Genomic DNA, 138,337 nt, shown 5'->3' on the forward strand with positions numbered 1-138,337 from the left:
CCAGGTGAGCTGCCCTGTTGCTCACATGTGGCCAGTGTGGGAGTGTTTCCCAAGCAGGCATGGCTGCTGTGTGGGAGCAGTGTCCTTGTGGACTGTGGGCTGGTTCCTGAGTACCAATGTTGCCTGCAAGCATGAATGCTTGTCTTGGACCAGGATCATGAGAGCTGAGCTGGTGGTGGGAGTCACAGTGGCTAGTCTTTGGTCACAGAGCAAGCCGGGGCCTGTTTTGGCAGTGTGCCGAGGGACTTGCTGCAGCATCCTGTAGCCCCTGTGACAGCCTAGCTCTGCGCAGCTGGCAGGAAGTGCTGCCATTTGGGCATTGCTCTGACACAGGATTTGGGAGCTCAGCTCAAGCCCTTCTTCCCCTGGCTCCACCCATGCCAGATCCACCCTGAGCCACAGGCAGCTCCCTGCCTGCTGCCACCCTCCTGCCCCACTGCCTGTGCTGCCCCCTTCTGCTGAGACACACCATATGACACCACTACCTTCAGTCTTTATTGGTATAAAAGCCTTCAACCTAAATTATATCAAAAACGGGGAGGCCTGGTCCCACAACAGATGTCTCAAAATGGTCATATAAGGGTCATAAGTTAATGGCTGCAGTAAAAAGGCTCCCAGGAAATTCCCTTTCAGGAGAACAGTAACTCGGGTGATGACTTCAGAGATAAAAGCCCAGTGGGGAGGCCAAGCCCGGCTTGGACCTGCCAAAGCCCCTGGCGAGACACACACACGCACACACACACCTCCTCCACTCCACCCCACCCCACCCCCTCCCCGTGTGACTGTCCCCAGCCGGGGCAGTAGCCCCAGGGCATGTTTCCCGCGGTGCAGCACTCCTCCTGCCCCAGTGAGCCCTGTGGGTAATGCCAGGAGCTCCTTGCCACAGACCCAGCAGGGAAGGGGCAGGAGGAGCAGGACACATTCAGGACGTCAAGAGAGAAGGCAGCAGTTCTCAGGACACAGCCTGGACCAACTTGGGGCTGGCCTCAAAACCACAGCTGGCATCGTCCCTGCTCCTGGTCTCCTCATGAAGCCGCAGCTGTCGGCTCTCCCTGCACCAGCCATGAGGCTATGAAGTCTCTTAAGGCACAACTCAAATATCTGTAAACACTGGTGCCCTCCCAGAGGAGAGTCCAGCAAGCGATTCAAGTAAGGGTGGAAGCAAGACACCGGCTCCCCAGCTGTGCCACCCAAGCACCAGAGCCAGCAGCTCCTCAGCCATGGTGGCAGATGGAGCATCCTTGGTCACCTCCTGGCTGGGGTTGCCTTTGGGGCCACCTTTGAGGGGATGCCCCGCTGAAAGACTGAGGGAGGTGTCGGCGGGGGGCAAGGGAGGGCCAGTCCTGACGGCCCATTGCCACAGCACGGTGCCTTGCTCTTCAGTGCTGGGAGAGGCTTGCTGGGTGGCTTTGGCTTCGCCTGGCAGGAGGAGAGGAGAGACCTGAGTCCCCTGCCTGGGCACCAAGGAGGGACCCAGAAGGCGACAGGGGCAGAAGAAGGGCCCCCCCCAGGTCATCAGCCACCTGGGCCACCCCATGGATGTGCCCCACACATCTAGGGCTGGTCAAGCCAGGAGATGCTGGGGGGAGATATGTCTGAGAGCGGCCCCCAGCTGCAGGAAGGACAGGCCACCCCACCATGAGGCAGCGGTGGCTTTTGGAAGGGTGGTTACCTGCAGGGGCCATCCTGGAGAGGCTGGAGATGTCACCTGGGGGACTGGCGCTGGTGGCTGCAGGGTCAGCAAAATATGGGGTGAGAGGCTGCCCTCCTGCCGATGCTGTGAAGGCTGCCCCATGCCGGGGCTCTGTTCAGCTCCCTTACCTGTGGGGTCAGGCAGCAGGGCCCAAGGGGCTGGGCATCCTGCAGGGCCACCGTGCTGCTGAGCAGGTTGGGGTGGCCGATGTCGTGGCAGGACAGCTGGCGGTGGGGGGATCGCATCCGTCCGCCCTCCTGGAAGAGCGGGTTGGCAAGGCCGGCAGCAGGCCCCCTGGAGGTCCTCCTGTGGGGCACAGGGACAATGAGGGGCTGCTCTGGGCAACCCCCCGAGCTCAGCCTGTGCAGCCTTGGCTCAGCCCCGCTGTGGGCTCTCCTGAGGGGAATTACCCTTTCTGGAAGTGTCTCATCCGCCTGCCTCTGAGGAGCACAACGCCACTGCCGAGCAGGATGCCAGAGAGTGCCACTGTTGCCAGCACAGCCACCAAGACCATGCTGCTGCTCCCTGTGGAGAGCCGGGTGGCATCAGAACGGGCACCCCCGCACCAGGGATGCCCTGTAGGGATGGAGCGGCGCCCACCAGCACTGTGGCAGGGCGCCGACCCCCTCCCCAAGCTCTTTCCCTGGCACACACATCAAGCCGAGGGAGCTGGTGCCAGCCACACACGGGATGCCATACCTGCCGCCATCCCTGAAATCTTCTGCTCACAGTAGGGTGCTGCCCAGCCTGGCTCACAGTGACACTCCCGCTTGTGGTTGCACACCTGAGGTAAGGGAAGAAAATGTCAGGGTGGTGGACACACCATTGGGGCTGGGACCACTGCCCGGGCCCCGCGGCTGCTGTGGGAGAGGATGAGCCCACAGCATACCCCGTGGTTGTTACACTTGGCTGAGCAGTTCTTGTTGCCGTAGACCAGGAGGTTCTGGCAGCGCCCGGCGTAGCAGACCTGGGGGCAGGCAGGGGGGCTCTGAGGCTGCCCCGGGTCCCTGTGGCCAGCAGTCACCCCACCACCACCACCCCAGTGCTCACCATCTCCTCTCCGCACTTGGCACCGGTGGGCACTAGCCTGAGCTTGGCCACCACCTCGTTGGCATCATTGCTGGCAATGACTGCCTTGCACCTGAAGTGGCCAAAGAAAAGTGAATAGGAGCCGCCACCGAGGATGGGGCTGGTATTGTCGCTCAGGCACATCAGCGTGCCACACTTCACATCCCTGCAGGAGAAGCAGCCATGAGCACCAGTGGTGCAGGTGGCACGGGGCTGGGGAGCTTTGCTTAGCCCCGTGGTGCTGTTGCTGGACATGGACGACGACATCCAACCCCCCGCCCATCTCCTTACTTGGGGCTGCAGGGCTGCTTTCCATACTCGGTGAGGCAGTGGAGGTGAAGGTGTTGCTCGCTGTTGTGCTTAAAGCAGACATCAGGAGCTACCTGGGCCTCTGTGGGACACACAGAAAGGGTCACACGGAGCCAGAGCCCGCAGCAAGCTGGCGGCACCAGCACCAGTGGCCACACCTTAGAGCCAGCAGCCCAGCTAGGGGTGCCCACAGCAGGAGGGGACCACAGCTGAGCAATGTCCTGGCCCAAGGAGCTGGGGCTCCAGGCACAACACCCAGCACATGGGGCAAGGAGGGTGGGGGAGCAGCTACCTGTGCCCCAGAGCATGCGGCACTGCTCAGTGTGCGAAGGGCAGGCCCCGTTGTAGCAGTAGCCATTGCCATTCTGGCAGGAGATGCCATTCTCCTGGAAGACGTCCTCTGGGCACTCGGCGCTGAGGCCAGTGCAGTGCTCAGGCAGGTCACAGTCGTTCTTGCTGGCCCGGCAGAGCTCACTGGCAGCCTTCACCTGCACAGAAAAGGGATGTCGGCACTGCCTCGATGCCCTCGCATCCCCAGATCCATGCAGGCACCACAGCCCAGCAGCACCCTGGTCTTCAAAACATCTCCTGGCACCCCACAGATTCAGACACGGCAGCTTGTGCTGCTCTGGCACAAAGACATTTGCTATTGACTGAGCTACTGCAGAGGATGGAGACACCATCAGGTCTTGGACTGGGTCTTCCCATAGTTAAGTCTCTCCCTGCGGGCAATGCCTTGTGCTTTGCTTTTAGTCTGGACTTACCCCGGGGTCCTCTTCCAGCCCTGTCTCTCTTCACATCAAGGCATTTCTTATGCCTGTGTGCAGGAACAAATGCATGTAACAACTTTCTCTTGGACAAAGGGAGCAGAAGAGGCAGGTTGGTTTCCTGAATCAGGAATGGGCCACACTGATCTCTTCTGAACATTGCCCAGTTCTTCAACACCTTTCATCCTGCACCTAACCCAACAGAGCCAGGGGACCTGGGCTCCAGGATGCCAGAAACAGAGGCTGCTTCACCTTCCCAACCACTACCCACCCAAGAGGCTGACTGTCCATGTAGTGAGAGCATCAAATGGAAAGCATGATTCCCTCCAAAACCATTTGGTGCATTTGGCTCTGGGCAGGCTGCTACAGAGGTCCTTCAGGCTCTCTAGTGGGCTATGGACACACCTTGCCTCTACTGGGAAGCTCTGGAGGAGCCCAGCACAGGACTGCGCACCCACCAGCTCCCTTCCCTGCCAAGCTGGTTGCCCCGGCAGTGGCAGTACCTTGCAGTCCTGGCAGCAGTCCCCCCGGGCACACTCAGCTCCCTCTCTCAGCTGGCAAGTGGTGGCATTGCAGCAGCGGTCAGAGCACTCCTGCAAGACAGGGAGGGACTGAAACCCTCCCAAAAGCCCCCTGAAAGACCCTTTCCTTCCTTTCTGGGGGGACCCAGTTGCCATGTCACCAGGTACCAACGGCAGTGTAGCTGCCACGGGCTGAACCACAGGGCAAAAACACAGCATCATCCCAGGTGTGAACCATTCCTGCTGCCTCTCTACCCCCATTACCAACACCAAACCAAAGGACCAGAAGAGATTTTTCAGATGGGGCCTGAGCTGGGCTCCTGCTCTCTGGTAGCACCCTTTGCACATCTCCAGGAAGGAGAAAACAGGAGGATCTCTGTGCTCTCTGCATCGGTGTAGCATCCCTTCAGATCCCAGAGCAGGGCTGTGACCCAGGGATTTATCCCAGAGACATCACCTGGCTGTTTGTCTCAAATCTCCCCCCTGCGATGCAGTGTTAGGCCGCTAGGGACAAGGAAAAGCTGAGCAAGGCTCTTGAAAGGACAACATGCCATGATGTTCCCCCTCCTTGGATCACCCCTTTGGAGGATATGCCGGGGGATGTCCATCTTTCCTAGGCATGCTCCCACTAAAATCACAGACAGCTACATGAAGGGGAGGCACACATCCAAGTTAACAAATATCCTCTGCAAGTTATTTTTCAGCAGAAGCATCAGGAGGACAAGTCTTGCAAAGCATGGTGTCCAGGGAAGACGCTTGCACAACCTTTTCTGAGTCTGAATGACGGTCTCAGGTCCCTGCCACCCACTCTTCTTCCCGGGCTCTCAGAGAGTATCCCTACCTCCGGCGTGCCGCAGTCACACTGCTCTCCCCGCTCCACAAACTGGTTCCCGCAGACCGGCCCCCCGTACAGCTCATCTGCCCTGGGGACGTTCAGCAGGCAGCTGGTTCTGGGGTCCCCGAGGAACTGCCACATGTCCTGCTCACTGCAGTGGCTGAAGAGCTTGGGGTAAACCAAGCTGAAGGGGCACAAAAACAGGCAGTCATGAGCACAGATGAGAGCCCAAGGGCCCTCGCACCTACCAGCCCAGGGATAAGCTGGAGGGCCACGAACAAACCTTTGAAGTGCAGCTTCAGATGAAGTGTCCACCCAGACCTGACCATCTCAGAGGCTTCACCCCATCAGGACCATGCCAGAGGACACCTCGAGCTATTTGCTGCCCAGGGATATTTCCCTTTCTCATTCACTCACCCAACACTCGCTGCCATGACACATCCTCCATCAGCTTTGGGGACAGGACAGTGGCAGCCAGCAACATCTTCATCATGAGACATCCCCAGGTTGTGCCCCATCTCGTGAGCCATGGTGGATGCAGCGCCAATAGGATTCATGCTGTGGTCCTGTGGGACAAGAAGTGCAGCGTGGTTCAAATGCTCTCCACAGCATCTCCATGGGGACCACTGGGGCCCTTCAACTGCTCAGTGCCAGGTCTCGCTGCTGTCTACAATTCATTCCCTAATGCTGCCATGCTGAGGTAAAGGAAGACAAAAGCTGGACTCGGTCCCATGGCCCCTGAAGACCTCCAAACTGGGCTCTCAGGGGTGTAAGTGAGCTTAGATATAGCGGCTACCCTGAAATTATGCTTTGTGGTGGTCCTGGACAGCCTCAGGTCCCATGGCCAACCACTCCTGCTCCAGCAAAGGATGCCCTCCCTGAGGAGCACAGCCAAGATGGCCAAGGAGCAATTGCAAACCAAGTCCCAGCCACCTCACAGGTGGTGGGAGAACCTCTGTGTCCATGGAGCTGCTCTGGGAGGCTCTTTAGGGCTCAGGTATATCAGAGTCCTCTGCAGGCACCCAGCTGGGTTTCCACAGCTACCCTTCTGCTGTGGCGCCGACACTTCTCTGGGCGTCAGTCACTCAAGGGTCGGAGATGCCAGGAACCAGATCCAGCCCTAAGGCTGCAGAGGGGGAAAGCTGGAGACCAGTGGAGGTGAAACCTGCTCTGGAAAACACAATGCAGGGAGTGCAGACCGTGGGACCACTGCTGCCCTCCTGGCGCATGCCTGGGCAGCGGGACCCACCTGGTTGATACCGCCTGAGTCCCTGGTGCACATCACAAGCTTCTTGGCAAGCCCTACGGTTGTGCCATGGAAGTCTATGCCCCTGTGGGATTGAGATGCCACCATGGCTATGTGGCCTGGGTGGCAGCAGGGCTGCAAGGTTGGTGAGGTGGTGGTCCCCCGTCCTTACGTGATCAGCTGGGCATTGTCATGTGGCTTCCTCTGCAGCAGCTCTGCCTCCCGCCAGTGGAGGAAGTTGTCCAGCGTCACCTCCGGGTTGGGACTGACCACAATTTTGTCCTTGTGGCTCCACACCTCCAAGCCGATCAAGGCCACCCGCAGGTGAAGAGGCTGATAAAGCTGGGGTGGGAGACAGCCCAGAGGGAGCACTTGGATTTGAGCTACACAAGCAGAGGAAAGGTCCCACCTCCCCTGGGGAGCCACAATCAAGCCCAGGACCCCACCTCACTGTGCAGTATCAGCTCTGTCACCCCCTCAATAAATAACACAAGCTGGGGTGACCACATAGACAGGGTTTACCCTGGGACCTCTGGGCTCCCTCTTGGCCAGTGAAGGCTGGGATGCTGCTTCCATGCTGCTGACCAAAGAATGAGACTGAAGCAAGGCAAGCAGAAACCCCCCCCTTGGTGCGCTGCATCCATCACCCTCCCCTTGTTAGCAACCGCTCCAGCTTGAGAGTGGGCATGGGATGTGCTCCTGGGGGTTACGAGGAGAAATTTCTCCCCCCTTCCCTTATGAGAGAGCTGGGAGGAAGCCATCCTGTGCTCCTGAGGACGCAGGGCTGAGCTGCTTGGCATGTCCACTTTGCACACCCCGTTGGCCAAGGGAATTGGTCACCCTGTGGCAGCCCACCTTGAGATCAGCTCCAGCTCCATTACCCTACCCACGCCAATCTCTTCTCTGCCTCATTCATGCCCGTGCTGGCACTGTGGGGCACATGTAGGAGCAGGGAGGGCAGATCCAGACCCCTGGGCTCACCTTGTCAACATGGTTCACGATTTCCTTCATGCGGTTCTGAACTGTGCGCAAGTCCTTGTGTTTCCTGAACTATACGAAGGACACAGAGAAATTTCCAGGCTGGCTTTGACCTCCTCACTGCAGTGGATGACAGCGAAAATGCAGGCACTGGCTCACCCCTGCCCCATGCTTACCTCCTCATTGTCCACGACCAGGACCAGCTCCACGTATCGGGGACCTTTGTGTAACGGAGCTGATTTCTGGAAGGGAAGAGGAAAGTGAGCACAAAGCCCTGTGGTTGACCCTCCTGTGGGATGTGTTGGATCCTGGGGCACCTTCCAATGTTATTCAAGGCTAGTAGGTCTTCTAGGTCTGCTTTCTGATCTTACTTTGCTGGGTGTTTCAGACATCTTCCAACACACAAGGAAAAACCCAAGCCTGCTACTGGGATAAGGCACGAGAGAGGCTTTGTGGGCATCGTGGAGCTCATGGGGTAGGAGGATGCTCCTGCTAACAGTACAGGGTCTGAGGACTTGTTCCCACCAGGAGCTAGGCCACTGGGAGCAACCTGCATTTGGGTACCCAACCAACAAGGCGTGAGAGAGGAGCATCTCTGAGAGATGCAGTATGGCCCCACTCCTCTCCTGGACTTCACAGGACCTAGGCTCTTGCAAACTCAGCTACAGGAAGGAGAAGCAAAGCAATCCTTAACCCAGCGGTAGAACTTCATGGCTGCAGGAATTTTCGGTTCGTGGTCATATTCCAGGCTGGCACCAGACTCTTGGCACGTGCCGCGCTTCTCCCGCAGGTGAGCTGCTCTGTACACTGCGTGCTGGCCAGCCGTATTCTCCTCCAGGGGCTCCAGCAGGAAGGTGGTCTCGTTCACTCGGAAAAACCCACTGCCAAGAGAGAGGGCAGGAGTCAGGTTGGGGACATATCTGGCAGGACACGGACAGACCCTACACGCACCCCTGCAAGGGCCTGTGATGATACAAAATACAGCTGCCAAATCCCAGCTAGGAAACCACCCTACCCCTTCATGGTTCCCATAGGGAGCTTGGATGAGCTACAGGCCACTAGCGGGATGTGACGGTCAGGTCTTTCTGGCCACACACATGAAACCACACTCAAAGCAAAGCCCCAGGCAGCCCTTGGGCAGTGCATGAAGCCCCACATCGCTGTGCAGAGGTACAGGGTGCAGGAGCTCACAGCAATGCAAGGGACTGGATGCATCTTCCCTGCAACCTCACCTGACCCAAGAGCACATCAAGGAGGTGCTGCAGGACCGAGCTGACCTGGGGCATACCAGGAGATGGGAAGCAATAGGAAATGTGTCCACAGCATTTGCTTTCGGAGGCTGCAGAAGCACCAGTTGAACAAAAGGACTGTTAGGGAGGCTGGAACCTGGCTGCTGGGCTGGGAGGGAGCAAACCGTGGCATGGCATCTGTGGCTGGTAGCAAGGGAAGTATCCTGTACTTTAGGCAGCAGAATGTTCAGCAAGAAGAACTGCCCAGTGCTGCCAGGCCAGATTTAACATGGCATTTCTGCTGAGCAGCTCTGGCCTTCAAGATTATTTCTGTAAGGTGTCCCATGTGTCCTGTCTGTATCATTCTTGTCTCCTGTCCTGCCTTTGCACATCTTGTCCTCCTACTATACAAGGATATCAAGTATCCCATGTATGCACAAGCTGTGCGAGCCAAGGTCTCTGCAGACACAACCCCTACTCTCAAAGTGAGGAGATGGCTGTCATGCGGCTCCAGCAGGTGTTTCTCCTGCAAATGGGTGTTTGCAGGTTCCTCGGTGCTCCAGGGACCACCCCTCCTCCTCCCACATTGCCCTGAGAGGGACCCCTTCCTCTCTGTCTTACTCTCTTGCAATGTCTGGCTGCCAGCTGATCTTAAAAGAAAGAGAACTGCTGAGTACAAATCTTTCACGGCAAACTGAGCAACCTTTTATGGACCTGGTGATTTGGGTTACTCTGCAAGGATGCTTTCTGCCCTTAAATGCAGGTAGACCCAAGGCAGCTTTTGAGGAATGAGCACCAGCACGGCCAGCAGCCAGTGGGTAGAGGAAGACACAGCTGGCCTGATGCACCGTATGCTTTCCTTTTCTTTTGGAAAGGCACTTGGCCATCAGCTCTAGGAGCTTGGCATGGCCTGGAGGAGATGCCGGCTGCCTGCAAGCTGATGCATCGCCATGAGCACACCTTTGTGCCACTGGCTGCAGGACTCAAGGCGAGTTTGGTCCCGTCTGCCCTGGGAAGAGAGGGCGGATCCAGGACAAGCTCTGCCTCGCTGCCTAGGGACGGCACTCCTGCCCGGACCTCCTGTCGTGCTCAGCTTTCCAGTCTCATCCCATGCCATGAGTCAACCCCCCAAACCAGCAAGATTAGCTGCAAAACGTCGCGCACCCTTCCTGCTGGGCATTGAGCCAGGACGGTCAGCACTCCCACTGCCAGCAGGAAAAGCGATGTCTTCTTCTTTTCCTCGGGGGAAAGCTGAGCTGTCCCTCCATCGGCACAGCTCCAGCTAGACAGGGCTTGGTCACACTGGATCACCGTTACGCTGCACCACGTCTGCCAGGAGCAGCACCATGGCATGCAACCAAGGACAGGCTCTATGCTGTCCTCCGGCCAGCCACAGTGCTTTGGGGGAGTTGGAGGTCTTACCTGAGCCCACTGCAGGTGCTGATGCTCGCTGCTGAGTTGGCGTATCCTTGCACGTGGCCCTGATAAAAGCAGTGATCCTGCTGCCAAGATAAAGGACAGGTGTAAAGGCAGTCTGCACCAGCTGTCGGCATGGCAGGACCCCATAGGAGCAGGAAAACTGCTCTCCCCAGAGCCAGCCCCATACCTGAACGTCCGGCTTCTCCGTGATCTCTGTGCCATCAGCCAAGTAGTGCGTCTCAGTGTAGTGCTGCCCCAGCAGCTCCCTGCAGGATGGGGAAGGGGTGTCAGCAGTGACCCCCGTTTTGGGGAGAGGATGGAAAGCTTTAGGGATGAGGTTGGTCAGGTTGGGTATGGTGGGCCCATGACCTCCCTGGGTGGGTTTGGCAAGGAGGGAAAAAAAAAAGTTATATTTTGCTAGCGAGGTCTGGGCTGAGGGCTTAGATCTCTGGTGTGATGATGCCAGACCTTGGAGAAGTGATGTTCATGGCAAGGGTTAGAACTGAGCTCCCCCTAGATGTCCTGCTGTGCCCACCCGCACTCACTTGTTCTTCTCCAGCCACAGGAGGTAGTTCCTGCCTTCGGCACGCACGCGGTAGAGGACGTGGTCTGGGTAGATGCTCTGCATGAAAGATAGACAACAGCACAGACCCACCATCACCAGGAGCCAGAGCTACAGAAGAGAGGACCTGCCCAGAAAGGGGATGGGGTCTGCATGCACTGCACTAGAAGGCAGCTGTGGGACAGGGAGCCTGGCTGCTCACCCTGGAGGCATCCAGCAAAGACATGGGAAATCAGAAGAGAAGAAAGAAATAATCTTTCCCTGGCACATCCTGAGATAAAGAACAGGTCACCAGCAATGAAACAGTCAGCAAAGTCTGGTTTCCCATGTCTGAGACATGGCTGCAGATGCCCATGCCAGAAACTGAGGTTTCCTACTCATCAGTCACAAAGCTCCTTTTTTGGGGACTGAGTTCAGCACTTACTCACAGGCTGAACCACAAAGATCTCCAGTGCCCAACGGCTCTCATCAGCAGAGACTTCCTTATCTCTGACTGAGCTAACATGCAACATCATGGTTAGAGAATAACCTTTTCTTGATTCTCATCTGCTACTGAGAGTAGATTTTAGTATCACCATGTCCCAGATCCCCTGAGCATCACCCTAGTGCTGGTGGAAGGGACTTCAAGGCATCTCAAGTCCAACCTCCAGTCACTAAGGCTGGGTCAGGGTGGCTGTGGCTCAGCCCAGTCAAGCCCTGAACCCCCAGGATGGAGATCTCCCTCCAGAAGAAGTGTTTTCCTCTGGGATGTCTTGTGATCTCCATCTGCAGAGGCTGGGCCACAGACCTCCAGAGGTCCTGCCCCACTGGGGCCACTGAGAGAAATGATGATCCCTTGCATGGTGCCCCATATCAGGCTGCACCCTTGGCACCAGGGACCTCCTCAGCCACCACCGCAGCACAGAGCCCTCTCCTGAGGGCACATCCTCAGCTCTTACAGGATCCCGGGATGGAGAGCTGAGCAAAAGGCAAAGCAAGTGTCTCCCACAGGGCCAGCATTCCTCCCGGATGAGGTGTGCGGCCTCTCCTGGGGAGGATGACAGCACCTGCTGTCATACAATGGCTCAGCACTCCCAGGGGGATGATCTGCAACCTGGTGGGAGCTGGGGCTGAGTGGAAAGTCCTGCTGACTCAGCACCAGCGGGGCCAGGTAAGAGGGTTTGCCCATCACTCGGTTGCCCTTAATTCTACCCAGCTAGCGCTTCCAATCTGAAGCGATGGGCTGCTGGCCATGAAACATCCTCTCGCCATGCTGAGCAGGTTGCAACAAGCCTGCTGGGTGGCCAGGCAGCCCCAGCTGCAGGCGGGCACAGCCAGCGTGTAGGCACGCTCACAGGTCCCAGGCAAATTCTTCTCTTATGAACAGCATTTCCCGCCTGACGTGGCCATTCCATCTCTGCTCCGCCGACAAAGTGATGCTTTGTTATTGTTGGCAGCCAGAAGAGGTCTTAAGAAATGGCAGGAAAGCAGTTGGAAGGGGGTGGTGGGTCAGGGACCGTCTCCTGGAGACAACCACAGGGCAAGATAAAAAAAAAGAGAGTCCTGATTGATAAAGCTTCTCTGAATCACCCCCTTCCTTATTAGCATGGGCTTTGCAAGGGCTCCAGATGGGAAGGCTTTGAAAGTGCAGGCAGCTCAGCCCTGCTCCTGACCCTCTGCCCTTTGACCATGCTGAGCAAGCAAAGCAGAGCTGTGGCCACAGCACACAGAGAGGAGGGATTTCTTCCAGCTAGTCTTATTAAGAGCCAGAGAGCTTGCAGAGGATCAGGACGTGATGCCACCTTCCCACCCCAGCACAGGGTATTTCTTCCCTGGGTGGGAAGAGGTGATGGGTCTCCCTAGGACAGTAGGGATGGGACTCATTGCACCCAGAGGAGCTGCAGCACAAGAGAGGAGCAAAAGAAGGCGGGTCGCTGGGCCACCACCGTCCCTTGCTCATGCTCCATTCATCCCCACCACTCACTCTGCAATGTCCTGCTGCTTCCTGCAGAGCCCCAGGCTGGGCCAGCAGGAGCTGGGCTGTCTCCACCCAGACAAAGGACTTGCTTCTTTGCATCAGCTGGCTCTGGGATGAGGTGGGGGGGGATCAGCAGGGATGTACGAGCACAGGTGCACTGGGGGAGAAGCCAGCAGCTTGCAACACTGGGTCTTACACAGGCTGGAAACCACCCTTCTGTTTCAGTACAGCTCTTTGAAACGGTGGAGCAAGGGGACAGAGAGATGTCACTTCTGCAATCAAGAGCATGTAACTATAAATCTTTTTGAAGGCCCTTCTTGCTCTTTTTTTTCAGGTCCCTTTCCATGAAGAACCCACGTTTGCCACATGCCCTGTCATGCCCCTGCTAAGGACGGGTGGGAGGAGTCAGACCATGGCCTCTTGGAAGGCCGGCATCCCAGGAGATCCTGTGCTGCAGGACCCAGGAGCCCAGGATCCTGATCCAGGCTCCACCCTATCTGCAGGGCTGAATATTTTGATTTAAGCAAAGCTAGAGGGGAGCTCGTCTGCTTCAAACCTCACCTGGCAGATGCTCTGCTGGACCAACCTCATGTGTCCCAGCTGCTCTGACCCAGGAACCAGCTCTTGGCCCATGCCAATCCTAGCCAGAGACTGCTAAGGCAAAGACACAGGAGAAGCTGGCGCAGAAAACGCCTGTCCAGCTACCTGTCTCCAAAGAGAGGCTTGGTGGTGGTCAAGCGTTGCTGAGAACATCCTCCCCACCAAAGTTACTGGGAGAGAAAACCCAACTTTTGTGGAAGAGGAGGAAAATGTCTTGAAAGGCAGGAGGCCTCATACCCTCAACACACCAGGTTTGGGAGGTCCAAGCACCACCCAATCCAAGACCGAATCCAGGTGCCCACCTGGCAGACACCACCCATGGCTGTCCCAAAATACACAAATCAAGGCAGATGTCTTCTCCCATGTCGTGGAAAGCAGAGGGATACCAAGATGGGTGAGCTCCCCAGGGGATCAGTGCAGAGCCGCCTGGTGCACCCGGCACAGATGGTGTCTCTAAATAGCCTGGGGAATGTTTATCTCATAGACAAGTTTAGGTTTCTAGAGCAGAGAAAACAGATGCTTTTGGGGAGTGTTTTTGAAGCTAGTTTATCAGAAAGGGTTTGAATCACAGATGAATGTGCTGTACAAAGAGTTTACTAGGAAATAAATGTCCCCAGCCCCTCCATCTCATCAGGTGCTACATTCAGTGCTTTTTGGTCCTAGAAAATGAATCCACATATTTGGCTGAATTTCACTTTAACGCAATGAGGAAAGCATCTTTGAGGTCAAGGCCATCTTCTTATGGATGTCAACCCCAAGCACTCAAAACTCCTGAGTCAAACCTCATTCCTTCCCCCAAATTACAAGGTTTCCAAAGAAAAATAAAACTGGCTTTCTTTCATGTGTGTTTCTGCAACTTTCTGTCCCAAAGGATGAAAAAAAACCAACTTCAGCAAACACAGCAAGAAAAGTGCTTACAGCTCAATGAGGCTTTGCAAATCCCTCCTTAAGCAAAGACCAGATGTCACAAGATCACTGCAAGGCTGCAAGAGGTGGCACTGCTGTGTAATGTCTCCAAAGAAAGCATTGGAGAAAGCAGCCCCCCCCCTCCAAGAGTCCACCGTGCTATCTGCAGTTCCTATTTTGACCCAAAACAGTCCAGGAAAGCTGATCTGACCAACTACTTCAAGATCTCCATCCTCTGGGATGGAAGTAATGCAAGAAAAGGTGCACCAGGTAATTCTTCTGGCACAGGGCCAAAGGAGTCCAGCTCCGAGCCCAGTGGTGGGCCAAGGGGGTCTGGCTCCAAGCCCAGTCATGGACCAAGGGTCTCTGCTGATTGTTCCCCCTCCCCCGAACTCTCTGCAGGGCAGCGAGAGCAGCTGTGCCGAGACAGTATTTGGGAGGCGATGCTACTCACCAGTGGCGCAAAGAGGTCCTTCTTTCCCTGAGGCGCTGGTACCTTGTGTGGCATCACTGTCTCGTACTTCTTGACATGGACGAGCTTTTCCTCCAGCCTGGCAGTGGCTCCTGGGAAAAGTCAAAGGGCTTTGAGCCGGGATGCCCAGAAACAACTGAGTCAGGGGATAATGGAAGCAGCCAACATGAAGACGCTGAGAAGAGCTAAAATAGCAAGTCCTGAAATACCTGCTGGGAACACAACTCCCTGACGTGCTCCAGGGATGTTCCAGGCCCCCCCCACCCCCAGTGCCCACAGGGTGCTCAGCATCACCCACAGGCAAGTGGGTCCCTTCAAGGCTGGAGAACCCTACTGAGACCCTGGTGCATAAATAAAGATGGAGGATTTTCAGCTCCCCATCTTGGTGCCACAGTTTGTGACTTGGAGTCCGACAGCTGCTGGGGGTTGTATTTTGGAGAACGACTCATGTCTGGGCTGGCTCAGCCCTCCTCCCGTCCTCTCTTTTGTTATCAGAAGGGAGACATTTCTGCGAGAAACCCTTCACCTTCCCCAAGGAGCCCCGAACTGGAAGCTTGTGCTGCAGCTGTGTCCGTGCTCCCAGGGTTAGATGGGGCCAGTGGAGGCCACAGCAAGGCAGCGGCAAAGCAGGGTGCTCCGTCTGTGGGTGCCTGGCGGCCCCCGCCCACGGCGCCTGAGCAGGAGCCAGGAGCCTTGTCACCACCCCCTCGGCCGGCTGAGTCACCAGTCCGTCCCCCCCCCCCCCGCCGCCAGCACGCCGCAGCCTGGCGGTGACAAATTTTCCCTCGCTTGCAGGAGCCTCCTCGCCTAGGTGGCCTTACAGAAGAGCGGGTGACCCATCTGCGCAGGGTGGCGGTGGGGGCAAGGCGGGGCAGAGGGTGGAAGTCACCGAAAGCATCCACCTGCCATAGGGCCAGCTGCGAGTGGAGCTGACCGAAGGAGCTGAGCCTGGTCCTCGAAGCCCCTTTCTCCATCCTTCACTCTCGAGTGAGCCTGGGGAGGCGATGCCAGCCTAATCCCCTGGTGACACCAGGGGGATTGACGCCAGCCTGGCAGATGAAGCAGCCAAAACCTTGCCGAGCTGTGACCCGTCCCAAAAAGCCACCCCACACCCAGCTCCTGCCTTGCGCATCCCCTCCTGTGCCACTTCCCACGCGTCCCCTTAATTCTCGCGGGAAAAAGCATCCCCACCCCCCGCGCAGTAGCTCCAATCCTGCCCCACGGCAGAAGACCCCCGGGGAGCCAGCCGGCCTTTTGCCCTGCGTCCCCAAAACTTCACGCCCGTCCCGTCAGCAGAGCACGGCTGCCTGCCGGCTGCCTGCCCTGCCGGGGACCCACGCCCGCCAGCCCACACTCACCGTGGACCAGCAGTAGCAGCAGCAGCAGCAGCAGCAGGAGCCGGCGGAGCAGGACGAGCGCCGGGGCCATGGCTCGGAGGTGCCCGCAGTGCCCGGCCCCAAGTGCCGCCGCGCCGCGCCGCGCCGGCAGCCCCCGCCCGTCGTGACTCACCGCCACTCGCGGGACGGGACGGGGCGGGGATGGGGCCGCCCCCGGCGGGGGCCTCCGAGCGGAGCGGGTCTGGGAGAGGCAGGAGGGGCGCGGGGCGGCGGGGAGGGTCCGTGGAGTACAGGGGGGTGTCTGTGGAGCGTCGGGGGTGTCTGTGGGGTATCGGGAAGGGTCCATAAAGCATTGGGGACTGTCCACGGGGCATCAGGGGGTGTCCGTGAGCCATTGGGGAGGGTCCGTGGGGCATCGGGAAGGGTTTGTGGGGTATCACAGGGTATGCATGTGGCATCAGGGGAGGGGTCCGCGTGGCATTGGGGACTGTCTGTGTGGCTTCAGTGCAGATCCACGGCTTCTAGGGGCATGTCCCGGGGCACTACAGGGGTCCGCAGGGCACTGACGAGGTGACAGTAGGGCATCAGGGTGGCGGGGGGCACTGGGAAGCCTCTCCTGGCTCTGAGGTGGTGGAGGGGCTGGGGTGGCTGGCCTGCCACAGGAGGCAGTGGGGCTGGGAGTGTCCCGTGGGAGAGGGGTGCACATAACCATCTGCATGTGTGCACATGGGGGTGTGAGTGGGACTTCTTGGGATTACTCATAGATGGGTGCTTAGCAATTTGCTGTTGATTTTAAAAATTAACATTTCAGAAATATCTATTACTTCTGCTGACACTCAATGCTTGCTGGTTAGTTGTGTGTTATTAATCTATAAAGGGCTTCAATCCTGCCTTAATATAAATTGCATGAACATAGTTTTTTCCTGCAACAGCCACCACACTCATTGGTGTAAAAAATGTGTGTGACCAGCTGTGACACAGTGAGGTGCCAGGGGAGTCTCTCAAGCCTGAGATGTTGGGCACTGAGAGGAGACCAGGTTCCTCCAAGGACCTGTGCCCCTCTGCCTCTCCACCCTCATTTCGAGGGACAGGCTATGAAGTCTGTAGATTCACAGAAACTTATGGAAACGGCAGGTCAACTTCTCCAAGCCTCCCTGGACTGAGAGGCCACCTTGGTGGGGGGAATAAGAAATTTTCCCTTCCCCATGAACTGCACAAGTCCTTTCCCTGAAGAGCCAGATGACGCTGGCTGAGGTCTCGGTCCTCAACCTCAACCTTCAGATGAAGGAATTCAGTCCTCCAGACCCAGGGCTGGTGGTCTCCATCCTCTCCTTTGGTCTCTCCCTCTGCCAAGCTGGAGGACCAGCTTTAGGCCACCAAAGCAAAGAGAACCTGACTCTTCCCTCTACTGCTCTCTAGAAGGTTCTTGCAAAGGAGGAGTTTAGGGAGAGGAAGGGCAGGTCATTAACAGGAGCACTCAGCCCTCTATCCACAGCCCTTGCACGTCTCCCCAGGTTCCCACAGTTGCCACTGAGGCCTCTGGGTCTCTGACACGTGTCTTGGTTACCACTTGTTCCTGGGACACTTTTCTTCTCTTCCACCCTCTACCACACCCGCTCCCAAACTGGCTCAAGCAATTTTTATGGCTGCACAACTCTGCAAGATACCCTGAAAGTCCTCTGCTGAGGACTCGGCCAATATGATATGAACATCACATACCTCCTCAGCTGCAAACCCCATCTCATCAGCTAGAGCAGCTGATCACCTTCATTCCAGCAACCCCCCAACTAGGATCTCCCCCCAAAATAATGCCACATGGCAGCTGAGCCAGCTCTGTGAGCTGACCAAAATTTAGTCACCTAAAAGACTAATTTGCACCCTGAGTTGTTAACAGACGAAATAACCCTGATTTTTTTTAATTTATTTTACAACACACAAATACATCATTTTACAACGTAGTAAAAAAAAAAAAAAAAGGACTTAACAAAAGCCTCTCGGAAGAGAAAATCCATTACATACACATTTCAGGAGACTGAATATTCCCCTGTCTCTCTGGGACAACCCTACGGTTCGTTTCCAGCTCGCACTGTGAATGTAGAGGGTTGAGTACTCCTAGCTCAAAGTGAGTGAGTGTCCGGTTCTCTGCTGGTGCAGAGGAGGCGGCGGCGGCTAAAACGGGCAGCAGCAGGCTTCACTGGGCAGGTACGGCTAGGCAGGGAAGCAGGGGAGCTGCCTCCTGGCTGCGCTCAGCAGACATGTGCTCCAAGCGCTCTGTGTAGAACCCGTTGAAGTCCAACCTGAGAGACAAAAAACCCTGAGGTTTCAGCAGCCTACTGGCTCAACGCCACCCAAGAGTGGCATGCAGCAAGCCAAACACGCTGCCAAGGGCCCTCGAGAGCTCAGTGCTGCAACAGCCACAGCGCACGCACTCGCCAAGGCACTCAAAGGCAGCAAGGGGATCCAAAAATATATAAACTCTTTTATAGGGTCAGACAAATTTTAGGACAAAGTTGGTTGAAATGAGGCTGTGAAGCAAAACAAAGCAAGTCTCGCTGCAGGAAGAAGCGGAGGATGCTTGTTGGTGCAGGAAGGGGGCCTGTGCCGCAGCACGGACCTCTCAAGCAGCCACACTTCCCATGCCCACCCTGCTGAGCACAGCCTTGCTCTTACCCAGCCATGGCCCCTGGAGCAGAAACCTCTCCCAGAGCATCAGCTGAACATGGCCACACCGCAGCAAGCTCTGGACCTGCCATCCCCGCATGGGACTGCCCCGGGCTGAGTAGACACAGCAACTTGTTCAGAGTGAGATGGGGACATCTGCACTATGCCACAGGTGTTGTCGGTGACACCTCTTCTGTGCTCATCCCTTGACAACTGGCTAAATTTCACCTGTTCTTTACAGGTGTATAAAATACATCGGGAAGGACCAATTGCTAATAGCTTTTTCTCCAGAGCCACAGCTTGACCACACAACCCTGGAGACATGTCACTCGGGGATAAGGTGCCAGGGGTGAGGGCTCCTCAGTCTCTGCACCTTCCCAGCCACTTCCCACCACTGCTTAATACCAGAGTTCACCACCACTGAACTCCAGTATTAACTCCCATATGCAATCTACCATATTATCCACTGTAACTACCACAAAATGTTGCCGTTTCCATTACCACCACCTCCTTGCTAACACAAATATGCTTCAAACGGATTCATGATTCAAGAAGACAAGTAACTGGCTGGAGGATGCTCAGCCAAAATCACAAATATTGCTGATACTTGTAAATGCCTCTCCAAAGCGGGCAACATCACCAATATCATAATCCTGTCTCCCTGATATTCCAAAATTATGCCACAAAATCACCCAGCTCCTTGCCTGCTGTGACCTTCCTTAGGCAGATCTCTGCATGACGAAGCCAACTAAGACACGTGCAGCTCTTAAAAACATGTGCCCTGGGAACACTAAGCAATAGTCAATATAAGCCTGTGAATCACACAAAAGTTACTCTCCTTTTCTCAAATTAAGTTGCTCCAATACTAAATGAATGGGCACAATATTTGAGTTTCACATTGCTTAACGACCTTACACAAACGGCAACAAATTGTTCCTTGACATTTTTTGGTGACTGCGGAAAACAGAGCCTCGACAGATGGAATTTATCTGTTGCTCTCTCCTGGTTGAAAAGCTTACATCTCTCTAGAGGAAACCTGACACTGAGGCAGGCATATTTACCAAATTTTGATCCAAATATAAGGCCAGGACTCACTTACATCCTTGCTTTGAGGATCTGTTCCATTTCTAAAGGTGCTTTATTCCAAACTTCTTGAATTGCAGATTTTGATGTGCTTTCCCTACATTTTTAGGCTTACATGATCTTTGATAACTATCTCTTAAGAATTTGCGTGGTGCTTCCTCAAACTCTGCTTGCACTTCAGTTTCTTGTTTTGTGGCTGGAATTTTTATTCACTGGGGTTCACATCACTTCATACGTCCTACCGGTCTTACTCTAAACTCAGTCATTACTGTTTCCTCCAAACTTGTAAAGGAAGGATATCTGATGAATACTAACAGCACTTGATGGGTAAGATTTCTAAGTATTTGGAATTAAGTAATCCTTCTGACAAAGTCCTCTAAGCTTTAATTCTTCTTCTTTTCACTACTGGGATGTGAAGGAGTGACTCTGGAGATTTTCTGCAGTTGCCAACCCTCTGTCAGCACTGCTACTGATGGAGCCAAGGCACCTGAGCAGGACTTCAGCACACTGAAGATCTGTGAGTTACGTGTTAGCTTCCTTGCTTTGAAGGAAACTCTCTGGATCTCCGTCTGCTGTTGTTTGGTGCTACAAGTATAATGGTTGTGCCTCAGTTACTCAGTACTGTAAACTGAATAAATATTAACCAGAATCAAATAAATAAAATCACAGTACCAGAATTATGAATAAAAGGGATATTTTGTTATCTATCTTACATGTTGACTATCACCCTTGAAAAGCAGTCATATAAAAAGGTTATCATTTATAATAAAAGACCGGTATGCCTTATAAACCCTTCCGTCTCTCTGTCAAATATGTTATTTCAGATGGCAACTGCTCTGCTTCTTGGGTTCCTGTTGCCATAGAGTCCAGGACCTGATCCAATAATCTCTACAAGACTGAATGAGAGCTAAATGTCACGTCTGGGCACTCATCGTGGGACTTCCACTCTTTAAAGCATTACTGAGCAGCCTGTAGAAATGGAAAGACATGTTCTGTTGCATGGCCTGTTAACATGCAGTATTTCAGTTAAGGAAATGGGGACATCTGGTTTGTCAGTAAAGGTCCAGCTATGTCCAACATCTTGGTGAAGACTCACTTGGTCCCAGACAGTCCAAACTGGGGGACTTGATAGTGATGACAGTCCTGGTGGCATAAAGACCCAGTATTTCCTCTGCAGCCCTTGAACAGAACTGGGGCATGGAAATACCAGGGGGCAAAGGACTCAGATCCTCTTCTGAACAGCTGGTTGCAGCTTAGGTCACCATTCTCAATGCAAACTGCTAACGGAAGCATTTTGTTTTCTCACAATCCGCCTGAATCACCATACTTCTCCTTTCTCCTGAAGCAGGAAGTACTCGTTGTAAAAACCAACCTCTCCATATTTGGAAGAACTGGCTCCAGAGTTTCCACAGCTCAGGCATCACCTCCAGCCACAGCTAACGCTCATGTGTGGTCTGTGAAACACAAAGCCATCTGGTGGAGGATAGCTCCTGGCCATGGCACCATGGACCCACAATTGAACAAGATACACAGCCAGTCTCCATGGTGCAGCATCAGCTTGTCCCACTGTCCTGGTAGAAGAATAAAGTTGACGCAAGGGTGGGGAGGCAATGATAAAAGGGGTGAACTCTGATGCTAAATGTAGGAGCAGTGCTGGAAGGAGGACACCACCTGAGCTACTGGCAGAAAAGGCCTTACATCAATGTCTGGCATCACATGCGATAAAGTGTGATGGAAGGCTGCAGGACTTCTGCTGTTGCATGGTGTAAAGACTGGTCGAGGACTTGACGTTGTTGACTTCTTGAGTAAGCTGAGAACCAACTCCAGCCTTGGACTGAGCTGGGTGATCCCACCAATGGGACGATCTCCACATGTTCTTTACAAGACTCAAGAACTGTCGGGTCAAGATGCTCTTCTATTAGAAGAGCAGGCAACTTGGTCTTCAACACTGTGTTGGCCATGCTCTGTGCCACCTGCAATGATGTCCAAGCAGCTGGATCATGGAGTTAATTGCCATTAAGATCTCCTGGATGGAGCATCATAAAAAAGCCCATCTGTTAGAACTTGTACTGGTAATGATAAAAATGTAAGCACTTGATAAAGGAGGAGGCAGGGCTGGAGCACTGAGGAGGAGTAAATGTTCTTGCCTGGATGACTCAACTGCTTGTGGTCTCAATCCCTGAATCTAACCTGACTCTGTATGCTACTGTGACACCTAGGAGTGATGGCAGCAAGGGGAGCGTAACAGCTTAATTTCTTTGGCCTGTCAATTTTTCCACAGATGGATCCTGCCTGCAATCTACAACAGTCCAATGATGATAAACAGTGATGCCCAGGCAGATGAAGGTTGACATAAAATGTTCAGAAGGCCTTGATAAGCTGCACCATCATTTCCTAAAAGGATTTGCAGAGACTTAGCTGTCCTGGTTAGTCCTGAAAGGAACAGCAATCACTTGTACAGTTGGGGCCTCCACTCAGCCACAAAAATGTCTTCAAAGAATTTCCAAGATGAGAAGGAGACCTCTGACTCTGGTCACTTCAGAGATGGAGTGAATCAGAATTATTAGGACTGTGGAGAAGGGGTCCTTGCCTACCTTCCCATTTCAGGGATTGAGTATCAACCAATAAGGGCGGTAGGTGGTAGGTGGTAGGAAGATAAGCTCCTACCCTGACAGGGAATGGAAGCAGGAGAGTTCAGAGCAGCAAGCAGTCCTGTGGCACTGCATTTCCTTTCAGATGCTTGTGAGTATCCCCGTCCTCCTTAAATAAGGAATACAATCCTACAAGGAAGAAGACAAGACATGTACTTCTCTACAGTGTTGTGGGAGCTGATGGGCTAGACTCCACTCCTGGAAGTACCCATGGTAACAGGGATGACAGGTTTTAGAGTTCAACCTTGGACTCAGCTGTGTGACCACATCTCAGACAGAGCAGCAGATGCTAACACAGGAGGCCAGGGGCTGTGTAAATGCATGGTAGTTGCTGGTCAAGAAGTTCTCAGAAGTAAAGGACAACTGGAAGCCCAGTCTCCTGCTGGAATACTTCACAAAATAGTGTTTGCAAAGGTTGGTACCAGGAATTCTGGACAGCCCTGTCAGATGCTGTTAGAAAAGGACAATGAAAGCTTCAAGAGACACGGCATGAGGAGGGGACAACAACCTGCTTCAAAAACACATTTCTAAAACCTTTTCTCTCTCTGTTTTCAGATGTAGCACATCTCAGCAGAGGTGCAAGGGTTATCAGCCAGCTATAAAAGACATCTGGTACAGAAGGGCAGCGAACAGAACTTTAATGGTTGCAGATTAATATTCTTATGGTTTTCCTGAAGATTAAGTTAAAGGATGAAAATGACCAACAAAAAGTACAGTTCACAAAGACCAAATAAAGCAGAAGAGCAATAAGACTACACTTAAATAAAACAAAATAAAACAGAGGACAAAGCACAGTTAGGAGAAAGCTCAAAGTACCTTTCAGTCCTATGTGGTTAAAAAGAACTAAGTAAGGATCTACTCTGTTCTGTACTAAATATCAAAGGGGCTGGGGCATGAATCCCTACAGCACCAAGGGAAGAAAGAAAATGTATGTGATCAACCAGTTATCAGGCACTTTTATGAACAAAATTACACATCATTGACAACTGATTCTAGCATATCTACCACTGAAAAGCATTACAACTTCAGATGAAAAACATTCTTAAAAGTAGGGAGTACTCCTTGGTAAACCAAGGGCTTTCCTCAGAAAAAGATGAAAGGAAACAACACCTAAAAATGACCTTACTTTCTGGCTAGTCCTGTAAGAGCTGTTTACAATTGCTTACACATGAAAATAAGGCTACACACCGGCTTACAGACAGCATGAAGAAACTAATGGATGTTTAGGATGGCTTTGTTTTCTGTGCCCTAGCTGACACCAATGACAAAGAAGGTAAGTCTCAAGTGTTCTAGGCTCACACACACTGTAACAGTTCAAATGTGTCTATTAGGCTTACAAACATAGAACAAGTGCTTTAAGTGTTGGTGTTGAAATATTTTATATTCATGAAAATCCTAGCCTCTTAAAATTATGCCTATACGCAATATATATCCCGCGTCTTCACTGGAAAAAATAAGTCACTGTAAAAATGAATTGGTTTTCATATGTGCCTAACAGTCTGCAAGCAGCATTTCTGAAGTGTTACAGTCTTTGCCATGTCTGAGGCAGCTGGTGACAAGCAGCTCTTACATGCAACTTCCACACCAAGGTGACTCTCTGAACTAAGAGATGTCAGCTCCTGACCCTTGCTTGCCTTCTTATTCTGTGGTTATATGCATGCCTCAGCTGAACATTTCCAATCTGCAGGATGCTATGTTTCACGGGTGCTTAACTCTTGAAAAACATATTCCAGCCACAAACACTAAGAGCTGCTCCCAGAAGCAAATTCCATAGCTGCAGTTATTTCTGTTTTGCTCCTAAAGCACTGGTAGCAGGATCAGAGTGAGAAGCATCCTGCTTGCACAGCACATGTGCTCAAGTGGGGATAATGCTCCTAGAGCATTATCTGTGGTTCTTCAAAGCTAGAAGTACCACGGCAGGTCCCTCCATGCTAACACCAATCTATAACACAGATCTTAAAAAGCCTAGCAACACTAATACGTATGACTCTCATAGCAAAACCAAATGTTAATCATTCCAAAGAAGGCCTTGTGCATCTAATTTTATTGAAAAAGAAACACAGATGTTATAAACCTAGCAGCAAAACCTAGATCTCCTCCTCTCTCTCTCTCTTCCTGCAGTGTGTCCTGTGTACCTGACTTTTGTGTACCTGACTTTTAGGTATTACTGGAGGAATTTTGATTTCTAAGAAGCTAGTAAGTATGGGTGAGGCCACAATAAAAACATATTAAGGGGTGCTTATTTAAATAAATACAAGATGTGAACTTAAAACAAAATAGCCACTTATGATCAATCCCTTGCACGGTTTTCTCATCTTGGAATACTTACGCTGTATTCGGGAATCAGCTTAGTCACTGTCTACACACTGAGATGACCCCCAAGAAAACACTTGCATTACATTTACAATAGACAAATAGACTAATTTCACATAATTCAAATTAATTAGGTTTTTTTTTAAAGCCTTGGGTTGAAATGCAAAGTAATATTTCTTGTGATTTCAGTGTTTTCATTGATGGGGCAGACATGCACAGTTATAAACAGCAATTATTCTCCCTGAGCTGAATTTGGGAGCCACAGGAGGGGAAGTTATAGACAGAAAACTACTGGCTCACCTGTAGATGATGTTGAGCATGCTGTGCTCACAGTCATTGGTGCTGTAAATGCTCAGTTTGTCCAACAGGTCCAGTAGATGTGTTGAGAAATTGCTATCAAACTTGTTGATTGTTGCTTCAAAGCCAGATGTCATGTGGAGGTTGTCAGCATGCTCTGCTAAAAGCTATCAAGACAAAGGCATAGTGGCCCCATGTGTTTGCTGATTCGCACTTGTCAAAGAGATGCAATTATTCCTTCCCTATTTCCTAACCTGCTCAAAAATACTGCCATAAAACTTAACAGTCGCTCAGCTGCTAAAATAAATCTTTCAAAACAGTTGCAAGGTCCTTGGTAGTTAAAAACCTTGCTATGCCTATCTGGGAGAACCCCAGGGTAGATCCCAGTAGAGTTATCCTCAAATATATGCTATCATTTATTTTCAAGTAGGAGGAAAAGCCAGTAAGCAGAAAATGAGTGTTGCCTAAGACAGGCTGTAACCTCTGGAGCACTCTGGATTGCCTTGCAGTGTGATGGACCTACCCAGCTGTGTGCCAGAGAGGTGCTTTCAGTGGGACAGGAGGCAGCCTGTTAACCACAGAGCATGCCAAACAAATCGCTTAGTACATGTGCATCTAAATAGACAAATATGGACAAGACAAATACCCCATATATGAAGGGGATGGGTTGCAAAGAGTCACACCTGACAGTTTATTGGCTCATCCATCACAAAATGCTAGTTCTGGAAATAAGAAAGTTATTGAGTTGCAGAAAGCCTGTATGTGGGTACCCACTGCACAGCTGAAAATAGAAGAACTTAAAAACAAGGGCAGCGACTGCTGTGGGAGACAGAGTCTTCAAAGCAGACTTTGAGAACACCATCAGTGTTCCACACTGCCCTCAAAAATGCCCACAATTCTGCAAAGATTCTGCTTTTGGGGCTAGAGGTGCTCTAGAAACTAGGAAGGTCTATCTGCAAGAGGTAGGACAGCCACTCTGACCAGACTGCAACCCAGGCAGCATTCACAGAGGAAAGGGCCAAGCTGTCCATCCTGTGGTCCCACCTTGTTAGTCAGCTTCTTCTTCACAGTCTCTTCAGCACGCTCCTCCTCTGTTGGCGGGCCCAGCATTGTGCCGTGCTCCAAGGTGAGCCGGTCCATCTCATTATCCAGCTTCATGCTCTGGGTGAACCTCTTGGAAGGGCAGAGGGTTGGGGAAATGGTTAGATCCCATTTTTTTCAATTATGGCAAAGCATGAGGCTGACTCAGTTCTGCTAGCCCTGCAGCTAGTTAACTCCCATGAAAGCTAACTCTGAGATTAAATTTACAATGTTATTACACAAAGCTCCCTAAACCCAAAGGAAGGTGGGCTTTTTTGAAGCTATGGGCTCCCTGAGATGCTGGCTAGAGTGTGCCAATCACATGGGTCCTCTCACCAGTCTCCATGGGTCCAATCACCAGTCCTTGCCTGACCCTCAAAAGAGCATGCTAAAAACTACAGAGCCCTACAACTTACACCTCAAATTCTGCTGCGGGACTGACTGAAGAGAGGTAATTCGGTTCATATGAACCTGATCCCAACACTGAAAAAGAAGAGCATAGAGAATTTTGTGGAGGGAAAACCCACAGAAACCATTTGGGAGAAAGGATGAGGGTCTGAGCAGTGAAGCTCTAAAGCCTGCTGGTGGGAGGAACAGAGGTTCTTCCATGTGCATTGAGGACAAGAAGGGTTGAGTTGAAAAAAGGCACTGTCATAGTTGGCTGGTACCCAAAGCAGCTGGCAGTGGCATGGTCAATGCAGGGAGGCTGTACATACCTGCATGCAGTTTGTGAACATGACACAGACAGACATCAGCTTGGAGAAGATCTTCAGCAGCTCTGGGTTGGTTAGCATGCAGTCCTTCAAGCAGTTATCCAGGAAGCTTGTGTGGTGGCTCAGGACATCATCAATATTAGATGCCTGTGACAGGATAGTACAATAATGAAAAACCAAACCAGGACTGCTGTGCTGCACCGGACCAAAGCTCTAACCCAGCATCCTGCTTCTGATAATGACCTCTCAGACATGCTCTAGGACATGTTGAGATACTTCTCATGTACCTTCCAGCTTTGAGAAACATCCTGAGATGGAGACTGTATTTGCATTACTGCATTCAACAGCCCTTCACAGGCTTTTTACCTTTGATTTGCCACATCACTTTCTCAACCAAATTACGCTTTCTTTAATCATCCAAACCCTCCACTGGAAAGGAGGCTCAGGATGGAGTTACCTGCTTTATGCACTTCCTTTGCTTTTAAATCTGCTTGTCATGCCCACTCCCACCTTCACAATCTCAGTAAAGTCAGCTACAATAAGTGGAAAAGAGAAAAATAAATCAAAGAACCTTAAATGTCAGTACGTTTACGAGGCTTAAACATACAAGTTATTCAGAAACATGTTTTAGGACCACAATAAGGAACAGGGACATGCAGTGCTGCAAGGATTCTGTAAGATTTTTGTCCAGCTCTGCTACTTCAATGGGCTGTTTTAGTCTCAAGTTTTAAATGATAGATTAAAAACCCCCTCTCACTCTGTACAATTATGGGATGTTCTGAAGCTGAGAACACAAGTCAAGCTTAGGAAAGAACCATAGGACTAAAATTGCCAAGGTATCAACACTGCTCCATCAGGATTAATGCCACACCCCCCCCCCCAAGTCTTTTAAACAACTAGTACGAACAGGGATAAATGCCACTCTCTAATGCAATGAAGATGTTAGTTGTGTTGATGAAGACAATGACGATGTGAAGATGAAGATACTAGTTATATTTTTAGGAAGAAAGCACCTTAACTTCAAGTGGAAATGCACAAGACAGAAGTCTAACAAATAAAAAACCAACATAAGGCACTACATGAGATCAGTGAGGATCATCATTTTCCCTCCTAAAATGCAAATGAAAGTAAAAAACTACCCCAGACTGGAGGCTATGGAGGTTAAAGAGCCAGTTCTGCATTCTCTGTTTGGAAATAAATCATGCTTTTATTTATATCAAGGAAGATTTTATCCAGTAGCTGGGGATATGTCATCCCTGGTGAGCAGCTCTTTTAAAGGACTGCATAACAAAGTGGTTGCTGAAACAGCTTCTTTCTTTTCTTCCTTTTCTCAACAGCTGGCAGTGTTGAGATGTTTGACTCACAGGTGCCCATATCTCAATGCCTAGAGCCAGACTGTTCCTGCCCCAGCACTGGTAGAGGGCATGCTCCATCTCTCAGAGATTTAAAAGCCTTGAAGGACACCAACAAGGATGGGAAGCAGACATACATTTGGATTATGTCTCAAAGACTTTGGTAACTTGCCAAAAAACTTTCTCAGTTTCAAGTGACAACTTGTGTACATATTCACATCATGGGCATCTTTGAGTCGTTACTGCTGCACTATTACTTGGAGAAGCCCTTCATGCATTGTAAAGCAATGGTAGAAATGCTCTACAAAATGCTGCAGCAGCCTTCGAGGTTTCAGAAATGAAGAAGCGTATGGTGAAGGCACGGACAGATCTCCTTCTTGCCATACAGCCATGGAAACACCTTTCCCCAGTGCCAGCAAAGTCACTTTACACCTGCTATCTCAACATCTCTGGCAGGCTAAAGAGGCTCACAGATGTTCCACAGGGAGGGAAAAATTCTGCCCACTTGGGCTATCAAAGAGGTTTGGTCTATAGATGTTTCTTGGGAATGGGCTCCTCCAAGAAACAGTATAAATTGGCAAATTCCTCTTTGGAACAGAAATAAAAATGCTTCAGCACCTCTGTATCTCTGAAGGAGCAGAGAAACTCAAGGGCTCAGAGCCAAAGCAGAGAGAGATCTTCAGACAGAAAGTCTCTGCAAAAACTCTGGAGTCCGGAGATTGCCTCTTCTGAACAGGGGATGCCATCAATACAGACCATGTGCCTACTGCATTTAATGGTCCCTTCTAGGACATCTGGAATCAGCAGAGACTGAAAGAAAGCGCTACGTGAAATCAGTATGGAAGAACCTGGGACAGGATAACTTGTTCAAGTGCCTCAATTCAAGTAAAGTAAACTGAGTATTATATTTTGCAAACCTAAACTTACAACAAAATTAAGAAGCAAGTACACTTCTCTCAGATCATCCACGAGCTTGACATATAACCTCTTCTTGTTCAGAAGTCCTCACCAAGAATATGTAGAGATGCTCACAATCCTAGACCTGATACCTCCTGTGAATTCTCCAGGAAAAAGGATGACAGGGCATCAAAAAACGCTGGTTAGCTGACACCAGAACAACTCCCCAGTACACAGTAGAAACAAAGACAGGGTCAGTTCATATTGAACATACACAAGGCTCATCAGAGAGCCGCCAAGAGAGCTGCTGTGGCTTAATGCAGATTGCAGAAGGAGTATTGGGCTGTTTGGTACATCAGATAAATGTTTTCCACTGTGTAAGAGGAAAAAGATGTGCAATCCAGAAGCGTCTGATCACAGGATGACTACCAGAGGGATGTACATTTGCCTCCTGTTCCCTCACAGTAGCTGGGGCACCCTAACACGAGCCTCAACACAGCAGCACCACAGTGGGTAAGGAAGCTGAGAAGGATCATGAGGAACGCAGTGTCCGTTAGGATAAGGAAAATTACTACAGCCATCACAAAGGTTATGCTGCAAAATAAGGGAGCTCGAGGAATTAATTACTGATCATCTGCTCTAAATAAACACAAGTTCACTGCCTGGCACAGCCCTTGCCTGTGCTGAGTGCCATATGCCAAGACAACCGTCATACAAAGCTCAGGGATAGCACTTCCTAAGGGCCTTCTCAAGTTGTCTCCTGGCATGGAGGATATAGCAGTAGGTCAGATTCCCTCCCTTGGCGAAACCCTCCAAGACTACTCCACCAAGCTTTGTACCCTCGAGCATTTTCACAGGCTTTCATGACATATCCTAGCCCATGCAATGCATCCCTGCAGCTTCATGCTATGAAAACAGCTACAATACAACCCTCCCCAGACTGCTACGAACACTTGAAACTGGAAGAACACAAAATGATTGTATGTTAGGACCACATGGGACCCAGTGGACACATTTGCTATGTAATGTGGAGCAGACAGCCTATGTCTCTGCCCTTGTTTTAGGCAGCGGTACAGAAGTAACCTAAGATGCCATCTCTGCTCTCTTTTTCCTCCCACAAAGACTTGTTTCTATGCCAGAAACCAGCAGGAGCCAGGCAGGTCCACTGGTGCTGAGAGGTGAGGCAACCAGTGCCCTGGCTCCAGCACATGTTCCTAGGGAATGAAGAAGCTATGGGCTGGGCCCAGGCTGATGGCAAGGAAGACAACATGTATTTGCAGCATTGCTGTGGCTTTCACTAGATCCACCAGTGCTCAAGCATCATCCTTCGGTTGTCTAATGAACTTCCACAGTAACTCTGTATGCCCTGGAAGTCTAGATCCTTACCACAGTCAGGTAGAAAAGGAAGGCAGAAAAGGGTTTGCTCTAGACAGACTGAGAATAGCCCTTGATCTGTTGGTGACAGATTTTTTTCTCTGTTGTTGAGGATGGAACCAACAAATCTGACATGAATGAAACCAGATATGAGAAGACCTTCATGGGCTTCTTGAACAGACTGTTCTGAAAGGTAAACTCCCAATGACTTCTCATTCTTGGTTTAAAACAGGCAGGTGGGACATTAGCTGAGAATGTGTTCCTCTGCGAGATAATAAAGGCATATCACATGCCCATCAGGAAATGAAAACTGATTCTTGCAGTTTTTGCTATGGCAAAAAGTTAACTTCTGGAGAAGTCACTGATTTGGATTATTGAACCAGAAATATTCTGTAACACATCTGGAAAATCCCACAGCTCAGAACATTACATCTCCATGAAAGGAACCAAAATGATGCCAGGCATGCTTTACCCAGATGCCCCCTCGTCAGGCATAAAAACCAGTGGGAAGTGAGCTTAGCCTCTCCCAGATACCACCAGAGTGGAAAAGTTCTCCAGCCTTGCCCACCTGCAGTGGGAATATACATGAGGAATAGCCACCTGAATAAGGAAGGCCCTGTTTTATAACAGATAGTCCTAACATGCCAGTCCTTGGCAGCTTCATAGAAGAGAAAGCACAGACTTGGCTTTTAAGAACACTGGAAGTCAGCCAAGGAAACAACTGAAGATGTCTGGATCTGTTTGTGATCTTTGCACCCTGCATCCTTCTTCCTTTTCCATAGTTTTCTTTCTTCTATGTAAGGCAGTGTTCAGCAGAACACCACCTTTACATAACAGGGTGCAGAGTATAAGCTGGGCATAGATAGGAGGATGCAGCAGAAGAAAGGGATATATGACTGGTAAAGCAGAAAGGTGATGTAGAACAGCAGCACTCTTTGCGGTGTGAGAAGAACAACAGTTCCCAGATACTTAAGTGCCTCCAACAAAACATTTAACAGACACCTGCAGTAACTGAAATTAGGTATTTTTTCCCCTATATTAAATTTGTTAACTTAAGACTTCCATTCCAACTTTTCTCAAGCACGCACACTCACCAACTTCAGGTTCTTCTCAAGAATGTGCCATGTTGGCTCCATCACTTCAAACATCATATAATACTGGATATTTTGTACAAAATTCAGCATCCGCTGCCGCAATGTGAAAGCACCAGCAAACCTAGGAGAAAAGTCACACCCACACAACTTAGAGCTAGCAAATGCCATGGAGAACTATCACCAGGCTTGCACAGTCAAGCAGAGCTAAATATTTCGGTCCTAGCAAATTCACTGCTGCAGTGTGAGAGGGATTATAAAGTTAATGCAAACCATCTCTGATTATTTTCCACATATTCAAACGGCTTTCCCTCAATTGCTAGAGTCAGAGTTTTGAACCTGCTGTAGACTGGACAATTACTTTGAATATTTGCTTATATTAAACTAAAATTTTAATATTAAATATTAAAGCAATTTTACTAGTGTAACTATCTAGTGAGACATGCATTCATTAGCGGGGCAAAATTTAACAAGATAAATGGTTCATGTTTCTTTCCAGCCTTACCTGTTAAATGAACACTTAAAAATATTCTACACCTTGCATCGATATGTTCAGGGGATCCCAATATTTAATCAAATAATCTGCTACCTAGGCTATTTAATGCAATTTCACCTTAAAAATAGAATGATGGCATTATATAGAGGTTCTTTCAATGTTAATTTATGCAGGCTCTGTGATGGCAAACTAAGAACTGACTTCAGCAAACTGGGACAGGTCACTGGAGAGGTGGGGGATACCCACCCTAGGAGTTTTCAACCACGGCTGCCCTGTCCACTGCTGATCACAGTTGTCCTGTAAGCTGGAGGCTGGACTAGAGACCCTCACAGGTCTCTTTCGCTAACACCTCTACAATTACAGGAGAACCAGAGCTACAGCCATGTTGGCTGAGATCAGCGCCAAGGCAGCCGAGGTTACCTTGTGACAAGAAAGTGCCACTGGCAAGGCAGAAGGTACTACCTGGCAATGCTGGGGTCTGCCTCACTCTCCAAACAGGCACCTCCAGCACCTGGAGTGCAGATCCAAAGGTGAAAATCCACCCTCACAGATGGAAAAAGATAGAATGATTTTCTGGGAAAACACTGCACCAATTTTACCTTATTAAATTTGTATCACACCAAAACCCCAAACATTAGCCAAGCGGTGCAAAGGTCACGAGTCCTTGCTAGTGGTCTGGCCAGAAGAAAAGGATGTTGCTTTTAAACTACTAGGGTCCTTAGTAATCTTGATAATTCTAAAGTAGCGACCAAGACGATACGTGCACAGATGTCCTCTGCTGTTCAGTGGAAAAAGAGGACTGAGCCAAGCAGCACAAAGATTATTGAGCAGACACTTCCTACTGAAACCTAAAATGTTATATTTTGATCTCTCTCAGCCTGTAAGAAATTTGTAAGGATCTTTTTCACCTCAAAATGATCTGATCCATGTCATGACATATCTAACTAGCAAGAAGGAAAACTAAAACTTCATATCTGACCCAGCAGAAAAAAAGGCCATACCACTTAGCTGAATGCAGAGAGAATTGCTTGGCCGTCTTATTGCTGATCCAAACATTGCACAACTGTCTTTCCACATGTTTGCAATAGAACATGTGTCTGAAAAGCATCTGGTATCTTGTCAGTGCTTTCCTGGAAAGAAAGAAGAAACCCATCCAGATTAAGCCCTGTTCTGATTGACAGACTAAACTGTGAAGGCTGAGGCTGCTCAAAGGCAAAGAGACTTTACACAATACGTTCCTTACACCTTCAGACACACGCAGAGCCGCACTGAAACAATTCGAACCAAAGAAAACAAATTACATCTGTAACCATCCCAAAGAATTTCTCTCCAAGGAGTCCCTCCTCCGTATTTCCTGCCAGCGGGTACATCACCAGCCTCCTTCTTCAATTCCCTTGAGTTACCTGCAGAAAGGTCGTTTACATAGATGCTGGGAGGGACGGAGGGCTGAAAGCCTGCGGTCATGTACCCACTGCACTGAGACTGCTACGCTGACCAAAACAGTTCACCAGGATTCTTCAAAAAGATGAAGAAAAAGCTGTAACCAAACTACAGGCAGCATTACCCCACCAGCGATGCACTGTCAGAAGCAGATGGGGATGCTTATTTATAGCTTCAGGGACTGGATTCAGGTCTGCATTCAGACACTTCAGTGTAGGTGTCTACAGAGCTCCAGTTGATACAGTTCATGAAATCTTACCAAATAGTATTTTCACTTCCATAGCTACCATCAGAGCTAATACACTAAATTTGAAAGAGAGAGACATAATTTCAAAAGTATCACGTCATTAGAAAAGTCCCACTGTGTCAACTGATTTTTTAAAGGGGAAATTAAAGGACAAACTAATTGTTGGCATTTAACAGTTCAACATCTGTCAACCTGTTCATGTAACACTGCTTGTCCCATTTGCCCTGGCTCACAGCAGCAGGTCTGCCAGTGTTTCTCCAGGGAAACAGGAGGCAAATCCCTGCAGAAAAACGAACCATTCAGTCCCTCATAATTCAATTAAATGCAAAATAGCTTGCTATAGCAATTCTAGCAACAGCCTGTGTCCTTCTAGTTTGCAACCAGGAATACCAGAAAGTGCTTTTTTTTTCCACTCTCCACGTTTGAGAAATGTTTGATTCTTGCATAGAAACCCTCTTGTGAGAGTTCATATTCTTAGGGGAGATACTTCAGAAAGCCATGGACAAATGAAAACTGGGTGACCAGTCACAAGTAAAACCAGGGATCAGGCTGAGAAAGCACCCTTTGATCTACGTCTTCCCACCATTTGAAATGAAAGTTTGACTTTCCAAGCATGCCTTAGACATGATCTAGTAGGGCTCTACTGAAGAGACAATCTATATTCCATAGTCTACAAGTGGAGGAAGCAGGGTTCAACAACCCCAAAGCATTCCTTACTAGTCAGCAACTTATGTCACTTTAAAGATACAGGCTTTCCAGTATTTTGCTGCGTGGAAACATGCTTCAACCCCATGCAAAAGTTTCTGCCTTTTTTTCCTTCAGTGGACTGATACCTTACCTGTTTATAATAAGGGACAGAGGCCACTTAACAATGTAGTCAAAGGAAAATGCTTCCAGACCACTGAGCATGAGCTCTGTGGGATCTGCACTGATAATGGCCTTCTCCTGTTTCGTTTCTATGGCCAATACTCTCAAGAGCTGTGTAATGAGGTCATGGGGCATCAAGTCAATCTATAAAGGAAGAGCAGGAAAAAAAATGAAGCCACAGGATACTCACAACTACTGCATAGCAACAGACATGTGGCAGAAGTGCAAATTATCAGAATCACTCTCAAGTCATCAGACCAACCTAGGAAGCAATAGTGAATGGTATGATCGGGAATGGAGCAGCAGACACCAGAGCAGTGTCACTGTAGTGTTTAACAATCAGCATACAACATACTACCCTACTGATCGCTCTCCCTTGCCCTCGGCCTCTGTAAGGTCTATTCAGATCTCACACTCCCCAGGCACAGCCTCTGTGCTGCTTCACATCTGTAAAATACGCAGGACTCCTTAATAGGCAGGACTTTTAATCGTGTATTTTCTTGTACTCCAAGGTGAGCACCCAAGCTGAGAATAAGCATGAGAGACACACTACTGCTTCCCCCTCATCCTGAGGCCACCCAAAAGCACCTTCTCCGTGTTCAGATGCCAGCAAGAAAACACAGTCCCTTGTCCAGGGTGGGTGCTTCCCGTTGCTAATCTGGATGAAAGAGGATTTTAACCCAGAGAAGGTCTACAGAAGGACAGCCACTCTTTTCCTTCTCTGTACATTCAGCAGGTTCTCACAGGCAGACAGATCTTCCCAAATCACGGCAGGCCTTCTGCTCAAATTCAATTATCTTCTGCTTACATACATTCTTACCTTTAAATCATCTTTGAAAGGATCTGTGTTGGCTGTGCTCATTCGCAGGGCTAATTCAAGCAGAGCCTCTAGCCTCGTAGTTATGATGTCATCTACAGGCTTCTTAAGTTCCTCTTCTGTGAGATCCATGAAGTGAACAAAAAAGTCCCCTTGATCCATCAGGAAATAGTGTTTTATAGATCTGCTCAGGAAAATGAAGGGACAATTGATTATGTTTTTTAAAGCCCAAGTTAATCTACATTAAACCTAAAGGAACGAAAGCAATCAATTCAGCCAGCCTGCTGGGTTTGATCACAAAATGTTCATCTTCATAGAGAACACAAAGCCATAAATAACCTGGAGACTAGACTTTTATGCATGTCCCCTCCTCCCTACCACCTCAGTCAGGATGCTTTTGTGCAGTCAGATCAGGGCTGGTGCTGTTATTTTTTCCTTGAAAAATGCACCTTAGAAAAAAACCCATATGCCCTACATTGCTGGGCGAAGGCTCATACTGCTATCCTGAACAACACCCCAACCTCCACGGTGTGCGGATCCATCCAAGAGGCAGTTGCCAATTCAGAGCAGAATCTTGGACTCCTTTGAATGAACATGTATCTGTGCTGATTTTAAGTACTCCAGGTACTTGTGTTGACTTCTGCTGTAGTAGGATGCATAAACTTTAATTGTCATTTGGCACCTGGGAGAGTTAACTGCAGTGGGCCAGGAGCTTGGAAATAGCTCAGAGGAGAGTTTGAGGATTAACTTAGCACCTGGCCAAAAATCTCACATGATAACTGCAGTTTTCAGAGCAAAAATAGGACCAGCACAGCCTTAACACAATGTGGTTGCAGACTCCTGATCACTGTCAATTTGAGATGATGCTCAGCCCCTCTGTTTCCCTGACTGTCATTACTCTCTTGAACTACGAAAACTCCTCCAGTCACGAGGAAGTCATGACAGTGTCAGTGGTTAACAGAGGACACAAGAGATAGGGGAGCGAGATGCTTACTGCTGACACACCCTAGAGCGCAAACCCAAATAAAAACCTGACCTAATGCTGGCGACAATCCCATTTAAAGCAGGAGGTTGAACTAGAGAACTGCCAAGGTTGTTCATCCCTTCCAACCAACATTTCTGGGATGGTGGACAGAGTCAGTACTCCCGCTTCACTGAGGAGAAGTGGTTATCTGTCACAGGTCCCTGGGGTTTGATCACAACCATGCCACTTTAGCCCTCAAAATGCACACACACGCTGGAAGCTCAGTATCTTTCTCCTCAACCAGATGCCCCTGCACTTGCACCCCAGCAGATTACATATACACAGGACAGCTGCTGAATGATCTAGCAGAGAGCCTGTTTTGAAGATGAGGAGGTCATAGACATCAACCCCAGCTGGAGAGGCTGAGCAACACCTTAATCTGAAACTATATTGTAATAGACGGGCCCAACAGAGGACATGTGCCACCAGAACTTTGGAAGCCAGTGTCTTTTGAACAGTCCCGTAAGCAAAGAAGGCTTGGAAGGATGACAGTCATTAGCAAGCCTAGGAAGAATCTCCTTAATGACTGGCAGGTTTCAGGCAGCTCTCATAACCTTTCGTGAAACAAGGCATGTTCTCTGGTGGTTTTCAGAGGGCAGGAAGGCACGTATCAGTTTCAAAGGAGTGAAACATGGATCTTCAGGTCTTCCCACAACCTCTCTTAGCTGGAGCCGTAGCGTTCCCAGGTCTGGAGCAGATACCTTTGTTGCGGCTACAACTTTTTCAGACCTAGTAAAAAGCAGGCCCAAAGCAATCCCACCCGGCCTGCTAGGCACATTCACTTCAGTTGCCACTACTGCTCCAGCTTATGTCTCCCAATGGGCATCTTCTTGTGCAAGGCACTTGGCAGGTTTATCCCATGAAGCTCAGACCACTTTCCTTCACACTGTGTCACTGGTTTGAAGGAGAACCTCTGGTACCAGGTCTCTGGTACCTCCTACACCTCTGGTACCAGACCAATTACAAACTATCTTACAACCAGCTATCAGCTACGATTTCCTACATATTTGTTGCTGTCTTGGTCTTCTGGATAGTTAAGATTCCTGTTTTTAGTGTTTTCTGAAGATAGTAATAAACGAAAAGCTTGATTCACACAAGGAAGCTGGAGTTTGTGTGCTAGAATGCACTTGCATTTGCTATCGGCTGAATGTGTTAGGAGAATCAAAATATAGGTTATTAAAATGAACTTTAAAAAAGGACAATGTTAAGAAAAACCCTGCACTGGAACTTGGGGCTAATCACTTACTCTATTCCAACTACCTATGTTTGCATGAACAGTAACCAATGCATATATTTGGTGAGATGCTCAATAGCAAACTATTTCTTATTTACATTAAACTCTTCTTGATCATACCAGATGATATTAGGAAACTCCTTTCCTGGATGGGAGTGACATGCAGCCGTGGGACAAGTCATGAGAGAGGAGGGGGATATCCACCCTCCCCGAGGGCAGGTTTTGGGACTGGCCTAGACAAAGCTATGGCTGCCCTGACCTAGTTGTGGCAACAGCCTTCCAGGGAAGTTGGACTAGAGACCCCCAGACATCCTTCCCACCCAACAGTTCTATGATTTTACGCTTTTCCTTTTTTTTTTCTTCAGAAAAAAACCCAAACCTTATTTTTTCAGGTCAACCTTTCTAATGGAAATAGAGAGAATACATTAATAATATCGCAAGAAAAGAGAGCTAACTTCAAAAACTTATGTTCACTATCAGAACCAACCTATTTAACATGCATTCAGTAAAATAAATCAAACCTTAGGTGAGCCACCAGCTCTTTCTCCTCCATTAGGAAATCCAGAAGAACTTTGCTAGCATAGTTATATGCTTTTTCTATTTGTTCCACATATGCTCGCTCTTTTAAAGTATAGATGACCTCTTTAGCCACAGGGCAGGTAACATCACGTCCACATTCTCGCACAACATTTAAATATTTCCCTAGAAGAAAAAGAAAGAACGACCCATATTCATACCACAGGGAAACTTTCAAACCACTACCTTCAAGCAGAAGATATGCTGTGAAATGTTTACACTAAGTTCTACTGAAAGCTGGAAAGGATTTAGACACCTTTCAAAACATTATACAAAATTTTAAATTAGGTACCTAGTATTACATTTAAGGAGAGATTTAGAAATGGTTTTGTTTCCCAGTGGTGGCAAAACATCTCTGCAGATAGCCAGAAACTTTGAAGATCTCGTGCTGCACTTCAGAAGTAACTTTTGAGGTATTTTGTACTTATGGAAGAGAACAATGGTAGCCATCAGGCTGCATGCTTCATTTAAAGAGCCAAATTAAAACTCAGCATGTTCAAACCTCAGTTGTCCAGCTCCATCTAGCTAGCTGCTAGAAAACTGTACCCATGAAACAGAGCAGTAAGACAGACAGCTCCCTTTGCTGCTGGACTCCTTCCCACATGTTAGTTTATTTATAGGATTTGGGGTTCTTTTTAAATCTGATTCTTCTATTCCTCTGAGAAGTTCAGCTGGACAACCCCATAAACTGACAAAGCACGATGACATTTACTTTACCTTTACACAAAGAATGATAATGCTTTTCTCAAGATTCCTCTTACATCAGAAGCATATCTTTACCTACCTGTGCTTAGTATTTTGTCAGCCATTTTCTGCAAGAATGAGGGTATCTGTTGCTGAACAACAGTGTATCTTTGATCCCAATACTTGTCATTATAGTCCTCCTGAATCTTCTCCTTCTGCAGCTCATGTTCCTCCACCATGAATTCACTGAACAGTTAAAGCAGATGTTTAGAAGCAGGAAGTGGTACAATGAGGATTACTTTTTTTCACCTGTAAACTGGCAATATGATCTATCAGAAATAAGGTCTCATGAAAATACATTGCAATCAAGACCTGAAATTAGTCTGTATTTGTAGTAAGAGGAGAAGCATTAAGAGGATGCAGAGTGTTTCTGCTAATCTGCAATCAATTATGACAGAAACAGAATTTTATAGGGTTCACAAATCAAATCTAAACATTATTTGGTTGTCAGTGTAGAGGTGAGGAAGCTGGCCTTTATCAGCCATCTAACCATCAGGAAGGCATTAATTTTAGCTATTTTAACTTGAGTTTTACCCCCCTTAGGATTCTGAAAATGTGGGAAACAGAAATGCTGCATAAACTATTAAACACAGCAAAATGCTTCAAATGATTCTACAAAAGCCAAGAAACTTCAGAGAGTGTTGTTAGCTCATATCAGATTAGCGTATTGGTGGACTACATTTAACACAGATTCACTGAGTTATCACACTCTTGTCCCATGAGAAGAGGGCTCACCCCTGTCATGAAGAGGATGAGGATGTGAGACGAGAATACTTAAAGGGGGACAGGCATGGTAAGGTGGAATTTGAGTGCACTGCATTATTTGAACTGTTGTGCTATCAACTTTTGCATATAATTTCCTTGAATTTGGAAAAATAAAGCAAGTGAGAGTGTCTCTGACTGTATAACCACTGAATCAAATAAGAAACGTACTTAAACACACTCCCCTTCCTTGCAATGCTGCCTTGTCTACCTACTGCTGCCAGGTCCAGGCCCCTAGGCTATGCAGACTCTACAGAGCAGAGGGATGGGTGCACTAAAAAAGTAGAAGCCAAAGACCCAAACAGTATTTCTTAACTTTTGCATTTCATTTTCATTCCTTAACTGTTCTTTACCTGTACGGATCATTAATGATGCCTCGATATATCCACTTTTCCAGAATTTCAAAATAAGGCACGCTGGCTGCCTTGGTTAAATACAGGCACAGCTCCTGGGCCTGGCTGTCCCCCGTGTAATTGAAAGTCTTGTCATGGAGTAAGCTCAGGGTTGATCCTCCCATACACTCACCTTTATCCACAGAAGTAGCTAAAATTTAAAAATAAGACACAAATAAGACACAATAATAAGACACAAAGTTGACACAGATTAATTGCACAAGCTGTGCTGTTAAACATAATGAAGTTAGCAGTTGATTAGCTGATGACCCTAAGTCACAGATCTTCATGTCAGCTGTAGACCCCTGCTGTGACAATGCAAGGCCATTCCACCACATAACCAAAAGCTTACATCCTGAAATGTCCTGAAATGAAAACCCAAATGATCTACGATCTAAAAAGGCAATAACCAAACCCAACCCTCCAGGGAAGGAGAACTGAACTCAGGTAGACACAAGGTACATGGTGGCTTAGAGTCCAAAAGTCACCTACACCGAGGGGACCATGTATAAAGATCCTCTTTCCAGGTGATAATGGAAAAAACACACACTTCAGTGACTTGCTTGAGAAACCTCTGATCTAAAAAGCACTTCTGTTCTCAACTGTAACACTGAGGTAGCCATGCATATAGCTTGAACACCAGGATTTAGGTAGGTTGATAGTGAAATTTGTACTTTGCCATCGCAAAAGGGATGTAGGGACGGAGGAATACAGTACTGCCATGAGTTTCAAATCGAAGTAAACCTTAATGTAGTTGGCTAACTGCTGTGTTCCAAAAAATTGAAAATGTCAGGAAACATGAATACCAAGAAGGATCATCCAATTCCAGATTGTAAACAGAACAGATACTTATGTCCAGATAAATTCTCTGGGCCAAGTAGAGAGAAATGTGCAAGTATTTTCATGCCAAAGAGTTTAAACAAAATTACTGAGGTAACTGCATCTGTGACCAACAACCTCATGCAACGGCGCAGGCTGGGACCAGCTGGCTGAGGAGCAGCACTGCAGAGAACAACCGGGGGTCCTGGTGGACAACCAGCTGATTGTGAGTCGGCAGCATGTCCTTGCAGCGATGAATGCCAACTGCACCCAGGCGTGCACTGCCAGCGATTATTCCCCTCTGCCCAGCACTAGTGAGGCCACACCTTGAACACCGCATTCAGTTTGGGGCCCCAATACGACTGACAAAATGAAGAGTCCAGCAGAGGTTAATAAGATGGTGCAGGGCTGGTGCCCAGGGCGTACAAGGAGAGCCTCAGGGAGCTGGGCTTGTTATCCAAGAGAAGAGAAGATGAAGCTGGGGGTTGTTGAACGTCATTCCTTCACTATCCAATGGATGGCTCTAGAGGAGATGGTATGAGACTCCTCTTGGAGGAGCACAGTGACAATATTAAAACGGCAAAAGTTACAAGAAGGGAAATTCTAGCTGGAGGTACAGAAAGAAATGTTCACAAAAAGGGTGGTGAAGTCATGGGAAAGGGCCCAGAATGGTGGGGGATCACCACTGCTGGGGATTGTGCAGACTCGCCTGGACACGGCCCTGAGCAACCTGCTGTAGCTGTGAGCAAGGGCTTGGACTAGAAACTTCCAGGGGTTCCTTCTGGTTGAATCAGTTGGTGGTTATACATCCACACACAGCCAGAGAGGCATTTAGAAAGAAGCTGAGTAGAGACAGCAGTGGTGGAAACAACTGATCTGATGGGCATGGACTCAAGGTAAAAGGCATGGACTTGCCTCATGACAGCTCTGAGGGGCAGATTCAGCCCTAGAGCACACTGCTCTCAAAAAAGAGCAGTGCTCTGACAAGTACAATTCCCCTTGGCTTTCTTCTAACATAAAATTAAAGTGACACATGCCCTGCCTGTATTACTACTCTGTACAGTTTTCAGAAGCCACTGTCATGCACCTGTCAAAATGTAATGACTGTATTTTTGAAACTTACCAAGTGAAGCAAGAATCTCCAGGGTCCTCATTGTGGGCTGGATATAAAACCAGAGTTTCTGGAGTGACAAAAGTCCCTGTCTCTGAAGATGTTCCAGCTGGGTAATTAGTATCATGTATTCCTTGATTAGAGTCCGCATAGCAGCAGCCAGAGCATGATTTACCTGTCCATACTCGAAGGAAGACTTCTCCTCTATAAATCTGTAAAAAGCAAAATGGAAACTCTTTCAGGCAAGGCACCTTCTATCAGTTTCAGGAATTGTATCTTCAGGACACTATACAAGCACATGAGTAGATCATGTGTTGGAAAGCGCACCAGTTTTCAGCTGGAGTTTCAGGTTTCACATTTGCTCTGTGTCCCCCTGCCTATTTTCCATCACCACATTTCCCAGTATGGAAAGCTGTGGGAAGACGTTTCCTCTCAAACTGCAGGGGAACTAGAATTATTTGCAAAACCACTATGTAAAAAGTGAGAGCCAGGATTTTCAAGGTGAAAGTCTTTGCATAAGCAACATATTAGAGGACAGGAAAAGATCTCAAAAGGAAGCAATGTGCACCCAGACATGTGGGGAAAGCACTGTTGCTAGCTTCTAACACCACATGCCACAGCAGGGATTCATCTGACCAGATTTAGATGGCTCCATACGTGTTAGTGGAGAGAGACAGATGCTTCTGAACACAAATCATATCATCTGGAAGGAGACAGGTAAAAGAAATCGGATGAATCACATCCTAAAATGCTTCTTTCTCTTTGCTGATCTTTTAGGGACTTTGAAACAAATGCAGACATCTACATAACAAACATCCACAGTTAGTGAGGTGTACGTTATACTAAGACCTTTTAACAATTACTTAAGGTAGCTACCAGAAACTAGACAGCAGTAGGCTGTCCTGCTCAGAAGCACACAAAGGCTGTCTCAGTCCTGGCTGCCCAGAGGAGAGTAAAAAGCAGGAAACATGGAGAAATTCATAGCAGAGTGGGAAGAGACAAGCCAGAACAAGCAGACGTGTCCTATTTACACTTTGCCTGAATGTACCAAGACAAAGTTTGGACAAAGCGAAGGTGAGGTGAGTGAAAAAGTGAACTGGCAGCACAGAGGAGAAACCCAGCAAAAAGAAATTGTAGCTAAAACCAATTCAAAGAAATTGTCATTCTTATTTTATATCCCCATAGGTTTAAATTAAGCTTGGAAGTTAACATCTGCACAATAACGGATTCTCTACTCTACACCTGATGCTCAAAGGAAAACATCCTCTTCTGACAAAAGTCAGCTTGGTACCTGGTGACAGCAGAGTAACTTGCTGCTACAGGAAGAATCCTGGTCACCAGCTCTTTGATGGACAAATCCAAGTTTGGATCAACTGAAAAAGCTCGGTTCTGCCTGCCTACAAGAGGCTGTGCTGTGATGTATCTTCCATCCACACCAATCAGAACGTACAGCAAGTCCTCCACAATCATGGATTCTTGGGAGGCTAATGGCAAGGTACCTGTTTTCAAAGAGAAGACAAAAAAAGAACACAATCGGAACATGTCATAGTACTACCTGATTGTCCATTCATATTATTTCAATCCAGTACCTGAAGATTGAAAGGAAGGCATACTACCATTCAAAGAGAACAAAGGAAGATCACACAAAGCTGAATCAAGATATCGAGAAATAAAACGGAGTTAAGGTCAACTCCAAAATCATCTACCTTGCTTTCCAGGAAAACAGAATCCTTTGCTCATTTATACCCAAAGCAAACCAAGTAGACAGGGCTATACATCCAACACCTGTGGGCAAGAGAACATCACCCACAGCTTGTGCTGCTGATCCTTCCACCCAAAAGGGCTCAGTTACAGTGGACCCAAGGAGCTCCCATCTTGTCATCAACTCCCCCTACCTCCCCTCCACTGAAATATTCAAGTATTAAGAAAACAGTTCTTGTTACTACAGCAAAGCTTATCTCATGAAACAAGGCAACAACCCCTCTCCATTTGTAGGATCGTATGTGAGAGAACAAATGGTTCTGAGCTTGCTAGGAACATACCCTCACGGCACATCCCAAAAGGCCCCAGCAGAAATGCACTGGTGGACAAGCTATTTAAGGGCACCTTCAAGAATAAGCCTACTGTTTTCATGTCCCACTTAGACGCAGCCCAAATCCACATTCAGGAAGAAGCTACAGGTTTCTTGTAGGAGCCTCCATAGTTCTGGGGAATGGAAACATGAGTCTCTAACTCAGCTGTTCTCTTCCAAAAAAAGTTCTTAAATCTAATTCATGAATGAGAAACTATACATAGCTCAGCCTAAAGCTAGAATACAATGGGGAGAGATTAGTCTCCTGCTGCTCTGGTGAGGAGAGAGCGAGCAAATCAGGGAGGTTGCTATAGTCTTACTGGAGAGGATATTGAGCTGGGTGGATTGATGAATACTCCCTTGTCAGGTACGACTACAGATTTTTCAGCTGAGAATACAGATGTGATACTCCTACAGTAGGATTTTACGGAGGCTGTGACTCAAGAGAGAAAAAGGACTGGGAAACTCAGATTAGATCCCATGGATCAACAGTGGGGCTGGAATTTAGCACAGGAGAAACACTGTGAAGAAAATAAGTTTGGGGCTTTTTTTTTTTTGGAACCCCGCTCTTCATCTGCAGAGTGCAAGGAGCCAAGTTTTACTTTCATCCTGAGCACCATGAAATCTGAACAGCACTTCTGAACAAGTACAAAACATAAAAAGTTAATGCAATTTTCCCTGCATATCACATACCTATAGGTACTGTTGTGTCAGTGCTTAAACTGGTGCCAATTAAGAAATCGCCAATAAGTGCAGGTCTCTCATACACCCAGGATGGAAATACTGGAACAGGCTGACCAGAATTCTTCTTGTTCTGCTTATCTCGGAGGATTTTTCGTGTAAGCTCAAGAGGCTGCTGGAAAAAGAGAGAGAGAGAAAGGAGAAAAAGAGGTCTTCAGAAGTCCAAGAAATTTTGAGTTTTAAGCAGAAATTGACTGTACACTGATAACTTGAGAACAGAAAGTAGAACAGCTGATGTTTCAGTAGCACACTGTAAGATTTGGTCTCCCCATACTATCTAATCTATTGGTCTCAGTGCTGCAGAGGTGATTTTTTACATAGTTGGTCTTCTTTTTATTGGAGGGTACATCAAATAATGCCTTTCTGCACCACTCCCCACCAGCCTGGGTCCTAGGGCACACATAGGGGAGCAGAATGGGGACATGCACAACCACCAGGCAGCTTACTAGTTTGCAAAGTGCACCACATGAAAGGCAGCTAACTCCTTCCAGAAGCAGTAAGCAGTAACATCTTATTCAAGGGGCACTTGCAGACAGGGTAACGAACACCCCTGAACTCGGTTTCTGCACAGTGGTCACTGAGTAGCTGTGTGTCAAATGCAATCCAGATAATCCACCCACAGATAGCTGCAAAATGACGGAGTTTTCTACTCTGAATAGGACTCAGTGAAGGAAGTGAGCTCTTAAAGACCGAAAGACTTTCCACCCCTGGCTCCAGGTCTCTGACACTAAAATAAATGGAGTGCAAGATTCATTACCAGCTGGAGAGGCTTGTGAGATGTACTACCTACATGAACATTTAGAGCCCCAAGCACACAAACATGGGGGACATGCTCATGAACGCCATTTCTTAAGCTCCACAGATATGTATGTGAAATGGGATATGCACAGGGTCATTTTACTTTCCTCTCATAGGAGGTCTCAGAGGAGGGAGGAATGTGGGAAGGAAGCAAACGTGAGCTTTGCATCTTAAAGAATGGTGCTCTTACATGTGAGAGGTAGTTGAAACAGGAAACAGGACTCTCATAGGAGGGTATGGAGAAGGATGCAGTGTCAAGTGAGCTGCCAGCAATTCAAAGGATGACTAAACTTCACATAAAATTGCAGATCTCAGTGTAGGACTGAGTCCTTCACATGGATAAACAACTTGAACTCCTTCATAAATCTTAATCCCATATAGTGAGAAAATACTCCTCTATTGAAGTAGTATATAGTAGTTTACTTGTCCGTCACGATCCGGACACACAGACGTTGGCTAAAAGATCAAAACATCATGTGTGCTTTCTGTATCATTTCGAGCTCCAGGTCATTAAAGGAAGACCTGGAATGGAAGATGTCCCTGTAGCACTGGCCCTATGCAACATGGCTGTATGAACAAGCTTCTGCTTAGGAGAAGGGCAGCCATCATTACATCCTCCCAAACGGCAGGGAGGAATGAGTTGGAAGAAAAGCTCCACAAACCATGGACCTCACCATCACAACAACTCCACAAACCATGCATACTTATGAGAGAGCAGACTAAGAAAGTATCTAAGTCCAAAAGCTTCTGAGGCATTGCGCTAAGTATGGGAGACCATACAACCTAACAGAGCCAGATAAGATCTCAACAGCACATGTGGATGGAAGACAGTACTATAAAATAGAGCTAGTTCAGTGAGATGGACTGTATGAAAGTTACACCTTGGAAATTCAGAGACATGAAGTAATTCCTGCCTCCAACTGACAAAATGAAATCAGATCACAGAGTCATAGAACAGTTTGGGTTGGAAGGGACCTTTAAAGATCATCCAGTCCAACTCCCCTGCTGCGGGCAGGGACATCTTTTACTAGATCAGTTTGCTCAAAGCCCCATCCAACCTGACCCTGAACATTGCCAGGGATGGAGCATCCCATCCAAACCTACCCTCTTTCTGTTTAACACCGTTGCCCCTTGTCCCATCACTACAGGCCCTGGTAAAAAGTCTTTGTCTTTCTCATAAGCCTCCTTTATATATTGAAAGGCCACAGTAAGGTCTTCTCGGAGCCTTCTCTTCTCCACGCTGAACAAACCTAACTCTCAGCCTCTCTCCGTGGGAGAGCTGTTCCAGCCCTCGGATCATTTTTGTGGCCCTCCTCTGGACCCGCTCCAACAGGTCCATGTCTTTCTTGCACTGAGCTGGATGCAGTACTCCAGGTGGGGTCTCACGAGGATGGAGTAGAGGGGGAGAACCACCTCCCTCAAGCTGCTGCCCACGCTTTTTGTGATGCAGCCCAGGATACGCTTGGCTTTCTGGTCTGCAAGTGCACATTGCTGGGTCATGTCCTTTTTTTTTTTTTTTCACCAGTATCCCCAAGTCCTTTTCCATAGGGCTGTTCTCCATCCCTTCATCCCCCAGTCTGTACTGATAGTGGGGATTGCCCTGACCTAGGTGCAGGACCTTGCACTTGGCCTTGCTGAACATCATGAAGTTCACATGGGACCACTCCTCCAGCCTGTCAAGGGCCCCCTGGATGGCATCCCTTCCCTCCAGTGTATTGACTGCACCACTCAGCTTGGTGTCATCCACAAACTTGCTGAGGGTGCACTCAATCCAACTAGGTATATCATTGATGAATATACTAAACTAGTATTGGTCCCAATACAGACCCTTGAGGGACACCACTCACTACTAGTTTCCATTTGGACATTGAGCCATTGGCTGTAACTCTTCGGATGTAGCCATCCAGCCAATCCATCTAGTAGTCTCCTTTCCTTCTCGGCCCTGGAACATACCTATTGCAAAAATCCCTACTTCCATACTATACAAGAATAAGCCCAATAGCTCCCAGTGCCTGAGGGAAGTCCCTGAAATGAGATGGGCTCATGGCACTGTGAGGGAGCATGCTGGCACCTCTGTTCCTGTGAGCTCACAGCCTGTGGGCTGGGGCATGCCTGGAGCAAGGGTGTAGGCTGTGGCATCTGTCCCTAATAAAAAAAAGGGACTGAGGCCTATTCCTTATAGGGATTGTGAAAAGAAGCAGCCAGAAACCCTGAAACAAATGCAGAACCTTCTTCATCAAGGGACTGGTTCTTCTTCACTAGTGATTCTCTGGGATGACAAGAGGCAGGGAGCTTCTGTTGGAGTTCAACCAGCTCTAGTGTGAACTTGTTAACTGGCAGAGTTCAACAAAGTTGACACAGTTTTGGCTATAAAGGACATAGCTACCTGAAAGAGAACACGTAATTTTTACCACCTCAATGATTCTTGGGCCAAAACTGATCCAAGCAGCAACTCCAATCACTGAAAGATCACTGGATGATCTCTCTGACAGTGCCAAGTAATCACAGGGCCGATGGCACAGCACTTGTGGCATCGGTGACAAAGCACATGTCTCAGGGGTATGAATCACCTTCTCCTGCAACTTAAAATGTAGATCTTTGTCATTACAGGCTTCAACGACAGCCTGGATAAAACTCCCAGGACTGAAAATGTGGTCCTCAGGTGTCAGCCTGGCACTTAAAAGCCCACAGGATAGGGTGGCAGTTTGCGACTGTGACGCTGATGAACCTGCATCTGGTATCTTAAGCAATGACAGTGCCCACATCCATCGAGGGAGAGAAAGAGCACATCTTCATGCTCAATGAATGCCAGCTGCACCAAAGGGCTCCTTGCACTACAGCCCTGGTGCCAGGGAAGACGGGCAGTAGTGGGCATACACTGGACCTACATCACACGACCAAGGAGGAGTGGTGGGGGCAGCTGGGCTTTGCTGGGTCTGGCCAACAGAAGGACTAAGAGCAGCGTGCAACTACAGGAAGGACAAGTAGCAAGATGATGGGTGAGGCCAAGCTCCTCTCAGCAGTGGCAGGAGGTTCAGGTGGCCATGGGCACAAGCTGCCTCTTGGGATATTGAGATCAGATAGGAAGAGACACTTCTGCCTGCAGAGGGGGAGCAGCCATGGGATGGGTCAGCATGGAGGTGGGGTATCTCCCTCCTGGAGGGCTGCAGGACTCGGACAAAACGACAGCTGCCCTGACTTACTGTGGGTGACAGTCCTGCTGTGAGAGGGAGGCTAGACTGCACAACCCCAGCGGTTCCCCCCACCAGTGCCACAACAAATCTGTGGAAACACTAGCAGCTATCCTCCATGCCTGGTGAATGAAGATGGTGCCACAAGGATCACAAAGTTGCTCAGGTAAGATCCTCATGTCCATTAATACAGTGTGAAGGATCACTCCAGGGCTTGTGCAGTGCACAACCTGGCTTCTAGAAGAGAGATGGAGATAGCAGGTGCTGGAAAAATAAATCAATTGCAATTATTATGACTACTTGACAGTCCTCTTGGGAAGTGGCTCTAGCAGAAACTCTGGGTCAAGAGATTTAAACTATGTGACTTGATACAGCCCTACTGACTCAATGGCCCTGAGCACCTGCCTGCTAGGGCCTTTTATCAGTTTCAGCTCTTTAAGTCTAAAGAAAGTAAAAATGGAGCAGCAGGGAGGCACAAATCTTTTTAATTGGCTTGCATTGCCATTTCAACTCCTTTGGTTGTGAACTGCACATCCCAGAGAACACCACTTAATCTTCTTTCCTCTTTTAGCAAGCCTGCACATAAATCCTATTAAAAAGATCAGTTATCTTACTGGAAATTCATCTTCCCTTCATGATCTAAATCAACCACTTGACTCAGATCATCTGTGAAGGATTTGGATGAGTCAGGCAAACAGCAGACATGTATTTCACAGTGTATGTAGAACAAGGCTGGTTTCATCACTCCCTGACAGGGGCAGAGGGTTAGACTCTCTCTGTTTAGGATTTGAACTCTCCATCATCACATGCATGTACAGCCCTTCAAGCTGAGAGACCCATTGGGTGTCCCAAACTGCTGAACATGGAGGGTCCATTCCTCTAGCCATCAATGGCCTGAAGTGATCTGACCACCACAGCAAACTCCCCACTTGGTGGCAGATACATCCTCTACTGTCATCAGCTTCATCAGGGACAGGAGGGTGTTCCCTGGAAGGTTTTAGCTCTGCTCAGCCACTGCCACAGAAAGATCTTCTCAGACTGAAGCATAACTGCACATCTGCTGAGGAGCCACCACAGGCAATAAACCATATACAGCCACAGCTAGAGAGCAAAGGCTGGTAGGATGCATCATGAATGTGAATGCTGCCACATGGCCAAGACAGGGCCAGCAGTGCCGCAGAGTGAGCAGCTGAGTGAAGCACACACCACACCAATGCAGACAGACCTTGTGCACTAACACGACATAGATATGCCTCCACTGAGCGAGGGTGCAGGACTGCCACAACAGACACTGCAGAAGGAGATGCAGCATCTGATTTCTGAACGTTCACAAGCAGGCCAGCATCCTCAGAAACAGTCACATGCAGAGCCTGGAGGCTTGTCCCGTTATATTTTATTGACCAGTCATCAGAAGGCAGAACAGAAACAAAACTCTGGGACAAAGGTAAGCTGCAAAATTTTAAATGGAGGCATTTGCATGTATTGTCCAGTTGCTTGCTCACTCACTCTTTCACACCTTATCACTCTTTCACCTCAGTCCAAATAACTGTCCATACACAGTTGCTCCTCTGCTTTCCGCAGCCAAAACACCCGTATCTTGACCCACAAGCTTTTTGTCATATTTTTCTCCCCCCTGTCCTGTTGAGCCGGTGGAGTGATAAGAGTGGCTAGCCAAGGTCAACCCATCACAGTATAGTTATTTATACAATTATTATAGGAAATAGAAGTTGGGATTTAAGTAATAATCGCCCTTTTGCACTTCCTACCTCCCGGCCTACTGATAATGAAACGCTTGCTTAACTGTTCTCTAAGCCTGTGTCTTGCAATGATACAGTTTACTTATACAGCAGGGTTTTTTTCTTCCTTTTTGTCTTTGGGATCACTTTGCAGCACTTATGTCAGGAGCTCAAACAGCTAAGTAGAGGGAATGGCTGTGTCCACTTGGGGAATGATTATTTGAGGCACTGTACCCACATTATCTGAGAGAGCAGAACTCCTAGGAAGAATGGGGACACGCCACAATGGCTGCTGAGCTCCTGAGCAAGCACTGCCACAGGCAGCAAAGGAAACATTAGCACAGCTTAAAGCAGTTGTTTGAAATGGGAAAATGAAATTACATTAACCCCCACCAGTTAGAACTGTTGTGGCCTAAACTTGACTTACCTTAACTGACTTAAATAGAAAAAGACCACTTTTATTAAGAACAGCACAAAGATTTAATATAATCTGACAAATAAATTTTGACAGATAATTTAGATTATCTGCACAGATAGGAACATTTATAATTCCACTAGATGATAAAAGTTAAGAGCGCAGCTATATACATGAGCAGATGGGAAAGATTTTGTACCCAAAGCTTGGGAAGAGACAGTACCTGCTGTACACTGGAATTGGCTGTGACACTGCCCAGCTGCTTGCGTAGCTCCTCGAGCTCCTGTAGAGATATCTTGGAAGTAGATGAGGGAACGGAAGAATTTGTGCTGCCACTGGTTGCTGCATTTGCTGCAAGTTCTGCCCTTTCTTTAGCATTTTGTTGCAAATACTGGAGTGTCTGTACATATGCAAAAAAGAAAAGATTTTGTGAATCCTGGTCAGCACACACTAAAGCAAAAAACATACAACCATAAGATGGCTGTGCTGAATCAGACCACAGGTCTTTCTGTCCCATTTTCCCGTGTCTTAGCAGTTTATATCAAGAGGGTTGTAATTCCTAGTAGTGCTTTAATAATTAAGTAAATGGTAGAACTGGTTATCTGTTGATTTCAATGCATTTCGCTGAACATTGTCATCAGAAAGCGTGCTGTACTTAAAATCATTGCATTGTTGCTACTGCTGAATACTTATAACACATCCAGTTCTAAAGGAGAAACAAACCTCTTTGTCTTCTGTGAGTTTTGACAGCAGATAAACTAAAGAATCGAGATGTCTTGTATTTTTAGACTTCAGTTCATCGTACTTCTTTAAAAAGTCTTCAGGAGTTCGAGAAAACTCTGCTATTTTTACCTGTAAAACACCACATTAATATTAAATGTTTGATGTATATTATTATCACAACATTCAAAAGAGGAGCATTGTGCAAAGATGGAGACAAGGTGCAGGCTGCTGCTGCCACCAAAGTACTTCAGGGAATGGGTTTTGGACTGAATGCTGAAGCATTGGTCTCCTACTAATAATTATGCTGGAGGAGAGTGGGGGTCCTGGCACTTCAGGTGATGGAGAAGGGACTGCAGGAGAGAAAAGATGAAGGTAAGCACAAGATCTGTAGCAGGGCTCGCTTTGCACATGCTCAGTCTGAAGCAATATAATTTTTTTAGCAGCAGGTTTATTAAAGGATTCTGGCACTGATGAAGCCACATCAGGACACTGGGTCCAGCTGGGAGCCCCACTAGCAAGAGAGACATCCACAAACTGGACTGAGCGCAGTGCAGAGCCATGGAGATAGTGGGGCGTACTGCCCATTGCCCAAAGAGGTTACAGACCCTGCTCCAAGGGGCACAGCAAAAGCACCACAGGCACCGCCACAAATTGAGACACAGAAAATCCCAACTGGGTCTAGAGAAACAGTCCTTTCTGGAGAGAGAGGTGACCCTGAGACATGGTCAGAGATTGAGGAATCTCCTGGAGATCTTCAAAATGTAGCTAAGCAGTCTGCTGTAGCTGTGATGCTGGCCCTGCTGCGAGCAAGGGGTTAGACTGCAGGTCTCCAGCTGTGCCTTCTACTTAAATCTTTCTACAAGTCTATGAACTGTAGCTGTCCATGTAAATGATGCACAAGACTGGAATTAGAGAAAACATGCAGTTCAGGCTACAAAGATCTGAACTTTCAGAGTTAGTGATTTTCTAGCACTTATAGCTTGACTGATGGATTGCTTTTAAAAACAACAATGAAAACCAGTATTATGGCCACAGAAGTATGCCTGGTCATGACAGTGTCAGGCTTTAATCCCTAATACCTGGGTGATATTCAGAAAAGAAGTCAGGTATTGTTCATATAATCGCATTTCATACAGTTACTGTTTGTTATTTGTTTTATTCCTCCAGAGGACAACTCCTCTAATCAAAATTTGAAACAACCATCAAAATAAGCTCCTTCTTTGAACTTCCCCCCTGCAGTTCTAACAATCCTTCTCATGTTCTTTCACCAATCTCTCCAAGATGCAAGGATTTTACCTTTTTCCTCATATAATCTTTCTACTTTATACTCTAAATTGAGGTTTCAGATCAGATTACCCCATTTTTTTACCAATGACAACATGATTTCACCATTATTCTCAGAAAAACTTGGGACAGCCATTATGCCTCCCAACACGTGTCCAGCTCTGCACCCACAGAAGTCAAGCTATCTCACAGAACAGTAGAGTAAGGAAAAGGTAGTTCACATCACTGGCCAAAAGCAATCACACGGAGGAATGTTTATCTTGAAATTCTCCTTAGGGAGGACTGTGCTCTCAGAGCCAATGGAACCAATATAAACAACTGCAAAGGAAGCACACCGCCTCAGGAGTCCTGCCGGCCCCCCCATAAGGTCTGAAATGCATCTCAGCTGTGATTACAGTACATCAACGCTTACCTTCGCACTGTGCGCAGAGACAGTCGTGGTAACATAAGGCGTTCGATTCTTCTGCAGAAGATCGATGTAGACTTCAGCTCCTTCCCCACCGTGAACGCGCAGCAGGCTGAGCAACTCATTGACATCATGGTGAATGCGGAACTCGCTCATACTCCCACCTGAAGCTACAAGCTCTGTGGGATGCAGAAACAAAGGCAGTAAGTTATCATTTTACTGCTGCAAATGAAAATATACCCACACAAACAACATTTCCTGACTACATTATGAGCCTGCAGGGTACGCTAAAATATTTGACTGGAACAAAGAGGGGAGGGGAGGAAGCAAGCAAAACAGATACTCATTATTGTGCCTGATTTAACTATACTGGTACAAACCCCACCTTAAATGTAGGTGAGCCAGCAGAGGATTTTTCAATCTCAAAATCACACTGGCAGTGGAAAAGTTACTGAGTGGTTGTAAGAAGCGCTGGTTCGTGTACTGACAGACTGCAGACACAGATGAAATTGCTGGGTTCAGCAGCCCGCCCGTACTGCTGCTGCAGTTATTCAAATGCAGTTTTTCCAGGTGTAGGGGTCTTTATATTCTACTGCCCATTTTATTAACAGAGAAGCACAAAGTTCTGCAAAGTTATTTAAACGATGGCTGCAGAAGTAAGAGTCTGATTGAGGCATCATGCAAGTATGGAGTTTAATGTGACAACCTGTACAGATGCAGAGTATCAAGCATATGGACACACTTTTGGTTTGCCAAAATCATTGAATCATTTAGGCTGGAATGGATCTCTGCAAGCCTCGGTCCAACTCTCCATCCAAAACTGAGTCAAATTATAGCAGGCTACGCAGGGCCTTGTCCAGTCCAAGCTTAAATATCTCCAAAGATACAGATTCCCCCACCACTCGAGGCCCTGATCCTCATGTGGAACCACCTTTTCCTAATACCCAACTGGGATTTCCCCTGCTCAGAGAGGCACAGCGAGAGGCCCAGAGGCACCGGCACAAGCTGCAGCACTGGAAACCCCGGCCGGCCCCAAGGAAACAGCCCTTCTCCGTGCGAGCGGGGCGCCCCTGGGAAGGAGCCCCGCGCGGTGGGGGATCTCCATTCCCGGGGATGCCCGACTCGCCCGGACACGGCCCCCAGCGACCTGCTGCGGTTGAGCGGTTGGCCCTGCTGGCAGCGGGGTCGGGCCGGAGACCCCCGCCCGGCTGTCGCGGCGGGGATCTCCGGCCCAGCCGCTCCCCGCCCCAGCTCGCCCAGGGGGACCCGCGCCTTCCCCAGCCCCCGCAGCGGCTCCAGACAGCGCCCCAGAACGTTCCCGTCCCTACCTGCCCGCCCGGAAGTGCCCGCCGCCGGCGTCCAGAAGCGCGGGTTGCGCATGCGCACTCGCCTCCCCCACCTTCCCGCGCGATGCTGTCCCTGCCGCCCGGGCTGCGCCACCGCCTGCGGGAGGGGCCGCCCTTGCCTCCCGTGCCGCCCTTGCCTCCCGTGCCGCCCGTGTCCCGTGCGCCGCCGCCCTCGTCGGCCCCGCCGCCCTCGTCGGCCCCGCCGCCCTCGTCGGCCCCGCCGCCCTCGTCGGCCCCGCCGCCCTCGTCGGCCCCGCCGCCCTCGTCGGCCCCGCCCTTCGCCTTCGCCCCCCGCCGCCTCCGCCTCGGCCCCCACCATCCGCTCCTCGAGGTGAGGTGCTGCCCTCCCGTCGGTGGCCGGCCCGAGGCCTCCCCGCGCCGGGGTACCCGCTCGGGCCTGGGCCTCCGGGCTCGGTCTGTGTGGAAAGCAACGGCCGTGCTCCGTACCCCCCCCCCCCCCCGGGCCCCTCCGCGGCCTGTCTCCGTGGAGAAGAAGGGTTTGCTCTGTGGAGGCAGGCCTGCCTGCTCACGCCCTCTCTCTCCTCCTCTCCTAGGATGGGGACGTTCACAGGCACCTCTACCTCCAGGGTGTCCTCACCAGCCTCGCGGAGGTGGCAGAGAAACCCAAGTAAGTGAGGCAGGGCCTGCACGCTGCCCTGGCATCGCCATGGCTGCAGGTGTGCCTCTTAGTTCATGTATCCTGCTCTGTGTCACATCGGTGTGCGGCACCGTTGGTACAAAGCCTGCTCGCTCGCATTGTATGGGTGCAAGACTGGGACGGGTGCCATTCCTCTTGTCCGTGGACTTTAGAAGCTGAGGAGGAGAAATAAGTTAAAAGGGAGAAGACGCTGATGCATTGCAAAGCAGTTTGAAAAGGAAAATGAGGTGATACAGTTTGCAAACCTCAACGTCCTGCGGAAAAAATCGGTATTTTGTGCTGCAGTCAGCTGTCTGTCTAAATACTGACTTGTGCTTGCTGGATGGACATCATTTCACTGAGAGTTCCCCATAAACAGATAAGGCATCTATAATATGTCTGAAAATTGGGGCTGCAGCTAAACAAGAGGATTTAAGTGGCAGGTTATTATGTACCCAGTCAAAACAGTGGGAGTGCTGTGTGGTACAGACAGCCCCAATTAGGAAGGCTAAGCCTGGGGGAGAATCTTCATCTTGCTTCAAAACCTGCTCTTGTATATAAAATTGAGGAAGTACTTTGAGGATTGTATGAGATTATCCTACAGATGCCTGTTAAACAGCATTAGCACAACATTTTAATCCACAGCTGCAACTTTAAGGTCGAACAGCTTATTTCTCACATTGCTGCTTGGTGTTTATTCTTAATCAAAGCACCACTTCAGAGGACGATAATATATACAATGCTCAAGCTGTAATGACAAATAAGTTTCCAACTGCCAGTACCATCGTACTTTTCATTCCATTGCAACTTTCAATTAATTTAAGTATTATTCACAAAAAATGCCACAAGTAAATAAAGTAATCTAGAGGGATGTAAGCAGCTTAAATTAAGGCTCTGATTTAATTTAAGTAATGGATGTCCTAATTTCCCCACAGGGTGTCTGAATTCAGTTGCCACATCTCTGGCTGCTGCCAGGCCTTTGATACACTGGAGGGCTATGAGCACCACTACAACACACTGCACAGGAACGTCTGCTCCTTCTGCAAGCGTTCCTTTCCATCGGGGCATCTCTTGGATATTCACATCTTGGAGTGGCACGACTCGCTCTTCCAGATAATGGCCGAGAAGCAAAATATGGTGAGTCGCCGTGCTCAGCCTTTCGCTCGTGGTTGGTGTGCATGGCATGGGCTGGCATCCTTAGAGACTGACCGTTCGGGGTGGGCACCCGTGTCCCCAGCTGACACTGCTTGCCTTTTCCAATTATGTCTTTTTTTTTTCCTCTGCCTTTCAGTACAAGTGTTTAGTAGAAGGCTGTGCGGAGAAGTTCAAGAGCAGCAAGGACAGAAAGGATCACTTGGTAACCGTTCATCTTTATCCTGCTGACTTTCGGTTTGATAGACCAAAGAAAGTGAAAAGGTAACTGCAGAACTGCAATAGCACAACTGGTTTTCCCCTGTAGAGGTGGTGATGTGCTTCTCTGCTGTCTCACTCCCTTTCCAAAGTAGGCAAGTTTATATCCTAAGAGGCTCAGAAATTACTTAAATCTTTCTGTGGCAATGTTTTACTTTATCTTAACATTGAAGCGCGTCTTATTTCTCTCCCTGTGTGGCTCCAGGCTCTGCTCCCTTCATGCCATCTCAAGTGTAAACACAAAGCCAGGCATCTCTCTGCGTTGCTTTGTGCACGTTTCCTGCTTTGCTCTCCAACCCTTTGCAATATTCCCATTCTCCAAAAGCACAAGTAGAGCAGAGGGAGGCTTTGTAAGTTTGACGAACAGCTTTCTCAGCTGGCCACTCATTTCAAGCACTGCTTTCACCACAGGGATTAATACAAGGACTGATGTTGTTTAACACCTTCCTCAGAGACCTGGGTGATGGGATGGAGAGAAAATTTCTTGCCTGGCAGGGTGGTGTGGCCCTGGGATGGTTGCCCAAAGGGACAGGGGCTGGGTCTGTGGAGTTTTTCAAAGCTTGCTTTTGGGTAGCCTGGTCTAGCTATGATGAGAGAGTGAGCTGAGCAGAGAGTTGGACTAGAGACCTTCAGAGCTCCTTTCCTTTCTGTGTGTCAATGCTTAGAAGTGATGTAATGCAGCACTGGACATGGAAACAGCTGATTACAGAAGCAGTGAGGGGACTTGAGAGGCTGTCAGTCACTGCCATCACGTCACAGCATAGTGTTCTTGGGGCAAGTTTGGCAACGAAAGGTGAATTGTGTTCTGCTCCGAACCCTTCAGGGCCCACCAGACTGAAAAGAGAAGAGCTGGTCAAAGACTTTGCAAGCAGGCCCAGCTGCCTACTAGTAAAGTGGCTTGGCATTTAGGGAAGAAAGAAACTGCCAGCCACAAATGCTGCCAACCCCTGAACCAGGGATGAAAAGCTAACGGTCACCTTTGGCTGCGGCATGGCATCAGTAAGTCAGCTAAAGGACAGTCCTCTCGGGGAGTCAAGCCCGTTGAAGGAGTTTCGCTTTATGGACTGAAGAAAAGAACCTGGGGACAAAGCTGAGTGCTATAATGCAGCAACCCTGAATACTTAAGCAGAAGCTCATACAAGCCTATCACGCAGCTCTCCAGCAGCTTTTTGGCTGCTCCCAGTGGTTTGTGCAGCCAAAACTCTGTGCCTCCATGCAGTAACTCACCCAAGTTGGACTTGACCTGTTTCATTGTGAAATACCTTTCATTTCCTTTGCTTTGCTCTTACGTGGCAGCTGCTGAGAAAGGATGTAAAATTTTCTCTCTGCAGTGGCCCCAAGCATGTGAGCTCTCCCAGGAAGCAGGGTGGCAGCATGCTGATGGATGTGAGCATGGAGACGTCGGAGCAGTTCCAAGTGGACCCCATGGAAATAGGGCCCAGTGAGAACATGGAGATACCTCAGCCTGCAGCGAGCCCCGGCCCTTCAGTGCCTGAGGAACGACTCTATAAATCCAGGTCAATACTGTTGGCCTCCACAGGCAAAAATTTCTGGGGCTGGGAATGTATCATCTTAATTGCATTTTGCAGTGCGTAGTGCAGCATGGCTCAGGGTGTTTCTGTGTTGAAGATAAAAGAGGTAGGATTTCCATGTTTGTTTTAAAAGCTATTTCTAAAAGAGGAAAGCGTAAGGAAGGACAGAGTGTGCGTACACTGTGAAAGCTGTGTCAGTAAGTTTCTGTTAGTCTACCCACCCATGATCTCTTCCCCAGGGTATTGCAGAATGGCGTGGGTCTGAAGATAAGAACTCTGTCCTAAAATACTCAAACAAGCTTCATTCCTGCTTTGTGACACTTTCCCATTCTAGCTGACTCTGAGCTGAGCTGGTGTGTTTCACTGTAGCTGTCTGTGCTCCCAACGCAGTCGCAGGACAAGGCACAAATAAAGCAGGTGAACATCCCACTCTGAACCTTAGGTTTTGCAAGGCCAGAGCAGCATTGCTTTTTTTTCTGTTTGTGGGGTTTTTTTATTTTTTTGGTTTTTTAAACAAAATCTTTACAAAAAGTTGAAACTAAATTGCCTATTGCTGGCTTGACTTTTGAAATCCCCCTCATCATGTCCTGTAAAACCTGTATGAGATACAAGGTAGCCGTCAAAAGGTCACCACCCTCTTCCCAGCACCCAGGTCAGTGTCATTTTATTCATCATTTTAATTGTCTCTCAGCATAAAGGTTAACATGGTTTTGCCTGAACTATTCCAGTTAGCAAAGGGATTCTTGTGTTTTGAGTTTGCCACATTTGTGATGTGCTGAAGGTCTGGAAACAGCACAATGAGCCCATGACTGTGCTGGAGTGCCACGTGGGAAAATCCGCTTCCGTCCTCAGCTCCCTCTTGCTTTCACTGGCATCAGTGTTTCGCTCTGCCTCTGTAAAATGAGGTGAGTGTTGCTGATTCAGGGCTTTCTAACAAGTTGTGGAGTCTGAAAGTGCTTGCAATGCACTACAGCCTGTAGGGTCTGCTTTTGTATGTCATGGTTTGCCTGACAAAATCCTGTCCCTAAGCAGCTGCAACAGTGACATTTTAAACTTCATTGTTTTGTCCAGCATAACAGCTTATAAACAAGAAAGAAACCATCCCTTTAATTCGATGTGATACTGCAGGTCAAAAGGAAAATTTTGCTGCTGAAAGGCCACACTTTTACTGCTGCTCTGCTCTCCTGCTCTTCACAATCATGTGCTTCCACAGAAAACCACTGCAACTGCCCAATGGCGTATTTCATTTTGTAACACCTTACACCCGGTTGTAAAGAGAGGAAAGGCCTCCAGAATGTAAATGAAACGTGCAGAATAATGGGGAAAGCAGGCCAGGATTTCACCCATTTTTTTTAATTACACTTTGGTGATTTAGATGTCCTGCTCCTCCAGTAGCTTGCTCTTCCCACTCTGGGAGCTTGAGGTGCTGCACAAGGCACAAAGCATCCCAGTGATCCTGCGAGAGGTGGGCTGTTAATGTGTATTAAATCGTGTCTCCCTTTGCAGGATCCCATCCACAATTTGCTTTGGACAAGGTGCCACCCGAGGTTTTAAAGGACCAAGGAAGAAGGTGTGAAGGTCAGTGCACCAGATCTGTGCAAGATGAGAAGGTGCTGGCCACTGCTGCCCACAAAAGTTAGCGATGGCACTGTGGCCGAGCAGGGATATTTGCAGTTGTGTGCGAGGGTCCTGCTCTGTACAGGGAAGGCAGAAGGGCAAAAACAGGGATTGTGTGGCAGCAGTTTGGGATACATCAGTACTTTGGGAGGTGCTTTGCTACAGTCCCTTCCTGTCTGTGTAACTGACCCATGCTTATGTTTATCCTTCCTGAGACACAACACTCTCTTTTCTGATCCCCCCTGAGATCAAGCTACAGATAAATTCGTGTGCCTCTGTGCTGTGAGTTTTTGTATCTCATCAGTGCCAGGACCACTCTGGGCAGCAGTGGCTTTCTAGATAGATGGTCACATCTTGCTTGAGCTTGCAAATGGCAAACGCTGTTCTGAAACTCTAGCAGCTGCAGAGATCGCACAGGCTTTGTGAAAAACTTGCAAAGAATCGCTGCCAAAAATGCAGCAGGGATAACACAGAGCAAAATACACCATGTTCCCTCTTCCTGCAGGAAGCCCTGCATCCCCCCAGCCACCTCAGCTGGCCTGGGGGCAGGGTGCTACGCTTCCCTGCTAGTCCTGCTTGCACAGGGGATAATCAAAATCCAGAGGAAGAGCAATGTAGATTACAACAATTAATTTAATTCTTTTAATTTCATTCTTTCATTTTCTCACTGTTTTTAAAAGCTCCCAGCAAGGACAGCCCTTGGGACAGCATGCAGATGTGGGGCAGGTTGAACTCTGCTTCAGTTGCTCGCAGAAAGAGTCTCAGACTGCGGCAGAGCATTACGACACGGAGGTGAGAGGAAATCAGCTGCTGGACCTGAGACTACGCAGGATTTTTTTTTTTTTTTTTTGCCTTTTGGGGGAAAAAATAGATTCAAGAAGTTCCAAGACAAAATCCGCTGGCTGTACAGAAGCTGGAACCCCTGACAAAAAGAAAAAAGAAAACAGTAAAAAAAGCATTGGTCCCTAATTCTGACCTTCTCCATCTCGCTGAAGTCTGCTCCGCTCCCCGGCGCTTGCTCTGAAACCCATGTGAAAGGTTTGCCTGGGCCAGGAAAAGCATTCTGGTGCTTTGTGGCTCATTTCCATGGGGAGTTAAAACAAAGTGACTTCCAACTAGGTGAATAAATGAAAGGAATTTTTACAAAATTGCTTTGTAGAGAATTTAAATGCTGTTTTGAAACCAGGGAGACTCAGATGTGAAGAATAAACCTCCCTTTGCTCCAAATACCCCCAAAATCAGGTTGAGATGGAGGTTATTTTTCCTCTGCGTCTTTCCCTTCCTTTTTAGTCTCGTCCTACCAGGAGAAAAGATTGATTGGAAATGCAGAGCTAGGCTCAGTGCTGCCACCAGGTCTCGGGGTCCTGTTGAACCATGACACTTATAAAATTGTCCATAAAGGGAAAAAAAATAGGTTGCTGGAACAGCATTTATCCAAGAAGCTTAGGATCTGTAATTGCTTTTTTTCCCCTCCCCCATCTCTGGGAGGAATAAAGGATAAAAAGGGCTTTGAAAAATCCTTGCAAATAGGAGCAGGGAATAATGCTTGTAGAGGCGTAGGAGATTTCCCTGTGAGTTTTAAAATGCTTCGCTCTGTATTAAAACTCAGCCAGCTTGTCCGGCCTTCATCCTTGCTCCTCGGCCTCTGGAGAGAGCTGTCTCTGGCAGGCAAACCCTCCAGCCAGGATCGCTGCCGGAGGAGAGCAGGCAGCCCCAGGAGAAACTGGCTAGCAGCGTGGCGGGCAGGGCAGGCAGTGCTGGGCACAGGAGGCACTGGGGAGTGTCTGCTGCCAGGCCAGAGGGGCAGGAGGAGGCACAGAGGGAGGGAGCGAAGGATGGAGGGAGGGAGGAAGGGAGGGAGGGCAGAGGACAGGGGGGAAGGGGAGAGGGGGGGAGCAGTCGTCCAGGGCATGGAGCCACCCACAGTTTCCCCATACCCATAACTGTGTGCACACCTATATACAGACCAAATAACTGCAGTCCCATGCACACGCACCCTGTACCACACAGCCCATGCCCACCCCCATCAACCCTTGCACGCACACCCGTGTACCCACACCCCCATGTACACCCCCTGCACACGCTACTGTCCCCCCTGCACCACCGCACACCTCCACACCTCTCCACACACACACACACACCCCACAGACACCTCCACACCCCACTCTGTGCACAGCCCTCACCCCAGCAGGCTGATGGTCCCCCAGAGATGGGCCATGGTACAGACCAGGGAAGACCAGGCTGTCACCACCTCTGTGGCCACTGCCCTGGTGCTCCTGCCCCATGTCTGCACAGGGCTGTCGACCAGCAATGACCAAAAATCACTTTCCAACACTGGAAGCCCCTAATGAGGCTTTTTTCCCCCACTGGAATAACTGGAAATTTGAAGCAGGCACCATGTCACTGGAGATGCCTGCAGGCTTTGACACGTGATGGTACAAAGATCATGCAGAAGCAGCCCAATCTGCTCTCCCTTATGTGCTTAGGTCCTAAGTTTCTACCTGGAAATCCTTCCTTCCTTTTTCCCAGACTCCAGGTCTCTGAGTGTCTGCCCTTGCTATTAAAAAACAAATAAAAATGGCAATTACAGCCTCAGGGCTCATGACTAGCTCTCTTCTGGGTTACCAACTTTTTCCAGAGTCCATGGGCAAGTCTTTCCCAGCTGGCCAGTGGCTTTCAAAAATCCTTATTTCAAGCCAAAATTTGAATTTCCTTTTTTTTTTTTCCTTGTGGGATTTGTCATAAGCAAAATTTTCCAGCCCCTTGCTGGTTTGTGAAGGCAGGAGCCGGTGGAGTTACCCAGCAGTGGCCATCAGAAGGACACACACAGGTCGGACATACACGTATGCACACACCAGCAAACAAACACATGCAAGCAAACCCAAGCACAGAGCGGGACTCAGGTAGTGCACGTGCATACACACTGGCATGATCCACATGTGTGTACAAGCATGCACAGCAGGTGCGCACACACAGCATGCACAAACATTTGCAGGCAAGCACATACATGGCCCAAGATGCACACGAGCATGATACGTGTGTACGGCATATACCTGCACATGCACACACACGGACATGTGCAAACATGGGGCATGCAACACAGGCACAGCAAATGCATAGAAAAGCATAGTACACACCTGCACATGTGTGTGTGCAAGCACACAGCCCACAGGCACACGTACATACAGCAAACATGCACAGTGTGTGCATGCACATATAGAGGTGCAATGCAGACAGCACATGCATGCACACGTTGGGCACACATACAGTGTGCATGCGTACAGTGTGCACACAACATGCAGATGTGTGCAACAAAGCATGGGCTTGCAGGCACAGACAAGCAGACAGGTAGATTGCATGCACATACACAGAGATCAGCTGCATGCATATGCACTGAGCATGCAAGCGTGCACACCCCTGCACCCCTTCCCCAGGCAATCAATATTCACCCCTCTTTGAGCTCAGAGCACCCCACCAACACTGCGGCCAAGCAAAGCTAACAGGGATGAAGCGTGCAAGCCAGGATGGCCTTCAGTTTATTTTACTTAAGCATGAACAACAATACCAAAGTCTCCAGTAAAACTCCACTGCCTCATCAAATTACAGTGTATAATGTGAATTAATATATATTAACAAAATTAATACACTTTCATAGTATAAAATTGATATAGCTAGGAAAGGAAATTTTTATAACACATTCAGCATGTCCCCAGCTTCTCCCTTGTGTAGGTCTCAAAGCATAGCAAAGCACAGCTCAGGTCCTCCAGCATCTGGAGGGCAGAGCTGCTGCTGGGAGCTTGCCTTCACCCAGCCCTGCGTGAAAACAGGGTGCAAGCCATCACAGCAGGGTCAGGGAAGGTAAAGGCTTTGAACTCACACACACCTCCAAAGCTTATATCCCAAGGAAAGAAATACATTGGCAAACGGTTTGGGGACTGAAAGCCCAAAATTCACCTGTTTGCCTTCTATTGTAGGAGAGATGAAGGCACCCATGTGATGGAGATGGATCCCATCATAGGGGAGAAGCAAGGGGAAGTGTTGCAGCCAACCTGGGGGAGCACTCAATGCCATGGCAGGAGCAAGATAAGATATCAGTACCTGCACCAGCAGAGAAGTCAAGAGGTTCCACCCCTGCAGTACCCCCCACAGAGCAGCTCCATGGCAGAGGCCACCACCTTGCTGGGACTTCTCCTGGGACTCCCCATCCTCACAGAAGCTGCTTGGGGCTTTTGGGGTGCAGGATCAGGAGCGCATCACCCCTACAGACATTGTCTGCCAGCAGGAGGACACAGACCTGCCTGCCCTGCAGCGCCCATTTTGGGGTTGCAAGGATTTTCCAAGCTTTGCAATGCAACCAGGAGAACTTCCAGATACAGGAGTATGGTCTAACATGACCTGCTTGTGTTCACTGCTTGCAGAGTGCATTTAGTCAGAGTTCAGTTATTCAGAGATTGGAAATGTGGCTGTTGGCTTTATTGTCAAATATGGGGATGCATGAGCCATGGTGCATAGGGACTGCATGTGCCCCAGTGCATGGTGGATGCACGAGCCCTAGGGCATAAGGATTGCACACACCGTGGTGCATGGGGGGGGGTTTAATTCCATGCCCTGTTTCCCTTGAGAAGCACAACCCAGCACCACCCAGCATGGGGACGCATGGAACGGGCAGCCATGGGAGTAGCTGCACCCGCCCGTGGGCAAAGTACAGGGCAAGGTCCAGGCAGCCCTGCAGAAGGCAGCCATGGAGCGGTATGGGCCTGCCTGGCTGCAGTGGTCAGCGCCGGAAGGCACGGGGAGCAGGCAGCGTGGGCAGGGGTGGGCGCTGGGGGTCAGGAAGAGGCTGTGGGCACAGGCCAGAGCTGTGGGTGCAGGCACAGGGTGCAGGCAGGGACTGTGGGCATAGGTAGGAACTGTGGCTGCAGGCAGGCAGAGGCAGGAGCTGTGGGTGCAGGGTGTGGGCAGGCACTGTGGGCACTGGTGGGCACTGTGAGTGCAGGGCGCAGGCAGGTGCTCAGTGCAGGCAGATGCAGGCAGCCACTAAGTGCAGGATACAGGCAGGCACTCTGGGCGCAAGCAGATGCAGGCAGGTACTGTGGGCACAGACAGAGGCAGGCAGGAGCTGTGGGTGCAGGGTGCAGGCAGGTGCTCTGGGGTCAGGCAGACGCAGGCAGATGCTGTGAGCACAAGGTGCAGGCAGGCACCAGCCAACACAGCTCCTCTGCCATCTCTCTGCCAGCCCAATGGCCATGCGGCTCTGCAGCATCGCTGTCCTGCTGGGCACTGCCCTCCTCCTGCCTGCACCCAAGGGCACCCAGGTAAGTCCCCCCCTCCGCCTCGCCCTCCCGCTGCCCTGTGTGACCAAAGGGCACAGGGAGAACCACATGTGATCTGTGCCACCCCCCCGGTGCCCCCCTCTCTCCCCACAGGCTCCAAGTGACACTGGGCGGAAGGACCTGGCCATGGAGCAGGATTTGGCCAAGGAAATGTAAGAGGCAGCCATGCTCCCCGCACCTTTGGACACCCACATCTGGCTTGTACAAACCAACAAAGCAACACCCCAAAACGTAAAGCATTTCAGGGGGGAATAAATTTCCCTCGTTGCTTTGTGCCCCCCAAAAATTAAGGGGCTCCCACCTCCATCTTCCCCCAAAATCACACAAACTCTTGGACCATCGAGCCCTGGCTGGTTTCCCTTTGCTGGCGGCGGTGGGGAGCTGCAGCGCCGAAGTCCCAGATGAACCCAGCCCATTCATGGGATAAGCAGCTAAATTAACCCGTTTGCTTCCTGAGATCCTAATGCAGCCTCCTCGGGGAGGTGTCTTGCCAAGGTCCCTGCACCCTGATGGGGTGGGATTCCCCTGGGGCAGGGGGATATTTAATAACCCTGATGCACTGTGACCTTTCCTTGCTGTTTTTGCTCCCTTCTTCCAGCATCCTGGGCATACGAGCCATGGAGCTGCTGGAGGAGGGTGAGATCGCCAAAGATGTGGAACGAGGTATAAAGGTCTTTTCCAGCAGTTCCTGGGCTCGATGGGGCCCCCGCCAAGCCCAGGCAAGACCGGAGGAGGACCGCGACTACCTCCACCACCCCCAGGATGATGCCAGGGAGGCCGATGCCCACGGGCCACCCCGGACACTGTCCCTGGAGGTGCAGACTGGCCCAGAGGAGGACCGCGACCATCTCCACCACAGCTCAGTGTAGACGTGCCCAGGCTGCTAAATGAGGGGTGGGAGCTGCCCCTGGGGTTTCCTGAGGGTACTCGTCCCTCACTACCCACCCTTGAGCCCCCAATAAACGCATTTCCCCCTCCACATCCTGGTGGGCTCCTCATTGCTGCCAGAAACCTAAGTGCAGGGCCCCCAAATCTGGGGGATCCCTCTGCCTGGGCTCACCCCGAGGCCCTGGGCAGGGTGATGATGATGCCTTGGGGTGGGGGACTCAGCCCATCACCCCGGCCTCAATTCAGCCCAGGTGGGGCTGAGGCTGAGCAAATTCAGCGCATCAGTGTTGCGCCCAAGAAGGCGCTGCAGGCTGTCCCCTCCCCAGGGGACACACAGACCTATTGTTTTGCGAGGCTGCTCTTGCCCAGCCTGGTGTCAGAGAGCAGTGTGATGGAGTGAGGAGGTCTCAGTGAACCCCAACATTTCCCAGCTCAGGGTGGACCCCACAGCAAGGATGCCCCATGTCCCAGCAGCACCAGGAAAACCTTTTAATAGCAATGGCAAAGGTGGTCCCCACTTCTGGTTGTCTCACTCCAGGCAAGTATCGCTCGCCGCTGTGTCCAGGACCCCCTCCACGGGGTGATGCAGGGGGCTGATGGGGAGCAGGCGGCCGCAGGGACCTGCACCACCCCCAGGCTTAGCTGTCGGTGAAGTTCGCCTTCCGCTTCTCCACGAATGCCGTCATTCCCTCTTTGCGGTCGCCCTGTGAGGAGCAGAGAGGTGAGGTTGGGGGGACTGCAGCAGCCCCACTATCCCCCCCCACAATGGGGCCAATCCCCCTACTCACGGTGGCAAAGGTGGCGTAAAAAAGCCGCTTCTCTGTCCTGGTGCCCTCCGCCAGCGTCGTCTCGAAGGCTGAGAGCAAGGGAGAAGTTGGGGAGACCCCGCTGCCTAGCCCTGCAGCCCACCCGGGGAGGTTCCTGGTTGGCCCCTCAGCCCTTACCGGTGTTGACCGACTCCTTCGCCATGGCGGCCACCAGCTTGGAGTTGCTGGCGATCTTCTCAGCGCAGGTGATGGCTGCATCCAGCAGCTTCTCCACGGGGAAGACCTTGCTGACCAGACCTAGGATGGACGGTGGGAGGTAGTGGGGTGGGGGAACAGCTCCCCGCCAGACCCCTGCGGTGCCGGGGCTGGGCCACGTCCCTACCTGCCTCCTTTGCCTCCATCGCCGAAATCCGGTCCCCAGTGAGGACCATCTCCATTGCCAGTGACTTCCCCACCGCCCTGGTCAACCTCTGCGTCCCTCCGGCACCTGGAACCATTTGGGGAAGGGAAATGTCCAGAGAAGGATACCTGGGTGTCCCTGCTGTCCCCACTCCAGCCGGGATGGACCCCCCTTGGCGAGTGCCCCCTGCTCACCTGGGATGGTCCCCAGCAGGATTTCGGGTTGCCCAAACTGTGCCTTCTCCCCAGCGTAGATGATGTCGCACATCATAGCCAGCTCACACCCACCTCCCAGCTGGGACAGGGGAGGAAGAGGGGATTCAGGGGGTGCCAGGGCTGAACCGGGGTGCACAGGGAGAGGTGGGGGGGACTCACAGCGTAGCCGTTGACGGCAGCAATGATGGGTTTGCGGATGGTGGAGACCTTGTCCCAACCAGCAAGGAAGCCGCTGCTGTAGCACTCCTGGAAGGTTTTATTCTGCATCTCCTTGATGTCTGCACCAGCTGCAAAGGGAAACTGGGTGGGACACTGATACGATACCACCCCCCAAATCTGGTTTGTGGAGAGGCACCCTGCCCTACCTGCAAAGGCTTTTTGGCTGCCAGTGATGACGATGGCCCCCACCTGCGGGTCATTCTCTAGGACCTCCAGTGCCCGCCGCAGCTCTTCCATCAGCCCCTCGCAGAGGGCATTGAGCGCCTGTGGCCGGTTCAGCTGGATCAGGCCCACGCTCTGCCGTGCCCCCGTCTTCTGCACTGCCAGGAACTGGAACGGGGCCCCTGCCCACCACCCCCCAACACTGCCCCGTTAGGCAACCGGCTGCCTGCAACTGGGTGAGACCCCCCCACCCGCCCTCGGGTGAGGCCCGGCTGCTGCTGCAGTGCCGCGCTATTTTAAGGTGACCTTCAGGGTGGCAGGCGGGTGCCAGCAGTCACCGGCAGTCAGCAGGATGTCACCCCCGGGGGCTCAGGACCGGGGCTCGCAGGGAGTTCCCGGTGCGATCCTGACCACTCTGTGCCGGGCCGGTGCGCGGTGCTGGGACCGTACATGGTGCTGGGCCTGTGCACGGTGCTGGGACACTGGTACGCAGTGCCACAGACCATACGTGGTGCAGCGACCTGGTGCCCAGTGCCAGGCCCCGTGCACGGTGCAGAGATCGGGCGCCAGGGCCCGTGCACGGTGCAGGGACCCGGTGCGCGGGGCCAGGCCCCGGTGCCCGGAGGCGGGCCCGCGCACGGCGCCTGTTCCCCATCGCCAGGCGCCCCTCGTACCCGCCCCGGTGCCCCGCTCACCGGCGCTGCAGGCCCGCGCACCGAGGAGGGGGCGGGGCGGCGGCGGGAGGAGCGCACGGCGGCGCGCGGCGGCAGCGGCGGCGGCCGCGGGGCGGAGGAACGCGCGCAGCGAAGCGGCCATGGCGAAGCGCGGCGTAGCGGCCCCGCCCTGCCCCGCTGCCCGCGGACGCCCGGCCCCGCTCTGCGCCCATTGGCCGAGGCGGCCCTACCCCACAGCGCGCCATCCCCATTGGCCGAGGCCGTGCCGCCCGTGGGGTCCCCCGTGTCCCGTGGGCAGAGGCCTCGGGGAAGAGGCCACCGGGCCCCTGCACCCCGGCAGGGCCTGGCCGCGGCGGTCCTGCCGTCCTGCCCTCGCCCCCGCGCGGCGGGACACGAGTGGGGCCCGGTGGGGACGGGATTAGGGGGATTTAGAGGCGACGTGGCACGGGACCGCGGGGGGTGCTTCCCCCGCCGCCTCCCGCGGCTGCACGCACCGTCACGGGCGGCCCCGCGTGGGCGCCGTGCCCCGCTCCCCCCGCGCGCACCCCCTGCCGCCGCGCAGCCCCGAGCGCGCGCCCCGGCCTCCGCGCGTGGAGTGGGGGTGGGGGAGCGCGGCGGCGGCAGCGCGGCCGGGGAGGAGCGGAGCGAGCCAGCGGCAGCCCCGGGCCCGGTGAGCCCCGCAGGCGGAGGTGTGCGTGCGTGGGGGGGAGTGAATGTGCCCCGCGGCTGTGCGCGTGCACGCGTGCGTGCTGCTGCGGAGGGGGGTCGTACAAACCGTGCGTGCGTGTGCGGTGTGTGCACAGGCGTGCCTGATGGACGCGCTTGAGTGCGTGTGAGCAGCGTGCAAGCGTGCGCGCACCCACAGGCAGCTGTGATCAGCACAGCAGTGCGCCTGTGTGTGCGCAAGCCATGCAAGCGTGTCTGTGAGCCTCGCGCCGGGCTGTGTGCACAGACACGCATGGATGTGCACACACGTGTATAAGCTGTGCACGGGCGTGCTGAGGAGTGCACGCTTGCAACCCGGGTGTGGGCGCACGCGGGAGTGCACAGGTGCATGCAACTTGTGCATGCATGTGCAAACACCGTGTGCACAGGTGCGTGTGAGTGTGCGTGGCTGTGTGTGCAAGCACGTGCAAGAGTGTGCCCCATCCGCACAAGGGGAGAGAGGGTGTTTATGCAACCCATGGGCTGCGGCATGAGTGACACACGCGTGTGCAACCCACGCACACGCGTGCAGCCTGTCTGTGCGCACGCAGCTCACGCATGGGGCCCGTGTGTGCGTGCGCGGGCAGACTCCTGCCTGCACCTCCCGCAGGCGCCTGCGGATGCAGGCGGGCGTGCGAGGCCGCGCCGCGGATACGCGTGTGGACGCCCGCGGGCCGTGGCTGAGTGCCGTGGCTCTCCTTGTGCCCAGGTGCGGCCGAGCGGCGGAATGCGGCGGAGCGCGGCGGCGTGCTGGGCGCTGATGCTGCTGGCCGCCACATTCTGCGACACGGTGGCCGGCAAGGGCGGGCGCGGTGGCGCCCGGGGGGCCGCCCGTGGCGGGGCCCGGGGGGCCGCCCGCGGCCGGGTGAAGGCGGCGGCCCCCCGCTACGGCTCGGCCGGGGCGGCCCTGCGCGTGGCGGGGCGGCGGCGGCGGGAGCGGCGGCCGGCGTGGCGGCGGGGGCCGCCCTGCGCCGGGCCCGGCTGGCCGGCGAGCTGGAGGTGGGCGACGGCGTCGAGTACCGCGACGGCAACTGGACCTCCGCCGCGCCGGCCCGGGACCTGCCAGGCTGGGCCGTGTCCTGCCTCTGCCCCCTGGCCGCCGTCCTCCGCCGCTGACGGTGTCGGGGCACCTGACCGAGCCCGGTGCAGCTACCGATGCCGCAAGGACCGGCCGCCCCCCCGGGGCTGAACCCGCCTCCCGGGCTAGCAGTGGCTCCCAGGGCTGCACCCACCCAGCGCCCGGTTACCCGCCACCACCGGGGCAGGACCCCGCGGGAAGCCCCTCCACCACCTCCCCCCCCCCGCCCCGCGCCCGACCCCGCTGGCTCGGGCACCCCCGTTCGCGCTGCTCCTCTGTACACGGGTCTTGCAGTGTTTGGAGGACGAGGAGGCTGCAATAAAAATGGGCGGAACACAGGTGTTGCTGGATGCAGGGCTCGGGAGGGGGACCCTGGGACGGCCGCTGCCCCAGCACCCTGCCCACGGAGGTTTTATTTCGGAATGGAGGTCCCAGTGAGGGCCAAGACCACAGCGAGGAAAGCGCTCCACAGGGGTTTCGTCCTGGCTGAATGCAGCAGCCGTGCTCCAGGCCCTCCTGGGTGGGCACCGTGCTCCCCATGGAGAGCATCGCCCTGCATGGTGACACCACGGGGCAGCCACCATGGCGCAGCCTCACCCCTTGCTGTGGGGATCCTGTCCCCCTGGCCCCTTGCAGCAGCCTGGAGTCCAAAACTGGGGGCTGCCCTGGTAGAGCCGCTTCAAATCACACACCAGAGCTCCATGCCGAGGTGGCCCTAGCCCCATGGGGGACTGGGGTGTCCCCAGCCCCCAAGGCTGCAGCTGGTGCCTCTCCCCCACGGGACAGGTCTCAGTCCAGTGTCACCCTGCCCAGGCGTCCCGCCCGGAAATCCCGCAAGAACTCGTAGGAAGCGGCTGGGTAGCTGAGCATTGTCACGTTGACGTTCCCTAGAGACGGGGGTGGTGGGTGTGGAAGGAGGTGTCAGTGGAGCCTGGAGCTGCCCTAGGATCCCCAAAAGCCTGGCCCCTGCACCCCAGGAAGCAGAGATCCGCCCCCAGAGCACTCACCCGTGCCCGTCAGCACCTTCACCTTCTGTGTCCTGCCCTGGGCAAGGGCCACACGCCTCAGCACGGGCTCGATGTCGTCGCAGGCCTTGGCCAGCCCATAGCGCCGCACATACCTGCCGAAGGAGGTGGCTCACACCCTGCCAGCATCGCTTCTCCCCCACGCAGTTCCCCAGAGACAGTTTCTCCACCACCCAGTTGGGACCACAGGCAGCAGATGCACTGCAGGGCCCTCTCCAGTTCCCCTGCCAGCTCACCTGAACTGCTGCCGCTTGTTCAGGGTGTACAGGAGGTAGTCGGCCATGATGTCCTCCCCCACCAGGTGGTCACAGATGGCTCCTGGAAAAGAGGGTCAAGCCCCAGCTCCCCCCCAGCCCTGCTCCAAGCCCCGGCCAAGCCCCAGCCACCCCTCCCACCATCCACATGCCACCCATGGGCACTCAGGCAGAGCATGCTAGCCCAGGGGGGCCAATGAGTAGCAAACTCCCACCCCAGCCTCAGGTACCAGGCCCAGCCAGGCCTTGAAGCCACATTTGGGGAGCCCCCTGGCCACAGCCTCCACCTCACCGCACAGCGCCAGCTTCATGCCCGTCTCCACATCCCCAAGCTTTGGGGGCAGCACGCCAGGCGTATCCACCAGGTACATCAGGGGCTTCTCGCAGACCTGGGATGGGGGGAGACAGGGCAGTTAGGACATGTGGCTTGGTAATTAGCACCGTGGACTCTGACACAGCTAATGAGCAAGGCATTGAGCTCTTTCGTTAAGGTCTTGCTGGAAAGGGGACCCAAGCAACCCTTTGAGAGCAGCTCTGCATGCCTTGAGGTTTTCCAGAGCTCCCGTGAGAGGATGCAGGGAGGCAGAGGCCAGCACCCACCCAGCTGGCTGTGCTGCGGGAATGGTACCTGGATTCTGGTCAGCACTGCCTTGGTGATGCCTGGCTCGCCACCGACCGCGGTGGCTTTCCCTTTGGGAAAAGGAGAGACACAGTCAGAGAAGCAAGGGATGCTCTGTCCTGCTGCCCGCTCCATGGCTGCACCAACGGCTCCTCCCTGAGCCCAGGCACCACAGAGAAATACCCTTTTTGAGGTGCAGCCTCCGCAGGGAGTTGATGAGCGACGACTTGCCCACATTGGGCACGCCAATCACCAGGATGCTGTATTCGGTGCTCTGGAAGCAAGGAGGATACGGGCAGGGAGCGGCCGGTTGTCAGCCACCCATCCCAGGAACGATGGGCAGCCGCAAAAGTGAAACAGCCCAGCCTTTGCTGGCACTTCTGGCATGCGTGCGAGCAGCGTCGTCCCTCCAGCTGGACGAGGTGACCTGCAGATGGCCACCCTGACTCCCTGCGCATGCACTGGCAGTCTCGCTGCTGCATCTTACCTCGGCCCTGTGGTAGCGTGGGCTGTTGCCCACCAGCTTAGCAACCAGGGGAACAATCTGCAGAGAAACACGGAAAAGGGCTGTAACTGCGGCTCTGTGCCTGGACTGGCAGCAGCCACTCGCTCAGAGGACACTGTGCCAGGAGGACACTGCGCAAAATGGGGGCCAAGCAGAGGACGGGGTGCCTTGGGTAAGCTGGAAATGAAGAGTGCTCTGGACCAGGCAGCGTCACCTCCTCACAGTGGGGCACTGATCTCCATGGGGCTAGGAGATCGGCACATGGCCCTCGGCTACTGGCAGCGAGAAGCAGGGCTGGGCACGGGGCTGCTGGCCCGCTACCTTCTTGACGTTGCCATCGCGCTGGCAGTCAGTGAAGACAACATGCGAGCATCCCTGCTGCTTCAGGTGCTCCAAGACTGTCTGAAGGGGACAAGCAGAGGCATTGCTGCACCTGGCCTGCGGTGACCCACGGGTCCCCAGCCAGCCAGTCAGCCCTGCCCCAGTGCTCACCGGCTGGCAGCGGGGATCAGCCAGGTCCATCTTGTTCAGCACCAGGATGTGTGGGCGGATGCCCAGTGCCTCCTGCAGCATGGGGTTACGGCCCGACAGCGGGATGTGAACGCCACTAAGGAGAGTGACTGCGCTGGTGTGGGAGCAGGTACTGGGGGGACCAATTTGGTGGTGGTGAGGGGGAGAGTTGATGGGGTTCGTGCGGAGCTGGAGAGGGGTACGGGATTGGGAAAAGGGGCGGCCTGGAAGGAGACGGTGCAGCTAAGGCACATGGGGGCGAGGAGGGGGACCGGTGCAGGGAGCGGGGTCCCGGCGTGCCGGCTCCTGCTGCCCCGGGGGACACCCAGGGGGGGATGAAGAGCCGTCTCGGAGGATATGCGAGCATCGTGCACCTCGATGAGGCAGTCGGCGCGCCGCAGGGAGGCCCGCATCTGCCGCAGGCCTGCAACACAGCGCTGGGTGAGCGGCGGCGGCGGAAGCGGGGGGGGGGGGGGGTCAGCCCGCCCCGCTCCCACCCCTCACCTTTCGCCATGTGCCCCGGGAACCAAGAGACCACATCGCGGCCGCCGAAATCGAAGCACTTCCGGAACCCGCCAGGCACCGGCCCGGGCCCGGGCCCGGGCCCGGGCCCGGCCGCGGCCGCGCGCACCGCTCCCGCCCACCCTCTCATGGTCGCAGCACCCCTTCCTCTGCGCCACATCCGGCGCGACGCGCAGGAAGGCGGAGCATGACGCAGCTGTCGAAAGAGAGAGGTGGGGCGGTGGGTGTGGCCACGTGGAGTGGGCGGGACGACGTCGGGTGAGCGGGGCGCTCCCCTGGGCGGGCGTCACTCCCGCCTTCTTAGCGCCATGGCGGAATCGCGGCCTACGGGGCCTGTGGGGCCTACGGGGGGCCCGACGGTGTGTCGTGGCGGGACGGGGGTGCCGAGCCCCGCGGGGGACCTCCCGCGGGGCCCGGCACCCCCCGTGCTGCGGGGCCTGGTCCCCAAACCGCCCCCCAGCCGCCCCCAGCCCCTCAGCCCACCCCGGAGCCAGGCCCGGTGCAGGCCCCGATGGACGATACCCGCTTCCTGATCGCCAGCACCAACTGGTACTAACACCGCAGCCCCTTTACCCCGTCGGACCCGAGCCAAGGAGCCGCATCCAGTTCCCCGGAGAGGAGAAGCCGCCGTGTCCCTCTGCCGGGGAGGTGTGGAATAATTGCTGGAGATGACTTAGAAATTAAACTTACATTCACACTTTTAAGTAAGGCACAGCATTGAAGAAGCTGCCCGGGGGGAGTGTGACTGACGTGCAAGGAATCCATTCCACGGAAGTTCCCTAGGCCTGCAACCTTAGATGTCGGCAATGCCAGGGGAACTTGGTGTGTTGGCTCTAAGAGGAACTGCCCGGAGGGTAGAGCGGTGTGGAGACACTGCGGCCAGGCTCTGCGATCATATGGGAACTTGAAGGTGCCACGGAACCGATAAGCTGCATATTTGCTGCCCTGGACCAACAGTTTTTCACAAAATGCTGTCATTTTGGTGAACTTTGCTCATTATAACATCGTTATAATACCAAGACACACCTCCATCCCAAAAGCTACCCACCTCCAAGGTACGACCACCCCTCACTGAGCTTGCGCTTTGAATCTTCCTAGTTTATACCTTTAAAAGTGAAGCGAGAAAAACTTTACACCAATCCTAACAAAGGTTATGTATGATTAGAGTCACTCAAGCTCCACCTGGAAGGTAAAAAATAGTGTAAAATAACTCGAGAGAGAGAACGTTAGGGAAGACACCATCGCGTACCACTCTGACCTGTGGAATCAGTCGACGGGCTGAGCCTCTCTTCCCCTCCATCGGGACACCTTTAGGTAAAATTTGAACACTTGGTTATACCAAGTGCCTCCCCAGGAAACTTAGAAATCTCTATAGAGTTGCTTTATATCTTTTAACACAATTGTAGCTGGCGGTATTACTCATACTCTTGGTATTTGCACGTGCTTTGCAGACAGTGAATTTATCACCGGTAATGCAGAAGAACCTGTGTATCTGTTGCTTTAATAAACTGTACTCTCCATTAATCTTGCCGTGATAGTTCTCATTGAATGGGACCAGACTCTTTAAGTGTGGCTGCAGTAGTTCATGCAACACAACTAGACTGGGGGTGCATCGTGTTATTTGTGAATCTGTAATTGTGAAAGTTCAGTACACTGAACGTGACCGGACTTACAACGTTGTCAAATTAACACTGTCGCCTTAATCTGTTTCAGTGAAAGCCCTGAGAGGGCTCTGACAGGCAAACATTGACTCTGATGGGTAGCTATATATACAGTCCTTAGAAAATAACCATTGACCAAGTCTGAGACTAAGACTGGACCTAGCCGCACCTAGACTCCTCTCTGAGAAGGAGTTTAGAAAGCAAGGGGCTCCTTTCTGAACCTCGTGACTCAACGGGAGGGTTCCCTCCCCCCAGCCATTCCTCAGACTCCTACGCGACAGTAACTTTTAACGCAACAGGAGGTTTCTCAATAAAGGAGACTGACTGGCAGCGACCTGCGAAGTACAGGTTTTATTTTCCTGCCTCAGAGCTGAGGAGCAGGGCTGGGTGTGTCAAAGAGCTGGTTGAGCCGCTCAGCCTCTCGCCAGCCCGACAGCAGGGCCCCGTGGGTGGTGGAGTAGAATGTGCGGTGGGTGGCCTCACCGGCGAAGAGGAGCTGCAGAGGCTGCGAGGCGGGAGGTGAACGCCAGGGGCCTGCCACCTCCCCCAGCCCAGCGGGGACACCGGGTCATACTAAACCAGCCTCGTCTCCCTGCCCTTTGACACCCTACAGATGCACAACCCACTCCGCAGCCATGTGGAGACGGAGGAGCAGGCACCTTCTCTTCCTTAGAGACCCACCCCATGCTATGAGGATGCTGGGAAGTGGTTGGAAGGAGCTAGATGTCCCCAGATTTTATGGAAATGGGGTTCCCCCCACTCCTATGGAGCTCAGCAGGAAGAGCCAAGGAGGGTTGGTTGGTGACCCGCGCATCGGTGACCCCTGAATGGAGTGGGAGTGGGGAATGCCACCTCACTGTGCTCCTCAAGGCCTGGGGTGTCCTCTTCCCACTTCTGTCTGTCTGTCCCCACACCCACGGGGTCCTGCTCCCCCCATGGCCTCTGCATCCCCTGGGCCAAAAGCAGTTACCCTGGGATCCTCGGGGTCCTCAGGCAGGGGCTGAGCCAGCACGTCGATGTCATCCCCCGAGCTGCCAACGGCGACATAGCTGTAGGAGCCCCGGGTGTAGGGAGCGCTGTGCCACTGGGACCTGAGCATGCTCCTGGGAGCAGGCAGGTGCAGGTTCCCTGCAGGCATGGATTTTGGGTGGGATTCAGAAATCTGGGCGCATGTTCCCCCAGTGGGGTTGGGGTGATGAGGGTGGAGGAGGCGGCGGTACCTGTCAGCGTGCGGAGGACGCACGTCATGGTACCGAGAACCTCCTCGTCGCTCAGTGTCTCCATGTACTCTGACTCCTTCCCCGCAATGAAGCCACAGAGGACGTGCCCGTGCCTGGGGAGGAAAGATGGGGCCAAGAGCTGCCTGCTGCCCTCCTGCTGCTCACCGGGAACTGTGCCCTCCCTGCCTTGGGAGCACCACTGTGTCACGGGCCACCAGCAACCCAGAGAAGGTCTTGAAGCTCCAGGCAGGACCAAGATGCTCCTTCACGTTGCCCAGAAGATGTCCAAACCCCCCACCCGTGATGCCCCTTTGCTGACACTCCTGGCCACATACTGCTCTGGTGGTTGGAGGACCATGAATCCAATGAGCTTCTTGAACCAGTTGGCCTCCAGGTCAGTGCTGGGCTCCTCGAGGGGCGACTCATCCTCCCACACTGCTTCAAGGACCTGCTGTTGGGGTTCCCAGAAAGGCTGCTCGAACTCCAGGAAAATCTTGTTGCTGGTGCCAAAACCCAGGCGGCGAATGGCCTCTGCTTTCTGCTCCGGCAGGGGAGGCTGGAAGAAGTCCTGGTGGCGTTCCTTGAGGAAACCTGCAGGCAGAAGATCGGGCAGCTCTGTTCGCTGGGCTCCTAAATGGGCTCTGAGATACCTTCCCCTCCCCAAACCCCTTCCCAGGAACCCCAGTGGGAGAGAGGAGGCTTGGAAGGGGTTTGGGCAAGTCCCTGCCCTCCATCTGCCCATCTCCAACCATGCCAGCTGGTTGGAGGGGACAGGCAGGACAAGGAAAGGTGTTGGAGTCCTCACCCAGCGGGACGGTGATGATGACGTGGTCGGCAAGGAAGGTGTCTCCATCCTCGCACTCCACCTGGATGGGGAAATCCCTGGCCTTGTCCCCTTCCTCGTGGAAGGACCCTCTCCACCGGATGGTCCTTACCGCCTTGTTGAGCAGGACAGTGCCCTCCGGCAGAGCCGAGAGCATGCAATCAGGCAAGCTGCTGTAGCCACTGCGGGAGGAGGCGCCGCTGGGGATGGGGTGCCCCCCAAAATGCTCTTCTGCGTCCCCCTCCAGAGCCCCACACTTACCCTGGGAAGGTGCAGTCCAGGCCGGGAAGGGAGACATACTCCCCGAAGGGCTCCAGGGCCACCAGGTCCATGCTGTGGGTCCCGCTGATGCAACACTCCAGCTTGAGGCAGGCAGCAAGGATAGCCAGCTGGAGCTGCCGGGCGTCCTCCTCACCCCCCCCCAGAGCGGGGACCCTCTGGGTGATCTCTGCCCGCAGGTACTGTCCCACGGTGGGCACCAGCGGCTCCTCAGCCCCCTGAAAAGCACGGGCGGAGGCCAGGAGGGTGTTGAAGAGGACATGGGCTTCACTCACGGCCTGGGGGCTCAGGACCCTCCCCGAGCTGCCATAGGCGATGGAAGGCAGTGGGGGGTGGCCCCCCGCCTCCACCCGCTGGTTCTCCTCCTGGGCAGCTTCGGGGCCCAGCAGGCCATAATGGGTAGCCAGGAGGAAGACAGGGTTCCCTGGCGAGGGGCCATGGATCCAGTGTGCCCCCATCTCTGCCAGCCCGGATGCTGTGGGGAGGAGAGGGAGGGGGTCACCCCAAGGCATACACGTGGCAGGAGTCCCCGTGGAGCTGCAGGACTCCCAACCCCATGTACACCCCAAAGCCAGAACCAGCAGACCCTCTCCCCTGCCCCAGTCCTGTGCCACCTGTGACCAGCTCTGGCTTGGTCCCAGTGCACCCAACGGGACCAGACACCCCCAGCCCCGTGTCCATCCCACTCAGGAGTGGCCCCACGGGGGGGGGGGGAGGGGGGGAGGTGCAGCTCCCCCATTCCTGCTCCTGCCCCGGTGCACCCCACCCAGGCAGCCCCATCCCCCCGGTGTCGACCCCCTGCCCAGACCAGTCCCGCGGTGCCGCCCCTCCGGGCCTCCCCCGTACCGAAGGGGCGGGTGCAGACGCGGCCCCCGGCGCGGGCCGCCGCCTCCAGCAGGCGGAGGGAGCCGTGGCTGCGGAGCCGCTGCGCTGCCCCCAGCCCCGCCAGCCCCGCGCCCACCACCACCACCCGCCGCGGGCCACTGCCCTCCATGGCGCCCGCCACGGCCCCACCACCGACAGGGGCCGACCCTCCCAGCACCGCCCCCCTTCCGGTCCCGCCCCACCTCTCTGGCCCCGCCCCCACGTGCCTCGAGGAGAAGCGGGAGAGGGGAGCGTCTTTTCTCGTGGTGGGGTGATGGCTGCAGTGAGTGGGACCAGAGACCAGCTGGCTTTGCAGATGGAGGGGCGGGAGGAGGCTGGTTTGGCAGAGGGCAACATTAAAAAAAAAGGAAAAAAAGATAAAACCTTGCCAAGAATCGCTTGGAAAAAAAAATATTGCAGCAGAAAAAAAGCGGCGAGCGGTGGGCGAGGCGCGGGGCGGCGGCTCACATGGGGGACAACCGTGGGACCACCTCACCACACTCCTTTCCCCGTCCCGTATCCGCACCTGCCTGGTGCCATGGCTGGCCGGCCGGCGAGGTGGAGGAGCCGCTGGATGCCTACGTTCGGTCCGTCAGCCAGCTGCCCTGGCCGTACGCATCCCGGCGGCACCGGGGAGAGCTGCCGGTCCCGGCAGTGGTCCCGCAGGCAGGCAGCTACCTTCAAGGGCCAGCCCCTGAGCTCCTGCTTGCCGGTGATTTCCGAGCCGTTGTGGGCACGAATAAAGCTCTCCGTCCCTGACGCTGCCTGGTGGTTCTTAGCCGGCGATTGTTCCTGCCCTGGTGCTGCCTGGGGGATGCCCCTGCCTCCTGCCCACCCCGGCGGTGGTGAGGCACAGATACCGGGGTGCTCCCGGCTGGGACGCCCAGGCAGCACCTGCCATGCCTCCCTGCCAAGCAGCAAGCCCGGCCAGGTGCAGTTGGGGTCACCCCACCGCCATGTGCAAGCAGCATTTATCCCTGCTGGCCCTGGGTATGGGCAGCCCCCCGGAAAATATTTACATGCAAGGAAGAGCCAGGGACATCAGAGCTGCAGCGCAGGCTCCTGAAATCCCCTTTGAGCATTTATTTTGGAGGGATTTTCCCCGCCTCTGGTTTTCCAGCAAGCAGCAGGGTGGGACCGCACGGGGTGAGGGGGCTGCACACCACCACGGGACACTAGCCTGGTAACAGCTTTGTGGGGGGACAGTGGCCCTGTGACCCGGCCCCAGGACATCTGGGTCCACCAGCTCCCAGGGACGGAGGACAGGCATTCCCAGCATGTCGGCGCTGAGCCATGCAGCCGTCCCTGGGGACCTCCAGCTGCTTGTCCCCGGGACTGAATGATGCAGGCAAGTGCCTAGCTTGGTCCAGCTGAGTCCTGAACCTCCCCCAGATGGAGACCTTCTACCTCCCTGGGGAACTGTCTGGAGGAAGAAGGGCTCCCCATGTCCAACCTGAACCCCCCTGGGCTGTGATCCAGGGCCAGGGCCCCTCGTTGTATCGCCTGTTGCTGCCGAGAAGGGTTTGGCCTCATCCATCCGCTCCATCCCTGCCTGGGCTGCGACTGGGGGCTGCTTTCAGACACCCCCACCTCCCCACAGCCATACCCAACAAGCCCAGCTCCCTCCCATCTCCTTGTGGGTTGGGTGCTCTAATCCCTGACCCACTGGGCAGCCACCATGAGGTCACGGCAGGGTCCCTGCATTCCCCTTGTGCAGCCCAGGATGCAGCTCCACCATCACCCCAGGGCCCTTCCAGCAGGGCTGCCTAGCCAGTGGCTCCTGCCTGCCCCAATGCCTCGGTCGACCCTGGCACTGCCCTGCCTGCATGGCGCTACTGGTCCTTGAGGAGCTCTCAAGCAAGGAGGAAGACAAACTCCAACGACTAAGGGATGCGCAGGAAGCACTGTCACCACAACTGTGTCAGGCCAGCAGGAAGGAGGGGACAGCAGGTGATGTCCCACCACCTCCTTGGGCTGTCCCAGCCGAGGGAGAGGAGCCGGGCCACCGGCATCTCCCTGAGGAGCCATCGCTCTACCGGGACCCCTCCATCAGCTCCAGGATGCTGCTGTAGAGGCGCCCAGGGGCGTCCAAACCCCAGATGAAGTCCCAGTGGTTCCAGTCAGGGATGTGGCTGTAGGTGACAAGATGGGCGATGCGGGGCAGTAGCAGGTGGACATCCCTCCAGTCAGCTGCCCAGTCCTCCCCCCCTGACCACACGGCAGTAAGCACGGGCATCTCTTCCACCCGGTAGGAGGGAGGTGTCTCCTGGAGGGACACAGGGGACTCTGAGGAACCACTATCATGGTCAACCCCTGCAAGCCAGCCTGTCCCCACACCATCGAGGACAGTCCCCTGGCATCTCCAGCTGCCAGCACTGCCACTGCAGCCTCCTACCTGGTGGTACACAGCTGGGTTTTCACTGCCATAGTCAAAGGCTTTGAATTCTCCTGATTTCATCACCTGGGAGGAGAGGATAGATCTGCGGTGGGAGGCCAGTGAGTACCACTACGTGGGTCCAGCATCTCCTGGCCTCCTCGAGGGACCACATCACAAGAGGGCACTTACACAGGACACTGCAGGAGGAGGTAGCATCCCTGCAAAGCCAGACTTTCCACCTTTTTTAATAGGGTGATGATTTGACCTCCAGCTCCACACCTGTCCCTAGCTATGGGTTGACAAACCAAGGTGTTGTATGCAACTCCTTGGCTGCCCAGGTGCAACGCTCGTGCCTCTGAAAACCTGCTCATCACCAGCTGTGTGTGCAGGATGCTGCTGGAGGACTTCACCTTGGTAAGTTTTCCTTCAACAACCTGATAATCCTTATCTTCTCATGACACTTCATCATCACACACCAGTAAGCCCAGTTATTATAAGAGTTGCTATGCTAGGGACGAAAGCTCAGATAACTGTACAATAGTTGCACTGATTAAAAAGACCATTTTTGCCTTCCCCATTGCCTATAATGTGGCTCTGCAAGGAGGCACCACGGTGGGGGTCTCCAGCCGGATCCTGTTTCCAACAGGGCCAATGCTGCAGCTGCAGCAGGTTGCTCAGACTGGCAGAATCTGGCCTCAGTGTCTCTGAGACCCCTTTGGGCAGGGGGAGATGCTGTTGGATCCCCCTTCACCTCCTCATCTCCATCTGAGCAAGCCCAGCTCCCCCAGCCTCTCCTTGTACGCCCTGGCTTCCACTCACCATCACCATGGTGTCCCCAGGCTTGCTCTGCTTTGGGGATCCCTGGGAGCCCCAAACTGGTCCCAGCATCCAGCTGTGGCTTTCCCATCCCTTCCCTTGTCCTGCCTGGCACAGCCCAGGGTGCACAAGCCAGAGGGACCAGGGCAGTTCATCCTGCATCCAGTGCCTCTTCTGTATGCCTAATTTCTTGCCTTTACTTTCTCACGAGCTGCTAATGTCCAAGATCCCTGAACTTTCACCTCTGCCCTGGACACACCAGACTCTTAGTGAAGGGACCATCCCAGGGGCGAAGCATCTGCATTTCAAGGAACCTACCTGGGCCCAGTGTATTATGTTTTTGACAGATGTCCCATCTGGATAGTGGGATGTGTACACATCCAGCCGCGTCTGCAAGGAAACATGTTCAAGCTATCATTGCTTTCCAATGGATAGGAGCGAGGATGGCAGTTGCCAGATGATGCATTTCCTAAAACAGCCACTGCTGAGTCATGCTGCCTAGAGAGTTGGGTCAGGTTCAGGAATATAATTTTCATTAAAAATCAATTGCTCTGAGACAGCTCCAGGAGGAGAATGGTGATGAAGGATGAGGTACCCCCAGCTCCTGGAGATACCTCATCTGGGCTCAGGGACTGTGATCAGGACCTTAGTCACTACCTGTGGTTACCCAGATGCTGCTTCAGCACACTTGATATAGGGTGGGTAGGAGCAGGGCTGCACCCCAGGGGTGCTGGTGGGAGGGACAGCTGGTCTTGGTGACAGGCAGCCCTAACTCAGAGGTGCTGTTAAGTGCCACCTGGCCACTGACATTCACCCAGCAGAGCCTGGGGACTTTTTCTATCCGGGGAGGAGAAGCAGTGAGAGAGGGATCTGGCAGAGGGACACGCATTGCCCTTGCAGCATCTGCTTGCCCATGAGTGTTGGGGGCGAGCGGCCATAGCAGGCTGGGCAGGGCATTTGGCAGAGAGGGGGCAGGCAGCAGGCAGGGGGGTTGGCAGAGCCAGTGGGCACTGCTGGGTGCTCCCAAGTGGTGCACCCCAGGGCTCCGGCTTCAGCAGCGCACCCACCATGTTGAGGTTCTTCTCATTGTACCCGCCCAGCAGAAAGAGGAGGTTGGCACAGGGCTTGTGCAGCAGCGGGTGCCTGCACAGCTGGGGGAGAAACCTCCACAGCTTCATCATCCTCAGCGAGGCGTCCGTTCTGCCAAGCAGAAGCTGCAGAAGCAAAGGGCAAAGTTGATTTCTTGCATTTCCCTTCCTGCAGCCTAGCACTCAGACTGTCTCCCCTGACCCACTGTCTGCCGGTGTCCCTGTGAGCTGTCCCACCAGCTGGGCAGTGAGGGGATGTGTGGCACAGGGTGCCCACAGGAGTCAATCCCACTTCTCCTTTGCCTTTCTGCCTTGCTGAGATGTGTACAGCTCATTGGAGGAGGTGATGCTGATTGAATGCACACCAGGGAAATCAATATTCAGGACTCTCCTATTTCCTTCCCCTTTCCCCAAGCGTTGGATTTGATTTTCACTGTCATTAAAATCAACAAAGTAAAGCCACTCTTTTTCAGGTGGTCTGTCTGGGAATTCAACAAGTGCCCCAAAGAAAGACCAGTTTCAACATCTGAAGATCCTGCAGATGGAAGGAAGGCATGCACTCAACAAAGTGACCATGCAGGAGTGCACTTGCACCTGAATTGTGTCTGTGCTTATAAATCAGCGGGAATTAACTGTTTTCTGCTGCATCGGATATCCCCATGGACTGCGTCTGGGCATGATCCCTTTTCTAGCACTGTTCGGGTGAGGAGAGCATGGAGTAATCTTTCCCTACCTGAAAGATCTTGAATTGCCTGTCCAGAAGGAAGGACAGTTTCATGACAGGACTTCTGGCATGCTTGATTGTCACTACTGGAGCCAGGGCAAAAAACATTTTGATTTTCTGAGCCAGTTCTGGCATGGATGAAAATGCAATGAACGCTGAGAAAACAGAAAAACAATAGACTTGGTCGATCTTTCTTCAGGTGCTTAATCTGAGGGTTCACTTGGACCTGCTGCCCAGATCTGTTTAGCTGGCATTAGCTCCAATTAGAAACCTGGGATCTCTTGCCACCTTTCTGCTTAACATTAGTGCTAGAGATGTCCAAAAGGAGACAATGCCTTTATTCCTATGGTTAGAAGTGGCTGATGAGGCAGTTCAACAACTACCACTGATGGGAAGTCCTGCCCCATTCACCAGGTGAAGGGAACAGTACTGTCACCTTCCATCAACCACTGCTAAAGGGTATCATTGTCACAGAGGCTATCTTATACCCCTGGTGGCCCAGCTTGTGAAAAGAAGCACCATGTATTTCATCGGAAAGCGGAAGCTGTGACCTCCATGCAAAATGCCTTTGGTTTTGATGTGGAACACTGCAATTCAGTTTTCTAGGTTGAATTATAGTTGCAGCAAGGAGCTTACTGAGGTCACCAGGAGCCTTCTTACTACTCTAGGAGCATGCTGATCCTCCCAGATGTCTTGTATGGAAAGCATGGCTGCTGTGGGACTTCTTACTGCAAGAGACCTTCTACCTAGCCTGCCTGCTCAGCAGCCCACACAGATGGGACATCTCCGCTTTCTGCTTATAAATACCAAAATGAATGTTTTCAAGGTGGTCCAGGCAATGTGTTGTGCAACCCCTTCTAACACACCGATCGTGCAGCCCTGGGAGTAGCCAATGTAATATATCTGCTTCTGACCAGTCTTCTGCAGAACAAAGTCGATCATGGCTGGGAGGTCGTACATTGCCATTTCATGAAAGCTGCAACACAGGAGTAGTGCATTGGTTATAAGGTAACACCAGGAGACCAAACTTACCTGTGAATTTTGGCTGCCTTGCATTGCTCGTATACTGAAGGGCTTAACATCTGTGGCTGATTTTCCAGGAGAAAATTCCTATGAGCTAGGAGAGCCCTGTGCTGGGTGAAACTGCACAGGGTCCAAAGGCATCCATCCTGCCATTGTCTCATCCTTCCCTGAAAGGGCTTAGTCCTCCCATAACCATGGTTAGCAGTAAAGAAACTGTAGAGAGCCTGGCCAGCTGTGCATTCAGGTGCAATACACAGCAGCTCTGCAGACCCAGAGCTGGGTCTCGTCAGGATTACAGCACCAGCTCTGCTCCTAGAGATGCTCTTTCCCAGAAGGGAATGGAGCACCAGTTCCTGCCCATGTGCCTTTTAGTGTGATATGGTGAAATGCAGATGTACTTTATTAGGTTTTTCTTACTGGAAGCATGTTTATGAGCTTGGGAAATCCAGGACTGTTCTGAAGATCAGCTCTGGAGAGGCAGTAGCAGCTTAAAAAGCCATTCTTGGGGACAAAGTTTCTGTGGACAACATCTAGGAGAAGGGGAGGTGGCAATGACGCTTGTGGACACCTTGCTGGGGGGGGTTGGCCGGGGACGTCCCTGTGAAGGCCCCAAGATAGGGCTGATGTCTCTGCAGGATGGGCGTCGCCACACAGGCAGCAGAGCCTTGTGCTCTCGGCAGGGCCGGGCAGCCGCAGGGAGGTGTTGGCACCATGTCAGCAGGCAGGTCTGCACAGGTACCTCCATCCTCCCCAGGCACTTCACCAGGAGGTCTAGGGGAGGCCATACCCGGGGATTAGCTGCTCTGACTTGCCTGCTTGGAGGCACCCACCTCTGCCTAGAGGTTAGTGACAGGCAGAGAAGTTTGCCATGCTTTTGTAATCCACTCCAGCCCACCTGAAATCCCAGAATTCAACCTGGTCAGCTGAAAGGTGCTGGTGTCTCTGGGACCAGCTTGTCCCCCGGCTGTTTCCCAGCCAGACGTCATAGCCAGAGTCTGCTAGTATGAAGCCAAGGCTGTTGTTAGCCAGATTTTCCACCCAGTGGCTGCCTTCTCCGAGTAACCCGTGCTGGAGAAACACAACCGGCTTGGCCCCTGGGTGTGAAAGAAAAAGCGCATTTCATTGAACCAGAATTTCTCTACTTACTCACCCCAAATTCAGGCCAATAAAGCCTCTTTCTTGCACTGCCAGAGGACATACAATGTGCATTTTAATGACGTCTCCTGGTGAAGAAATCCTTGCCGTAGTTGTCTCATGGTGGTTGCCCTTGTTGTCTCAGGCTGGAGAGCTGTGGACATCCCTCCTAAGCCTTTCAGACCCCAGGTGCTCATCCCCACAAGCTCAGCACCGTGGCCACTGACAACCATGTGAAAGCTCAGATGTACAGGCTCATCTCTGAGATCATTCAAACCCCAAAGTCACAAATTTATGGGGAAAAAATTAAATGAGGAGCTCTCTTAAGATATGCCTGCACCCTCTGAGCCTTAAAACCAAGTCTCTGCTTGATATGAAAGGCAGTTGCTGTGCTGCACGCACGCTTTCCTATGCTGGCTGCTAAAGCCTTGCCTGTAAATTGGAGAAATACCATAGACTGAGTATTTTTGCTTTAACAAAAAATAATCCCCTGGCCTGGTAGGGTTCATCCCTTCACCTGCTTGTTATGTTAAGGGGTTTTTTTTTGCTGGCTTCCTTGTGAAATAGAGCGATACCTCTGTTCCTAGGACTTTCTCTCCCGTGAGGAATTCTGTTCAGCCTGACATAGTAGCCGTCGCGAGTCAGGACTTCATACTCCTCGCTGGGGTACCCTCTGTGGCAGATCATTTGGCTCTGGGGAAAGAAAAAAGGTGGAAAGCTTTCCATAGCAGATGTGCTCATTTGACTCGAAGAGTGCATCCCTCATCCGCATCAAAGGGATGCCTTTGCAAAACTGAAACACTGTGGCAGCTAGGACATTGCTTTGCCTGGGGTGTCTCTGGATCAGCTGAGGACTTTTTTGAGAGAGGATGCTCTGTCTGAATCCCATGCCCGCCCCAGTGAGATGTCCAAGGGAAGAGGAGACACTCAACAGTGGGCTCACGCCTGTGAGCAGGAGGGGAGCCAGAAGCAGCAGGGCTCCCATGCAGCATGCAGCAACACATGTGTTTGAAATGTTTCAAAAAATGAAGACTGAAACCAAAAGGATTTACTGACAGCTGACACTGGTGGCAGGACATGTCATGTCACGCTCTGAGCTGATGTGTGGGGGAGATAAGATAGTGGGGCATATTGAACCTGCCGAGCTGGGCTGACTGGAAGGGCAATAGGACAGGCCCCGTAGGATTTGTTGCAGGGCTCCTGATGCTCTGCCTGAGCTTTATTTATGCTGAAAACTCCACAGATGGGGAAGTTTCAGTCTGGTGAAATCCGGCTGTGATCCTACCTACACATCACTGTATGCTTGCTTTGCCAAATGGTCGGCGGAAGAGATTAATTTCAGCAATTTTATTGCCCAAGTCTTGGGTCCATCTAAACCCACCTTCAGAGACTTTCAGGACTTGGATACAGCCCTGAGCAACCTGCTGCAGCTGAAGAAGAGAAGCCATGCAGAACTTTCTAACCTCCAGGAAGATGTCTAATCAAATCCATGCTGGGATTACTCCCTTCTCTAACTGACCTGCTGATAATTGCACTTAATACTGCTGAGAAGAAGAGGACTCCTTCAGGAAGCAGGGCTTGTTAATGATGGTATGGAGGCAATGTCATATCACACTGCTCAACAAAACCAGTACACGTGGTGACCCGAGTCCTCTTCACCTACATAACCTTCATCCCTCTCTCCCCCAGCTAAATGTCCACAAACTTTCAGACAGAGTGGAAATTCAAACTTCTGACTTACAACATTCATGAAAGTCTCGGGATTTATAGCCTTCTTCTGCTCGATGGCATCTGCTGAATTCACGGGTGCTTGTATTAAAAACAGGATTGCAATAAACAGCCACATCTTGTGTCTGTGTAAATTATTTATTATTATTATTATTATTATTATAATCATCATTATAATTATTATAATTATTATAATTATTAATATTGTTATAACATAACATTGTTATGAATGTCAGTTTCTACTTGGTTATGATGAGTTAAGTTCTTTATGTATCTGAAGACCATACATCATGGTCTGGGCCAGGGAAGCGGAGGGGATTCCCAGTTCCAGCTTCCATTAGAGTCCATGCAAGGCTTCACATACTCCTCTGTACAGACCAGATCTGGTACTAGGCAAGACCCATTTTTGTATTTTCAATGATGAAAAGAAGAGAAACAGCTTTATAATGCAAGAACTAAAGCAACAGAAAATGCCATTGGGCCAATTGCCACATAGAGGAAATTAATCCGAAGTAAGAGTTTATGCTATGCAAGAAACACATTTAGGTCAGCTGGGCTATGACTATGCCTATACTTTTGCTGTTTCTCTATTGCTTAGCTTTTTCACCCAGAAGCCACTATTAACACAAGGATCCTATGAACTGAAATGTGTAAAGACTCATAGGAAGGCTATTTATCAAATAAGTGTAGCCTGAAAAAAAACAGAAACCTTTTTGACCACCTTAGAGACTCCTGTCCCAAGCAGAGGTCTATTCTTAATATACACAGTTAATATATGATTTCTAATGCTTCGCCAGGCTCTTAAAAGTTAGAGCTTAACTTCAGCCCAGTAGCATGAGTTGCAAATCTTCTCACCAGCCATCTGGTTACTCTCTACATCCCTTCCTCCTCCTCCCAATGGGTCTCCCACACCGTGAGACATATCTGCCCTCTGAAATATTCCCATTCTCTATGGTATTACCAAGAGGCAAGTTACCAAGAAAAAAAGCAATCAATGCTTTTTCACCCTTGGGATAGCTCCAACGCAAATCTGAATTACGCGGAGGAAAATACGTTACCAGGCAGAGCCCACTGTCGCATCTGATCAGGCTGGTGGTGTGAATGGTGGTGGCTCTATCATCACCAGTGTTAAAAAGAGCACCTTGTGTCAGAGCCCTGCTACTTTGGCACCACGCTGGACCACATCACGTGTCCTCCAATTAAGTGATGTGTGTGCTGGTCACATCTTTGATAACTTCCTCTGCATGGCCATGTGGTCATGACTTTCGTGCTTGCAAAGGATTACATTTCCGAAAGCAGCCAGAGTGGTGCGGTAAGGAATTTCAGCTATGGAGTTTCACCTTAAGCTTGTGATAGCTGCAGTAAAAAAATGTCAAAAGGTTTTCTTTGTAAAGGGTCATTTCCTAACTCCCAGGGGGCTTTGGGAATGCCTCTTAGAAGAGCTCCTGGGACGATGAAAGGACTTAGGCTCCACCACCTTCACAAGGCCTCAGGAGTATGCTGACCTCTCCATAGACACACCAAAGACAGGTCAGGCTTCACCAGCTGCCTGGGTGGGAGACATTTGGTGATTAAATCACTCTTCAAAAGTGACAGTGGCCCAGGCAACCTCCACATAGCCCTTATGACCAAGTGGTATTGTATTTGTAACTGGCAGTTTGCAAAACCTCTGCAATGTTTTCTGGAAAAGCACCGAGCTTAGAGTCTTGCCGATGGATCGCAGAGCACAGGAGAGCTTGTGCAACACCTCTGTTTGGCTGAAGCGACAGGTATTGCACAGAGTAAAGGTGTTAGTTCTCCACCTCCAGCCTGTGACCTTACAACCTACACCTTTCTGTAGCTGCTTGGTAGCCACCTAAAAGACCGAGCCTTCGGTTGGCTACCAGGTGCTCTGCTTGAGTATATATTATTTCCTGGACATGGATTAGATTGACTTCTCATGTTCATACCAGCCATAGTCTATGAGCAGTATGTGAGTTGTGAAACACAGCCCAAAACACGCATGTGTTACTCCATCCACCAGACTGTAATTTTGTATCAGCGCTGCAACCACTGACGCAAAGGGATTGTGTGTGTGGGCACTATCTTCCTGACAGCAGGTGTGGCCAGAGCCTTCACTGTTTCATTACCTTACTTCTGTCCTTGTGTCTAATTTGGGCTTTTGAAAATGTCTTCCCACTCCCAGGAGCGCAAAGATCCCACTACATAAGACGGACTTTCCAGGTTGTGTAAAGGGCAATTCCAGCGTGCATTGCAAGAGGAGTTAAAAAACACCCTATGGGTGGAGAAACCCCTACCCAGCTTGTGTTTTTCTACTCTGCCATCAGGTTTCCTTCAATAGTATCAAGGCAGACCTCACCTTTTACTTGTATGGTGGGCTACTTCATCAACTAAGTCTGCTGCCTTCTACCTCCACTGAATATTAGTTATCTAGCAGAGGTACTAAGTATTAGTACTAGGTACTAATAGAGGTTGGAAAGGCAGCAGAGAGTTCTCCAGCATCCTCAGGCCATGTGATAAGGCTATCAGAACGGTGTATCAGCTCTGAGGCTACTGTGTGATTTAGCACCAGTACCTATCATAATGGTGGTAGGAAGGAGAGAAGTTGCCAACAAAGAGCAGCTAGCTTTTAACTAAGAAACTCTTGTGTAGCTTAGTCAAAGGAAGAAATGAAGACCTTTGTGTTATTTGAAGTTAGGAGACCAGAGATGGGTGTTCTGACACATAGGTGCAAGTTTAGGTGGAAAGAGCAATACCATCACGATACTGCTGTGATTGTACACTTAACAGAATTGTAAATAGTCACTAGTATTAACCTATGGTGTCAGGACCCCATAATACATGGTAGGGTGCACAACCAAATATTAGATAGACTATCATGGGCATCTTAAAATGAAGCTGTATAACCACACTAGCAGGATGTTTTTACAGTATTGTTGTGGGAACTAATGTAAGAATACTCAAGACCGTTTAGAAACAGAAAGGTATTTTATTTAACTTTCTAACCAAGTAGACTGTACCAATCAGCACTCTCATACACACATTCTCGGAGGGGCCAAAATGTGTGTATCCAAGTGGTCTGGCCAAGGTCACCTGAATGTGACATGGAAGGCAAGGGTTGCCAGCTACTGAGTCCTCCGTATGCCTTTAGGGTTCTGCTTGAGGCCCAAAGACCAACTCTTTCTTGGCCTCTAAGGTCCTTTAGGAGTCAAAAGTTACTATGGCGTGATGTTTTGCTTCTGCATCTTGTTAACTTCATGCTTCATAAATATTAGGCAACATTGCTGCTGGGTGCCTTTCATTTTCTTGTTTGAGGTATCATAGGACTGTAACCCATCCTGCTGTTGGGATAACAGGAAGAGAAACAGCCCATGAAATGTGCTGTATCCCCACTGCTGTCCTTCTGTTAACAGGTGCAGGTCTTCTGCTCATGAGTCACCTTCTCTGTGGTGCATCACGGTGCAAGCAACACATTTCTCAGCGCTTACCAGTTTGACTGGTGTTAATCGTGTCCTTTGGCTATCAATGAATACCATTCCTCTAACTCCTGCTCTGGTGTTTCTCCTGGTGCTTTCATGCATGTACAAGCCACCAGACTGTATGCTCAGGATGCTGGTTGTTACCTTCTATCTGTTGCCTCTTGCCAAGCACAAGGGTAAGCCAGTCACAAGCAGGGAGATGCTTAACTAGCTGTCATCTGGTCTTGGCATCCTGAATGGGGAAAGAGAGTATAATTCTGATTTTAGCAATAAGGGAACATCAGCTCTTGTGTAACTCCTGCCAGATAAGCATGATTCCCCTGCAGTAACCTTGGAGAACCTTGCTGAAGTAAAGAACCTGATAAGGAAAGCAGTGCTTATCTGGTTGTACCTCTCCTAGTTTAAAGCCCCTCAGCTAGGCTGGGATATCTCCAGCATCTCTGATTACACATTTAGTAGGGGTTTTACTCATGCTAGAGTTGCATAGTGAAGCTTGATGAAACAACGAATTATTTTCACAACACCTTGCTATAATTGTTCATGCAATTGTTTTATTCACAGTAGTGAAACTAAATCAACAAAAACATAAATGCTCCTAAATGTTGATTGCAAAATAACTGAGATGTGGTCACTAGTGGTTTGTCTCAGCTAATTATTCCCGTTTCTTTGTTCAGAAGACCCCAGAACAACCCTGAACTTCTTGTACTTCTTGTCTGATCTCGCTTCATTGTACAATTGGCTTTAAAGAGTATTTTAAAGCTAAAAGAGTTTGGTTTGTTCATGAACAGACCTGGGCCAATTTCAGCAAACTTTCTCAGTAAAGAAATACTAACATTTTTCAAATTTGGTATCATAGTGCTCTTGGGCTTTTTTCCAACGTATTGGAGAAAAGCTGATTGGGCTCAGCTTAGCCAGTGCCCTGGTCAGGGCTATCAGAGACCTTCAGGGAGCAGTAACATGTCCCACATGACGTAGTCCAGTGTCAGGAATGGAGACCAACACAAGCCTGTGAAGAGTGCTGGAGGTAGTTATATCTGATCATGATTTTGGCTAACCATAACTTTCCATGACCTCATACCGTTCCCATCTGCCTACAGTACCAATATATGAAAATACAAGTCTCAAAGACCAGTTACCGACTCTCTCTTCCAAGCATTTACCTAGCAATCTCAAAAGAAGATTTGGAAATAACATAGGAAATAACACAGAAATTGCTCATAGTTCCTGCAATAAGAAAGCAACATGCCCTCAACTGAATAAAGCTCTGAATCTACTCAGCAATACCGGTGACTGCTGGAAACTGTTGTCAAGCTTACTGTTAAGGATCAAAAAACCATGAAAAGGCAGTACACCATCTGACATAACTTAATGAAACCTTATCCTAGATTAACCCTCGTACAAATCAGTTTCTAAATTACAGTGTAGGCCGGTACGTTGCTTAAAGGAGACACCAAAGCAATCCTAGGGTTACTTACAAAAGCACAACTTCACTTTAAGCATGTGCCTGTGCATAATCCTCAAGTGGGAAGGACGCTGTAGTAGACGTGCTCACCACTTCTCCAGTGTGGACACAGCCTGGAGCTGACCATATGCTCCACAGTTCATGTGTGTGCTGCCTTTTTTTGCATTGACTGTGATAATGAAAGAAGATTATAGCTCAGCAAACATGGTGCAACTACTGTATTTTGAACGGGCTGTGACACGGTTTTAAGCCCTTCTGGCCTTGTGAGCCATACGCAAGCAGATCAAGAATGGCTTTGCATGAGCACATCTGGAAGAAAATTAAGTAAGTGGCTAAATGAGCAACATCCTCCACACGTGTAGGCATATGACTGAGGTTGGTTTGCTCACACACGGAGAGTAAAAAGGGAGCACTGCTATGCCTGAATACATTCACAGGGGTGGTGAAGGCCTTGTGCTGTGTTGTGAAGTCTAAGGACAAGAGATTGAGTTGATCTGGACCCTGACATCATGAGCTGATGTCCCAGCCTGACCTTGGACCTGTGCCATCACCATGCACCTGCCTGATGACTTTTGACTTGCCTGATAGACTTGAGACATGCAAGGACTCCAGTCCCAGCAAGATCAACACAGCTTACCATGTAACTCAATCCATTTATTGATCAAGACAATCCCAGATGACAGAACATCACAATATTTATGCTACAAGCACCTTGATTATTTACTGTTCTGTTTGCTACTAGAATGCACCGCTTCAACTGTTGTTGATCCTTTAACAGGAGATGGGAAGTGAGTACCAGTGCCATAGGGAGTGGAGTGCTTCCAGAACCTGATTTAGAGAGAACTTCACCAAAATGCTCCGTGATGGGAGACTGTGTCGTGGTTTAGCCCCAGCTGGCAACTAAGCACCACACAGCCGCTCTCTCACTCCCCCCCCGGTGGGATGGGGGAGAGAATCGGAAGAGCAAAAGTAAGAAAACTCGTGGGTTGAGATAAGAACAGTTTAATAATTGGAACAAAATAATAATAATAATAATAATAATGAATTATAATGAGAAGGAATACAATGAGAGAGAGAAAGAGGAACAAAACCCAAGGGAGGGAAAGGAAAGGGAAAGAAAAAAATTAATAAAATAAAATAAAATTATACAACTGCTCACCACCCGCCGACCGACGCCCAGCCAGTCCCCGAGCAGCGATCGCAACCCCCCGGCCAACTCCCCCAGTTTATATACTGGGCATGACATCATATGGTATGGAATAGCTCTTTGGTCAGTTTGGATCAACTATCCTGGCTGTGCCCCCTCCCATTTCTTGGGCACCTGGCAGAGCATGGGAAGCTGGGGAGAAAAAAAAAAAAGAAAGGTCCTTGACCAATGTAAATACCGCTTAGCGACAGCCAAAACATCAGCGTGTTATCAACATCATTCTCATACTAAAATCCAAAGCACCGCACTATACCAGCTACTAGGAAGAAAATTAACTCTATCCCAGCCGAAACCAGGACAGTATCCACCCCTTATTCTATACCATTTACGTCATGCCCAGGTTCTACCCTTTCTAATACAATTAATCACCACCATTTTTTTTCCTGTCTCTTGATATATATATATATATGTACACACAATTATCATTCCCTTGGTCTATGAGTCATCCTTCTAAAATGTTTATTAAGTTCATTTAGTTCATGACTTTGGGCTCCATCTGTCATAATAGTCCTTCAGGGCAGAAGAGATGCTGCGTGGTGCTGGATTGTTCTGAATCTGGATTGTTCTGGATTGTTCTGGATGCTGAAGCCAGTTCTGGTTCCATCACTGCTGCACTTTGCTTGCTTTCATCGAAGTTCATTTTTCACTAATCTGGGTGATCCTTATTGAAATACCATTGATATGGTATATAATAACCATAAAAGTGATGACACACAGTATTATATAGCAATTAACATCATACCATTTAGTTCATTGGCTATTCTCACCCAAAATCAAATCCCCTTGAGGTACACATCGGACTTCCCCATCCTTTCGCATTACCCACCAAGTACACCCGGGTCCTTGAGCAAAAGCAATCCCACGAATGGGCTTGCCTTTGCCTGAGGCAGGAGTAACCCAAACTGTCTTCCCCAGTATGTTTTTTATGTGTACTACAGGGACCTTATCCCCTTCTACAGTGTGTAAAAGTTTTGATTGGGCAGGGCCAGCTCGATTGACAGATCCTCTAATGTTGACTAACCAGGTGGCCTTTGCTAAATGTGTATCCCAATGTTTAAATGTCCCACCACCCAGTGCTCTCAGTGTAGTCTTTAACAGTCCATTATATCGCTCAATTTTCCCAGAGGCAGGTGCATGATAGGGGATGTGATATACCCACTCAATGCCATGCTCTTTAGCCCAGGTGTCTATGAGGCTGTTTCGAAAATGTGTTCCGTTGTCTGACTCAATTCTTTCTGGGGTGCCATGTCGCCACAGGACTTGCTTTTCAAGGCCCAGGATAGTGTTCCGGGCGGTGGCATGGGGCACAGGATATGTTTCCAGCCATCCGGTGGTTGCTTCCACCATTGTAAGCACATAGCGCTTGCCTTGGCGGGTTTGTGGGAGTGTGATATAATCGATCTGCCAGGCCTCCCCATATTTATATTTTAGCCATCGCCCTCCATACCACAGAGGCTTTAACCGCTTGGCTTGTTTAATTGCAGCGCATGTTTCACATTCATGGATAACCTGTGCAATAGTGTCCATGGTCAAGTCCACCCCTCGATCACGAGCCCATCTATATGTTGCATCTCTTCCTTGATGGCCTGAGGTGTCATGGGCCCACCGAGCTATAAATAATTCACCCTTATGTTGCCAGTCCAGATCCACCTGAGCCACTTCAATCTTAGCAGCCTGATCCACCTGCTGGTTGTTTTGATGTTCCTCAGTGGCCCGACTCTTGGGTACGTGAGCATCTACGTGACATACTTTTACAATCAAGTTCTCTACCCGGGCAGCAATACCTTGCCACAATGCTGCAGCCCAGATGGGTTTGCCTCTGCGCTGCCAATTGTTCTGCTTCCATTGCTGTAACCACCCCCACAGGGCATTTGCCACCATCCATGAGTCAGTATAGAGATAGAGCACTGGCCACTTTTCTCGTTCAGCAATGTCTAAAGCCAGCTGAATGGCTTTTACTTCTGCAAATTGGCTCGATTCACCATCTCCTTCAGCAGTTTCTACCACTTGTCGTATAGGACTCCATACAGCAGCCTTCCACCTCCGATGCTTTCCTACAATACGACAGGACCCATCAGTGAACAGTGCATACTGCTTCTCATTTTCTGGCAATTTATTGTACAGTGGGGCCTCCTCAGCACGCGTCACCTCCTCCTCTGGCGATATTCCGAAATCTTTGCTTTCTGGCCAGTCCATAATTACTTCCAAGATTCCTGGGCGATTGGGGTTTCCTGTCCGAGCCCGTTGTGTGATCCGTGCAACCCACTTACTCCACGTAGCATCAGTTGCATGATGTGTAGAGGGAACACTCCCTTTGAACATCCAGCCCAGCACCGGCAGTCGGGGTGCCAGCAGGAGCTGTGCTTCAGTACCAACCACTTCTGAAGCAGCTCGAACCCCTTCATATGCTGCTAATATCTCTTTTTCAGTTGGAGTATAGCGGGCCTCAGATCCTCTGTATCCCCGACTCCAAAACCCTAGGGGTCGACCTCGAGTCTCCCCTGGTGCTTTCTGCCAGAGGCTCCAGGTAGGGCCATTCTCTCCAGCTGCAGTGTAGAGCACATTTTTTACGTCTTGCCCTGCCCGAACTGGCCCAAGGGCTACTGCATGAACTATCTCCCGTTTAATTTGTTCAAAAGCTTGTCGTTGCTCAGGGCCCCATTTGAAATCATTCTTCTTCCGGGTCACTTGGTAGAGAGGGCTTACGATCAGACTGTAATTTGGAATATGCGTTCTCCAAAAACCCACAACGTCTAAGAAAGCTTGTGTTTCCTTTTTGCTAGTTGGTGGAGACATGGCTGTTATTTTGTTAATCACATCCATTGGGATCTGACGACGTCCATCTTGCCATTTTATTCCTAAAAACTGGATCTCCTGTGCAGGTCCCTTGACCTTATTTTGTTTTATGGCAGGACCGGCTTTCAGGAGGATCTGGACTATTTTCTTCCCTTTCTCAAAAACTTCCTCTGCTGTGTTGCCCCACACGATAATGTCATCAATGTATTGCAGATGTTCTGGAGCTTCGCCCTGTTCCAGTGCAGTCTGAATCAGTCCATGGCAAATGGTAGGGCTGTGTTTCCACCCCTGGGGCAGTCGATTCCAGGTGTACTGAACACCCCTCCAAGTGAAAGCAAACTGTGGCCTGCACTCTGCTGCCAAAGGGATTGAGAAAAACACATTAGCAATATCAATTGTAGCATACCATTTGGCTGCTTTTGACTCCAGTTCGTATTGAAGTTCCAGCATGTCCGGCACAGCAGCACTCAGGGGCGGCATGACTTCATTCAAGCCACGATAGTCTACTGTTAGTCTCCACTCTCCATTAGACTTTCTCACTGGCCATATAGGACTGTTAAAAGGTGAACGAGTCTTACTGATCACTCCTTGGCTCTCCAGTCGACGAATCAGCTCATGGATGGGAATCAGGGAGTCTCGGTTGGTACAATATTGCCTCCGGTGCACCGTTGTGGTAGCAATTGGCACCTGTTGTTCTTCAACCCTCAGCAACCCCACAACAGAAGGGTCCTCTGAGAGACCAGGCAAGGTAGATAGCTGTTTAATTTCCTCCGTCTCCAAGGCAGCTATACCAAAAGCCCACCGGTACCCTTTTGGGTCCTTGAAATACCCTCTCTTGAGGTAGTCTATGCCAAGGATGCACGGAGCCTCAGGGCCAGTCACAATGGGGTGCTTTTGCCACTCATTCCCAGTTAGGCTCACTTCAGCCTCCAAGACAGTCAGCTGTTGGGATCCCCCTGTCACTCCACAAATACAGATGGGTTCTGCCCCGATATAGCTTGATGGCATTAGGGTACACTGTGCACCGGTGTCTACTAGAGCCTAATACTCCTGTGGGTCTGATGTGCCAGGCCATCGAATCCACACAGTCCAGTAAACCCGGTTGTCCCTTTCCTCCACCTGGCTGGAGGCAGGGCCCCCCTAATTCTGGTCATAATATTCATTACCCATTTCTTGTATATACGAGTCAGGAGTTTCTTCATTAAAATCAGAAGTAAGATCAGCCCTTTTACTCTGTCTGGGGAACTGTCCACTGGAAACCGGAGCAGCAATTTTCCTGGAAGAACCCCCTTTGGTGATTGTTTTTCCTTGCAACTCACGTACCCGTGCCTCTAGGGTTGAGGTAGGTTTTCCATCCCCCTTCCTCATGTCCTCTCCGTGGTCACGCAGGAAAAACCATAGGGTGCCCCATGGTGTGTACCCTCTATATCCTCTCTCTTGAGCAGAAGAACACTGACTCCTAATAGCTGAGACACTGGTCCGTATAGGTGGGGAGTAGGACATATCTTCTTTGAACCGTTGGAACTCCTGGGACAGTTTCTCCACAGCTGAGACAAGGGAGGAAGAGATACTTTCTTCATATTCCCGGAGGTTACTAGCAGCTTCATTCACTGTTGGACCGTCTCCGTCTTTCCAGGTCAGTATTGCCAATGAGTTGGCACACGACGGTGGTGCGTTTCGTACCAACTTCCGCCACATAGGTCTTGTGCACTGGACCTCATCTGGATCTGTGGGTGACCGCCCGTCGTCCAGGTCACCATAAATCACTTCCAGCACAGCTAATTCCCTCAGGTACTGGATACCTTTCTCCATGGTGGTCCATTTCCCAGATATACAACATCTTCCTTGAAGGGATATCTTTCTTTTATAGCTGACAGGAGTCGCCTCCAGAGGCTGCGGGCTGGTTCCCCTTTTCCAATTGCTTTGTCAATGCCCCCTTCCCTAGAAATAGATCCCAGCTGCTTGGCTTCCTTACCCTCCAATTCCAGGCTACTGGCCCCGCTATCCCAGCATCGGAGCAGCCAGGTGACAATGTGCTCCCCTGGACGACGGCTGAAATCTTTTCGCATATCTCGCAGCTCACTTAGGGATAGGGATCGGGTGGTTTCTGTCTCATTTACGAGTTCTTCCTCTTCCTCTCCCTGTGATAGCCCTGCTCTTTCATCTTCCCTTTCTAAACGAGCTGACTTTCGCTTCCAGGATTTCTTTTTATGTATAGGGGCGACTGATACTGACACGGGTTCGTTCCCTGTTTGAACCGCAATGCTTGTAACGGAGTTATCCGGAGCAGCTGCAGCTGCAGTGCCTGTCGCAGGGGTAGCCGGAACAGCCGCAGTGCCTGTCGCAGGGGGGGCTGGAGCAGCTGCAGTGCCTGGCATTTTGCCACCGGATCCTTGAGGGTTTTGAATAGTGTTGAACAGGGCTCGGTAGGCATGGGCCAGACCCCAGCACATTGCAGTGATTTGTGTCTCCCTAGAATTGCCAGGGTGACAGCATACTTTTTCCAAATAGTCTACTAATTTTTCAGGATTCTGCACTTGTTCAGGGGTGAAGTTCCAAAACACTGGAGGTGCCCACCGTCCTAGGCATTTGCCCATGCTATCCCACACACCCTGCCACTCATAACTATCCAGCCTTGGGGCAGATCTCTGAATTATATTCTTAAATTGCTTACTAACCTTGGACAAGATCGAAACAATATTCCCAAGCAATACCAATAGAAGTATCTTAACTACCCAAGGTTGTTCAAAATACTGAAAAGTTATTGTAATGAAGGAGGAAGCATTGTAGAAGAAAGTAGTGAAGGTACAATTCTGCATTTCCTCCATAAAAAACCTCTCAGAGGCAGAGGTATAATTGCGAATTGTCTCCATAAGCTGATACCCGACATACAATAACGGTTTCAGTACAGCACTTAGATACCAAAATAAACCCAAGGTCACTGTTTTAATAACAAATCTCACAGGCAAAACATCACCAATTAAAGCAGAGCACAGCAAACTGCAAAAACCAACACCGATCTTTAACATGTACAGCAAAAAAATGAGCATGGTGCAGATCAGGTAAACCAATGCTAGGAACAGATGGATCAATATCACGTCCCACAACTACTAACAGATCTGAATTCCTTAATACACTCTGGTTAATCTGTTATTATCTCAACCCTTCGAGCCCCACGTTGGGCGCCAAAAAGGACTGTCGTGGTTTAGCCCCAGCTGGCAACTAAGCACCACACAGCCGCTCTCTCACTCCCCCCCCGGTGGGATGGGGGAGAGAATCGGAAGAGCAAAAGTAAGAAAACTCGTGGGTTGAGATAAGAACAGTTTAATAATTGGAACAAAATAATAATAATAATAATAATAATAATAATAAATTATAATGAGAAGGAATACAATGAGAGAGAGAAAGAGGAACAAAACCCAAGGGAGGGAAAGGAAAGGGAAAGAAAAAAATTAATAAAATAAAATAAAATTATACAACTGCTCACCACCCGCCGACCGACGCCCAGCCAGTCCCCGAGCAGCGATTGCAACCCCCCGGCCAACTCCCCCAGTTTATATACTGGGCATGACATCATATGGTATGGAATAGCTCTTTGGTCAGTTTGGATCAACTATCCTGGCTGTGCCCCCTCCCATTTCTTGGGCACCTGGCAGAGCATGGGAAGCTGGGGAGAAAAAAAAAAAAGAAAGGTCCTTGACCAATGTAAATACCGCTTAGTGACAGCCAAAACATCAGCGTGTTATCAACATCATTCTTATACTAAAATCCAAAGCACTGCACTATACCAGCTACTAGGAAGAAAATTAACTCTATCCCAGCTGAAACCAGGACAGACTGCCAATGAATTAAGATAATGCAATACAAACATTGCGTCAGATAATTACAGAAGGGGCAGAAACATTATAACCTGAATAGAAAGAGAAGAGAGTAAACCCTGCAATTCTTATAAATTTTCAGAAGTAAAAAGTTAGTACTTTTTAACTAGACATAAGTAAGTTCTTGCAAGCTTTTCAAAGTCTGTTGGGGAAACGTCTTGCCAAGCTTTGGTTGTTTATTTGCAAAGATGGAAAAGTCTTCTTGCATTTGCATTGATATCCATGGCATGAACACAGTGCAGTCCTGTAAGAATGCTGCTCCAGAGAAGAGCACTGCAGTAAATAACTAATCACACAGAAAAAGATGTCATTACAAATATACTAAGTGAGGTAGCTAATCACTGTCACTCCAGATAGATCATAGCTAACCTATAGCCTAATTCTTACACCCCGAGATTACCTCACCCTGTCCTGTTTTCTTCTGTGGTCAATTCTAGCTGTAAGGATGGAAAGTGAAACACCTTTACAGCTGGTCACCTTTGATGATAACTCAAACAGAGCCCACTGCAGTTGTCCTACAAGGACGTGCACCCACAGCCCCTACCCACCATCTCCAGACACTTGGATGAAAGTATGCTGCTAAGACCCACAGTTTGACTCTGTGGAGCAGCCATGCTGTGCTCAATACCCCTCCTCAACCTCCAACCTGCCCTCTGCAACCCACCTCTTCCCCGCAGGGCACAGGCTGGGGGATGCTAGTTGCATCATGGGCCGTGGGCATCTGCCAGTGTTACAGGCCACTGAAAGTTATCCCTGAGCAGGGTGAGTGTTGGACAAGCAGCTCTCCCTCACCTGCACATGGCAAGATGTGTGTGCTGAAACCCACCATACTCCTCTGGAGGTTTAAGGTAGTACAACCACACAGAGCCCAGTGGACCCTCTCTTACTTTATTATTACTATTATTATTATTATTATTATTATTATTAGTAGTAGTAGTAGTAGTAGTAGTAGTAGTAGATCTTTGTGGAAAGAGAGCCTTATCCTTTGCCCTGCTTATTCCTAGGCATATTTTAAGAATAGACAGGCAAATTCACAATTCCTCCCCTAATCAATATATGATTAAGAAGTGTAATCCAGAAGCTGAAAACAGAGTTAGACTCATTACTGGCTTCCACCAGACCCTTCTTCTCTCTCCCACATAAGGGAAACAAAAGCATTTCCTGAGAGTCGGCAAAAGGTGACCATTCCAGCTGGGTTTGTCTTGGGAATATTGCTTAAAATGGTGCAAAATGGTTTTTCCTGATAGAACTTATTGAAAACCCTTCTGTGTACAAGCAAGGATGGTGTTATCCAAATCAACATGAATTTGAGAAAGATGTTCCTTACGTTATCAAAATGGACGGTTCTCATGGAAAAAAACATGAGCTCTTTTCATTGTCACCAGGCAGAAAGTTTCTAGCTGCTTTCGACTGTAAAATAAAGCAGTGAACATCAGGATGTTGGGATTCTTGGCGTGGAAGAGTCACCAGAAGGTGGAGAAAGCTACACTGGCAGGATTCATCACTTGCCTCACCACGTGGTCCCATCCGAGCACACCTACTCTTGTGAAACACCATCATCTAGGAGGGAGCTGAGCTGCTGTCCAGGTGTCTGAAGCTGGGAACACAAGCATAGGGAGGCCAGAGCCCACAACGGCGACCAGGACCCAAATTCCACTGAAATTGCTTGTTGCTGGAAACCCATGTGAGTGAGGCACCTGGGAGACTCAGGGTCCAAGGGCTATGCCCAACTTCTGCAAGGACCTCAACCTATTTAACATAAATCCTACATGCTTTCCCAATCATTGGATTGGCTTGTTTTCCTCACTTGCCAGAGTAATATCAATCCAAACCAAGCATAGCAGTTTAATGAGACTTTTCCCCCTCTTTTTTTCTTACTTTTTTTTTTTTCAAATAAAAGAAGCCCCGGAAGTCAAATGAGAAACCAACAATTACTGCCACTGGTCTGACTCTAGGTGCTCTTCTCCATCAGTTCAAGAATTTCTTTGTACACTTGTTCATACGCTTCCATACCCCAAAGGAAATCAAAGTGGACAAATTCAGGAATGTACTTTTTGTATACCATGTTGGTTATACGAGGCAGTGTGATGTTTACGTCTTTGGGGACTGAAATCCAGTCCCTGCCACCATACCGTGCAGCGAGCAGGGCTTTCATATTTTCCAGCTCATAGAAGGGAGATATGGTCTGGGAGATATGATCTGGAAGACAAATAGTGTGACTTGAGAAAGGAAAGCCTGGGAGGGCATGGGCATGTCAAAAATTTAAAGTATTCCTGATTGCTGCTTAGAATTTCTCCCCTATCCTGAGAGACGGTACAGAAACTATCACCAGAGATCCTGACTATGCCTTGGGCTCCTGCACGTTTCACCAGAGGTTCAAAAAGTCATCACTGAACAACATCACAGACCTCTTTTTTGTAAGAAAAGTACAAACCTGTTTGACCATATAAGGTAAATTCCATGAATCCCATAAAATTCAGTCTCAGCCCCTGCAATATTTTCATTGTAATTTTATTTTTTCTTTTTTTTTCTCTTTTAAAACTGATAAATGAGAATGTATTTCTCTTACCTGGTTGTAATGAAACATGTTGTCACTGCCATAATCATAATATTTGAATTCCCCTGTTTGATAGAGCTGGACAAGGAAGAGAGCTGTGTTTATTATCCATGCAGTAGAGGGGACCATAAGAAAGATAAAAGAGGTGACCGGGGAACCGCACTGCTCCCTCCTGCTGCCAAGGCTTGAGGATGCTATTTGTTATGTGTAATAATGTCTTTTGGGAGGAGAGCTCAACCCCCAGGAAGATCTCAGCATGGCCTGCAAGATCGCCTGGCATTGCTCACGTCTGTCATCCCCCCTCTCTCGGGTGGCTGGCGAGCTGCAGAAACATAGATGTCTGGAGGCTGAGGCCCCAGAAACCCACAGTGCACCTAGCATACAATCAAGAGCTAGCATCAAAGAAGGCATGAATCAGACCTTTGGAAAACAAATCATGTTTTCAATAATTAATTGTTGTATGATTAGTTTTCTCTACTGACCCTCAGCTCTTAGCCTTTACTCTAGCATCTCCTGTGCTGATTTATTACCAGTTTTTGCTTCCATCTCCATCTCCTACCAGCTCCAAAGACTCTTGGTCATCTTTTGTTGAACGTCATGGCCACTGCATCTGCACCAGTGTTTCATGTCAGTTTTCCCTTTCTTTCTAATATAGCTCTGCAGGGAGAGCAATAGAGGATTATACCCAAGTGTTAAGAAGAGGTCCTCAGCAGCTGAGAGAAGAGAACATGGGCCCTGGTTGCATGTGATCTTATTCTGCAGCAGGAAATATTACCTGGCGCCAATGTAACATGTTTTTTAGGGATGTTGAATCAGGGTAGCAGGACAGGTAGACATCTGTGCGGCTCTGCAAGAAACCATTGGAGACATTTATTCTCTGCATCGAGGGAAATCCCATTAGAAATAAAACTGATCCTTTTCAGTAGTGACACAAGTCTTTCACTCACATAGGCTAGCTGGAGCTTGCATTTGTACAGACTGCTTCATCTTAGTTCTGTAAAGGCATAGCTCAGCCACATGCCATGCGAACACACACTGCAGAGAGCAGCATGAAGGGCGCTGTAGAGCTCCCTTCAGTAAGCCGAGCAATTCCTGTGGGATGCTGGATCATGTTATAAGTCTATGTGGTTTTCAGACCAAAGTAAAACTCCATATCTTGTGCTCAGGATCCTTTTGCAAAGACAATGTGCAACTCATCACAGTAGCTCTACATGTTGTTTCTAGTGCGTTTCCTCCTTGGAATATTAAGAAATTGCACCAACACTTTCCTTGAGAAACAGTGGCCCAGCTGTGACTCCATCCATGATCAAGCTACTATTGCTTGGTACTCTATGTGGACCTGTTTCCAATTTTACTCACACGAGCGGTTTGTGGCAGGATCTGGACGTTGAAATCTTGGCTGGCCCCAAGGAAATAGCCCTTCCCTGTGTGAGCAGGGCATCCTTGAGACCACCCAGCTCACCTGGACATGTCCCCAAGCAACCTACTGTAGCTGTAGTGTTGGCCGTGGTGGGAGCAGGATCGGGCTGGAGACCCCCACCCTGGTGCTTCCAGCCTGAATTTTTCTATGACTCTGTGTTCAGTGCAGTGGAGCACAGAGAAAGGCTCTTATTTGGAGATAAATATGTTCTAAGGGATGGTAGACTAAAGAGTCTGAGGGCCCACCTCTCCTCGCAGTGGACTGAAGGAGAGTTCGTTCTGTACGAGCCCGTTTTGCTATTAAAACGTATGTGAAATTACAAATCACTTAGTGAAAGAGAAACCCTGCGAGCCGCCAGAGCACTGAATGAATTTCTGCGCTCTCCCCTTCAGCATCATCTCCGCTAGGGAGACAACGTGCCTGGCAGATACATGACGTTGTATGCACTCCGGGCTTCCCTCTGGTGCCAATGAAAGAGCATTGCAATGGCCAACGCAATAGCCAGATGGCGAAATGCCAGATTTTTCAATGAATCAAAGATGCAAAAGGCCAGGTGAAGGCAGCTAGTTGACAACTTGGGCTCCAACAATGAGAAACTGGATCACTTAAAAGGTAAGCTGGAGTGTACATACCACATTTAAGCTGTTGGTAAACCCACCAGGCAAGTAAAGGGCCAAGGAGCAAAATCTTTTAAAGGTGGGGTAGCTGCACAAACTGGAAATCACTTGCTGCAAGATCTCACCCTTATTGAAGACCACTGTGTGTCCTAAAATGAGCTGTGAAAGTCAAAGGTGTTTATCAGTCTGGTTCACATTCCTCTTTTGCCTCTAGACGCTCCCCACCTCTCTGCTCACCCCTGAAAGTTGCTGTCTTCCTTGCCACAGCTTTGCTGTGCTTTGTAATTTTGCCTTTTCAGAAATGGCCATGGCCCTGGAAGAGCCCTGATCTTCCTAGAAGAGGTTTCTCCTAGGATGGTGGACCCAAAAACAGTATCAAGGAATAGCTCTTCTCTGATTAGGGCTGGACAGGAGTATGCTTTACACTGTTTAATGCCCCGCAGGCTCAAGAGTGTAGGCACAAACGTACCTGCTCAATGCAAAGGGCACACAGAGGGCAGGGAAATGGACATGATGTACAAGCACCACATGTCTCGGGTGATGCGACCTTCCTATTCCCTCCTTCCCCTTCACAGTAGATGAGCGTGTGGCGAGGACGTACCTTAACCAGCCCCTCGGGAAGGTCAAACACCCTTACCAAGGGTGACTTCATATTTGAGTTTGTGGTGATAGGAGCCAAGGCAAAAAACATATTGATTTTGTGATCCAGCTCAGGAATGGATGAAAATGCAATGACACCTGCAGGAGGGAGAAGGAAGCAGACCCTGCCCTCTTATTTCTGAAGGAGTTGTTGACTCCCAGGCATGTGTGCCCATCAGAAGGACCCTAAGAGGTGCCTCTAGCAGGTTGGTGACGACCTGAAGCTTTTGCTTCTGATGCATTTCAGCTCCCAGCTTGACCGCTCAGCCCAGCTGCAGCTCCTGCAAGCCCTTCTTGGGGCTCTGGCAGCAATGGAATGCACCAAAAGCCATTGCTGCAACTGTTTATGTGCTGTCACTGCTCAAAACTGTTCTATTAAAGCAAACAGGGATTTTTACCTGCTCTTTTCCCTTCGTTGTTTGGATGTGCCTGGATGTTACCGTCCCCATCCAGGCTCTCAGGAGAACACTCCCAAACCGGGGGTGCACAGCTACTGTAAGTCTGACAGTGGTCTGATTTCCTTCTAAGTACCTGTGGTGGTGCCTTGAGAGTAAATCACGTAGTATAACTGCTCCTTTCCAGTTTTCTGCAGAATATAGTTGATCATTGCTGGAAGGTCATACATGGCCATCTCATGAAAGCTGCAACGGAGACAGGCACATGACAAAATTGCTGTTGCTGACCTTGAGAATGACAGGCAGGACACGGCAAGTAGTGGCATGACTATTTGGAGAGCGGGTGAGGGCTCTGGCAGGTATGGGCACCCCTATGGCTTCTTGGTGGTGTCAGTTTATGCCCACTGGCAGATGGTGTGACTGTCAGCTGCACTGATCCTCCAGCCTATGGACACTGCTGAGGGTATCAGGTACCTGCCCACCCTTCAGTTTCACAGAAAATACCTGTAAGCTGAGTATTTCTGGTGGTGAAACTCACACTCTTTGTGCTTTCGCAACCAGCTGTTCCCTTGGCTGTTTCTGATCCAGACGTCGTAGCCAGCATTGGCGAGGATGAAGCCCAGGCTGCTGTTGGGAAAGTTGGTAACCCAGTTGCTTCCCTCCAATGCCAGGCCATGCTGCAGGAGGACAGTGGGCTTTGGCGCTGGAGAAAGAAGAGGAGGATAGTCCTGAAGAAAGAAGAGGAGGATAGTCTTCTCTGACCACTAGCAAAATTGACTGTTCACATCCAGCTATCGCTTTTGGCAGCAACCCCCTGGGGAATTGACTCCAGTGCAGGGAGATGGTCACCTATGTCCTCAACCTCTTTGGAGAGCTGTTTTTGAAGTAGGGTCTTTGGTCATCCCAGAGCAGAGAAAATCAATATAGCGAAGCTGAAAAATAAGGTTGGACTCCACACTGAATGCAGCTCAGTAGATCATGCTCCCAAGAAGAAAGAAACCAAGCCCCATGTCTGTCTGGACACTGACTGTGCCCTTTGCATGGAGACCACCCTCCTCATGGTGCCTTTTGTTTGGCTCAGGTACTCTGGGTCTGACCAGGAGACATTGAAATCGCAGCAGAGTCTAAGTACCTCCCATGGCATGGCGACATCATGCTGCCCCACTGCAAGAGACATGGGTACTGGAGGGGTCAAGGGCATCCCTTCCACCCACTTCTGCCCACTTTAAGCCATATGGACAAGTCTCAGCTCCCCAGAACAAACTTAAGATCTTTTTTTACAAAGGACCAGGAAGCCTGAAGTGCTGTAGGAAGAGAGTGGAAGAGAGATTATGGAAAGGTTTAGTTTGGAAAGGACCTCTGGAGGTCTCTGCTCCACTCCCCTGCTCAAAGCAGGTCCAACTTCACAGCCACAACAGGGTCATTGCAAGGATATCTAATTCATATGGTAGGGTGACCACAGGTTACAGCATGAAAAAGTTGAAATAAAAGTTACTTTCCTTTCTTTTTTTTTTTCCTTTTTCTCATCTTTTTTCTGTTGGTTTTTAGAACCTCAATATAAGGCTCACATCTCCACCCTGGACAGCTGAGGACAAAGTGTCCTGAATGGAAATCTGGCTTTTTACACTTATTTGCCATGATTATATGCCAGTCCTCCTGCTTCCCAGGAGAGGGACACCCTGCCAAGAATGGGGCATCACCCCCTCCACTTTGAAACGACGGTTCATGCAAAGAACAGAAAGGAGCTGAAATGGTGAAATGGCATTGGATTGGACACATGGGGATTTTTTTGCTGACAAATGGCTTTTTGCTGCTCCACTGGCTGGCTTTGAGCTGGGGTAAAACCTGGGGCAAGATTTCTCTGTCCCATTCATTCTCCTTATCTTTTCCTTCCTCTTTGGAGCAGATCCTCTCAGAACAAGAAGGTCGGCGTGGTGGACACCTGCATTTCTTCTGCTCCCGAGGCTAATCTTGCAGGGAAAGTTGTCTCTTTGAGGACCCAGCCTGTGATAAGGCAGCTCTGACTATGGCCTACTCCAGCCCAGCAAAGCTTTCAGGATCCCTGGACCAGACAGACCTTCTTGAGGCACTTACGGGGGCAGAACATGCTGGAGCCCTGTGCCTCTGCTTCATGGGAGGTGCTCATGCTTCCTGGGTTGTCTCTGCCATGAGGAATCCTCTGCATGGTGAGGTAATAGCCGTCATCTGTCACCACTTCATGCTTCTCGTAGGGGTACCCATGGTAGTGGACAATTTCACCCTGTGGGAAGGGAAGGACAGTGTGGGACGGGTCCCTAGGGAGATGGGGGTTTCTGTCCCGGAGGGTGTCAGGGCTTGGCTGGGCAACGCCAACAGTGGCCACCCTGAGCTGGTGGTGGTGACTCCTGCTGTCAGCGGAAGGGTGGAGTAGGGACCTCCCAATGTCCACCAACTCCACCTTCCACCAACGCTGTGGTGATGTCATGACTTCAGCTAAAATTTTTGGCATGTGTGAGTTTCCTTCACTCCCTGAGCAGGTTTGGTAAAGACAGACCCATTGTTGCTTTTCATGTTGCAGTTAACATTTGTGAAGGGCAGGGCAGCAATGACAGTGAAGCTCCAAGCCTGAGACAGCTGTGTTGGCCAAATCTTTTGACCTGGACCGAACTCCTCCATAAATGTCTGCCATAAATCTCTGTGTATGTAAGCACAGGGAGATAAAAACTCTAGTAAGACCCTGGTACCAAACCCTGGTGAAGATACACATGCAGAGACCATGGGTCCTGCCCAGACCTGCAGCATAGGTAGTTTGCATGCCCAAGCAGGAAAAGAAGGGAAAGAAGTCAGAACTTACAACATCCATGGACACCTCAGGACTTGCATCTGACTTTTCACTGATGCACATTAACTAAGCAATGGTTATGAACAGCCACGTCATGGTGCTCTGCAAAACATTGTCAACATGCTGAATGTGAGAGACATTGACAGTACGGACACAGAAGCCAGGGATTGCATGCACTTCACTTGGCATGCACTACACTTCTGTTAGTATATCAATCTGACCACTCAACAGGTGAAATAATTTTAAATTTGAAATCCTGTAATTGGTTCTAAAAATGGCTCATTTTGCTTATCTTGAACAATTCCAGAGTCCAAACTCCATCACATTTTAATCATACATTCTCCATCAGATCCTTGTATTCATCAAAATACACATGTATGTATACAGCTATATGCCCCTAGGCAAATTTGGTTTTTGAGGGGGTGATTATAGACTATTCATTTAAAATGATGGCTTGGATAGTCAGAAGAATAGATTATTTGGTTAAACTGATAGCTGAACTAATCAGGTGTAAACCACCCAATTTTAAGTTGCAGGACCATGGAGGTTTTGTTCTTAATATGAAATCAAATAATGCGATTTGGTTGGGCTCTCCTTAGGGCTGAAACAGACCCTGGGACACATTTGAGTTGTTTTTGCAAACCTGAGTTTGCAAAATGGAGACCCGCTATTCTTCCTGGGAAGGGTTTTGAAGTATCTGTTTTGGAATGTTCCTACCACAAACCATCTTACTATCATTTTATTTGTTGGAGACAACAAATTTGTAACAAAAATACTGCCTCAGCTCTTGTGTGACATGCTTAAGTAGTTAAATTGCGTGGAGCCCACAGCAAGGAGCCCTACCAAATCCCTGCCAAATGCATGTGCCTGTGCTGGCCTGCACGGGAAGCAGCAACAACGGCTGGATGACAGCGCCAGGTTTCTTGCATCCACCCCATTGCTTCCCTGCAGAATATCTTCTTAGGGAAAGAAAGGAGAACTGCGAGCAGGTTTCTGTCACTTGCCAGCTAACTCTCATCGTCCCCTCTCTTTTCTGCTGGAGAAACTGACTTCCCATGCTGCAGGAAGTGATTTTGCAGCTGGGGAGAAGGCCACCTGCTCCCTCTGCTGTCCCTGGAGCAGATACGTGGAGGATCACACAGGCACTGCTGCTCTGCTGGAGTGGACACCCCTTGTCCACCCTCCTGCTCACAGCAGGGTATCACCAGCATGAGGTCAGGGTGGCTGTGGCTTGGCTCAGCAGAGCCCTGACCTGACCCCTGCCATGGGGAGCTAGGCTTGCCCCATGCACCCCGCTGTGCCCCATGCACCCCGCTGTGCCCCATGCACCCCACAGCACCCTGAGCACCAACACCAGACCCATGCAACACTGCCAGCCCCACGTTGCACCGTGGGGAGCAGCCATGGGAGGTGGGGTGTCACCATGGCTGCTCCCCACTCTGGGGGAAGAAGGGTTCCCCATCTCCACCCTGAACCCCTTCGGCTGCAATTCGAGGCTGAGATCCCTCGTTGCATTGCCTGTCATTGCCGACATCCCTGCTGTGCAGCAGGGCTCTCTTTCCCCAGGGGAAAGCAGTTGAGGGATGGTTCCTGGGATGCTCCTGAGGAGCACGCGGGTCTTTGGGACACACAGACAGAGGTGGGAGGCACAGCAAGGATGGCAGCCACATGCACTCAACACAGCCCTTCCACAGCTGCCCGGCCCCAGGAGACTCTGGTCTTGTTACTTTTAAGACCGAGCCTTTCAGAAAAGCAAGGACAGACAGAAAGCATTTTTGTGGCGTAATGTCAGGAGAATGGCATGCAAATTCAAGCGAAGAGCCTTGCCTGGGATGGCCCTTTCCTCTCAACAGCCAACCTGCAAAAATATTCCCTTTGTGAAGGGCCCCTCAGCTCAGCAGACCTTGAGAGCTCCCAGTGACCGCTGAGAGGTGCAGCAGGGTGAAACCTCTTCCACCAACAGCACAGTCCTGACCCCTAAGCACTCCCACTGCCCCTCCTGCAAAAAGAAATTACTTTCCTTCGGACCCAGCACTCCCAGGGAAGCCCGCCGTCCCATCTGTGGGGCTCTTCAACTACCCACAGCTTTCTCCTGCTGTCCCCAGGGATGGCCCCTCACTGGCAGCCTGTGCAAAGGCAGAGGCACCCAAGGAGGAAGGATTACCCATTGTGGTCCAGGGGCTGCAGCACAAGAGGCTTGGGTGCCTTTCTTCCTCATGTCCGCCAAGCAGAAGGTCCCTGCCGCCCAAGCTTGCTGCTCTCGCCCACCATGCTTCGGGCTATTATTCCCTCTGCTCCATGCATTCAGGAGTGTCACGGGTCGCCACTCCCTCTAATCCTTCCTCCTGCGAACATAATTTACCTGAGGGCTGGAGTCTGCTCTGAAAGGAGACACCCTTCCTACCCAGGCTCACTTGGGAATATTTTTGTGGCACTATGGAAGAGTTGAGAGCTGTAACAAAGTGGTTATTTCCACTTGATGCAGCACAGTGTCATCTGACATCGCCCGTGACCTCTGTGGACTGGAGGATGTGCAGCCTCTGGACCACTCTACACTGGCACTGGGACTGGCTTTGGTGCATGGGGCTGGCATTGGTGCAAGGGGCTGGTGTTGGTGCTCAGGGTGCTGCAGGGTGCATGAGGCACAGGGGGGTGCATGGGACCAGCCTAACTTATCCCAGCAAACACCTGTGAGCAACCCATCCAGCTCTTGTTGGCTCTTCTTGCTGCCTCCTGGCTTGTAATGAGCCACTGCCTGGAAATGCAAAACCTCCCAGTCCCCATAATGATTGCTGGGAGTGCTCTTTAAAAAATGAAAAAGAAATCCATCCCTGGGCAGGGAAGAAGCTGGAGATGAAGCTACCTTTTGCTCTCATTGGCCATGGGGTGCAGTTTTGGCGGGAGGATGTGTCTTTTCTTACTGAGCACAAAGGATGCCCGTCTGGACTACAGTGAGAGGTGACTTTCTCTGCTGGGTGTCTGTGCCCACTCAATTTTCAGTTACTTCCATCTGGTCAATTATCTCTGTATGTGCTTGTCACAGTCCTTGTTAGGCGTTTTTTGCCCATCCTGCACTTCTCTGACAGACTTCATCTCTTCCCAGCTGGCAATGCCTTTGGCCAGCCGCTGCCTGGTGGCTGAGGAGCGCCCTGCCAGGACGGCGAGGGGTGGCACGGGCTGTGGGTTTCATTTTTGGCAGCGCTGCCTTCAAGGCCGCCTCTCCGCTCCTTGCCAATGTGCCCACACACTGGCATGCTGGCTTTGCACCCTGCAGGGTCCTGTCACCTCTCCTGGTGTCGATACCTGCCAGGTCTGGCCAAGCCGCGCTTGCTGAAATCCAAACACACATTCTTTGGAAAGCCTAAATAATTCCACCTTGATTTGAAGCTGTAATGACTGGTCTTTACTAAAGACTAGCTGGAGGCAGAAGCCCTCCCAGCCTGGCTCAGCCTCGCATGAGCGGTGACGCAGACCAGAGTCTGATTTTTCCCCTGCAGGGAGAAGAGGAAAGGTGGAAAAACACAATCAAATATGCTGAGACAAGAAATCACTCCTTCTTCCCAGCATATATTAACGCCAACATAACTTGTCTTCCTTTTGGGGACAGGACATCAGAGAGGATCCTGGTGGAGCCAAGGCCACTCCCGGTCCTTGCATCAAGTCTGGGGCCACATTACTTCCCCTATTACTTGAGTCTGATGGAGAGAGAGCAGAGCAGGACCTGAGCCTTCAGCAAGGTGTTCACAGAGATTTCCAGCATGCAGACCATGACACAGGTCTTGCTGTGGAATGGAGACTCTCCAGAGAGGATCCAGCACATCTGCTGAGGCTTTGTGCACCACTAAGATGCAGATGTGCCCCCCCCATCCCCTCTCCCCTCTCTGCACCAGTCCCAGCTGGTATCTCACTACTGCCAGTGCTGCAGCCCCAGGGATACTCCCCATCTCTCCTGCAGCACTGATAAAATCGGGCTGGGAGCCCCCCAGAATGGCCTCAGTTCAGGGTGAATTACTACATGGACTATTAAGTCATGAGCAATTCAGGAAAAACAGTCACAATCAGATCTCAAAGCATCAGCATTTTCTTGCTGGCAGACTTATCTGCCATAAGGAGACCTGTGAATGCTACAGCCTGCAGCTGATGGGACATCTGGACTGTGTTGGCACCCCCAGCCAGGCAGAGGGTTGCAGAAGGGGTTTATGTCAGGCAGCTGCAAGCTCAGCCCAGCATTTGGCCCTGAACGGGGAAAGGCTGCAGCATGCAGCATGTACCAAGTATCAGCTAACAAGAGAGATGGTGTAGGGGGCTTGTTAGGCTCAGCACCACAGCACAATCCAGGCTCCCAGGCTTGAAAGTGAAGGTCATTACTGGAGAAACAATATATTTCTCTTATCTCTCTAAAAGCAATTAAAAAAATCCATCTACAAAATTGGAATAAAAATTAAGAATTCTGAGCTTAAAAGCCAAGCGTATTCCATAGGTTTTAAAAGTTATTTTATTTTCCTCTTGTAAAAACAAACACCCACTGAAAGGGAGAAGAGAGGAGGGGATTATTTGAAAGCAATCACGAGGTGAACCATTGATGCTGCTGTTAGTACCAGATCCCGACAGGAATGGTGTGAACCACGGGAGTGAACATCCACCACATATGGGTTTTATCTGCCCGTAGTGCCAGGGGATGCAGTTTCTGCCCAGCTGTGAACCAGTGAACCAGACCACTTGGCATTCAAGGAAACACCTGAAGATGTTGCTGACTACCAGCCTGCATGACTGTGCAGGAGAATGAGGGAGCTTTGGACTTGCTTGAGTTTTGAAATGGATTTTTCAGTGACTTTGACATTTGTACATTTTGAATTTTCTTAGATTTTTTCAAATTTCTGAAAGTTTTCATTGCCTTTTGTAACTGGATTTGGAATGCAATTTTTTGAAAGACACATAACCTTTGGGGATGCACCTATAGCCAGATTCAATTTGTTTTGGTAAAAGCCAGGTCACATTGGATGCCGTAGCAGTGTGATTGCAACAGATGCCAGAGCAGTGTGAGGACCAGCAGCGGCAGCATGGTGACCACCCGGCAAAAAGCAGTGTCCTCTCCTTCTGAGCTTCTAGCACCTGGCAGACCCAATGCAGCCACACAGACAGAGCTCCTGTTCAAGCTTGGAACCACCCAGGTTTCTGGCTGTGGGATGTGTGAAGGGATATTCCTAGAGGTGGAAAGTGATTGCAAGCAAGCCTGTGGGAGGTGTGACCAGATTGATGAACTGCTCTGCTTGGTGGCTGAGCTGCAGGAGGAGATGGGCAGACTAAGGAGCACTTGAGAGTCTGAGAGGGAGATTGATCAATGGAGCTGTACTCTGCCACCTCTGATGCATAGAAGCCAACTCAGAACGGCCGCTATGGAGGCAGGTCCAGGATCTACTTTGTGCCAGGAGGAAGGCAGTCTCACAAGGGACAAGGAGGGGTGGAAGGAGGTTACAGCACAGAGTGGTAAGAGAAACCCCTCCTTACCCTATGAGGCCCTGGGTATGGTAGATGAAGTGCATAATGAGAAAGGAGGAACCTGCGCAAGCAGTCTTGTCAGGGTCAGAGAGACACCAACCCCTCGTAACAAAACCTGCATTAAGGCCAGCACAGAGAAGAAACAAAGGCGAGTTGTGATCATTGGCGATTCCCTCCTGTGTGGAAGGGAAGCACCTGTTTGCAGACTCGACGGTCTTTTCAGGGAAGTTTGCTGCCTCCCTGGGGCCTGAATTAGGAATGTCACCACAAGACTGAAGAGCCTAGTACAACCTTCAGATTACTATCCATTCCTGCTCTTCATTCAATGCTAGTGGGAACATTTACACTGCTCCTGGGAGCACGGAGGGCTCAGGAGCGTATCTGAAATGCTTGCACACCAATGCATGAAGTATGAGAAAAAAACAGGACGAATGGGAAGCGTTGATCAGTTCCCAGAGCTACGATATCACTAGTATTAGTAAGACTTGGTGGAATGAGTCCCACACCTGGAGTGCTGGGATGGAGGGCTACAGGGTGTTCAGGAGGGGTAGGTAAGGCAGGTGAGGTGGAGGTGTCGCACTGTATATAAGGGAGACGTTTGATGGTACAGCCCTTACAGTTAACAGTGATGTGGTTGAGAGCTTTTGGGGATGGAAAACAAAGCAGATGTCGTAGTGGCTATCTACTACCAATCACTCAGCCGGGATGTAAGCACTGATGAGTTATTCTATAGGCAATTAGGAGAAATTTCTGGATCGGTAGTCCTTGTCCTTATGGGAGATTTCAACTTCCCAGACATCAGCTGGGAATACCATACTGCTCTGACCAACAGGTCTGGGAAATTCTTGAAGTTTGTAGGAGATAACTTCTTGTCACAAGTACTCAGGGAGCCAACTAGGAAAGATGCCCTCCTAGACTTGCTGTTTGTGAATAGAGAAGGACTCATGGAAGATGTGATGGTAGGTGGCTGTCTTGGCCACAGTGATCATGAAATGGTTGAGTTTAAAATTGTCAGTGTAATGAGAAAAAAAGGACAGCAGATTTGCTACCCTGGATTTCGAGAGAGCAAACGTTAAGCTATTCAGGGAGGTACTTAGCAAAGTCCCCTGGGAATCTGCTTTTGAGGGCTTAGGAGTCCATGAGTGATGGTCAGCTTTTAAGAACCACCTTTTAGAATCACAGGAGCAGGCAATTCCACTGTGTCATAAGTCGAGCAAGTGGGGTAGAAGACCAGCTTGGCTGAACAGCAAACTCCTCATGGAGCTCAAGAGGAAAAGAGAATTGTACGATCCCTGGAAGTGAGGTCAGGCTTCGCAGGAAGATTACAGAGCCATGGCTTGTGTATGCAAGGAGAAGACACAAAAGGCTAAAGCTCACTTAGACTTGAAACTGGCCAGTGTTACGTCAGACAACAAGAAGGGCTTTTTAAAGTATATTAATAGCAAGAGGAAGTCTAAAGAAAACATTGGACTGATACTTGTTGAAGATGGTCATCTGACTAATAGGGATGAAGAAAAAGCAGAGGCACTCAATGCTTTTTTTTGCTGCAGTCTATACTGATAGTCCTTGGCCTGCCCAGTCCCCTGAGTCAGAGGACCACGAGCGTGGGAATAGTGACTTTCCATTTGTGAACACTGAAATTGTAAGGGACCAGCTGCATCAGTTGAATGTTCACAAGTCCATGGGGCCTGATGTGATTCATCTCAGAGTACTGAAGGAGCTAGTGGATGTTATGGCAGGACCCCTCTCAGGCAGGATCATCTGTCAAAGGTTTTGGGAGTCTGGGGAGGTCCCTGCTAACTAGAAGGTAGCCAACGTTATTGCATTCTACAAAAAGGGCGTAAGGGAAGACCCAGGGAACTACAGACCTGTTAGTCTAATCTCAGTTCCTGGAAAAATTATGGAGAAGATTATACTGGGTGCTATTGAAAGGCATTTAAAGAATAATGCAATCATCAGGCACAGTCAACATGGGTTCACAAACGGAAAGTGCTGTTTAACTAATTTGGTATCCTTCTATGATAAGGTCACCTAAGGATGAAGGGAAGGTGGTGGATGTATTTTCCTGGATTTTAGTAAGGCTTTTGATACTGTCCCTCACAGCACTCCTCTGGACCAGTTGTCCAACTGTGAGATGAGCAGGTTCACGGTATGCTGGGTGAAGAACTAGCTGAAGGGCAGAGCTCAAAGGGTTGTAGTGAATGGGGCTACATCTGGCTGGCAACCGGTCACCACTTAGGGTTCCATTCTAGGGCCACTGCTGTTCAATATCAATGATCTGGATGCAGGAGTTGAATGCACCATTAGCAAGTATGCTCATTATACCAAACTGGGAGGTGCTGTTGACTCTCTTGAGGGACAGGAGGCCTTGCAGAGGGATCTAGATAGATTGGAGCATTGGGCAATGATTAATGGGATGAAACGTAACAAGTCAAAATGCTGGATTCTGCACCTAGGACCAAGTAATGCCGGGCACAAGTCTAAACTGGGAGAGGAGTGGCTGGAGAACAGCCCTGCAGAAAGGGATCTGGGGGTGCTGGTTGGCAGCACGCTCAATAGGAGTCAGCAGTGTGCCCTGGCAGCCAAGAGGGCAAACTGCATCCTGGGGTGCATCAAACACAGCATAACCAGCCAGTCAAGAGAGGGGATTATCCCACTGTATTTAGCATTGGTGCAGCCTCACCTTGAGTACTGTGTGCAGTTCTAGGCCCCACAATTTAAGAAGGATGTGAAGGTACTCAAATGCATCCAGAGGAGAGCAACAAAGCTGGTGAAGGGCTGGAAGGAATGTCCTATGAGGAGCGGCTGGGGACTCTGGGTTTGTCTAGTTTGGAGAAAAGGAGGCTGAGGGGTGACCTCATTGCTCTCTGCAGCTTCCTGAGGAGGGGACGTGGAGAGAGAGGTACTGATCTCTTCTCCCTGGGATCCAGGGACAGGACATGTGGGAATGGTTCAAAGCTGCACCAGGGGATGTTCAGACTGGACATTAGGAAGCAGTTCTTTACCGAGAGGGTGGTCAAACACTGGAACAGGCTTCCTAGAGAGGTGGTTGATGCCCCAAGCCTGTCAGTGTTTAAGAGGCATTTGGACAATGCCCTTAATACCATGCTTTAACTGTTGGTCAGCCTTGAATTGGTCAGCAGTTGGACTAGATAATCATTGTAGGTCCCTTCCAACTGATATATTCTATTCTGTTTATATCAAATTGACAGCAGCATTTACAAAGCCTCCTCCTGAAGGAGCTTCCTGTGGAGATATCAGAACTTCTGGGAAGACCCTGGGGTGGGTGCACAGCCTAGGGGGCCATGGACACTGCATCCCTGTGACTCTGCCCTCCCCTCTCCCCAGTCGGCCTCCTCAGCCTCCAAGGAGACTGCCTGCCCGAAGCCACTTTAATCTCGTGTACTCTTTCCTAAATTTCTCGTTGCTACCTGCTCTTCAGCTAGCTGCTGTCTGGTCATGTAAGCACTGATGTCTTGGTCTGATTGTTGTCCATGGGATGGTGCTCTCTGAAGGAAAAGGGAAAGCCTGGGCAGCAGAGGGTGCTGTGAAAGCGCCAGTAGAGGGAGATGATCTGCCCAAACCCTCACGGAAAGTGTAGTGTTTTGGTATATTAAAAAAAAAACCCCAAACGGTCGTCCACCTCTCCTTGAGCATGAGGTGCCACCTCATGAGATGGTTCTACAGCCTGGCCACGGCCACCCAGGACAGGAGCTCTGCAGGGATGGAGCCCTCTCTGCTGGGAGGATGGAAAAGGGCAGTCTGGCCAGGTCCAGCCCTCTCACCATCTGCGTTATGAACTGTAACGTCACTGGCCACGTTTGTGCTGTTTCTGTTGCATTTGATAGAATGTATTGATTAAATCATGCTGTTATTTCAGGCCCTCAACAACCTGCTGCAGCTATGAAGTCGGCCCTGATGGGGGCCGAGGTTGGACCACAGACCCCCAGAGGCTGCTGCCAGCCAGCATCATCCTGATGCCCTCGTTGACACTGCCTTTCTTTGTTCTGCAGTTGTGGAGGAGCAGGAGGGAGAAATAAGCCCCTCCATAACTCCTCCGTGTTTTTCAGCTGGTTATAACCTTATTTGTGTTCCTTCTCATGCAGAGCAGGTGAGATGTTTCTTCTTGTCTGTGCACCTGTGCTGTTGAGTGTAATTTAGCAAAAAAGTTGAGCTCAGGCTTTACTGGTTTGTCAGTAGCAGAGTGTAAAGTCCGTTACTGAAAAAAAAAAAACAGCCCAAAACCCCCAGGGCACTTCTGCCGCCGGTTTGCTTTCCTCCTTTGTCACCAGGGGGAGCAGCAAAGTTTCGTGCAGTCTGCGCTGAGCGCCGTTGCTACCTTAGCATTTTACTGTCCGCGTGACTAACCCTCTCCCTCCCCTCCCTCCGAAGCTATTTTGCAAACCACCGCAGGTCGGCAGCAGGGTGGAAAGACAGCGTTGACATCAAGGAGAGGCAGTTGTCCCCTGGACGCTGAGCTGTGAATGGTGGAGCAGTCCCCTCGCAGGCTCCCACATGGGCAGTGGGGTGTGGGGCCGCGGTGTGCTGCGTTGGCCAAGGGGCAGGTCCAGCCCTGGAGATGCGTCTTCCCAGGCTTCCCACTTGAGTGTCCCCAAGTCCCTCTGCAACTTTAAGCTCCTCCTTGGTGGGGGAAAGCACATCCTGACTCCAGCTATGATTTTGTTGATTATCGATCGTGCACATGCTGGTTGTGCTGAAGGCACTGGGCACCATTTAAAATGTGCCAACAGAGACACAGTGGTGGCTGAGCAGATGGTGTAGAAGCAGCCTCCTCAGATGACCTCCAAGCCTCTTGGTGCATGTGTTTGGGAGCCCACCCTTACATGGATGGATGGAGCCACAGGGAGGCGACGCCCATCACAAATGTGCTGAGTGCTCTCAGGGAATATGCAGTAGTTTTTCACCCCCAAATAGCAAAGCAAAGTTCTCTGGGTGCTTACAAGCTGAAGGACATGCCAACAGGGACCTGTGCTGACATGTGGCTGCCCTGGCTGAGAGGAAAAGCCAAGGACTTGATTCAGGAGTGGTTTTCTGGATCTGCCAGGCAACCCGCTGAAATGCATCTGAGCCTGTTCAATGGGTGGATACCTGCCTTTGAGCTGGGGGATCCCCCACCACTTGGGGCCCTGTCCCAGGGATGCCCTGCTTGCATGGGGAAGGGCTGTTTCCTTGGAGCCAGCTGGGGTTTCCTGTGCTGCAGCCTGTGCTGGTGCCTCTGGGGCTCTTGCTATGCCACTCTGAGCAGAGTCCAGCCCTGGTACCTCCAAGACCCCTTTGGGCAGGTGGAGATGCTGTTGGGTCCCCCTTTGCCTCCTCATCTGCAGCTGAGCAAGCCCAGCTCTGCAGGTTGCCTACCCTGTAACATCTTTCCTCCTTTTTCAGCTGAAAACAGCATGCACTGTCATCCATAGCCACCTTCTCACAATCTGTTGGGTGGCATGCAGGTGGCTGCCAGTGTTAACAAATGCGTCTCTAAATAAAAGGACGTCAAACACACTTTTGCCACGGGGCTCACAGGCTCCTGGAAGAGAAAGGCATGACCTGCCAGCTTGACAAAGAGCCAAGCTGCTGTGGTGGTGTGCTGGAAGCCTTGAGGTCCCCAGGGAAGAAGTGGAGGGCTGTGAAGAACTCTGGGGGCAGGGGGGAAAGCCACAGGTGTCACAAGAGGGCTGATCTCAGCACGTTCTCAGCTGTGCTGTGGCCATGGGCTGAGCTGCCTAGAGCTGCCCAGGAGCTGGGGACAGCTTTCCAGTGCCTGGAGGTGCCCAGCGAGTTCAGGTACCCCACGATTTGGGGTGCTGGGGAAGTTGGCACTGCCACTCCAGACCAAGGAGGCCCTGCTGTGGTTCCTGGAGTCTGTCTTACCCCTTGCCCTCTTCCCTCCAAGGTGAATTTTCTCACTTCTGCTCTGCCCACCAGAAAAGCAAGGGCTCTCCACTGTGTCTGCACAGGGGGACTGGGGCAGTGGAAGAAACAGCTCCTTCAGGAAGGACAGATGCATCATCTGCTATTTGATAACAACTTCTGCTCTATGGGAAACAGCTCCAGGGTTCCCCAAATCTTTTCCTGATGGCCAAGCTGCCAAGGGGCACCTGGTCCCTGCAGGTGGGAGTTACCAGTTGTGCCTCACCAGCATCTCACCCAAAGACTTAACTGTTGATCTGTTGTAGATGTCAAGCCAACATGATCTGCTCTTTCTTGGGTGCCACTTTTTGTTCCTGGAGCAGGAACAGGAACAGGAACAGCCTTTCCTGTTCCTGCTCCAGGAGCAGCTTTTAGACCTGGTAGTCAGCATCTTACTGTGACAGATGGCTTGTAATGGTCCCTTGCTGGACCAGCGGGTTATTGAAAGGGGCGTCTTTGCCCTGTAGAGGCTCCTGGAGTTACCTGAAGGTTGAGCTTTGGACCAAAGCATGGCCAGCATCACCGGCTCTAGCTGTAGGAAGGCTGTGGTATGGGTGATGTGCTGGAGGGGAGCATGTCCCAGAGGTCTCAGCATTGCTGCTGGGACTCTGTGCTGAGACAAGCTCTTGCAAAGCTTCCTCATGAGTCAGCATGGGAGCTGGGCCATGAGCAGAAGGCATGGCATTCAGGTGTGGTGCTATCAGTGATGCCAAATATGGGTCTCAGCAGGCACAGACAGCTGAATGCAGCTACTGGGTAGATGTGGCTGCCCTGTAGGTTTTGGGGAGCTGTAAGGAACAGTCACCACTCTTGATACACCTAAAACACCACTGGACACCTACCCCTCATTGGAGGGTTTGCAGAGCCCCACACAGACACACACAGCATTAGTCATGTTGCATATTTGATGGGAGCAATGCCTGCAACTTATGGAACAAGGAAGAGACAAAACTTAATGTTTTTCTCTGCACCAAGTACTTTACACCACAAAAGCACAATTAAGGCCTTACAGGAGGCCTTGTAACCTCATAAGGTCTCCAGAGAAGAGGCTGCCACATGTGAGGATGATGTCTGGATAGGGAACAGCTTGTCTAGAGGACAGCTGGACATTTCTGCTGAGCAGGAGAAGCTTGGGGAGCTCAGGCACACTGATGCTTGTTTAACTCCTGCGATGGGTGCCTTCAGACATGTACACCCTTTGTAGCTTCAGCAGCCTCTGTTGCACTTGAGCTGCCACAGGACTCTGCTTCGTGGAGCTGGGTGGCTCAGCAGAGTAGTCCTGGCTGTTCCCACCTTGCAAAGCTCCTGATTAACTCCTCTGTGGGGGTTAGTCCCACCAAAGCCTCTGCTCAGGAGACTTCCACATCTGTCTAGCAGTCGTCTGGTCCAACAGTGTGTGTCAGTCAACAGTTGGGGCATCTCTCCTGCTGTGCTTCTGCTCTTTAGCCTTCCTCAGACAGGCACGTAGTTTAGGTTGGACAGACCCTTGGAGGTCTCTAGTCTCTAGCAAGTCTCAAAGCAGGGTGATTTTCCAACTAGATCAGGCTGCTTGGGGCTTTGTCCTGTTCAGTTTTGAGCATCTCCAGGGATGGACATCCCACCAACACTCTGGGCACCTGTTCCAGTGCTTAATTACATCAATTGAGAATTATTTTCCCCCTAAAAATCTGGCTATATTGCTGGACCTTTCACCAACCGTTGGTCTTGTTCTGCAGGGCACTGGATGAGATAATTTATTATGTTGGCCTTTCTTGGGACAACACTTTAGGAGGGTTGATACAGGAAATACCATTCCTGTAACACTGTAGGGCCGGGGAGAAGTCATTAGAGTACAAAAGCATCTTGCCCCAAATGGGAAGCTGTTGCGAAATCTTCCCCTTCTTGGCATCCAGTAATATCTTGCATGTCTTCTGCCCTAGCAATTGCATGTTGGTGGCCTTTTCTGCCACTTCTTAACCTTTTACTTGTGTTTACTTTCTTCTTGGGTTCCTGTGGTTGAGGCTTTCAGTGCAAGGTACAACATCTTGCATAAAAAGGAGCCTTGGATCTTTTTCTTGGTTAAGTTGACGATTAAATGCCTACTTTGTTCCATGGCACTTCTCAGCATGGTTTTCACTCTCTTTTCTTGTAGAAACGGTCACCTTTGCCTTATCAGGTCCATGCCTGACACTGCCTGAAAGGCCACTTAGGGCAGGGCATTCCTAGCCCGGTATTTTGCCACCTATATGTAGCTATTTTCAAGGAAGGAAAGGCTCCAAACATGGCCATCCAGAGCAAGTAGGAGTGCAGTGAGCAGCAAGGTCATTGGCAGAGATGTTTGTAGGTGCTTGAGTAAGCGAAAGTGTTCTGCAAGTCTATACTTCTTATGCTTCCTTTGGGTTTCATTGCTTTTTCTTCAATACCCCAGGTAACTCAAAAAAAACCCAAACTGGTTTTGCACTGGGTCCTCTCCACATTCCTCAAAACACTAAATATTCTCTGCTGAACATGCTATATCCACCTGAAGCACTAGAGATACATGCTCTGTTTTGCACAAGCCACTGTAAAAGAGTTTGGAAAAAGGCTACAGGACAAGTTTGCAGGTAAATAAATGCTGCCTTTTGGATTGCTTGGACTGTGCTATCAGCACTGTGAGCCCTGAATTTGAGTACTGACATTTGTGCTCAAAGAAATGCTGTGTGAGCAGTTACAGCCTTGCACTGAGTTACTGAACCAGCCCACTTCCTCCAGGACCTCGGGTGGGTGTGGGGAATGGCACCCAAAGGCCCTGTAATTAAATTAAGCTCTTGCAAAGTGCCACATCCTGCTTTTTCATGTGAGCATTTAATTTAGGAAAGCAAACAAACAATAATTCTATTGGTGAAAACCACAATAAACGTGGGTCCTTCCAAGCCAGAAGTACTTCGTACTGACAGAGGAAATATTCTGCTCACTTGGTGATACCACTCCAAAAGTCACGAGCTCTTTGTGACCCATTCTGTCTTCTGCTGGGCTGATTCCATACCTGAACGCTCATTCCTTGTGATCCTTCAACTGAGGTGACACTGTCCTTCCAGGGCAGTGGATAAGCTTGGTCCATGGAAGACAGGGCAGGACATCTCTATGGCCTGCAGTCACCACCTCAGAGCAATCTGGTGCAAGAGCAAAACCTACTTGTTTTGGTAGCACTGAACAAACATATCAATTGATAAGATGAAGATGCTCCCACTGCATGGGAACTGGCTGCTCCATTTCTCAGGGAGGATGGTGGTATTTGTGCTGGCACCCTAATTCAAGAAGTAAGCATCTATGGAGTGGATGCTGCTGCTATGTGCTTGAGAAACCTACATCCTCTTCAGCCAGGGCAGCTCCTCATCTCTCAGGCACCTGGCTGCAGGAAGAGCAAGCTGCTCAGGCAAACCTGCCTTAGACCAACATATAGGCAGCCATTGGCAATAGACCTATCACCTCGTGTTTTGCCGCACAAGTCCAATTTGCTTTCCAAAGTGATGTTCTTGAATAACCTCCTGATACAAACTCTGCCATTAAGGCTCATGAGTCAGGACCCAAGGAAGAGAGCTGGAGCTGGTGTGAAAGGGGTCTTCTCCAGTCAGGCTGGTTTGGCCCTGGAAATGAGTAGTGAATGGTTGTGCTGTGAAATGAGTGGGTTCCAATTCAGTCCTGGTCTGGGCTTTCTTCTAACCCAGATGACCTGTTGCATCACAGACTTTGGACTTGAAGCTGCCTGCAAAGAGCCTGACTTGCTGGTTGTCCTATGGAGACCTGATGCTGGCAAAACACATTTGTTGCTTGTTCAGATCAAGGCACTGACTGGGAGTCCCCTGTCAGACTTGCGGTTCTTGGGACTTGCATAACCCACAGGCAGGAGGAACCCTCCTTACTTAATGTCTTTGCTGCCATGAAAGTCACATCCAAAAGCAGTTCAAAACCAAGGGCACATAAGCATAGCCAGGGCAGACATGTCTCCAGAGGTGGCTGGCAGTAAATGCCCAGGGAGTGTATGAGCAGGGCTGTGGTATGGGGAGAGGACTTTCAAAACAATGTTTATGGCCAATACTTCAGATCTTATTATTTATCTTACATGCAGGGACCATAGTCAAAGGAAATACACTGGGGTGTGTGAACTGTGAGCCTGCTGTCCCAGGGCTCCACTGGCCCTACCTTGGCAGCAGGTGCCACTGTGCTTTGGTCTGTGCATCAATACCCACATCCCACCAGGAGAAGAGGGGGTCCCAGGTTCTCAGCAAGCTTTTGAGTGTCCATGGAGTGGTGCAAGGAAGGGAGGATCTGGGCTATGACCTTGTGCAGCTCCCATGCTGATTGTCTTGTTTTCCCCAGCTGGCAGAAAGTGGAGGTGTCCAATATCTCAACCATGAGAGATATGGGAAAAGCACACCCAGATGGGACCCCAGTCTCTCATTCTCAGTGAGCACTGCACAGGAGCTGTAAAACACAGAGTAGACCAGAAGCCATTAATGCATTAATTGCTGGCTCAGGGATGATTGTTCCTATATGGCAGGCTGGTTAAGCTTGTTTTCCTCCACCTGGCTTTTTCCCGGATGCTGCTCTGCAGTCACATGTGTCCACCTCATCTAGACAGAGCCATGGCCGCTGGTGACAGTCCTGCTTGAGCAGGAGGCTGGGATGCAGACCCCAGAGGTCCCTTCCCACCACCATTGCTCTCCTGGCAGGAGGAGAAGTGATGGGGCTGGAATACATGTGGTTAAAGGGGCCTGTGGACACAGACCCATCAATGAGATTTGCTTTGCACCCTTTGGATTTCCACTCTTGGGATCTCCACACTGGCAAAAGTCAGACCATCAGCATCATGTGAACTTGGTATTTCTTCCTCCTTTCCTGGGTGAGCTCTGCCTCTTCCCTTTCAACCCAGGCATGGTTGCACCACCTCTTCTAGGCAGCGTGGTCATCCCTGTGCCTGCTGCTGACAAGCAGAGCTGACAAACATTGCCAACAGGTACCTACAGCAGGAAAGCCAAGCGTGACCAGCTGGTGACCTTTCTGGCAACCCCAGAGCACATTGTCCTTCGTATTACAGACAAGGCAGCTGGAATCCCTCTGCAGAGGTATGCCAAAAATACAACTTCCAATTGCAGGATGCCACAAGGCCTGGGTGTTCCCAGTGATGGAGACGTTGGCCAACAGCTCATTATCTACCTTCAAGATGTGGTGCTTTGCTGCTGAGCTCCCTGGAGTTCAGGATGCCACATCTGAATCATTGGGCTGGAGAGGAAGAGCAGGTGGTGTGATTGGAGGGGGACTGGGCTTCCAGATGTTGACGGGTGAGTCCCAGCCTCTCCGTGTCTCTATAAGCTGAGAGGACAGGTTCGCTCAGTGCTGCTGACCTTTCTGACTGCATGGACAGGCCTGGAGCAGCAGGTCAGGTTGAAGTGCCATGCATGCTCTCCTTCTAGCCCAGCCTGTTGCTGAAAGAAAGGATCCCAACCAAGTCAAGAAGCTTTATTATTCCTCCAGTTGTTCATTTTATACATGGAGAACTTGGGCATTTTGGTCACCATTGCAGTTAAAGTGTCCTCTGAAGGGTCTTCTTTGCAGTTCTGCATCTGAGCTCTTTGTTTTTTGCAAGCATGAGCTCTGGTGCTTCCCAGTGAGCTGAGGGAGTACTCTGAGTCCTCCTAGTTGTGGTTAGACATTTTCCTGGGTCTCCATCCATTTTGGCTGTGTGGAGGGGATGGGGTGTCCCTTTGGCTTGGTTGGATCACCCAGGGCTGATGCATGGGGAATGGCACCTCTGAGAAGGAGCAGAGACCACCTCTGCTCTCCTCCGTCCTGCTTGCCTGTGCCAAGGGACTCACAGCTGAGCAGCAGTTTGCCACTAGAGACAGCGGTTCTGGGTTTGGATGGTGGGACGTGTTGCACTCTCTCTTCTGAGGAAGGCACTGTAGGGCTCTTCTCAAGTTTGTTGATGTGCTTACTTTGGCTTGGTGCTGGAGGCAAGTGGTGGGAGGACCCACAGCTGAGTTGAGTGGTCCAAAACACCCAGGGTCTGAGCCCAGGTGTGCCATCAGGCGGTGCTGAAGCTCTGAAGCATGGCAGCATGCGGCTGTGCCAGCTGGAGATGGGCAGTCGGGGGCTGGAGGAGATGGCCCTGCTGTGGCTGAGCAGTGTGGAGGCAAGGCTTGCTGGGCAGTGCAGGCAAGTCCCCTGTGAGGCAGTGAGCTGACATCTCCTCTGCCGAGTACTCCCCTGCTGGGGCAGGAGCAGGGAATTCTCCACCGCAGGCTGGCTCCGGACTGCACTGGGTACCTGGGGATGGACACAACTCTGATGACTTGCATGACCCCAAGGCTTGGGTGCAGGAGGTGGGGACCATCATTTTGGCTGGTCTTTATGTGTTCCTACTGTGTTTTTACATCAAAACCCAGGAGTCTATTAGGGCTTGCTGAATGCCACAGGTATGCGCAGTGACTAATCCTTCCTCCTTTGCCACAAAGGCTTTAATGTCTTGGGATACCAGAAGGAGTTGCTTCTGTAAGTGGCTGGATGCTTGTCAGTGCTCTCACTGACATCTGTGGGCTTTGGGGCACAGCTTGTCACAGGTCATGGCTACCGTGGTGTGCCACCATAATATCTGGATGACACTGGCTTGGGCAGCAGAACCTTCAGCTATGGTGGTGACCTCCAAGACATATGGGAAATCTTAGTGCCACTGCTCAGGAGCTGGGCGAAGGGGCGTCGGCTGGAGGAAATCCTCATCACAAAATACGCAGGGTTGTGAGCCAGGCATGAGCCACAGAAACCACAGGCCTGTGGGCTGTTGCCAATCATGGGGCAGTGGAAGGTCCTCTTGCATATGATGATGTGCAGGGCTGGCTGCAGATGTAGGGAGATGGACTGTGGGGGCAGAGCTCGGCAGGGATGGAGAACATCTCTGCCCAGGGAATGGGGAAAGGCCACTCTGGCTTGGTCCAGACCAGCCACAGCTTTTTGAAGGGGACTTCTGCAGACCTCTGGTCCAACTTCCTACTCAGAGGAGGACCACCCCCAGTGCTAGCTCAGGCCAGCCCTGGTTTTGTCCAGCCAAGCCTTGAAAGCCCAGGTGTAGACCCAAGGGAAAGAAGCTGTTTCCTAAGTGACATGCTCATCAAGAAAATGCAATTGGTATGAGAATTCAGGGTGGGTTTTGCAACAGGAAAACAGCACTGGGAAGCATATTGTTATATCTGGTGTGGGGAGGGCCCCTCTGGCATCTCCTAATTCCTATGCAGGCTTGGCTTCTTGGTCCCTTGTAATCCACACTGCTTGCTGAAGTGGCTGTTTCAGTAATTTGGTCTGCCTCTGATGTCCCCAGGCATGGCCTGCAACGTCTTGCCTGCATCTGTGTGTAACTGAGCCTGGTGAGAAGGTGGCAACTGTAATTCCTTCCTTCCTGCTGTCCTTCCTACCTTTCTTCCACATGCAGTTTTGAGGGCACACAGACCTTAAAACAGTGATTTGCACCAATGGATCCAGCCTGCAGTTATCGCCACTGGTGTTCGGCAGCTGGATGGGACAAGTGCCAGTAGGGGAGATCAGGTTTAGCAATGCTGTTTGTCTACAGGATCACAGGGCAATCCAGCCTTTCCTTCGTTCAACCATCACGGCAGTTTTATCCCAGGATGTCCTCACCTGCACAGGGAGACATAAGCACCAAGGTGGTGGACTTGAACACAGAGCAAAACTTGAGTGGACACTTTGTTTTAATGTGTAATAGTGAGTTTTTTCTGTTGCCCACACAGTGCTGTGCAGGGGGTAGGTGTTCCCGTTTTTCCTGAGCAGCCCAGGAAGATCTTTCCATGCTGGGAGGATGCTGGGAAAATGCATCCAGACACCTCCTCTGGGAGGCAGAGAGTCTTTTCTAGCTCCTGCAACAGGGCCACCAGGGAAATGAACTTTGCTGGACCTGTCCTGAAGTCTGGATCCCCTTGGGCTGGGGTGCTGGGGATGGCAGGGCACACCAGGAGCACACGGCAATGAGCTATAAACCATCCAAGGCAGGGATGGAGCAGGGGAGCTCCTGCAGAACAGAGCTCCAACATGACCCCTCCTGCTTTCAGGGAAAGCATCCTCATGCTTTTGCCAGAGAGGGGTGTCTGGAGGCTGCTTGTCCCACACTGCAGTAGCTGAACCAGGGCCAGGTGGGAAGGGTCAGCAAGACATGCTTTGGGGTGGGTTCCTAACTGCACAGGGGATTGGGAAGCATTAGGAGGTGGACTTGGTAGGAGATAATACTGGCATGTTAAGACACCTCTACAAATACAAAGCTTAAGCTGGTGAACCTCCACCCACATGGTGTGGATGTGACTCTCAGGCAGACAATGGGCTCTCAGAAGCTGGTCACATCCCTGCAGAGCAGCGATCCCCACCTGGAGAGGGGACTCGCTTGTGCCAAGTGATGACCAGCAGCACCAGTGGGCTTTAACACTTAAGGTTGGGACTGTAAAAGCAGCTCTGTGGGGTCAAAACAGAGATCTGGATAGCCTCTGGTAGTGTCTGGAGGAGGGGTCCTGGGGAAGGGCAAAAAGGCAGGACAGCAGCTGCAGACACAGCTTTCCCTGAGCTCCTGCCAGAGCCTCCCAGGCCAGATGTGGCCTCTTTTCATTTCATCCCCTGCATGCCCTGGGGACCCTCAGCCCTTGCCACCCATGTGCCACTGGGTGCTCTTGATTGGCTGGCTTCAGCCACAGCTGCGGGATGCTGCTGAGTGCCCAGTGCCAGGTAGAGCGTCCCATATGGTGCTGCAGCTGGCATGATTTGGGATGGAAACATCCGCTCCACATTGCGGCATCAGGCTTTGGTGGTGCTTCCAGCAGTGCTGGAGCTGCATGGCGTTTGCTCGTGCCTCTAGCGCACCCACCTTCCTGCTCACACCAACACCGTTATCCCCCAGGCGCTGCGGAGAGGTGAGATGTGGCTGCTGCTGGTGGCCCTGTGCCTGGCCCAGGGGCTGGGCGATGCCATCCCACATGCTGGAGCAAGCCATGACAACCCTGAGGAGCAGTTCATGAACATTGTAAGTACTGGGGGGTTAAATACACCCCCGTGGGACTTGGGCTTCTCCAAAAGTGTGCCCAAAGTCCTCCCCGAGGGACCAGCTGGGCTCTACCCATCCCTTACCCTGACATCTGCACCCAGGGTCAGCCAGGGGGCTTGGGGCATCAAGAGTTTCCTATATTTGCATGGGCATCACTCACTTCATGCCCTCAGCTTGAGGTTGGCTTCTCCCTGATCTTCCTTTAATGTAAAAGGACCTTCAGGTCTCGTGTGTGCAGGCGGAGGTGACATCAGAGAGCATGGGTGGCAGTAGTGGGTGTCATTGGGTCAGGCACAAGATGATGGACACCAACAGGTCACCCTTTCCCCTCAGACCATTGTCTCTGCAGAGCCAGAAGATCCATTTCAACGGGTATTCCAGTGAGGAGTACAACATGCTGACAGAGGATGGCTACTTCCTCAGCCTCAACTGGATTCCCCACAGCAAGGGGGACGCTGAGCACTCAGGTGTGCTTGTTTTCATTGAGGGTGAAGCAGCCATGACCATGCTCAGAGATGAGGCAGTGTGCAAGGGGAAGCCAGTGCAAACATCTGTGCTTTCAGACACAGTTTCAGCAGCTGGAAGAGGGATGAGAAGTTTTTGCCCAGCTGCCTTGAGCTGTCCCTGGGGGTGCAGGAGCTCAGCATCGTGTTTTGCTGCATGCAAAACGGGGCAGCGTGACCCAGCGAGCCCTAGTGGCTCCTTCCCTGGAGCAAAACACCTTGTCCCTGATAGCTCAGGGCCAGGGGTGGCTAAAGTGCTTCAAACGAAAAAGGTTCTTCACCAGCAGAACCAGGGAAATAAAGGAGAAGAGAATATTTAATGTGCAGCCTGCAGAAAATAATACTGAGATGCACAGGGCCATTTTACTTCCATATGGGAAGGGGTTTTCTTGTGTAAAGTACCCGAGTTCTCCTCTTTCAGGATCCAGGCCACCTGTGTTGATAGTGCACGGGTTCAGTTTAGATGGTGGAGACTGGGTAGACAACCTCCCCAACAACAGCCTGGGCTTCATCCTCGCGGATGCGGGGTACAACATCTGGATTGGAAACAGCTGGGGCAACAGCTGGTCCCTCCGGCATCTGAACCTTTCTGTCGACCAAGAGGAGTTTTGGGATTTCAGGTGAGGAGGCCACCAAGGACGGGGCTGGGATGCTGGGCTGTCAGCACCAACCACCTGATGTCCATGGGAGGTTGGGAGATTAGCATCTCCTACAGCTTCTCCCCTTGCTCCTCAGCTTCCATGAGATGTCCATGTATGATCTCCCTGCCATGGTGGGCTTCATCCTAAGGCAAACCAGAAACTGTTCTACGTTTGCCATGCTCAGGGCAACTCTCTGGGTGAGTGAGGAGGAGGAGTGGGCAGTGTGTAGGAGCGGGGTGCTCGGATGCCCGGGAGAGGGGCATCAATGTCTATCCCAGACTGGAGACTGCTGGGGACAGGGCTGCATTGGCCGTGCAGCCACTTTTCCCACCTGACTTCTTGGTCCTTCTTCATGGAAGAGGTTTGCTGCGTCTTGGGCATCCATCCTGGGCTCTGCTCACACCCAGGAGCATGGCAGCTTCATTTTGTTCAGACCCTGTGTCTCAAACAGGAGGTCTGGGATGAGTGCTGTTGCTGGTGGGGTTATCGCTGTGATCTCTTCCTGTTTTTCAGGTTTCTTAGCGTTTTCAAGCATGCCACACCTGGCTAAGAAAATCAAACTCTTCTTTGCCCTGGGTCCTCTCTACACCTTTCATCACATCAAAGGTCCCATGTTAAAGATAGCATTTTTACCAGACACGGTGCTGAAGGTATGTGAGGTGTTTGTGTGTTATTACTACTGAAACCCAGCAGCTTTTAGCAACTCACATCCCCCACGTTGCTGCTGTGCACTGAGCCCATGTCTGTGGCAGGCATTGGAGATATGTATGGGGACATGAGCAATCCCAGGATCCCAAACAGCAGGGATGTCCCCCTCCACCCAGCTGAGCACAACTAGTTTTCACTGTTTAAAATATCCATACCTCCCTATCATTACTGTTATGGTTTTGCTTATTGACCTCACCACACCCCAGTCCCATAGCCCAGAAGGTGCTCAGAGCAGCCCCACACTGCCTCCCTTCCACCTTTTGCTCCAGCAGCTGGAGAAGGACTGGAAAGGGAGCTGGCAGTCTCCCTGGATGTGCTCCACCTGAGGAGCATCTGTCAGCGGAGGTGGAACATGAGTGGTATGAGTCTGGCCATCCTGGGCTGAGCTTTGGAAGCTGGTACCTTAGACATGATGCATCAGGACAATGGGGATGATGGCACGGTGATGGTTTCATGCTGCTCTGAGGGTCAGGTGCGACCATGGGTCAACCTTCTTGAGAGGCTGGCTAGCCCAAATGTGTCAATAACGATATTGAGGAGTTCCCTGTCAGTGCTGGCTGGGGACAAGCGATTCCTGTGGAGAGGGGATATGTGTTGCAGGATCTGCTGTGACCTGTTTCTTTGCACTCTTGCAGGCAGTATTTGGAACAAAACAGCTAACTCTGGTGGGGAGGAAGGAGAGAGCCACCCTTGCCAAGACGTGCAGCAACCTGCTAACAGCTGAAGTCTGTGAACACAAGATCTTCCTTATTGGTGGGTACAACAAGAAGAACTTGAACGTGGTGGGTGCATCAGGCTCTCCAGGTCACAGCCATGTCCACTTTTCCTAGACACCTGGAGATAGCTAATGACATACCAAAATGAGCATAAAAAACCAACATAAGCATGAAAAGCACTGTTCAAGGCAGCAGTTATTTGGAGATTTCTTTCAGTGGTGTTGTGGTTTTAAACCTAATAGAGGCTTTGGTAGGAAAGAATCACTTGTAGTCTTGTCTGCAAAGGAAAGGTAACTCCTGCCTCATTTTCTGCTCACCTGCATAAGTGTACAGAAAAAAATAACAAAAAATTGACAGGACCAGCTTTAAAATTGTATTTCCATTTTAAAGTGGTGGTTAACTGCTGGTTTACCTTTAAAAGTCACTCCTAGCTCTGAACAGAATAAAGCTGCTGGAGCATATAATGTTTATATTGCAGTTATAAGACAGAATGATTTTTTTTGCCTAGACAGATTTTCATCATTCCCAACTCATTTAGAAAATACTTTCTTTTCCCTGGAGAGCTGACTGGATGTATACCTAGCTCATTTTCCAGACTACACATCAGGAAAAACTCTTCTCCACTGGGGACAGGTAGAGACTCTAATTTTATAACAACTGTAGACAATGCTTTTTCTTTTAATCTGTGAATACAGTATTTTACAATGCTGCTTCATTTGCCCTGGAGACAGGTAAGGAAGCAGAATCAGACAAAGCCAATAAAAGTGATTTTTAAGTTGCTGCAGCAAGGTGTCTCAAAAGCCACAGCTATTAGCTACTGCTTCTGGCTGGCCAAGGCAGAGCCACCCAGAAGCCCGCCTCTGTCCTAGGTAAGGACCCCATGTAGGTGTTTTTGGGACTCCCTCTTTGCTCTGGCCCATGGGACGGGCACCAGCAAGCACCAGCCCAGACACCAAAGCTGTGCTGGGCAGAGAGTGCTCACCTGGACCCTGCTGCTGCTCTTTGCTTGTGGTGGGGCTGATCCAGGGCACTACCCACATGGGGTTAACCCTTTGCCTCTGCTTTCCAGACTGCCAAAACTGTGGAGTTCAAGCAGTTTGACTATGGGGAGAAGAACCAGGAAAAGTACAACCAGGTAAATGGGCACTTACAGAAGGAGGAGCAGAGGATGAGGCTGGCTAGGACCAGGATGGGGGCAGCCTCCTCCAGTGGCCAGCATGACCTGAGTCCTCTGGGATGTCAGGGGCAGCACACCCCACCCATTAGTGCTATTAGTGTCAGAGCCTGAGAATAATTGGAGCATTTCCCCCCTCCTAGGTCACCCCTCCCTTGTACAGGATAGAAGACATGATGGTGCCAACCGCCCTGTGGAGTGGCGGGGAGGACTGGGTGAATCCGCCTCCAGAGACCCAGTGCTTGCTCCCCCACATCACCAACCTTGTTTGTCATGAGCACTTCCCCAACTGGAACCACTTCGACCACCACTGGGGTCAGGATGCCCCTCAGCGCATGTACAGGCAGGTGGTCTCTCTGATGGAGCAAAATCCATGAACCAGGTCCATGTGCTGCCCCGGCATGGAGAACCACCCATTCCCATGTGCCTGGGTGTATGGGTTTTGTGTTAGGGCTGCCACTCTGCTCTTCCCTTCTTAAAAATGTCTCCTATCACCCTATTCCACACTGATGTAATGCCTTAAATGTAACGGTGTAATTTCTGCCTGCCCTCTGTGACTAGAGATTGCAATAAACTCTTGAAGCACAGCTGAACTCCAACCCTTTGCTTGGTGGGCCTCACTGGGGTTGTGTTTGCACCCCATTGCCAGGGCAAGGTGTGCAGGAGACCCTGTTTGGTGGGGGTTTTGTTTAGCTTTTGCTGGCTCAGGGCATTGCACGCACAAAATTTTACTCCAGAAATTGAGTGTGTGCTTTAGGTTGTGGGTTTAGGTGAAGGAGGGGTGGAAAGTGACCTTGTCTGTGGCCCTGGAAAGGCTAGAGAGCATGAGCACTGACTGCAGGAGAGAAACATTCCTCCCAGTAGAATGGAACCAGAGAGGTCGATGCACACCACATGCCTGAGAGGTGGTGAAAGGGAAACATCTGGGCCTTGGCGTTAGGCTAGGTCTTTCCTGGGACATAACCCACCCAGAACAATGTGACACGTCACTTCCTGGGGTACCAGCTGTGTTTTCTTCCAGCTGTGTTTTCTAGGAAGTTGAATTTAACATGGCCCACAGTGGTACCTAAGAATAATGCTCTGTTCATAGCATGTATATTTGAAAAATATCTATCTATCTATCTACCTACTTATCTATTCTTTCTATCCATCTATCTATCCATCTATCCCTCTACCTACCTATTTATTCAATCTATCTATCTATCCATCCATCCATTTACCTACTTATGTATTCTGTCTATCTATCTATCTATCTATCTATCTATCTACCTATCCATCCACTCATCCATCCATCCAACCATACCTCCAAGAGATGTGTGATGCTAACCTGTGAAGTCTAAGTTTAAGATGTGTGGGAAGAGCACTGTGAACAAAAAGCAGGGCTTGAAAACAGAATTTCATGGGGCTTGGGGCAAGGGACCCCCCCCCACCCCCCAAAGCACTGATGATTTTGGTGAGACATTCCCAAACTGCCTGCCCATCCTCCCCAACACTCTACACTGGGTGCCCATGCAGAGACGGGACAAGAGGTGTGAAGATGTGGCCTGAGCTCATGCTGTAGGGAAATAGCCCAGAAATGTCCTGCGTGACCCCTGTCCCATGTAAGCATGGGGACAAAGTGGCTTTGCTGACGTAGCAAGCAGCACAGGGGACTGGGTTTTGTGGGGGATAGATGGGAGGGGTGTTGCCAGCCTCCCCCTGCCCTCTTGCTCCGCTGTCCCATCTCCTTGGGACCCTTCAGCCCCAGGAGCAGGGCGTGCTGTGGGAGGGACAGCTGGGGGGTCAGAGCGAGGGTCCATTAGTTCAGAGCCTCTGCTTGAGCCTCCTGCATTAAGGCCACAGGAGCCAAGCTGGTGATGGTGGTGAAAAGATGGAGGTATACTCCCAATTCGAGGTATTTCCCAGGGAAGAAGTGTTTGCCCCAGGTATGTTCCCATGTGGTCGGACTGGTCTCCATCTGATTAACCAGGCTGAAAAGCAAAGGTACAGGATGAAACTTCAAGCTTGCAGGATCTGTGAGCTGAACTGCCCACGTGTTTTATGGGATGCTGCTTTCATGGGCTACTCCTGTGAAAGTAAAGATTCATTTTACAAGCACCATACTCTGCCTCCCCTTTCTTCCCCCCTGCTTCCTCCTCTGCCAGCAGCGATGGATGGATTTACTGGGAAGGAAACCAAACTGTGTGCGGCCACAACCAGCCAAGGAGTCACTTGCCATAGACAGGGTGCTCTGCAGAGCACCATCATGCATGACCCTGACCTGCAAGGATGGGGTTGTCACCAGGGAAGGAAGAGCAAAGCTGCATGTGCTGGCACAATGCAGGTTGGAAAAGCCCTGCCTGCCTGTTGTGGTTTAACTCCAGCCGGCAACTAAGCACCACACAGCCGCTCACTCACTCCCCCCTGGTGGGATAGGGGAGAGAATCTGAAGAGTAAAAGTGAGAAAACTCGTGGGTTGAGATGAAGACAGTTTAATAGGTAAAGCAAAAGCTGTGCACGCAAGCAAAGCAAAGCAAGGAATTAATTCACTGCTTCCTGTCGGCAGGCAGGTGTTCAGCCATCTCCAGGAAAGCAGGGCTCCATCACACGTAACGGTTACTTGGGAAGACAAATGCCATCACTCCGAATGTCCCCCCCTTCCTTCTTCTTCACCAGCTTTATATACTGAGCATGATGTCATATGGTGTGGAACAGCCCTTTGGTCAGTTGGGGTCAGCTGTCCCACCTGTATCCCCTCCCAACTTCTTGCGCACCTGGCAGAGCATGGAAAGCTGAAAAGTCCTTGATTTAGTATAAGCACTACTTAGCAATGACTAAAACATCTCTGTATTATCAACACTGTTTTCAGCACAAATCCAAAACATAGCCCCACGCTAGCTACTATAAAGAAAATTATCTCTACTCCAGCCAAAACCAGCACACTGCCCCTTGCAATGTCCCAGAGGGCTGGATGTGAGATGGGCGCATGGGCAGGGGCTCATAATGCCCAGAGCTGGGACCTCCTAGGTCCTGCACGGCTGCCCTGCAGCACAACCTTGGTGATGCCCACCAAAGGAAGAGTCAGACTGGGGTGCAGCATGGGAGTTTATTACTTAAATTGTTCTGAAAAACAAGGGAAAGAAATATCACTGTGCACCAGAAGAAGCAGGGAAGCTTAAAACACCAGGGCACTCTGTAGAAGGCAGAGAGAAATCACAAGACTGTGTTAGCTCACTAAATCAGCATGAAATAGGGTGACAGGAAATGTTTCTAGGAAGGAGAGAGCAAGGTGACAGTCCTGGTACAAAAGCCAGTCATCCCCATGACATGGGAATGGGTGGCTCTTCCATCCCAGGGTACCACGTGGACCATTCACGGATTTTTCCTCCATCAGAGTGACCATCTGCCTGTACATGCGCTGAGGGGCATCCAGGCCCCAGATGTGAGCTCAGTGGTTCCAGTCAGGGAAGTGCTCATGATGAACGAGGTTGGTGATGCGGAGGAGCAAGCACTGGGTCTCCAAAGTAGAGGTAAACCAGTCCTCCCCGCCGCTCCACAGGGCAGTTGGCACCGTCATGTTTTCTATCCTGTAAAAGGGTGGTGAAGTCTGGGGAGAAAAATCATCAGGTTATTCAAAAGAAGGTGAAATAGAAAGGTATCAGCTGGATTGTAGCCATCAGACCTGCTGAGAGGCCCAAGGTATTCACCTGCTGGGACATACATTTAGGAGACATGAACAAATGTGACGTGGGGCAAATGTGTCCTGCGAGATCCCCGTTGGACTTGTCCCACCAGGAGTGGACAAAAACCCAAAAGGTTGGGTTGGCACCAGCTGGCCAAAATGGGACCAAATGGTTGAGTGTTCATGGACGCCCCAGCCAACAAGGGAATTACAAGACACATGGGTGCATGATGCACAGGGTGCCTTCGTCCCAGTCTCAGCCAACCTCATCCTCTTCTCTTAGCACAACCAAGTCATCCCTTCATCCTCACAAGCAAGAGGCACCACCTGCCTACCTGGCTGTACTTCTCCTGGTTCCTCTCCCCATAGTCAAACTGCTTGAACTCCCCGGTTTTGGCAGTCTGAAAGGTAGAGGCAAAGGGTTAACCTGCACAGGTAATCCCTTAGATCAGCCCCCCCATGGGGAAAGGGCAGCCCCAGGGTCTCTGCCCCAGCACAACCCTGATGTCTGGGCTGGTGTTTGCAGCTGCCCATCCCTCAGGACCCACAGCAGGGCAGCAAAGCAGTGGGGCAGCTGGCCCAGTTGGGGGTTCAGGCACACCAGATGGAGGGTGCTCAGGGTGTGGTCACTTGGGCTCTCTTTGAGCATATCTTGTTTCTATCACAGCAGGACGGAGAAGGACTCCTCCACTGTCCTGCAGTACTCTGTGGACAACCTCAACTGCTTACAATGGACTGACAGAGTGCAAGTCACCTGGTTCTGTAGGGAGTTTCTCTTGGGCATTGTTTGGAAAATTAACCCATTAGATCTTCTGAGAGCTGCCAGCACTGTGCAGCTCATCAACCATCCCTGGGGCAGCGTGACCATGTCTGCCAGCTGAGGACATGATGAACCATCATTGAACTCTTTGTAACCAGCAAGAAATGCAAGGTGCATCCACTCTCCTAGTCTCAAGATACCCACCATGACCATTCAGACTATGCCTGAATTACAGTTAAATTAATGATCTTAGTCTCTGAAGGAAGGGACAATCCAATGAGGATTTATCCATGTGGACCTGGTGTAACTTCTGTCAGTCTAGGACTGTCCTCCTGGTTTTCCCCCTTATTAGCCACCTGTACTTCCAAATTAGAGTCTTGCTGGCTTGCTCTTTCCCCAACCCTTTATGCTGAAATGTCTTCATCTTGGAGGAAGAAGCATATGGATATTGGACAAATTCAACTGAAAGTGCTGGCTTTTTCCATCACTCTTGGTTCACTTTGTGATTGGCAATGGACTGTCATGTGCTCCTGCAGCAGTGGTCTCAGCCTTTTCCAGGGGGCCCTGGAATCTTCATGACTCCTTCCTTAGGCCATTACTGGGGATGACAGAAACACGTAGGTGTCTATAGAACTGGGGGCTGGCTTCGCAGGGCAGGGGTTGCACCAGGGAACCAGCATGGTTCAAACATCCCCCAAGACTGGGGTTTTGGTGCTCAGGGAGTCCCCTTCAAGGGCAGGTTGTTTACAACAGGCAGAGGTGTCACTCGGTTGAGCAAACCCACATGTGGGGTGGAAGATGAGGCTGGTGGCAGGGAACCGTGTGGCCTGCAAGGAAACACAGGGAGAAGGGAGGCTTCACCAATCCTGCCACCATGTCTGTCCACATGGTGAATGGAGCAACATGCCAGACCATCAACCCAGCCAACCCAGGAGTCACCACTGGGTATCAGGTGCGATGAACAGGA

At 50.8% G+C, this 138,337-nt stretch overlaps 9 protein-coding genes and 1 pseudogene across 22 annotated transcripts in view; 2 read left to right on the top strand and 8 right to left on the bottom strand.

Moving 5' to 3' along the window:
* Window positions 1-473: 473 nt before the first annotated feature.
* Window positions 474-16,080, bottom strand: ADAM8 (ADAM metallopeptidase domain 8). Of its 8 annotated transcripts, none has more exons than XM_072869561.1 (22): window positions 15,921-16,080; window positions 14,545-14,654; window positions 10,611-10,687; window positions 10,253-10,331; window positions 10,069-10,145; window positions 8,112-8,298; window positions 7,594-7,659; window positions 7,421-7,489; window positions 6,612-6,781; window positions 6,443-6,524; window positions 5,611-5,759; window positions 5,200-5,377; window positions 4,341-4,430; window positions 3,363-3,558; window positions 3,053-3,152; window positions 2,744-2,927; window positions 2,583-2,660; window positions 2,393-2,477; window positions 2,104-2,218; window positions 1,822-1,999; window positions 1,673-1,729; window positions 474-1,419 (listed from the first exon to the last, which is right to left on the bottom strand). In XM_072869561.1, exons 1-22 carry the CDS (start codon window positions 15,988-15,990, stop codon window positions 1,246-1,248), a joined length of 2,571 nt encoding a protein of 856 aa, XP_072725662.1. In that variant the 5' UTR covers window positions 15,991-16,080; the 3' UTR covers window positions 474-1,245. The 8 variants fall into 8 exon arrangements, with proteins under 8 accessions (XP_072725662.1, XP_072725659.1, XP_072725665.1 ...); XM_072869558.1 differs by having other exon boundaries at window positions 4,341-4,448; window positions 10,069-10,148; XM_072869564.1 differs by having other exon boundaries at window positions 4,341-4,448; window positions 10,069-10,148; window positions 14,545-14,672; window positions 15,921-16,026.
* A 1,733-nt stretch (window positions 16,081-17,813) lies between these two features.
* Window positions 17,814-54,800, bottom strand: TUBGCP2 (tubulin gamma complex component 2). 5 transcript variants are annotated; one of them, XM_072869801.1, is made up of 18 exons: window positions 54,634-54,798; window positions 53,312-53,484; window positions 51,616-51,744; window positions 51,116-51,292; window positions 44,705-44,864; window positions 43,232-43,439; window positions 41,953-42,152; window positions 39,972-40,161; window positions 38,897-39,042; window positions 38,058-38,238; window positions 35,282-35,462; window positions 34,433-34,605; window positions 32,909-33,037; window positions 31,415-31,535; window positions 26,701-26,844; window positions 25,949-26,077; window positions 24,908-25,071; window positions 17,814-18,196 (listed from the first exon to the last, which is right to left on the bottom strand). In XM_072869801.1, the coding sequence occupies exons 1-18, from the start codon at window positions 54,683-54,685 to the stop codon at window positions 18,091-18,093; spliced, it is 2,763 nt and encodes a 920-aa protein (XP_072725902.1). In that variant the 5' UTR covers window positions 54,686-54,798; the 3' UTR covers window positions 17,814-18,090. The 5 variants fall into 5 exon arrangements, with proteins under 5 accessions (XP_072725902.1, XP_072725900.1, XP_072725904.1 ...); XM_072869799.1 differs by having other exon boundaries at window positions 44,705-44,867; XM_072869803.1 differs by lacking the exon at window positions 54,634-54,798 and adding an exon at window positions 54,255-54,477 and having other exon boundaries at window positions 44,705-44,867.
* ZNF511 (zinc finger protein 511) lies at window positions 54,676-61,096 on the top strand. The gene is made up of 7 exons (XM_072869805.1): window positions 54,676-54,982; window positions 55,206-55,279; window positions 56,224-56,425; window positions 56,580-56,704; window positions 58,030-58,215; window positions 59,737-59,808; window positions 60,516-61,096. The coding sequence occupies exons 1-6, from the start codon at window positions 54,716-54,718 to the stop codon at window positions 59,804-59,806; spliced, it is 924 nt and encodes a 307-aa protein (XP_072725906.1). The 5' UTR covers window positions 54,676-54,715; the 3' UTR covers window positions 59,807-59,808; window positions 60,516-61,096.
* Window positions 61,097-66,541: 5,445 nt separating this feature from the next.
* ECHS1 (enoyl-CoA hydratase, short chain 1) lies at window positions 66,542-68,686 on the bottom strand. Its single transcript, XM_072869311.1, has 8 exons — window positions 68,527-68,686; window positions 67,816-68,013; window positions 67,610-67,737; window positions 67,430-67,529; window positions 67,218-67,322; window positions 67,013-67,132; window positions 66,857-66,924; window positions 66,542-66,772 (listed from the first exon to the last, which is right to left on the bottom strand). The coding sequence occupies exons 1-8, from the start codon at window positions 68,645-68,647 to the stop codon at window positions 66,707-66,709; spliced, it is 906 nt and encodes a 301-aa protein (XP_072725412.1). The 5' UTR covers window positions 68,648-68,686; the 3' UTR covers window positions 66,542-66,706.
* A 1,944-nt stretch (window positions 68,687-70,630) lies between these two features.
* MTG1 (mitochondrial ribosome associated GTPase 1) lies at window positions 70,631-73,853 on the bottom strand. The gene is made up of 11 exons (XM_072869310.1): window positions 73,706-73,853; window positions 73,559-73,625; window positions 73,184-73,286; window positions 73,013-73,093; window positions 72,674-72,730; window positions 72,370-72,460; window positions 72,196-72,257; window positions 71,860-71,956; window positions 71,550-71,631; window positions 71,296-71,408; window positions 70,631-71,175 (listed from the first exon to the last, which is right to left on the bottom strand). The coding sequence occupies exons 1-11, from the start codon at window positions 73,851-73,853 to the stop codon at window positions 71,078-71,080; spliced, it is 999 nt and encodes a 332-aa protein (XP_072725411.1). The 3' UTR covers window positions 70,631-71,077.
* A 1,732-nt stretch (window positions 73,854-75,585) lies between these two features.
* Window positions 75,586-78,705, bottom strand: PAOX (polyamine oxidase). 2 transcript variants are annotated; one of them, XM_072869309.1, is made up of 7 exons: window positions 78,553-78,705; window positions 77,689-78,181; window positions 77,410-77,609; window positions 76,940-77,195; window positions 76,605-76,717; window positions 76,355-76,512; window positions 75,700-75,889 (listed from the first exon to the last, which is right to left on the bottom strand). In XM_072869309.1, the coding sequence occupies exons 1-7, from the start codon at window positions 78,698-78,700 to the stop codon at window positions 75,749-75,751; spliced, it is 1,509 nt and encodes a 502-aa protein (XP_072725410.1). In that variant the 5' UTR covers window positions 78,701-78,705; the 3' UTR covers window positions 75,700-75,748. The 2 variants fall into 2 exon arrangements, with proteins under 2 accessions (XP_072725408.1, XP_072725410.1); XM_072869307.1 differs by having other exon boundaries at window positions 75,586-75,889; window positions 76,355-76,717.
* Window positions 78,706-80,602: 1,897 nt separating this feature from the next.
* LOC140655665 (lysosomal acid lipase/cholesteryl ester hydrolase-like) lies at window positions 80,603-87,578 on the bottom strand. Of its 2 annotated transcripts, none has more exons than XM_072870433.1 (9): window positions 87,474-87,578; window positions 86,308-86,425; window positions 85,494-85,692; window positions 84,442-84,551; window positions 83,585-83,730; window positions 82,831-82,977; window positions 82,082-82,153; window positions 80,966-81,031; window positions 80,603-80,836 (listed from the first exon to the last, which is right to left on the bottom strand). In XM_072870433.1, the coding sequence occupies exons 1-9, from the start codon at window positions 87,576-87,578 to the stop codon at window positions 80,603-80,605; spliced, it is 1,197 nt and encodes a 398-aa protein (XP_072726534.1). The 2 variants fall into 2 exon arrangements, with proteins under 2 accessions (XP_072726534.1, XP_072726535.1); XM_072870434.1 differs by having other exon boundaries at window positions 82,831-82,935; window positions 87,474-87,515.
* Window positions 87,579-102,233: 14,655 nt separating this feature from the next.
* On the bottom strand, window positions 102,234-108,827 carry LOC140655729 (lipase member M-like). The gene is given in 9 exon segments (XM_072870553.1): window positions 102,234-102,467; window positions 102,852-102,917; window positions 103,615-103,686; window positions 104,892-105,035; window positions 105,478-105,614; window positions 106,047-106,156; window positions 106,415-106,613; window positions 108,005-108,170; window positions 108,744-108,827. Coding segments are annotated over 9 exon segments (1,212 nt in total).
* A 20,254-nt stretch (window positions 108,828-129,081) lies between these two features.
* LOC140655629 (lipase member M-like) lies at window positions 129,082-133,326 on the top strand (annotated as a pseudogene).
* A 3,050-nt stretch (window positions 133,327-136,376) lies between these two features.
* The window catches only part of LOC140655227 (putative lysosomal acid lipase/cholesteryl ester hydrolase), a 5,639-nt gene continuing 3,678 nt past the window's right edge, over window positions 136,377-138,337 (bottom strand). The window contains exons 9-10 of the mRNA XM_072869424.1: window positions 136,946-137,011; window positions 136,377-136,535 (exon numbers count right to left, since the gene is read on the bottom strand). Coding sequence (XP_072725525.1) covers window positions 136,377-136,535; window positions 136,946-137,011 — 225 coding nt within the window. The remainder of the gene's footprint in view (window positions 136,536-136,945; window positions 137,012-138,337) is intronic.

The sequence above is a fragment of the Ciconia boyciana genome, chromosome 8, assembly GCF_034638445.1.
Source record: "Ciconia boyciana chromosome 8, ASM3463844v1, whole genome shotgun sequence".
NCBI lineage: Eukaryota > Metazoa > Chordata > Aves > Ciconiiformes > Ciconiidae > Ciconia > Ciconia boyciana.

Coding starts and splice junctions, on each gene's coding strand:
- ADAM8 (XM_072869556.1), bottom strand. CDS start 14,853: ATGCTGAGCACCCTGTGGGCACTGGGGGTGGGGGGGGCCTGGAACATC. Junction 5,760..6,442: donor ACTCAGGCGGTATCAACCAG/GTGGGTCCCGCT, acceptor CTTGTCCCACAG/GACCACAGCATGAATCCTAT. Junction 4,449..5,199: donor GTGACTGCGGCACGCCGGAG/GTAGGGATACTC, acceptor GGAGGGTTTCAG/TCCCTCCCTGTCTTGCAGGA.
- LOC140655665 (XM_072870433.1), bottom strand. CDS start 87,578: ATGTGGCTGTTTATTGCAATCCTGTTTTTAATACAAGCACCCGTGAAT. Junction 84,552..85,493: donor GTTGAATTCTGGGATTTCAG/GTGGGCTGGAGT, acceptor CCTGTGTTGCAG/CTTTCATGAAATGGCAATGT. Junction 83,731..84,441: donor CTCCCAGGGCTGCACGATCG/GTGTGTTAGAAG, acceptor CTGTTTTCTCAG/CGTTCATTGCATTTTCATCC.
- ECHS1 (XM_072869311.1), bottom strand. CDS start 68,647: ATGGCCGCTTCGCTGCGCGCGTTCCTCCGCCCCGCGGCCGCCGCCGCT. Junction 67,133..67,217: donor GATGGAGGCAAAGGAGGCAG/GTAGGGACGTGG, acceptor CGTCCATCCTAG/GTCTGGTCAGCAAGGTCTTC. Junction 66,773..66,856: donor TTTACGCCACCTTTGCCACC/GTGAGTAGGGGG, acceptor TGCTCCTCACAG/GGCGACCGCAAAGAGGGAAT.
- TUBGCP2 (XM_072869799.1), bottom strand. CDS start 54,685: ATGCGCAACCCGCGCTTCTGGACGCCGGCGGCGGGCACTTCCGGGCGG. Junction 44,868..51,115: donor CCAATTCCAGTGTACAGCAG/GTACTGTCTCTT, acceptor CTCTTTTTCCAG/CAGCCTCTTGAGCTTACACG. Junction 39,043..39,971: donor ATCATTAATGATCCGTACAG/GTAAAGAACAGT, acceptor TTAACTGTTCAG/TGAATTCATGGTGGAGGAAC.
- MTG1 (XM_072869310.1), bottom strand. CDS start 73,853: ATGAGAGGGTGGGCGGGAGCGGTGCGCGCGGCCGCGGCCGGGCCCGGG. Junction 73,626..73,705: donor CCCGGGGCACATGGCGAAAG/GTGAGGGGTGGG, acceptor GCTGTGTTGCAG/GCCTGCGGCAGATGCGGGCC. Junction 72,258..72,369: donor GAGGCTGCACCTCAAAAAGG/GTATTTCTCTGT, acceptor CTTTTCCCAAAG/GGAAAGCCACCGCGGTCGGT.
- ZNF511 (XM_072869805.1), top strand. CDS start 54,716: ATGCTGTCCCTGCCGCCCGGGCTGCGCCACCGCCTGCGGGAGGGGCCG. Junction 54,983..55,205: donor CCCACCATCCGCTCCTCGAG/GTGAGGTGCTGC, acceptor CTCCTCTCCTAG/GATGGGGACGTTCACAGGCA. Junction 58,216..59,736: donor GAACGACTCTATAAATCCAG/GTCAATACTGTT, acceptor CTCCCTTTGCAG/GATCCCATCCACAATTTGCT.
- PAOX (XM_072869307.1), bottom strand. CDS start 78,700: ATGGAGGGCAGTGGCCCGCGGCGGGTGGTGGTGGTGGGCGCGGGGCTG. Junction 78,182..78,552: donor CGTCTGCACCCGCCCCTTCG/GTACGGGGGAGG, acceptor TCCTCCCCACAG/CATCCGGGCTGGCAGAGATG. Junction 77,610..77,688: donor CTGGACTGCACCTTCCCAGG/GTAAGTGTGGGG, acceptor CTCCTCCCGCAG/TGGCTACAGCAGCTTGCCTG.